This window comes from Aythya ferina (assembly GCF_964211825.1).
Source record: "Aythya ferina genome assembly, contig: HAP1_SCAFFOLD_134, whole genome shotgun sequence".
Taxonomy (NCBI): domain Eukaryota; kingdom Metazoa; phylum Chordata; class Aves; order Anseriformes; family Anatidae; genus Aythya; species Aythya ferina.
In genome coordinates, this window is record NW_028181391.1 from 212,054 (window position 1) to 350,000 (window position 137,947).

The following is a 137,947-nucleotide window of genomic DNA, read 5'->3' on the forward strand; positions in this document are numbered from 1 at the left end:
TGGGTAGACCTGTGCGGTGTCGAGTTGGACTTGATGAACCTTAAGGGTCCCTTCCAACTCAGGATATTCTATGATTCTATGATTCAACACAAAATACATACATAAAAACACATACAATTATTAATACTCCAGTTAGTATCCCTCCAGCAGCCAAAAATGTACCGTTTGTCTGCAGTTTCAGGAGATCTTTGCTCCTGCGGTGAGCAGCTGAGAGTGCTCCCTTTAGGCTTGTCCCCTTTATTTGGCATCCTTAATTCATGCAGAGCCTCATTGCCAGAACATTAGTTCTTCCTTAGCTTGAGTTTCAGTTTCCCAGGAGCGCACTCATCCCTCCAAGTTTCAGTAGTTACTGGTCCTTTTACTCTGGATGCGTGGGTCCCTTTCTGCAGTTCTCACAGCTGTTTCAGTAGTCAGTAAAACAAGGTACAGTCCCTCACATCGGGTGTTCAGTGATTCTTTCCTCTCGTAGCTGCTTGTTGAAACATTTTCTTTTTTATCTTCTGACAAGGCCCTTTCCAGGTTCCTGTAGCACGACTCATCTGATAGCCACGGCTACATTCACATTTGTAGCCACCTTTCACGTTGATACAGATTTGACTACAGATACCAGGGTTTTGGTATTCATCAATATCTCCACAGTTTCTCTTGTTTACAAACTCAAACTCAGCTGGACAGTCACAGTCATTTATGTTGCATTCTTTCAGGGGCTCATCATCCCAGTCCTTGCAGTCTCTCTGCTGGTTACACACTTTATTGATATCTATGCATTCGCCACTTCTGCACTTGAATTTGCCAGGTCCAGAGCACTGAATTGTTACAGCTTGCTTCATCAGTGCCTTCCAGACAGTCTCTCACACCGCTGTACTGCCTACTCCCATGGACCCAGTTCCCATCTTCACATCTGAACTGGTCCAGGAAGGGCAGTTAATTTCATCACTTCCATCCTTGCAATACGGATCTCTTTCACATCACCTCTTCTTGTAGATACATTCACCAGAGCCGCACTGCACCTCACTCGTAGAACACGTCACAGGAGGTGCAGGCAGGCGGCCACAGTGCTCCAAAGATTCATCCGAGTGGTCGGAGCAGTCACCCTGAACTTTGCAGACAAAGCTATTGGAAATACATAGTCCACTACTGCATGTGAACTCTGATGTCACATTGCCACAATTCTCTTCATCTTCTCCACTGTCACAGTCTCTTTCACCATCACATTTCCACGACACTGTTCTCATATGACACAGCTCAGCACTTTCGTCAGACCCATCTTCACAATCCGGATCCCCATCACACTGCCATCTGTTTGGCACACACTGACCACTGTTGCACACAAAGTCAGATTCAGCACACATCTTCTTCACACAGGCACTCTCATCACTGCCATCTGAGCAGTCTTCACATTTTACTCTAACGCGGTCGGCAGCAGTGCACAGGCCGGCGAGACCGAGCAGCAGGCAGAGTGCTCCGCAGCGCGGCAGCACCCGCCGCTGCCCTGCACCTGTGTCACTTATACTACTCCTATTACCCATGCTCTTAGTGTCAGTGGCATCCTCCTTGTACCGTTTCTGTCTTGGTCTCTCCCCTTTTCTTTTTGCCACTGGCCATTCACCACAGATGGGTGAGACACATGATTACTAGTTAGGAAAGAGAGAGTAACGTCTGCTATACGTCTGCAGGCAGTGCCAGCTGCAACCTTAGGTTTGTGAAAGAGCCTGCCGGTGGTCATTTGGCAGAGTAATCTGCGTCTCTGCACTCCTGCCCTGCAATAGAGCTAAGTCGTCATTAGTAATAGTTATAACACCGATCTGGGGACTAACAGTCTTTTTTGCATTGCAAGGTAAACCTTTTATAAAAAGAAGGCTAGAGTGAAGCAGCACAGCCGCTGCTGCCGCTGCCTCCATGGTGCCGTCAGACAGGCTGCAGGGTCCTGATGTCCGCTCCTCTGCTCTGTGCCGACTCGCCACACGGTGAGGGTCGGCTACCGGTGTCCACTGACGCCTCTGGTCTCCTGTAGCAACTCGATCTCGGATGTTCCGCAATCACTTCAATTTCCCCGCGTTTTGCAACTTCTGTCCGGTCTATTCTGTGTCTCTCAGAGCCGTCCGTGGCTCTGCAGCGTCTCTCAGGGCTCTCTCCGTCCAGCGGTAGTTCCCTCCGTAGTGTCTCGGGTCTCCCAGCGCCGCTCCAGTCTCTCGGTGCCGCTCCGGTCTCTTGGCCTGTTCAGGTCTCAGCGAGTCCAGGTCTCGGCCTGTGCGGGCCTCATATGTTGCAGGAAGCATGTCATATCATGCTCCTGCCTTTTTCTTGTCACAGTCAAAACATTTAAGAGCAAAAAGAGGATACACAAGATACACAAGATACACCGGGCCCATATATTAGGCACCACCACTCAAACTTGGACAAAACAGCACTTCTTTTCAGTCTGTCAAGCACTTCATTCGTCTCTGCCCACTCCCCTTGCGGAGAGCACGGAACAACGGATCGGAACTCTGCACTCGCTTTGCAGAACGCTGCGTCTCACTCACACAGCACAATCGCACACGGAGGCCTCCAGCACATCGCATTCATACCACAGGAATATAATTTAGAATGATAACCAACGAAACAAGTATTGTCTCTGACTGTGTTCTTCGTGAAGTGACTTGTAACACTTTGTTGCAAAGCCTTACACTTACACAAACACTTTCGACACAAAATACTTACAATATGCAAATATTACAGTATACAAAATGTCAACACAAAATACATACATAAAAACACATACAATTATTAACACTGCAGTTAGTATCCCTCCAGCAGCCGAAAACGTACCGTTTGTCTGCAGTTTCAGGAGATCTTTGCTCCTGCGGTGAGCAGCTGAGAGTGGAGTCCCCTCCGAGCAAAAACGCTCAGGGTGCACCTAGGGGCGTCCGCGCCGCAGCCGATCCCGCAGCCGAGCAGACTGTCTCCTGCCTGGCTCACCAAAATGACTCACAGAAAGCTGACTCCACAATAAGTAAGATTGTAAAGTAGGTATGTTTACTCAGTTCCATGCAGCACGGGGCGGGTAGTCCCACCAAAGTCGTGCACGCCTTGAGTGGCAAATTGCTCTAGTAAAGAGTTACATATACATGAACATTCCTATACATATACAGATTCCTAACCTGTCCTAACAGGTTAGGAATATGTATTCCTAACCTATTCCTAACATATTCCTAACCTGTCCCTTTGTGAACAGTTCTCCTTATCTCAGACCCCTTGATCCGAACCGTGAGGTTGTTTTTGATTTGGTTCTCGGGGTCACAGGACAACAGGATAGGAGAGGCTCCTCGGGGTCACAGGATAACAGGATAGGAGAGGCTACTGTTATCTGGTGATATAAGTGCAGCACAGGCACAAATGTAGCACATATTCGTTCTTAATCAATTGCTCTCTAATTTCTAATTCCAATGTTTCAGCTTGCTCTTTTCTGGATCCACGGGTATTCTACTATTAATGTTCAAAGCCTGACTGACCCCGTCCTCCGTGGATCAAAATACATGGGGTCTTAAGGGTTCTTTTGGTCATTCTATCTTATAGTACTGGATCATTTTCAATTTACTCTTTAATTTTCTGGGGCCCCTATACCATATATATACCCTATATCTGGTAATTTGCTCCCTTTCTGGTCCTTGGTCTACGATTTTATCTGACCCATCCGGGAATTTTACTAGTGGCAATTCCCACAGCCCTTCGTTGCCCACAGGGAGAGTGTCTTGCAGAGGGTTTAGGACCAATTAATCATCCACGTATCACTCCATTCACCGGCCCAGCGCCCCCAACAGGAGATTTGAACCAGTGAGAAAACAAAAAGACCTGTTTTTGTTTTTTTTTTTCTTCACGTCTAGTTCTTTTTTGGGGTGTTTTTGACGTGTTTTGGGGTCTCTGTTGGGTTTGGTTGGGTTCTCGTTGGTCATTATGTTAGATAGGAGTGGATTGTGGGTTTTGCAGAACATCAGGTAGGTTTAGGGCGGTTTTGTGATTGGATCTATGGTATTGGTGGATTTTCTTCCAGTTTTGGGTGTGATACCGATATTTTTGGGGGTGTATTTGACGTGTTTGGGGATCTCCGTTGGGTTTCGTTGGGTTTTCCGTGGTCATCATGGTGGAAAAGGGTAAATTGCTGTTTTTGGAGAACTTCAGGTAGGTTTAGGGGGACTTTTCGCGTGGATTCCTGGTATTTGGGGTTTTCTTCTTTTTGGGGGAGTGATCCTCTCCTTTCTTCGGGTGATTTTGAAGTGTTTTGGGGTTTCCGTTGCGTTTCGTTGAGTTCCTAATGCGTTTTATGGTGGTTGGGAGTGTGCTTTGGGCTTAGGAGAACATCAGGTAGGTTTAGGGTGTCATTGAGGTGGATCTATGGTATTTGGGGTTTTCTTCTATTATTTGGCGTGATCCTGTTCTTTTTTGGGGTGTTTTGGACGTGTTTTGGGGTCTCCGTTGGGTTTTGTTGTGTTCTTGTTGGTCATTATATTAAATAGGAGTGGATTGTGGGTTTTGGAGAATTTCAGGTAGGTTTAGGGTGGTTTTGGGGTGGATCTATGGTTTTGGCGGATTTTCTTCCAGTTTTGGGGGTGATGCCGTTCTTGTTTGGGGTGTTTTTGACGTTTTTTGGGGTCTCTGTTGTGGTTTGTTGGGTTCTCGTTGGTCATCATGGTGGAAAAGTGTAAATTGTGGGTTTTGGAGAACATCAGGTAGGTTTAGGGTGGTTTTGGGGTGTATCTATGGTTTTGGCAGATTTTCTTCCAGTTTTGGGGGTGATCCCGTTCTTCTTTGGGATGTTTTTGACATGTTTTGGGGTCTCTGTTGGGTTTTGTTGGGTTCTTGTTGGTCATCATGGTGGAAAAGTGTAAATTGTGGGTTTTGGAGAACATCAGGTAGGTTTAGGGTGGTTTTGGGGTGGATATATGGTATTGAGTTTTTTTTTTTTTTTTTTTTTGGGGGGGGGGGGGATGATCATGTACTTTTTGTGTTATTTTTGATGTGTTTTGGGGTCTCCGTTGTGTTTCATTGGGTTTTCCATGGTCATCGTGTTGGAAAAGGGTAAATTGTGGGGTTTGGAGAACTTCAGGTAGGTTTAGGGGGAGTTTTCACGTGGATTCATGGTATTTGGGGTTTTCTTCTTTTTGGGGGAGTGATCCTCTCCTTTCTTCGGGTGATTTTGAAGTGTTTTGGGGTTTCCGTTGCGTTTCGTTGAGTTCCTAATGTGTTTTATGGTGGTTGGGAGTGTGCTTTGGGCTTAGGAGAACATCAGGTAGGTTTAGGGTGTCTTTGAGGTGGATCTATGGTTTTGGGGGATTTTCTTCCAGTTTTGGGGGTGATGCCGATACTTTTTGGGGTGTTTTTGATGTGTTTTGGGGTCTCCATTAGGTTTTGTTGGGTTCTCGTTTTTCATTATGTTAAATAGGAGTGGATTGTGGGTTTTGCAGAACATCAGGTAGGTTTAAGACGTTTTTCAGGGTTAAATCATGGCATTTTTTTTTTTTTTTTTTAGGATCTGGTTTCATTTTGGTGTGTTTTTGACGTGTTTGGGGGTCTCCGTTGGGTTTTGTTGGGTTTCCGTGGTCATCATGGTGGATTAGGGTAAATTGTGTGTTTTGGAGATCTTCAGGTAGGTTTAGGGTGGTTTTGGGGTGTATCTATGGTTTTGGCAGATTTTCTTCCAGTTTTGGGGGTGATGCCGTTCTTGTTTGGGATGTTTTTGACATGTTTTGGGGTCTCTGTTGGGTTTTGTTGGGTTCTCGTTGGTCATCATGGTGGAAAAGGGTAAATTGTGGGTTTGGAGAACATCAGGTAGGTTTAGGGTGCTTTTGGGGTGGATATATGTTATTCAGTTTTTTTTTTTTTTTGGGGGGGGGGGTGATTCATGGTATTTGGGGTTTTCTTCTATTTTTTGGCGTGATCCTGTTCTTTTTTGGGGTGTTTTGGACGTGTTTTGGGGTCTCTGTTGGGTTTCGTTGGGTTCTCGTTGGTCGTTAAGTTAAATGGGAGTGGATTGTGGGTTTTGGAGAAGAGTAGTTGAGTTTTAGGTGGTATTGGGGGAAAGTTCATACGTTTTGTTTTTTTTTTTTTTTCTTCTGATCCTGTTCTTTTTTGGCGTTATTTTGACGTGTTTTGGGTTCTCCGATTGGTTTCGTTGGGTTTTCCTTTGTCATCGTGGTGGTAAAAGGTAAATTGTGGGTTTTGGAGAAATTCAGGTGAGTTTAAGGATTTTTGGGGGGTGGATCTATGGTTTTGGGGATTTTCTTTCGTTTTTGGGGGTGATCCTATTCTTTTTGTTGTGTTTTTGACGTGTTTTGGTGTCTCCGTTGGATTTTGTTGGGTTTTCCGTGGTCATCATGGTGGAAAAGGGTAAATTGCGGGTTTTGGAGAACTTCAGGTAATTTTAATGGGACTTTTGGGGTGGATTCATGGTATTTGCGTTTTTCTTCTGTTTGTTTTTGGGGTGATCTTGTTCTTTTTTGGTGTGTTTTTGACATGTTTTGGGGTCTCCGTTGGGTTTCGTTGGGTTGTCGTTTGTCGTTAAGGTCAATGGGAGTGGATTGTGGGTTTTGGAGAAGATCAGGTGAGCTTAGGGTGGTTTTGGGGGGAAAATCATGGTTTTGGGTTTTTTTCTTCTGATCCAGTTCCTTTTTGGCGTGTTTTTGACGTGTTTTGGGGTCTCCGTTGGATTTTAGTTGGGTTCTTGTTGGTCATCAGTGTGGAAAATGGTAAATAGTTGGTTTTGGTGAACATCAGGTAGGTTTAGGGTGGTTTGGGGGTGCATCTATGGTATTTGGGGTTTTCTTCTATTTTTTTTTTTGGCGTGATCCTGTTCTTTTTTTTGTGGTGCTTTTGACGTGTTTTGGGGTCTCCGTTGGGTTTCGTTGGGTTTTCCATGGTCGTCATGGTGGAAAAGGGTAAATTGTGGGTTTTGGAGAACATCAGGTAGGTTTAGGGTGGTTTTGGGGTGGATCTATGGTTTTGGCGGATTTTCTTCCAGTTTTGGGGGTGATGCCATTCTTGTTTGGGGTGTTTTTTAAGGTTTTTGGGGTCTCTGTTGGGTTTTGTTGGGTTCTCGTTGGTCATCATGGTGGAAAAGGTTAAATTGTGGGTTTTGGAGAACATCAGGTAGGTTTAGGGTGGTTTTGGGGTGGATCTATGGTTTTGGCGTATTTTCTTCCAGTTTTGGAGGTGATGCCGATATTTTTTGGGGTGTTTTTGACGTGTTTTGAGGTCTCCATTAGGTTTTGTTAGGTTCTTGTTTGTCATTATGTTAAATAGGAGTGGATTGTGGGTTTTGCAGAACATCAGGTAGGTTTAGGGTGGTTTTGGGGTGGATCTATGGTTTTTGCGGATTTTCTTCCAGTTTTGGGGGTGATGCCATTCTTGTTTGGGGTGTTTTTTAAGGTTTTTGGGGTCTCTGTTGTGGTTTGTTGGGTTCTCGTTGGTCATCATGGTGGAAAAGTGTAAATTGTGGGTTTTGTAGAACATCAGGTAGGTTTAGGGTGGTTTTGGGGTGGATATATGGTATTCATTTTTTTTTTTTTTTTTGGGGTGGTGGTGGGGGGATGATCCTGTACTTTTTGTGTTGTTTTTGACGTGTTTTGGGGTCTCCGTTGTGTTTCATTGGGTTTTCCATGGTCATCGTGTTGGAAAAGGGTAAATTGTGGGTTTTGGAGAACTTCAGGTAGGTTTAGGGGGAGTTTTCACGTGGATTCATGGTATTTGGGGTTTTCTTCTTTTTGGGGGAGTGATCCTCTCCTTTCTTCGGGTGATTTTGAAGTGTTTTGGGGTTTCCGTTGCGTTTCGTTGAGTTCCTAATGTGTTTTATGGTGGTTGGGAGTGTGCTTTGGGCTTAGGAGAACATCAGGTAGGTTTAGGGTGTGTTTGAGGTGGATCTGTGGTATTTGGGGTTTTCTTCTATTTTTTGGCGTGATCCTGTTCTTTTTTTTGGGTGTATTTGACGTGTTTTGGGGTCTCCGTTGGGTTTTGTTGTGTTCTTGTTGGTCATGATGTTAAATAGGTGTGGATTGTGGGTTTTGGAGAATTTCAGGTAGGTTTAGGGTGGTTTTGGGGTGGATCTATGGTTTTTGCGGATTTTCTTCCAGTTTTGGGGGTGATGCCGTTCTTGTTTGGGATGTTTTTGACGTTTTTTGGGGTCTCTGTTGGGTTTTGTTTGTTTCTCGTTGGTCATCATGGTGGAAAAGGGTAAATTGTGGGTTTTGGAGAACATCAGGTAGGTTTAGGGTGGTTTTGGGGTGGATCTATGGTTTTGGGGGATTTTCTTCCAGTTTTGGGGGTGATGCCGATACTTTTTGGGGTGTTTTTGATGTGTTTTGGGGTCTCCATTAGGTTTTGTTGGGTTCTCGTTTTTCATTATGTTAAATAGGAGTGGATTGTGGGTTTTGCAGAACATCAGGTAGGTTTAAGACGTTTTTCAGGGTAAAATCATGGCATTTTTTTTTTTTTTTTAGGATCTGGTTTCATTTTGGTGTGTTTTTGACGTGTTTGGGGGTCTCCGTTGGGTTTCGTTGGGTTTCCGTGGTCATCATGGTGGATTAGGGTAAACTGTGGGTTTTGGAGATCTTCAGGTAGGTTTAGGGTGGTTTTGGGGTGTATCTATGGTTTTGGCAGATTTTCTTCCAGTTTTGGGGGTGATGCCGTTCTTGTTTGGGATGTTTTTGACATGTTTTGGGGTCTCTGTTGGGTTTTGTTGGGTTCTCGTTGGTCATCATGGTGGAAAAGGGTAAATTGTGGGTTTTGGAGAACATCAGGTAGGTTTAGGGTGGTTTTGGGGTGGATCTATGGTTTTGGCGTATTTTCTTCCAGTTTTGGAGGTGATGCCGATATTTTTTGGGGTGTTTTTGACGTGTTTTGGGGTCTCCATTAGGTTTTGTTAGGTTCTTGTTTGTCATTATGTTAAATAGGAGTGGATTGTGGGTTTTGCAGAACATCAGGTAGGTTTAGGGTGGTTTTGGGGTGGATCTATGGTTTTTGCGGATTTTCTTCCAGTTTTGGGGGTGATGCCATTCTTGTTTGGGGTGTTTTTTAAGGTTTTTGGGGTCTCTGTTGTGGTTTGTTGGGTTCTCGTTGGTCATCATGGTGGAAAAGTGTAAATTGTGGGTTTTGTAGAACATCAGGTAGGTTTAGGGTGGTTTTGGGGTGGATATATGGTATTCATTTTTTTTTTTTTTTTGGGGTGGTGGTGGGGGGATGATCCTGTACTTTTTGTGTTGTTTTTGACGTGTTTTGGGGTCTCCGTTGTGTTTCATTGGGTTTTCCATGGTCATCGTGTTGGAAAAGGGTAAATTGTGGGTTTTGGAGAACTTCAGGTAGGTTTAGGGGGAGTTTTCACGTGGATTCATGGTATTTGGGGTTTTCTTCTTTTTGGGGGAGTGATCCTCTCCTTTCTTCGGGTGATTTTGAAGTGTTTTGGGGTTTCCGTTGCGTTTCGTTGAGTTCCTAATGTGTTTTATGGTGGTTGGGAGTGTGCTTTGGGCTTAGGAGAACATCAGGTAGGTTTAGGGTGTCTTTGAGGTGGATCTGTGGTATTTGGGGTTTTCTTCTATTTTTTGGCGTGATCCTGCTCTTTTTTTGGGGTGTTTTTGACGTGTTTGGGGGTCTCCGTTGGGTTTCGTTGTGTTCTTGTTGGTCATTATGTTAAATAGGTGTGGATTGTGGGTTTTGGAGAACATCAGGTAGGTTTAGGGTGGTTTTGGGGTGGATCTATGGTTTTGGGGGATTTTCTTCCAGTTTTGGGGGTGATGCCGATACTTTTTGGGGTGTTTTTGATGTGTTTTGGGGTCTCCACTAGGTTTTGTTGGGTTCTCGTTTTTCATTATGTTAAATAGGAGTGGATTGTGGGTTTTGCAGAACATCAGGTAGGTTTAAGACGTTTTTCAGGGTTAAATCATGGCATTTTTTTTTTTTTTTTAGGATCTGGTTTCATTTTGGTGTGTTTTTGACGTGTTTGGGGGTCTCCGTTGGGTTTCGTTGTGTTTCCGTGGTCATCATGGTGGATTAGGGTAAATTGTGGGTTTTGGAGATCTTCAGGTAGGTTTAGCGTGGTTTTGGGGTGTATCTATGGTTTTGGCAGATTTTCTTCCAGTTTTGGGGGTGATGCCGTTCTTGTTTGGGATGTTTTTGACATGTTTTGGGGTCTCTGTTGGGTTTTGTTGGGTTCTCGTTGGTCATCATGGTGGAAAAGGTTAAATTGTGGGTTTTGGAGAACATCAGGTAGGTTTAGGGTGGTTTTGGGGTGGATCTATGGTTTTGGCGTATTTTCTTCCAGTTTTGGAGGTGATGCCGATATTTTTTGGGGTGTTTTTGACGTGTTTTGAGGTCTCCATTAGGTTTTGTTAGGTTCTTGTTTGTCATTATGTTAAATAGGAGTGGATTGTGGGTTTTGCAGAACATCAGGTAGGTTTAGGGTGGTTTTGGGGTGGATCTATGGTTTTGGCGGATTTTCTTCCAGTTTTGGGGGTGATGCCATTCTTGTTTGGGGTGTTTTTTAAGGTTTTTGGGGTCTCTGTTGTGGTTTGTTGGGTTCTCGTTGGTCATCATGGTGGAAAAGTGTAAATTGTGGGTTTTGGAGAACATCAGGTAGGTTTAGGGTGGTTTTGGGGTGGATATATGGTATTCATTTTTTTTTTTTTTTTGGGGGTGGTGGTGGGGGGATGATCCTGTACTTTTTGTGTTGTTTTTGACGTGTTTTGGGGTCTCCGTTGTGTTTCATTGGGTTTTCCATGGTCATCGTGTTGGAAAAGGGTAAATTGTGGGTTTTGGAGAACTTCAGGTAGGTTTAGGGGGAGTTTTCACGTGGATTCATGGTATTTGGGGTTTTCTTCTTTTTGGGGGAGTGATCCTCTCCTTTCTTCGGGTGATTTTGAAGTGTTTTGGGGTTTCCGTTGCGTTTCGTTGAGTTCCTAATGTGTTTTATGGTGGTTGGGAGTGTGCTTTGGGCTTAGGAGAACATCAGGTAGGTTTAGGGTGTCTTTGAGGTGGATCTGTGGTATTTGGGGTTTTCTTCTATTTTTTGGCGTGATCCTGTTCTTTTTTTGGGGTGTTTTTGACGTGTTTGGGGGTCTCCGTTGGGTTTCGTTGTGTTCTTGTTGGTCATTATGTTAAATAGGTGTGGATTGTGGGTTTTGCAGAACATCAGGTAGGTTTAAGACGTTTTTCAGGGTTAAATCATGGCATTTTTTTTTTTTTTTTAGGATCTGGTTTCATTTTGGTGTGTTTTTGACGTGTTTGGGGGTCTCCGTTGGGTTTCGTTGTGTTTCCGTGGTCATCATGGTGGATTAGGGTAAATTGTGGGTTTTGGAGATCTTCAGGTAGGTTTAGCGTGGTTTTGGGGTGTATCTATGGTTTTGGCAGATTTTCTTCCAGTTTTGGGGGTGATGCCGTTCTTGTTTGGGATGTTTTTGACATGTTTTGGGGTCTCTGTTGGGTTTTGTTGGGTTCTCGTTGGTCATCATGGTGGAAAAGGTTAAATTGTGGGTTTTGGAGAACATCAGGTAGGTTTAGGGTGGTTTTGGGGTGGATCTATGGTTTTGGCGTATTTTCTTCCAGTTTTGGAGGTGATGCCGATATTTTTTGGGGTGTTTTTGACGTGTTTTGAGGTCTCCATTAGGTTTTGTTAGGTTCTTGTTTGTCATTATGTTAAATAGGAGTGGATTGTGGGTTTTGCAGAACATCAGGTAGGTTTAGGGTGGTTTTGGGGTGGATCTATGGTTTTGGCGGATTTTCTTCCAGTTTTGGGGGTGATGCCATTCTTGTTTGGGGTGTTTTTTAAGGTTTTTGGGGTCTCTGTTGTGGTTTGTTGGGTTCTCGTTGGTCATCATGGTGGAAAAGTGTAAATTGTGGGTTTTGGAGAACATCAGGTAGGTTTAGGGTGGTTTTGGGGTGGATATATGGTATTCATTTTTTTTTTTTTTTTGGGGGTGGTGGTGGGGGGATGATCCTGTACTTTTTGTGTTGTTTTTGACGTGTTTTGGGGTCTCCGTTGTGTTTCATTGGGTTTTCCATGGTCATCGTGTTGGAAAAGGGTAAATTGTGGGTTTTGGAGAACTTCAGGTAGGTTTAGGGGGAGTTTTCACGTGGATTCATGGTATTTGGGGTTTTCTTCTTTTTGGGGGAGTGATCCTCTCCTTTCTTCGGGTGATTTTGAAGTGTTTTGGGGTTTCCGTTGCGTTTCGTTGAGTTCCTAATGTGTTTTATGGTGGTTGGGAGTGTGCTTTGGGCTTAGGAGAACATCAGGTAGGTTTAGGGTGTCTTTGAGGTGGATCTGTGGTATTTGGGGTTTTCTTCTATTTTTTGGCGTGATCCTGTTCTTTTTTTGGGGTGTTTTTGACGTGTTTGGGGGTCTCCGTTGGGTTTCGTTGTGTTCTTGTTGGTCATTATGTTAAATAGGTGTGGATTGTGGGTTTTGGAGAACATCAGGTAGGTTTAGGGTGGTTTTGGGGTGGATCTATGGTTTTGGGGGATTTTCTTCCAGTTTTGGGGGTGATGCCGATACTTTTTGGGGTGTTTTTGATGTGTTTTGGGGTCTCCACTAGGTTTTGTTGGGTTCTCGTTTTTCATTATGTTAAATAGGAGTGGATTGTGGGTTTTGCAGAACATCAGGTAGGTTTAAGACGTTTTTCAGGGTTAAATCATGGCATTTTTTTTTTTTTTTTAGGATCTGGTTTCATTTTGGTGTGTTTTTGACGTGTTTGGGGGTCTCCGTTGGGTTTCGTTGTGTTTCCGTGGTCATCATGGTGGATTAGGGTAAATTGTGGGTTTTGGAGATCTTCAGGTAGGTTTAGCGTGGTTTTGGGGTGTATCTATGGTTTTGGCAGATTTTCTTCCAGTTTTGGGGGTGATGCCGTTCTTGTTTGGGATGTTTTTGACATGTTTTGGGGTCTCTGTTGGGTTTTGTTGGGTTCTCGTTGGTCATCATGGTGGAAAAGGTTAAATTGTGGGTTTTGGAGAACATCAGGTAGGTTTAGGGTGGTTTTGGGGTGGATCTATGGTTTTGGCGTATTTTCTTCCAGTTTTGGAGGTGATGCCGATATTTTTTGGGGTGTTTTTGACGTGTTTTGAGGTCTCCATTAGGTTTTGTTAGGTTCTTGTTTGTCATTATGTTAAATAGGAGTGGATTGTGGGTTTTGCAGAACATCAGGTAGGTTTAGGGTGGTTTTGGGGTGGATCTATGGTTTTGGCGGATTTTCTTCCAGTTTTGGGGGTGATGCCATTCTTGTTTGGGGTGTTTTTTAAGGTTTTTGGGGTCTCTGTTGTGGTTTGTTGGGTTCTCGTTGGTCATCATGGTGGAAAAGTGTAAATTGTGGGTTTTGGAGAACATCAGGTAGGTTTAGGGTGGTTTTGGGGTGGATATATGGTATTCATTTTTTTTTTTTTTTTGGGGGTGGTGGTGGGGGGATGATCCTGTACTTTTTGTGTTGTTTTTGACGTGTTTTGGGGTCTCCGTTGTGTTTCATTGGGTTTTCCATGGTCATCGTGTTGGAAAAGGGTAAATTGTGGGTTTTGGAGAACTTCAGGTAGGTTTAGGGGGAGTTTTCACGTGGATTCATGGTATTTGGGGTTTTCTTCTTTTTGGGGGAGTGATCCTCTCCTTTCTTCGGGTGATTTTGAAGTGTTTTGGGGTTTCCGTTGCGTTTCGTTGAGTTCCTAATGTGTTTTATGGTGGTTGGGAGTGTGCTTTGGGCTTAGGAGAACATCAGGTAGGTTTAGGGTGTCTTTGAGGTGGATCTGTGGTATTTGGGGTTTTCTTCTATTTTTTGGCGTGATCCTGTTCTTTTTTTGGGGTGTTTTTGACGTGTTTGGGGGTCTCCGTTGGGTTTCGTTGTGTTCTTGTTGGTCATTATGTTAAATAGGTGTGGATTGTGGGTTTTGGAGAACATCAGGTAGGTTTAGGGTGGTTTTGGGGTGGATCTATGGTTTTGGGGGATTTTCTTCCAGTTTTGGGGGTGATGCCGATACTTTTTGGGGTGTTTTTGATGTGTTTTGGGGTCTCCACTAGGTTTTGTTGGGTTCTCGTTTTTCATTATGTTAAATAGGAGTGGATTGTGGGTTTTGCAGAACATCAGGTAGGTTTAAGACGTTTTTCAGGGTTAAATCATGGCATTTTTTTTTTTTTTTTTAGGATCTGGTTTCATTTTGGTGTGTTTTTGACGTGTTTGGGGGTCTCCGTTGGGTTTCGTTGTGTTTCCGTGGTCATCATGGTGGATTAGGGTAAATTGTGGGTTTTGGAGATCTTCAGGTAGGTTTAGCGTGGTTTTGGGGTGTATCTATGGTTTTGGCAGATTTTCTTCCAGTTTTGGGGGTGATGCCGTTCTTGTTTGGGATGTTTTTGACATGTTTTGGGGTCTCTGTTGGGTTTTGTTGGGTTCTCGTTGGTCATCATGGTGGAAAAGGGTAAATTGTGGGTTTTGGAGAACATCAGGTAGGTTTAGGGTGGTTTTGGGGTGGATCTATGGTTTTGGCGTATTTTCTTCCAGTTTTGGAGGTGATGCCGATATTTTTTGGGGTGTTTTTGACGTGTTTTGGGGTCTCCATTAGGTTTTGTTAGGTTCTTGTTTGTCATTATGTTAAATAGGAGTGGATTGTGGGTTTTGCAGAACATCAGGTAGGTTTAGGGTGGTTTTGGGGTGGATCTATGGTTTTTGCGGATTTTCTTCCAGTTTTGGGGGTGATGCCATTCTTGTTTGGGGTGTTTTTTAAGGTTTTTGGGGTCTCTGTTGTGGTTTGTTGGGTTCTCGTTGGTCATCATGGTGGAAAAGTGTAAATTGTGGGTTTTGTAGAACATCAGGTAGGTTTAGGGTGGTTTTGGGGTGGATATATGGTATTCATTTTTTTTTTTTTTTTTGGGGTGGTGGTGGGGGGATGATCCTGTACTTTTTGTGTTGTTTTTGACGTGTTTTGGGGTCTCCGTTGTGTTTCATTGGGTTTTCCATGGTCATCGTGTTGGAAAAGGGTAAATTGTGGGTTTTGGAGAACTTCAGGTAGGTTTAGGGGGAGTTTTCACGTGGATTCATGGTATTTGGGGTTTTCTTCTTTTTGGGGGAGTGATCCTCTCCTTTCTTCGGGTGATTTTGAAGTGTTTTGGGGTTTCCGTTGCGTTTCGTTGAGTTCCTAATGTGTTTTATGGTGGTTGGGAGTGTGCTTTGGGCTTAGGAGAACATCAGGTAGGTTTAGGGTGTCTTTGAGGTGGATCTGTGGTATTTGGGGTTTTCTTCTATTTTTTGGCGTGATCCTGTTCTTTTTTTGGGGTGTTTTTGACGTGTTTGGGGGTCTCCGTTGGGTTTCGTTGTGTTCTTGTTGGTCATTATGTTAAATAGGTGTGGATTGTGGGTTTTGGAGAACATCAGGTAGGTTTAGGGTGGTTTTGGGGTGGATCTATGGTTTTGGGGGATTTTCTTCCAGTTTTGGGGGTGATGCCGATACTTTTTGGGGTGTTTTTGATGTGTTTTGGGGTCTCCACTAGGTTTTGTTGGGTTCTCGTTTTTCATTATGTTAAATAGGAGTGGATTGTGGGTTTTGCAGAACATCAGGTAGGTTTAAGACGTTTTTCAGGGTTAAATCATGGCATTTTTTTTTTTTTTTTAGGATCTGGTTTCATTTTGGTGTGTTTTTGACGTGTTTGGGGGTCTCCGTTGGGTTTCGTTGTGTTTCCGTGGTCATCATGGTGGATTAGGGTAAATTGTGGGTTTTGGAGATCTTCAGGTAGGTTTAGCGTGGTTTTGGGGTGTATCTATGGTTTTGGCAGATTTTCTTCCAGTTTTGGGGGTGATGCCGTTCTTGTTTGGGATGTTTTTGACATGTTTTGGGGTCTCTGTTGGGTTTTGTTGGGTTCTCGTTGGTCATCATGGTGGAAAAGGGTAAATTGTGGGTTTTGGAGAACATCAGGTAGGTTTAGGGTGGTTTTGGGGTGGATCTATGGTTTTGGCGTATTTTCTTCCAGTTTTGGAGGTGATGCCGATATTTTTTGGGGTGTTTTTGACGTGTTTTGGGGTCTCCATTAGGTTTTGTTAGGTTCTTGTTTGTCATTATGTTAAATAGGAGTGGATTGTGGGTTTTGCAGAACATCAGGTAGGTTTAGGGTGGTTTTGGGGTGGATCTATGGTTTTTGCGGATTTTCTTCCAGTTTTGGGGGTGATGCCATTCTTGTTTGGGGTGTTTTTTAAGGTTTTTGGGGTCTCTGTTGTGGTTTGTTGGGTTCTCGTTGGTCATCATGGTGGAAAAGTGTAAATTTTGGGTTTTGTAGAACATCAGGTAGGTTTAGGGTGGTTTTGGGGTGGATATATGGTATTCATTTTTTTTTTTTTTTTTGGGGTGGTGGGGGGGGGATGATCCTGTACTTTTTGTGTTGTTTTTGACGTGTTTTGGGGTCTCCGTTGTGTTTCATTGGGTTTTCCATGGTCATCGTGTTGGAAAAGGGTAAATTGTGGGTTTTGGAGAACTTCAGGTAGGTTTAGGGGGAGTTTTCACGTGGATTCATGGTATTTGGGGTTTTCTTCTTTTTGGGGGAGTGATCCTCTCCTTTCTTCGGGTGATTTTGAAGTGTTTTGGGGTTTCCGTTGCGTTTCGTTGAGTTCCTAATGTGTTTTATGGTGGTTGGGAGTGTGCTTTGGGCTTAGGAGAACATCAGGTAGGTTTAGGGTGTCTTTGAGGTGGATCTGTGGTATTTGGGGTTTTCTTCTATTTTTTGGCGTGATCCTGTTCTTTTTTTGGGGTGTTTTTGACGTGTTTGGGGGTCTCCGTTGGGTTTCGTTGTGTTCTTGTTGGTCATTATGTTAAATAGGTGTGGATTGTGGGTTTTGGAGAACATCAGGTAGGTTTAGGGTGGTTTTGGGGTGGATCTATGGTTTTGGGGGATTTTCTTCCAGTTTTGGGGGTGATGCCGATACTTTTTGGGGTGTTTTTGATGTGTTTTGGGGTCTCCACTAGGTTTTGTTGGGTTCTCGTTTTTCATTATGTTAAATAGGAGTGGATTGTGGGTTTTGCAGAACATCAGGTAGGTTTAAGACGTTTTTCAGGGTTAAATCATGGCATTTTTTTTTTTTTTTTAGGATCTGGTTTCATTTTGGTGTGTTTTTGACGTGTTTGGGGGTCTCCGTTGGGTTTCGTTGTGTTTCCGTGGTCATCATGGTGGATTAGGGTAAATTGTGGGTTTTGGAGATCTTCAGGTAGGTTTAGCGTGGTTTTGGGGTGTATCTATGGTTTTGGCAGATTTTCTTCCAGTTTTGGGGGTGATGCCGTTCTTGTTTGGGATGTTTTTGACATGTTTTGGGGTCTCTGTTGGGTTTTGTTGGGTTCTCGTTGGTCATCATGGTGGAAAAGGTTAAATTGTGGGTTTTGGAGAACATCAGGTAGGTTTAGGGTGGTTTTGGGGTGGATCTATGGTTTTGGCGTATTTTCTTCCAGTTTTGGAGGTGATGCCGATATTTTTTGGGGTGTTTTTGACGTGTTTTGAGGTCTCCATTAGGTTTTGTTAGGTTCTTGTTTGTCATTATGTTAAATAGGAGTGGATTGTGGGTTTTGCAGAACATCAGGTAGGTTTAGGGTGGTTTTGGGGTGGATCTATGGTTTTGGCGGATTTTCTTCCAGTTTTGGGGGTGATGCCATTCTTGTTTGGGGTGTTTTTTAAGGTTTTTGGGGTCTCTGTTGTGGTTTGTTGGGTTCTCGTTGGTCATCATGGTGGAAAAGTGTAAATTGTGGGTTTTGGAGAACATCAGGTAGGTTTAGGGTGGTTTTGGGGTGGATATATGGTATTCAGTTTTGTTTTTTTTTTTGGGGTGGTGGTGGGGGGATGATCCTGTACTTTTTGTGTTGTTTTTGACGTGTTTTGGGGTCTCCGTTGTGTTTCATTGGGTTTTCCATGGTCATCGTGTTGGAAAAGGGTAAATTGTGGGTTTTGGAGAACTTCAGGTAGGTTTAGGGGGAGTTTTCACGTGGATTCATGGTATTTGGGGTTTTCTTCTTTTTGGGGGAGTGATCCTCTCCTTTCTTCGGGTGATTTTGAAGTGTTTTGGGGTTTCCGTTGCGTTTCGTTGAGTTCCTAATGTGTTTTATGGTGGTTGGGAGTGTGCTTTGGGCTTAGGAGAACATCAGGTAGGTTTAGGGTGTCTTTGAGGTGGATCTGTGGTATTTGGGGTTTTCTTCTATTTTTTGGCGTGATCCTGTTCTTTTTTTGGGGTGTTTTTGACGTGTTTGGGGGTCTCCGTTGGGTTTCGTTGTGTTCTTGTTGGTCATTATGTTAAATAGGTGTGGATTGTGGGTTTTGGAGAACATCAGGTAGGTTTAGGGTGGTTTTGGGGTGGATCTATGGTTTTGGGGGATTTTCTTCCAGTTTTGGGGGTGATGCCGATACTTTTTGGGGTGTTTTTGATGTGTTTTGGGGTCTCCACTAGGTTTTGTTGGGTTCTCGTTTTTCATTATGTTAAATAGGAGTGGATTGTGGGTTTTGCAGAACATCAGGTAGGTTTAAGACGTTTTTCAGGGTTAAATCATGGCATTTTTTTTTTTTTTTAGGATCTGGTTTCATTTTGGTGTGTTTTTGACGTGTTTGGGGGTCTCCGTTGGGTTTCGTTGTGTTTCCGTGGTCATCATGGTGGATTAGGGTAAATTGTGGGTTTTGGAGATCTTCAGGTAGGTTTAGCGTGGTTTTGGGGTGTATCTATGGTTTTGGCAGATTTTCTTCCAGTTTTGGGGGTGATGCCGTTCTTGTTTGGGATGTTTTTGACATGTTTTGGGGTCTCTGTTGGGTTTTGTTGGGTTCTCGTTGGTCATCATGGTGGAAAAGGTTAAATTGTGGGTTTTGGAGAACATCAGGTAGGTTTAGGGTGGTTTTGGGGTGGATCTATGGTTTTGGCGTATTTTCTTCCAGTTTTGGAGGTGATGCCGATATTTTTTGGGGTGTTTTTGACGTGTTTTGGGGTCTCCATTAGGTTTTGTTAGGTTCTTGTTTGTCATTATGTTAAATAGGAGTGGATTGTGGGTTTTGCAGAACATCAGGTAGGTTTAGGGTGGTTTTGGGGTGGATCTATGGTTTTGGCGGATTTTCTTCCAGTTTTGGGGGTGATGCCATTCTTGTTTGGGGTGTTTTTTAAGGTTTTTGGGGTCTCTGTTGTGGTTTGTTGGTTTCTCATTGGTCATCATGGTGGAAAAGTGTAAATTGTGGGTTTTGTAGAACATCAGGTAGGTTTAGGGTGGTTTTGGGGTGGATATATGGTATTCATTTTTTTTTTTTTTTTGGGGTGGTGGGGGGGGGATGATCCTGTACTTTTTGTGTTGTTTTTGACGTGTTTTGGGGTCTCCGTTGTGTTTCATTGGGTTTTCCATGGTCATCGTGTTGGAAAAGGGTAAATTGTGGTTTTTGGAGAACTTCAGGTAGGTTTAGGGGGAGTTTTCACGTGGATTCATGGTATTTGGGGTTTTCTTCTTTTTGGGGGAGTGATCCTCTCCTTTCTTCGGGTGATTTTGAAGTGTTTTGGGGTTTCCGTTGCGTTTCGTTGAGTTCCTAATGTGTTTTATGGTGGTTGGGAGTGTGCTTTGGGCTTAGGAGAACATCAGGTAGGTTTAGGGTGTCTTTGAGGTGGATCTGTGGTATTTGGGGTTTTCTTCTATTTTTTGGCGTGATCCTGTTCTTTTTTTGGGGTGTTTTTGACGTGTTTGGGGGTCTCCGTTGGGTTTCGTTGTGTTCTTGTTGGTCATTATGTTAAATAGGTGTGGATTGTGGGTTTTGGAGAACATCAGGTAGGTTTAGGGTGGTTTTGGGGTGGATCTATGGTTTTGGGGGATTTTCTTCCAGTTTTTGGGGTGATGCCGATACTTTTTGGGGTGTTTTTGATGTGTTTTGGGGTCTCCACTAGGTTTTGTTGGGTTCTCGTTTTTCATTATGTTAAATAGGAGTGGATTGTGGGTTTTGCAGAACATCAGGTAGGTTTAAGACGTTTTTCAGGGTTAAATCATGGCATTTTTTTTTTTTTTTTAGGATCTGGTTTCATTTTGGTGTGTTTTTGACGTGTTTGGGGGTCTCCGTTGGGTTTCGTTGTGTTTCCGTGGTCATCATGGTGGATTAGGGTAAATTGTGGGTTTTGGAGATCTTCAGGTAGGTTTAGCGTGGTTTTGGGGTGTATCTATGGTTTTGGCAGATTTTCTTCCAGTTTTGGGGGTGATGCCGTTCTTGTTTGGGATGTTTTTGACATGTTTTGGGGTCTCTGTTGGGTTTTGTTGGGTTCTCGTTGGTCATCATGGTGGAAAAGGTTAAATTGTGGGTTTTGGAGAACATCAGGTAGGTTTAGGGTGGTTTTGGGGTGGATCTATGGTTTTGGCGTATTTTCTTCCAGTTTTGGAGGTGATGCCGATATTTTTTGGGGTGTTTTTGACGTGTTTTGAGGTCTCCATTAGGTTTTGTTAGGTTCTTGTTTGTCATTATGTTAAATAGGAGTGGATTGTGGGTTTTGCAGAACATCAGGTAGGTTTAGGGTGGTTTTGGGGTGGATCTATGGTTTTGGCGGATTTTCTTCCAGTTTTGGGGGTGATGCCATTCTTGTTTGGGGTGTTTTTTAAGGTTTTTGGGGTCTCTGTTGTGGTTTGTTGGGTTCTCGTTGGTCATCATGGTGGAAAAGTGTAAATTGTGGGTTTTGGAGAACATCAGGTAGGTTTAGGGTGGTTTTGGGGTGGATATATGGTATTCAGTTTTGTTTTTTTTTTGGGGGTGGTGGTGGGGGGATGATCCTGTACTTTTTGTGTTGTTTTTGACGTGTTTTGGGGTCTCCGTTGTGTTTCATTGGGTTTTCCATGGTCATCGTGTTGGAAAAGGGTAAATTGTGGGTTTTGGAGAACTTCAGGTAGGTTTAGGGGGAGTTTTCACGTGGATTCATGGTATTTGGGGTTTTCTTCTTTTTGGGGGAGTGATCCTCTCCTTTCTTCGGGTGATTTTGAAGTGTTTTGGGGTTTCCGTTGCGTTTCGTTGAGTTCCTAATGTGTTTTATGGTGGTTGGGAGTGTGCTTTGGGCTTAGGAGAACATCAGGTAGGTTTAGGGTGTCTTTGAGGTGGATCTGTGGTATTTGGGGTTTTCTTCTATTTTTTGGCGTGATCCTGTTCTTTTTTTGGGGTGTTTTTGACGTGTTTGGGGGTCTCCGTTGGGTTTCGTTGTGTTCTTGTTGGTCATTATGTTAAATAGGTGTGGATTGTGGGTTTTGGAGAACATCAGGTAGGTTTAGGGTGGTTTTGGGGTGGATCTATGGTTTTGGGGGATTTTCTTCCAGTTTTGGGGGTGATGCCGATACTTTTTGGGGTGTTTTTGATGTGTTTTGGGGTCTCCACTAGGTTTTGTTGGGTTCTCGTTTTTCATTATGTTAAATAGGAGTGGATTGTGGGTTTTGCAGAACATCAGGTAGGTTTAAGACGTTTTTCAGGGTTAAATCATGGCATTTTTTTTTTTTTTTAGGATCTGGTTTCATTTTGGTGTGTTTTTGACGTGTTTGGGGGTCTCCGTTGGGTTTCGTTGTGTTTCCGTGGTCATCATGGTGGATTAGGGTAAATTGTGGGTTTTGGAGATCTTCAGGTAGGTTTAGCGTGGTTTTGGGGTGTATCTATGGTTTTGGCAGATTTTCTTCCAGTTTTGGGGGTGATGCCATTCTTGTTTGGGATGTTTTTGACATGTTTTGGGGTCTCTGTTGGGTTTTGTTGGGTTCTCGTTGGTCATCATGGTGGAAAAGGTTAAATTGTGGGTTTTGGAGAACATCAGGTAGGTTTAGGGTGGTTTTGGGGTGGATCTATGGTTTTGGCGTATTTTCTTCCAGTTTTGGAGGTGATGCCGATATTTTTTGGGGTGTTTTTGACGTGTTTTGGGGTCTCCATTAGGTTTTGTTAGGTTCTTGTTTGTCATTATGTTAAATAGGAGTGGATTGTGGGTTTTGCAGAACATCAGGTAGGTTTAGGGTGGTTTTGGGGTGGATCTATGGTTTTGGCGGATTTTCTTCCAGTTTTGGGGGTGATGCCATTCTTGTTTGGGGTGTTTTTTAAGGTTTTTGGGGTCTCTGTTGTGGTTTGTTGGTTTCTCATTGGTCATCATGGTGGAAAAGTGTAAATTGTGGGTTTTGTAGAACATCAGGTAGGTTTAGGGTGGTTTTGGGGTGGATATATGGTATTCATTTTTTTTTTTTTTTTGGGGGTGGTGGGGGGGGGATGATCCTGTACTTTTTGTGTTGTTTTTGACGTGTTTTGGGGTCTCCGTTGTGTTTCATTGGGTTTTCCATGGTCATCGTGTTGGAAAAGGGTAAATTGTGGGTTTTGGAGAACTTCAGGTAGGTTTAGGGGGAGTTTTCACGTGGATTCATGGTATTTGGGGTTTTCTTCTTTTTGGGGGAGTGATCCTCTCCTTTCTTCGGGTGATTTTGAAGTGTTTTGGGGTTTCCGTTGCGTTTCGTTGAGTTCCTAATGTGTTTTATGGTGGTTGGGAGTGTGCTTTGGGCTTAGGAGAACATCAGGTAGGTTTAGGGTGTCTTTGAGGTGGATCTGTGGTATTTGGGGTTTTCTTCTATTTTTTGGCGTGATCCTGTTCTTTGTTTTGGGTGTATTTGACGTGTTTTGGGGTCTCCGTTGGGTTTCGTTGTGTTTCCGTGGTCATCATGGTGGATTAGGGTAAATTGTGTGTTTTGGAGATCTTCAGGTAGGTTTAGGGTGGTTTTGGGGTGGATCTATGGTTTTGGCGGATTTTCTTCCAGTTTTGGGGGTGATGCCATTCTTGTTTGGGGTGTTTTTTAAGGTTTTTGGGGTCTCTGTTGGGTTTTGTTGGGTTCTCGTTGGTCATCATGGTGGAAAAGTGTAAATTGTGGGTTTTGGAGAACATCAGGTAGGTTTAGGGTGGTTTTGGGGTGGATATATGGTATTCAGTTTTGTTTTTTTTTTTTTGGGGTGGTGGTGGGGGGATGATCCTGTACTTTTTGTGTTGTTTTTGACGTGTTTTGGGGTCTCCGTTGTGTTTCATTGGGTTTTCCATGGTCATCGTGTTGGAAAAGGGTAAATTGTGGGTTTTGGAGAACTTCAGGTAGGTTTAGGGGGAGTTTTCACGTGGATTCATGGTATTTGGGGTTTTCTTCTTTTTGGGGGAGTGATCCTCTCCTTTCTTCGGGTGATTTTGAAGTGTTTTGGGGTTTCCGTTGCGTTTCGTTGAGTTCCTAATGTGTTTTATGGTGGTTGGGAGTGTGCTTTGGGCTTAGGAGAACATCAGGTAGGTTTAGGGTGTCTTTGAGGTGGATCTGTGGTATTTGGGGTTTTCTTCTATTTTTTGGCGTGATCCTGTTCTTTTTTTTGGGTGTTTTTGACGTTTTTGGGGGTCTCCGTTGGGTTTCGTTGTGTTTCCGTGGTCATCATGGTGGATTAGGGTAAATTGTGTGTTTTGGAGATCTTCAGGTAGGTTTAGGGTGGTTTTGGGGTGTATCTATGGTTTTGGCAGATTTTCTTCTGTTTTCGGGGTGATGCCGTTCTTGTTTGGGATGTTTTTGACATGTTTTGTTGTCTCTGTTGGGTTTTGTTGGGTTCTCGTTGGTCATCATGGTGGAAAAGTGTAAATTGTGGGTTTTGGAGAACATCAGGTAGGCTTAGGGTGGTTTTGGGGTGGATCAATGGTTTTGGCGTATTTTCTTCCAGTTTTGGAGGTGATGCCGATATTTTTTGGGGTGTTTTTGACGTGTTTTGGGGTCTCCATTAGGTTTTGTTAGGTTCTTGTTTGTCATTATGTTAAATAGGAGTGGATTGTGGGTTTTGCAGAACATCAGGTAGGTTTAGGGTGGTTTTGGGGTGGATCTATGATTTTGGCGGATTTTCTTCCAGTTTTGGGGGTGATGCCATTCTTGTTTGGGGTGTTTTTTAAGGTTTTTGGGGTCTCTGTTGGGTTTTGTTGGGTTCTCGTTGGTCATCATGGTGGAAAAGTGTAAATTGTGGGTTTTGTAGAACATCAGGTAGGTTTAGGGTGGTTTTGGGGTGGATATATGGTATTCAGTTTTGGTTTTTTTTTGGGGGGGGGGGGGGGGGGGATGATCCTGTACTTTTTGTGTTGTTTTTGACGTGTTTTGGGGTCTCCGTTGTGTTTCATTGGGTTTTCCATGGTCATCGTGTTGGAAAAGGGTAAATTGTGGTTTTTGGAGAACTTCAGGTAGGTTTAGGGGGAGTTTTCACGTGGATTCATGGTATTTGGGGTTTTCTTCTTTTTGGGGGAGTGATCCTCTCCTTTCTTCGGGTGATTTTGAAGTGTTTTGGGGTTTCCGTTGCGTTTCGTTGAGTTCCTAATGTGTTTTATGGTGGTTGGGAGTGTGCTTTGGGCTTAGGAGAACATCAGGTAGGTTTAGGGTGTCTTTGAGGTGGATCTGTGGTATTTGGGGTTTTCTTCTATTTTTTGGCGTGATCCTGTTCTTTGTTTTGGGTGTATTTGACGTGTTTTGGGGTCTCCGTTGGGTTTTGTTGTGTTCTTGTTGGTCATGATGTTAAATAGGTGTGGATTGTGGGTTTTGGAGAATTTCAGGTAGGTTTAGGGTGGTTTTGGGGTGGATCTATGGTTTTTGCGGATTTTCTTCCAGTTTTGGGGGTGATGCCGTTCTTGTTTGGGATGTTTTTGACGTTTTTTGGGGTCTCTGTTGGGTTTTGTCGTTGGTCATCATGGTGGAAAAGGGTAAATTGTGGGTTTTGGAGAACATCAGGTAGGTTTAGGGTGGTTTTGGGGTGGATCTATGGTTTTGGGGGATTTTCTTCCAGTTTTGGAGGTGATGCCAATACTTTTTGGGGTGTTTTTGATGTGTTTTGGGGTCTCCATTAGGTTTTGTTGGGTTCTCGTTTTTCATTATGTTAAATAGGAGTGGATTGTGGGTTTTGCAGAACATCAGGTAGGTTTAAGACGTTTTTCAGGGTTAAATCATGGCATTTTTTTTTTTTTTTTAGGATCTGGTTTCATTTTGGTGTGTTTTTTACGTGTTTGGGGGTCTCCGTTGGGTTTCGTTGTGTTTCCATGGTCATCATGGTGGATTAGGGTAAATTGTGTGTTTTGGAGATCTTCAGGTAGGTTTAGCGTGGTTTTGGGGTGTATCTATGGTTTTGGCAGATTTTCTTCCAGTTTTGGGGGTGATGCCGTTCTTGTTTGGGATGTTTTTGACATGTTTTGGGGTCTCTGTTGGGTTTTGTTGGGTTCTCGTTGGTCATCATGGTGGAAAAGGGTAAATTGTGGGTTTTGGAGAACATCAGGTAGGTTTAGGGTGGTTTTGGGGTGGATCTATGGTTTTGGCGTATTTTCTTCCAGTTTTGGAGGTGATGCCGATATTTTTTGGGGTGTTTTTGACGTGTTTTGGGGTCTCCATTAGGTTTTGTTAGGTTCTTGTTTGTCATTATGTTAAATAGGAGTGGATTGTGGGTTTTGCAGAACATCAGGTAGGTTTAGGGTGGTTTTGGGGTGGATCTATGATTTTGGCGGATTTTCTTCCAGTTTTGGGGGTGATGCCATTCTTGTTTGGGGTGTTTTTTAAGGTTTTTGGGGTCTCTGTTGGGTTTTGTTGGGTTCTCGTTGGTCATCATGGTGGAAAAGTGTAAATTGTGGGTTTTGGAGAACATCAGGTAGGTTTAGGGTGGTTTTGGGGTAGATATATTGTATTCATTTTTTTTTTTTTTTGGGGGTGGTGGTGGGGGGATGATCCTGTACTTTTTGTGTTGTTTTTGACGTGTTTTGGGGTCTCCGTTGTGTTTCATTGGGTTTTCCATGGTCATCGTGTTGGAAAAGGGTAAATTGTGGTTTTTGGAGAACTTCAGGTAGGTTTAGGGGGAGTTTTCACGTGGATTCATGGTATTTGGGGTTTTCTTCTTTTTGGGGGAGTGATCCTCTCCTTTCTTCGGGTGATTTTGAAGTGTTTTGGGGTTTCCGTTGCGTTTCGTTGAGTTCCTAATGTGTTTTATGGTGGTTGGGAGTGTGCTTTGGGCTTAGGAGAACATCAGGTAGGTTTAGGGTGTCTTTGAGGTGGATCTGTGGTATTTGGGGTTTTCTTCTATTTTTTGGCGTGATCCTGTTCTTTTTTTGGGGTGTTTTTGACGTGTTTGGGGGTCTCCGTTGGGTTTCGTTGTGTTCTTGTTGGTCATTATGTTAAATAGGTGTGGATTGTGGGTTTTGGAGAACATCAGGTAGGTTTAGGGTGGTTTTGGGGTGGATCTATGGTTTTGGGGGATTTTCTTCCAGTTTTGGGGGTGATGCCGATACTTTTTGGGGTGTTTTTGATGTGTTTTGGGGTCTCCACTAGGTTTTGTTGGGTTCTCGTTTTTCATTATGTTAAATAGGAGTGGATTGTGGGTTTTGCAGAACATCAGGTAGGTTTAAGACGTTTTTCAGGGTTAAATCATGGCATTTTTTTTTTTTTTTTAGGATCTGGTTTCATTTTGGTGTGTTTTTGACGTGTTTGGGGGTCTCCGTTGGGTTTCGTTGTGTTTCCGTGGTCATCATGGTGGATTAGGGTAAATTGTGGGTTTTGGAGATCTTCAGGTAGGTTTAGCGTGGTTTTGGGGTGTATCTATGGTTTTGGCAGATTTTCTTCCAGTTTTGGGGGTGATGCCGTTCTTGTTTGGGATGTTTTTGACATGTTTTGGGGTCTCTGTTGGGTTTTGTTGGGTTCTCGTTGGTCATCATGGTGGAAAAGGGTAAATTGTGGGTTTTGGAGAACATCAGGTAGGTTTAGGGTGGTTTTGGGGTGGATCTATGGTTTTGGCGTATTTTCTTCCAGTTTTGGAGGTGATGCCGATATTTTTTGGGGTGTTTTTGACGTGTTTTGGGGTCTCCATTAGGTTTTGTTAGGTTCTTGTTTGTCATTATGTTAAATAGGAGTGGATTGTGGGTTTTGCAGAACATCAGGTAGGTTTAGGGTGGTTTTGGGGTGGATCTATGGTTTTGGCGGATTTTCTTCCAGTTTTGGGGGTGATGCCATTCTTGTTTGGGGTGTTTTTTAAGGTTTTTGGGGTCTCTGTTGTGGTTTGTTGGGTTCTCATTGGTCATCATGGTGGAAAAGTGTAAATTGTGGGTTTTGTAGAACATCAGGTAGGTTTAGGGTGGTTTTGGGGTGGATATATGGTATTCATTTTTTTTTTTTTTTTGGGGTGGTGGTGGGGGGATGATCCTGTACTTTTTGTGTTGTTTTTGACGTGTTTTGGGGTCTCCGTTGTGTTTCATTGGGTTTTCCATGGTCATCGTGTTGGAAAAGGGTAAATTGTGGGTTTTGGAGAACTTCAGGTAGGTTTAGGGGGAGTTTTCACGTGGATTCATGGTATTTGGGGTTTTCTTCTTTTTGGGGGAGTGATCCTCTCCTTTCTTCGGGTGATTTTGAAGTGTTTTGGGGTTTCCGTTGCGTTTCGTTGAGTTCCTAATGTGTTTTATGGTGGTTGGGAGTGTGCTTTGGGCTTAGGAGAACATCAGGTAGGTTTAGGGTGGTTTTGGCGTGGATCAATGGTATTTAGGGTTTTCTCTCATTTTGGGGGTTGATCCCGTTCTTGTTTGCGGTGATTTTGACGTGTTTTGTGGTCTCCGTTGGGTATCGTTTGGTTTTCCGTGGTCATCATGGTGGAAAAGGGTAAATTGTGTGTTTTGGAGAACATCAGGTAGGTTTAGGGTAGTTTTGGGGTGGATCTACGGTTTTGGGGGTTTTCTTTCGTGTTTGGGGGTGATCCCGTTCTTGTTTGCGGTGTTTTTGACGTGTTTTGGAGTCTCCGTTGTTTTTTTTTTTTGGTTTTCCGTGGTTATCGTTGTGGAAAATTGTAAGTTGCGTCTTTTGGAGATCTTCAGGTAGGTTTGGGGGCCTTTTGGCTGGATTCTTGGTATTTGGGGTTTTCTTCTGTTTTTTCTTCTGACCTTGTTCTTTTTTGGGGTGTTTTAGATGTGTTTTGGGGTCTCCGTTGGGTTTTGTTTGGTTTTCCGTGGTCATCTTGGTGGAAAAGCGTAAATTGTGGGTCTTGGAGAACATCAGGTAGGTTTAGGCTGGTTTTGGGGTGGATCTATGGTATTTTTGATTTTCTTTCGTTTTTGGGGTGATCCCGTTCTTGTTTGGGGTGTTTTTGACGTGTTTTGGGGTCTCCATTGGGTTGCTTTTGGTTTTCCGTGGTCATCGTGGCTGAAAAGGGTAAGTTGCGGGTTTTGGAGAACCTCTGGTAGGTTTGGGGGGACATTGAGGGTGGATTCTTGGTATTTGGGGTTTTCTTCTGTTTTCTTGGGGGGTGATCCCTTTCTTTGTTTGGGATGTTTTTGACATGTTTTGCGGTTTTTGTTGGGTTTCATTGGGTTCTCATTTGACGTTAAGGTAAATGGGATTGGATTGTGGGTTTTGGAGAAGATCATGTGAGTTTAGTATGGTTTTGGGGTGAAATTCATAGCTTTTGGTGTTTTTTCTTCTGATCCCGTTATTTTTTGAGGTGTTTCAGACGTGTTTAGATGTCTCCATTGGGTTTTCTTGGGTTCTTGTCGGTTGTCATGGTGGAAAAGGGTAAATTGTGGGTTTTGGAGAACATCAGGTAGGTTTAGGGTGGTTTTGGGGTGGATCTATGGTATTTGGGGTTTTCTTTCGTGTTTGGGGGTGATCCCGTTCTTGTTTGCGTTAATTTTGACGTGTTTTGGGGTCTCCGTTGGGTTTGATTGGGTTTTGCGTGGTCATCATGGTGGAAAAGTGTAAGTTGCGGGTTTTGGAGAACTTCAGATAGGTTTGGGGGACATTTGGGGTGGATTCTTGGTATTTGGGGTTTTCTTCTGCTTTTTGGGGGTGATCCCTTTCTTTCTTGGGGTGTTTTTGACGTGTTTTGCGGTTTTTGTTGGGTTTCACTGGGTTCTCATTTGACGTTAAGGTAAATGGGATTGGATTGTGGGTTTTGGAGAAGATCATGTAAGTTTAGTGTGGTTTTGGGGTGAAATTCATAGGTTTTGGTGTTTTTTCTTCTGATCCCGTTATTTTTTGGGGTGTTCTAGACGTGTTTAGATTTGTCCGTTGTGTTTTGTTGGGTTCTCGTTGGTCGTCAAGGTGGAAAAGGGTAAATTGTGGGTTTTGGAGAAGATCAGGTAGGTTTAGGGTGTTTATGGGGTGGATCTATGGTTTTGGGGGTTTTCTTTCGTTTTTGGGGGTGATCCCGTTCTTTTTTGGGGTGTTTTTGACGTGTTTTGGGGTCTCCGTTGGGTTTCGTTTGGTTTTACGTGGCCATCATGGTGGAAAAGCATAAATTGTGTGTTTTGGAGAACATCAGGTAGGTTTAGGGTGGTTTTGGGGTGGATCTATGGTATTTGGGGTTTTCTTCTGTTTTTTGGTGTGATCCCTTTCTTGTTTGGGGTGTTTTTGACGTGTTTTGGGGTCTCCGATGGGTTGCTTTTGGTTTTGCGTGGTCATCATGGTGGAAAAGGGTAAGTTGCGGGTTTTGGAGAACATCAGGTAGGTTTAGGGTGGTTTTGGGGTGGATCTATGGTTTTGGGGATTTTCTTTCGTTTTTGGGGGTGATCCCGTTCTTGTTTGTGGTTATTTTGACGAGTTTTGGGGTCTCCGTTGTGTTTCGTTTGGTTTTCCGTGGTCATCGTGGTGGAAAATTGTAAGTTGTGTGTTTTGAAGAACGTCAGGTAGGTTTGGGGGACTTTTGGGGTTGATTCTTGGTATTTGGGGTTTTCTGCTGTTTTTTCTTCTGACCTTGTTCTTTTTTGGGGTGTTTTAGATGTGTTTTGGGGTCTCCGTTGGGTTTTGTTTGGTTTTCCGTGGTCATCTTGGTGGAAAAGCGTAAATTGTGGGTTTTGGAGAACATCAGGTAGGTTTAGGCTGGTTTTTGGGTAGATCTATGGTTTTGGGTGATTTTCTACCAGTTTTTGGGGTGATCCCGTTCGTTTTTTTGCGGTGATTTTGACGTGTTTTGGGGTCTCCGTTGGGTTTCGTTGGTTTTTCCTTGGTCATCATGGTGGAAAAGCCTAAATTGTGTTTTGGAGAACATCAGGTAGGTTTAGGGTGGTTTTGGCGTGGATCAATGGTATTTAGGGTTTTCTCTCATTTTGGGGGTTGATCTCGTTCTTGTTTGCGGTGATTTTGACGTGTTTTGTGGTCTCCGTTGGGTTTCGTTTGGTTTTCCGTGGTCATCGTGGTGGAAAAGGGTCAATTGTGGGTTTTGGAGAACATCAGGTAGGTTTAGGGTGATTTTGGGGTGGATCTAAGGTATTTTGGGTTTTCTTCTCTTTTTGGGTGTTTTCCTGTTCTTGTTTAGGGTGTTTTTGATGTGTTTTGGGGTCTCCGTTGGGTTTCGTTGGGTTTTGTGTGGTCATAATGGTGGAAAATGGTGAATTGTGGGTTTTGGAGAAGATCAGGTGAGTTTAGGGTGGTTTTGGGGTGGAACTACGGTATTTTTGCTTTTCTTTCCTTTTTTGGGGTGATCCCGTTCTTCTTTGGGGTGTTTTTGACGTGTTTTGGGGTCTCCGTTGGGTTTCGTTTGGCTTTCCGTGGTCATCGTTGTGGAAAAGGGTCAATTGTGTGTTTTGGACAACATCAGGTAGGTTTAGTGTTGTTTTGGGGTGGATCTATGGTTTTGGGGGTTTTCTTTCGTTTTTGGGGGTGATCCTGTTCCTTTCTGGGGTGTTTTTGACGTGTTTTGGGGTCTCCGTTGGGTTTCGTTGTGTCTTGCGTGGTCATCATATTGGAAAAGTGTAAATTGTGGGTTTTGGAGAAGATCAGGTAGCTTTAGGGTGGTTTTGTTTAGATCTATGGTTTTGAGGGGTTTTCTTCCAGTTTTGGGGGTGATCCCATTCTTGTTTGGGGTGTTTTCGACGTGTTTTGGGGTCCCCGTTGGGTTTCTTTGTGTTTTGCGTGGTCATCATTATGGAAAAGGGTCAATTGTGGGTTTTGGAGAAGATCAGGTTGCTTTACGGTGTTTTTGGGGTGGATCTATGGTATTTTGGCTTTTCTTTCGTTTTTGGGTGTGATCCTGTTCTTGTTTAGGGTGTTTTTGACGTGTTTTGGGGTCTCCTTTGGGTTTCGCTGGGTTCTCGTTGGTCGTTAACGTAAATGGGATTGGATTGTGGGTTTTGGAGAAGATCAGGTGAGTTTAGGGTGGTTTGGGGATTGGATCCGTGCTTTTGGGGATTTTTCTTTTAGTTTTTGGGGTGATCCCGTTCTTTTTTGGGGTGCTTTTACGTGTTTTGTGGTCTCCGTTGGGTTTTGTTTGGTTTTGCGTGGTCATCGTGGTGGAAATGCATAAATTGTGGGTTTTGGAGAACATCAGGTAGGTTTAGGGTGGTTTTGGGGTGGATCTATGGTTTTGGGTGATTTTCTTCCAGTTTTGGGGGTGATCCCCTTCTTTTTTGCGGTGATTTTGATGTGTTTTGGTGTCTCCGTTGGGGTTCGTTTTCTTTTGCGTGGTCATCATGGTGGAAAAGCGTAAATTGTGTGTTTTGGAGAACATCAGGTAGGTTTAGGGTGGTTTTGGGGTGGATCTATGGTATTTGGGGTTTTCTTCTGTTTTTTGGTGTGATCCCTTTCTTGTTTGGGGTGTTTTTGACGTGTTTTCGGGTCTCCGTTGGGTTGCTTTTGGTTTTGCGTGGTCATAATGGTGGAAAAGGGTAAGTTGCGGGTTTTGGAGAACATCAGGTAGGTTTGGGGGGACATTGAGGGTGGATTCTTGGTATTTGCGGTTTTCTTCTGTTTTTGGGGGGTGATCCCTTTCTTTCTTGGGGTGTTTTTGACGTGTTTTGCGTTTTTTGTTGGGTTTCATTGGGTTCTCATTTGACGTTAAGGTAAATGGGATTGGATTGTGGGTTTTGGAGAAGATCATGTGAGTTTAGTATGGTTTTGGGGTGAAATTCATAGCTTTTGGTGTTTTTTCTTCTGATCCCGTTATTTTTTGGGGTGTTTTAGACGTGTTTAGATGTGTCCGTTGGGTTTTGTTGGGTTCTCGTTGGTCGTCAAGATGGAAAAGTGTAAATTGTGGATTTTGGAGAGCATCAGGTAGGTTTAGGGTGGTTTTGGGGTGGATCTATGGTTTTGGGGGTTTTCTTTCGTTTTTGGGGGTGATCCCGTTCTTGTTTGCGGTGATTTTGACGTGTTTTGGGGTCTCCGTTGGGTTTCGTTTAGTTTTCCGTGGTCATCGTGGTGGAAATGCATAAATTGTGTGTTTTGGAGAACATCAGGTAGGTTTAGGGTGGTTTTGGGGTGGATCTATGGTATTTGGGGTTTTCTTCTGTTTTTTCTTGGGGTGATCCCTTTCTTTTTTCGGGTGTTTTTGACGTGTTTTGCAGTCTTTTTTGGGTTTCATTCTGTTCTCGTTTGGCATTTAGATAAATGGGAGTTGTTTGTGGGTTTTGGAGGAGATCAGGTGAGTTTAGAGTGGTTTTGGTGTTTGGATCCGTGCTTTTTGGGGATTTTCTTCCAGTTTAGATGGTGATCCCGTTCTTCTTTGGGGTGTTTTTGACATATTTAGGGATCTCCGTTGGGTTTTGTTGTGTTTTCCGTGTTCATCGTGGTGGAAAAGTGTAAATTGTGGGTTTTGGAGAAGATTAGGTAGCTTTACGGTGGTTTTGGGGTGGATCTATGTTTTTGAGGTTTTTCTTTCGTTTTTGGGGGTGATCCTGTTCCTTTTTGGGATGTTTTTGACTTGTTTTGGGGTCTCCGTTGGGTTTCGTTGGGTTCTCGTTGGTCGTTAAGGTAAATGGGAGTGGACTGTGGGTTTTGGAGAAGATCAGGTGAGTTTAGGGTGGTTTTGAGGGGAAATTCATAGTTTTTGGTGTTTTTTCTTCTAATCCCTTTCTTTTTTTGGGGTGTTTTTGATGTGTTTTGGGGTCTCCGTTGTGTTTCGTTGCGTTTTCCGTGTTAATCATGGTGGAAAAGGGTAAATTGTGGGTTTTGGAGAATATCAGGTAGGTTTAGGATGGTTTTGGGGCGGATCTATGGTTTTGGGGTACTTTCTTCCAGTTTTGGGGGTGATCCCATTCTTTTTTGGGGTGTTTTAGATGTGTTTTGTGGTCTCCGTTGGGTTTTGTTTGGTTTTCCGTGGTCATCTTGGTGGAAAAGCGTAAATTGTGGGTCTTGGAGAACATCAGGTAGGTTTAGGCTGGTTTTGGGGTGGATCTATGGTTTTGGGTGATTTTCTTCCAGTTTTTGGGGTGATCCCGTTCTCTTTTTGCGGTGATTTTGACGTGTTTTGGGGTCTCCGTTGGGTTTCGTTGGTTTTTCCTTGGTCATCATGGTGGAAAAGTGTAAATTGTGGGTTTTGGAGAACATCAGGTAGGTTTAGGGTGGTTTTGGGGTGGATCAATGGTATTTAGGATTTTCTCTCATTTTGGGGGTTGATCACGTTCTTGTTTGCGGTGATTTTGACATGTTTTGGGGTCTCCGTTGGGTTTCGTTGGGTTTTGTGTGGTCATAATGGTGGAAAATGGTGAATTGTGGGTTTTGGAGAAGATCAGGTGAGTTTAGGGTGGTTTTGGGGTGGATCTATGGTATTTTTGCTTTTCTTTCGTTTTTGGGGTGATCCCGTTCTTTTTTGGGGTGTTTTTGACGTGTTTTGGGGTCTCCGTTGGGTTTTGTTTGGTTTTGCGTGGTCATCGTGGTGGAAATGCATAAATTGTGGGTTTTGGAGAACATCAGGTAGGTTTAGGGTGGTTTTGGGGTGGATCTATGGTATTTTTGATTTTCTTTCGTTTTTGGGGTGATCCCGTTCTTGTTTGGGGTGTTTTTGACGTGTTTTGGGGTCTCCATTGGGTTGCTTTTGGTTTTCCGTGGTCATCGTGGCTGAAAAGGGTAAGTTGCGGGTTTTGGAGAACCTCTGGTAGGTTTGGGGGGACATTGAGGGTGGATTCTTGGTATTTGGGGTTTTCTTCTGTTTTCTTGGGGGGTGATCCCTTTCTTTGTTTGGGATGTTTTTGACATGTTTTGCGGTTTTTGTTGGGTTTCATTGGGTTCTCATTTGACGTTAAGGTAAATGGGATTGGATTGTGGGTTTTGGAGAAGATCATGTGAGTTTAGTATGGTTTTGGGGTGAAATTCATAGCTTTTGGTGTTTTTTCTTCTGATCCCGTTATTTTTTGAGGTGTTTCAGACGTGTTTAGATGTCTCCATTGGGTTTTCTTGGGTTCTTGTCGGTTGTCATGGTGGAAAAGGGTAAATTGTGGGTTTTGGAGAACATCAGGTAGGTTTAGGGTGGTTTTGGGGTGGATCTATGGTATTTGGGGTTTTCTTTCGTGTTTGGGGGTGATCCCGTTCTTGTTTGCATTGATTTTGACGTGTTTTGGGGTCTCCGTTGGGTTTGATTGGGTTTTGCGTGGTCATCATGGTGGAAAAGTGTAAGTTGCGGGTTTTGGAGAACTTCAGATAGGTTTGGGGGACATTTGGGGTGGATTCTTGGTATTTGGGGTTTTCTTCTGTTTTTTTGGGGGTGATCCCTTTCTTTCTTGGGGTGTTTTTGACGTGTTTTGCGGTTTTTGTTGGGTTTCACTGGGTTCTCATTTGACGTTAAGGTAAATGGGATTGGATTGTGGGTTTTGGAGAAGATCATGTAAGTTTAGTGTGGTTTTGGGGTGAAATTCATAGGTTTTGGTGTTTTTTCTTCTGATCCCGTTATTTTTTGGGGTGTTCTAGACGTGTTTAGATTTGTCCGTTGTGTTTTGTTGGGTTCTCGTTGGTCGTCAAGGTGGAAAAGGGTAAATTGTGGGTTTTGGAGAAGATCAGGTAGGTTTAGGGTGTTTATGGGGTGGATCTATGGTTTTGGGGGTTTTCTTTCGTTTTTGGGGGTGATCCCGTTCTTTTTTGGGGTGTTTTTGACGTGTTTTGGGGTCTCCGTTGGGTTTCGTTTGGTTTTACGTGGCCATCATGGTGGAAAAGCATAAATTGTGTGTTTTGGAGAACATCAGGTAGGTTTAGGGTGGTTTTGGGGTGGATCTATGGTATTTGGGGTTTTCGTCTGTTTTTTGGTGTGATCCCTTTCTTGTTTGGGGTGTTTTTGACGTGTTTTGGGGTCTCCGATGGGTTGCTTTTGGTTTTGCGTGGTCATCATGGTGGAAAAGGGTAAGTTGCGGGTTTTGGAGAACATCAGGTAGGTTTAGGGTGGTTTTGGGGTGGATCTATGGTTTTGGGGATTTTCTTTCGTTTTTGGGGGTGATCCCGTTCTTGTTTGTGGTTATTTTGACGAGTTTTGGGGTCTCCGTTGTGTTTCGTTTGGTTTTCCGTGGTCATCGTGGTGGAAAATTGTAAGTTGTGTGTTTTGAAGAACGTCAGGTAGGTTTGGGGGACTTTTGGGGTTGATTCTTGGTATTTGGGGTTTTCTGCTGTTTTTTCTTCTGACCTTGTTCTTTTTTGGGGTGTTTTAGATGTGTTTTGGGGTCTCCGTTGGGTTTTGTTTGGTTTTCCGTGGTCATCTTGGTGGAAAAGCGTAAATTGTGGGTTTTGGAGAACATCAGGTAGGTTTAGGCTGGTTTTTGGGTAGATCTATGGTTTTGGGTGATTTTCTACCAGTTTTTGGGGTGATCCCGTTCGTTTTTTTGCGGTGATTTTGACGTGTTTTGGGGTCTCCGTTGGGTTTCGTTGGTTTTTCCTTGGTCATCATGGTGGAAAAGCCTAAATTGTGTTTTGGAGAACATCAGGTAGGTTTAGGGTGGTTTTGGCGTGGATCAATGGTATTTAGGGTTTTCTCTCATTTTGGGGGTTGATCTCGTTCTTGTTTGCGGTGATTTTGACGTGTTTTGTGGTCTCCGTTGGGTTTCGTTTGGTTTTCCGTGGTCATCGTGGTGGAAAAGGGTCAATTGTGGGTTTTGGAGAACATCAGGTAGGTTTAGGGTGATTTTGGGGTGGATCTAAGGTATTTTGGGTTTTCTTCTCTTTTTGGGTGTTTTCCTGTTCTTGTTTAGGGTGTTTTTGATGTGTTTTGGGGTCTCCGTTGGGTTTCGTTGGGTTTTGTGTGGTCATAATGGTGGAAAATGGTGAATTGTGGGTTTTGGAGAAGATCAGGTGAGTTTAGGGTGGTTTTGGGGTGGAACTACGGTATTTTTGCTTTTCTTTCCTTTTTTGGGGTGATCCCGTTCTTCTTTGGGGTGTTTTTGACGTGTTTTGGGGTCTCCGTTGGGTTTCGTTTGGCTTTCCGTGGTCATCGTTGTGGAAAAGGGTCAATTGTGTGTTTTGGACAACATCAGGTAGGTTTAGTGTTGTTTTGGGGTGGATCTATGGTTTTGGGGGTTTTCTTTCGTTTTTGGGGGTGATCCTGTTCCTTTCTGGGGTGTTTTTGACGTGTTTTGGGGTCTCCGTTGGGTTTCGTTGTGTCTTGCGTGGTCATCATATTGGAAAAGTGTAAATTGTGGGTTTTGGAGAAGATCAGGTAGCTTTAGGGTGGTTTTGTTTAGATCTATGGTTTTGAGGGGTTTTCTTCCAGTTTTGGGGGTGATCCCATTCTTGTTTGGGGTGTTTTCGACGTGTTTTGGGGTCCCCGTTGGGTTTCTTTGTGTTTTGCGTGGTCATCATTATGGAAAAGGGTCAATTGTGGGTTTTGGAGAAGATCAGGTTGCTTTACGGTGTTTTTGGGGTGGATCTATGGTATTTTGGCTTTTCTTTCGTTTTTGGGTGTGATCCTGTTCTTGTTTAGGGTGTTTTTGACGTGTTTTGGGGTCTCCTTTGGGTTTCGCTGGGTTCTCGTTGGTCGTTAACGTAAATGGGATTGGATTGTGGGTTTTGGAGAAGATCAGGTGAGTTTAGGGTGGTTTGGGGATTGGATCCGTGCTTTTGGGGATTTTTCTTTTAGTTTTTGGGGTGATCCCGTTCTTTTTTGGGGTGCTTTTACGTGTTTTGTGGTCTCCGTTGGGTTTTGTTTGGTTTTGCGTGGTCATCGTGGTGGAAATGCATAAATTGTGGGTTTTGGAGAACATCAGGTAGGTTTAGGGTGGTTTTGGGGTGGATCTATGGTTTTGGGTGATTTTCTTCCAGTTTTGGGGGTGATCCCCTTCTTTTTTGCGGTGATTTTGACGTGTTTTGGTGTCTCCGTTGGGGTTCGTTTTCTTTTGCGTGGTCATCATGGTGGAAAAGCGTAAATTGTGTGTTTTGGAGAACATCAGGTAGGTTTAGGGTGGTTTTGGGGTGGATCTATGGTATTTGGGGTTTTCTTCTGTTTTTTGGTGTGATCCCTTTCTTGTTTGGGGTGTTTTTGACGTGTTTTCGGGTCTCCGTTGGGTTGCTTTTGGTTTTGCGTGGTCATCGTGGTGGAAAAGGGTAAGTTGCGGGTTTTGGAGAACATCAGGTAGGTTTGGGGGGACATTGAGGGTGGATTCTTGGTATTTGCGGTTTTCTTCTGTTTTTGGGGGGTGATCCCTTTCTTTCTTGGGGTGTTTTTGACGTGTTTTGCGTTTTTTGTTGGGTTTCATTGGGTTCTCATTTGACGTTAAGGTAAATGGGATTGGATTGTGGGTTTTGGAGAAGATCATGTGAGTTTAGTATGGTTTTGGGGTGAAATTCATAGCTTTTGGTGTTTTTTCTTCTGATCCCGTTATTTTTTGGGGTGTTTTAGACGTGTTTAGATGTGTCCGTTGGGTTTTGTTGGGTTCTCGTTGGTCGTCAAGATGGAAAAGTGTAAATTGTGGATTTTGGAGAGCATCAGGTAGGTTTAGGGTGGTTTTGGGGTGGATCTATGGTTTTGGGGGTTTTCTTTCGTTTTTGGGGGTGATCCCGTTCTTGTTTGCGGTGATTTTGACGTGTTTTGGGGTCTCCGTTGGGTTTCGTTTAGTTTTCCGTGGTCATCGTGGTGGAAATGCATAAATTGTGGGTTTTGGAGAACATCAGGTAGGTTTAGGGTGGTTTTGGGGTGGATCTATGGTATTTGGGGTTTTCTTCTGTTTTTTCTTGGGGTGATCCCTTTCTTTTTTCGGGTGTTTTTGACGTGTTTTGCAGTCTTTTTTGGGTTTCATTCTGTTCTCGTTTGGCATTTAGATAAATGGGAGTTGTTTGTGGGTTTTGGAGGAGATCAGGTGAGTTTAGAGTGGTTTTGGTGTTTGGATCCGTGCTTTTTGGGGATTTTCTTCCAGTTTAGATGGTGATCCCGTTCTTCTTTGGGGTGTTTTTGACATATTTAGGGATCTCCGTTGGGTTTTGTTGTGTTTTCCGTGTTCATCGTGGTGGAAAAGTGTAAATTGTGGGTTTTGGAGAAGATTAGGTAGCTTTACGGTGGTTTTGGGGTGGATCTATGTTTTTGAGGTTTTTCTTTCGTTTTTGGGGGTGATCCTGTTCCTTTTTGGGATGTTTTTGACTTGTTTTGGGGTCTCCGTTGGGTTTCGTTGGGTTCTCGTTGGTCGTTAAGGTAAATGGGAGTGGACTGTGGGTTTTGGAGAAGATCAGGTGAGTTTAGGGTGGTTTTGAGGGGAAATTCATAGTTTTTGGTGTTTTTTCTTCTAATCCCTTTCTTTTTTTGGGGTGTTTTTGATGTGTTTTGGGGTCTCCGTTGTGTTTCGTTGCGTTTTCCGTGTTAATCATGGTGGAAAAGGGTAAATTGTGGGTTTTGGAGAATATCAGGTAGGTTTAGGATGGTTTTGGGGCGGATCTATGGTTTTGGGGTACTTTCTTCCAGTTTTGGGGGTGATCCCATTCTTTTTTGGGGTGTTTTAGATGTGTTTTGTGGTCTCCGTTGGGTTTTGTTTGGTTTTCCGTGGTCATCTTGGTGGAAAAGCGTAAATTGTGGGTCTTGGAGAACATCAGGTAGGTTTAGGCTGGTTTTGGGGTGGATCTATGGTTTTGGGTGATTTTCTTCCAGTTTTTGGGGTGATCCCGTTCTCTTTTTGCGGTGATTTTGACGTGTTTTGGGGTCTCCGTTGGGTTTCGTTGGTTTTTCCTTGGTCATCATGGTGGAAAAGTGTAAATTGTGGGTTTTGGAGAACATCAGGTAGGTTTAGGGTGGTTTTGGGGTGGATCAATGGTATTTAGGATTTTCTCTCATTTTGGGGGTTGATCACGTTCTTGTTTGCGGTGATTTTGACATGTTTTGGGGTCTCCGTTGGGTTTCGTTGGGTTTTGTGTGGTCATAATGGTGGAAAATGGTGAATTGTGGGTTTTGGAGAAGATCAGGTGAGTTTAGGGTGGTTTTGGGGTGGATCTATGGTATTTTTGCTTTTCTTTCGTTTTTGGGGTGATCCCGTTCTTTTTTGGGGTGTTTTTGACGTGTTTTGGGGTCTCCGTTGGGTTTTGTTTGGTTTTGCGTGGTCATCGTGGTGGAAATGCATAAATTGTGGGTTTTGGAGAACATCAGGTAGGTTTAGGGTGGTTTTGGGGTGGATCTATGGTATTTTTGATTTTCTTTCGTTTTTGGGGTGATCCCGTTCTTGTTTGGGGTGTTTTTGACGTGTTTTGGGGTCTCCATTGGGTTGCTTTTGGTTTTCCGTGGTCATCGTGGCTGAAAAGGGTAAGTTGCGGGTTTTGGAGAACCTCTGGTAGGTTTGGGGGGACATTGAGGGTGGATTCTTGGTATTTGGGGTTTTCTTCTGTTTTCTTGGGGGGTGATCCCTTTCTTTGTTTGGGATGTTTTTGACATGTTTTGCGGTTTTTGTTGGGTTTCATTGGGTTCTCATTTGACGTTAAGGTAAATGGGATTGGATTGTGGGTTTTGGAGAAGATCATGTGAGTTTAGTATGGTTTTGGGGTGAAATTCATAGCTTTTGGTGTTTTTTCTTCTGATCCCGTTATTTTTTGAGGTGTTTCAGACGTGTTTAGATGTCTCCATTGGGTTTTCTTGGGTTCTTGTCGGTTGTCATGGTGGAAAAGGGTAAATTGTGGGTTTTGGAGAACATCAGGTAGGTTTAGGGTGGTTTTGGGGTGGATCTATGGTATTTGGGGTTTTCTTTCGTGTTTGGGGGTGATCCCGTTCTTGTTTGCATTGATTTTGACGTGTTTTGGGGTCTCCGTTGGGTTTGATTGGGTTTTGCGTGGTCATCATGGTGGAAAAGTGTAAGTTGCGGGTTTTGGAGAACTTCAGATAGGTTTGGGGGACATTTGGGGTGGATTCTTGGTATTTGGGGTTTTCTTCTGTTTTTTTGGGGGTGATCCCTTTCTTTCTTGGGGTGTTTTTGACGTGTTTTGCGGTTTTTGTTGGGTTTCACTGGGTTCTCATTTGACGTTAAGGTAAATGGGATTGGATTGTGGGTTTTGGAGAAGATCATGTAAGTTTAGTGTGGTTTTGGGGTGAAATTCATAGGTTTTGGTGTTTTTTCTTCTGATCCCGTTATTTTTTGGGGTGTTCTAGACGTGTTTAGATTTGTCCGTTGTGTTTTGTTGGGTTCTCGTTGGTCGTCAAGGTGGAAAAGGGTAAATTGTGGGTTTTGGAGAAGATCAGGTAGGTTTAGGGTGTTTATGGGGTGGATCTATGGTTTTGGGGGTTTTCTTTCGTTTTTGGGGGTGATCCCGTTCTTTTTTGGGGTGTTTTTGACGTGTTTTGGGGTCTCCGTTGGGTTTCGTTTGGTTTTACGTGGCCATCATGGTGGAAAAGCATAAATTGTGTGTTTTGGAGAACATCAGGTAGGTTTAGGGTGGTTTTGGGGTGGATCTATGGTATTTGGGGTTTTCGTCTGTTTTTTGGTGTGATCCCTTTCTTGTTTGGGGTGTTTTTGACGTGTTTTGGGGTCTCCGATGGGTTGCTTTTGGTTTTGCGTGGTCATCATGGTGGAAAAGGGTAAGTTGCGGGTTTTGGAGAACATCAGGTAGGTTTAGGGTGGTTTTGGGGTGGATCTATGGTTTTGGGGATTTTCTTTCGTTTTTGGGGGTGATCCCGTTCTTGTTTGTGGTTATTTTGACGAGTTTTGGGGTCTCCGTTGTGTTTCGTTTGGTTTTCCGTGGTCATCGTGGTGGAAAATTGTAAGTTGTGTGTTTTGAAGAACGTCAGGTAGGTTTGGGGGACTTTTGGGGTTGATTCTTGGTATTTGGGGTTTTCTGCTGTTTTTTCTTCTGACCTTGTTCTTTTTTGGGGTGTTTTAGATGTGTTTTGGGGTCTCCGTTGGGTTTTGTTTGGTTTTCCGTGGTCATCTTGGTGGAAAAGCGTAAATTGTGGGTTTTGGAGAACATCAGGTAGGTTTAGGCTGGTTTTTGGGTAGATCTATGGTTTTGGGTGATTTTCTACCAGTTTTTGGGGTGATCCCGTTCGTTTTTTTGCGGTGATTTTGACGTGTTTTGGGGTCTCCGTTGGGTTTCGTTGGTTTTTCCTTGGTCATCATGGTGGAAAAGCCTAAATTGTGTTTTGGAGAACATCAGGTAGGTTTAGGGTGGTTTTGGCGTGGATCAATGGTATTTAGGGTTTTCTCTCATTTTGGGGGTTGATCTCGTTCTTGTTTGCGGTGATTTTGACGTGTTTTGTGGTCTCCGTTGGGTTTCGTTTGGTTTTCCGTGGTCATCGTGGTGGAAAAGGGTCAATTGTGGGTTTTGGAGAACATCAGGTAGGTTTAGGGTGATTTTGGGGTGGATCTATGGTATTTTGGGTTTTCTTCTCTTTTTGGGTGTTTTCCTGTTCTTGTTTAGGGTGTTTTTGATGTGTTTTGGGGTCTCCGTTGGGTTTCGTTGGGTTTTGTGTGGTCATAATGGTGGAAAATGGTGAATTGTGGGTTTTGGAGAAGATCAGGTGAGTTTAGGGTGGTTTGGGGATTGGATCCGTGCTTTTTGGGATTTTTCTTTTAGTTTTTGGGGTGATCCCGTTTTTTTTTGGGGTGCTTTTACGTGTTTTGGGGTCTCCGTTGGGTTTCGTTTGGTTTTGCGTGGTCATCGTGGTGGAAATGCATAAATTGTGGGTTTTGGAGAACATCAGGTAGGTTTAGGGTGGTTTTGGGGTGGATCTATGGTTTTGGGTGATTTTCTTCCAGTTTTGGGGGTGATCCCCTTCTTTTTTGCGGTGATTTTGACGTGTTTTGGTGTCTCCGTTGGGGTTCGTTTGCTTTTGCGTGGTCATCATGGTGGAAAAGCGTAAATTGTGTGTTTTGGAGAACATCACGTAGGTTTAGGGTGGTTTTGGGGTGGATCTATGGTATTTGGGGTTTTCTTCTGTTTTTGGGTGTGATCCCGTTCTTGTTTGGGGTGTTTTTGACGTGTTTTCGGGTCTCCTTTGGGTTTCGCTGGGTTCTCGTTGGTCGTTAACGTAAATGGGAGTGGATTGTGGGTTTTGGAGAAGATCAGGTGAGTTTAGGGTGGTTTGGGGATTGGATCCGTGCTTTTGGGGATTTTTCTTTTAGTTTTTGGGGTGATCCCGTTCTTTTTTGGGGTGCTTTTACGTGTTTTGTGGTCTCCGTTGGGTTTCGTTTGGTTTTGCGTGGTCATCGTGGTGGAAATGCATAAATTGTGGGTTTTGGAGAACATCAGGTAGGTTTAGGGTGGTTTTGGGGTGGATCTATGGTTTTGGGTGATTTTCTTCCAGTTTTGGGGGTGATCCCCTTCTTTTTTGCGGTGATTTTGACGTGTTTTGGTGTCTCCGTTGGGGTTCGTTTGCTTTTGCGTGGTCATCATGGTGGAAAAGCGTAAATTGTGTGTTTTGGAGAACATCACGTAGGTTTAGGGTGGTTTTGGGGTGGATCTATGGTATTTGGGGTTTTCTTCTGTTTTTTGGTGTGATCCCGTTCTTGTTTGGGGTGTTTTTGACGTGTTTTCGGGTCTCCGTTGGGTTGCTTTTGGTTTTGCGTGGTCATCGTGGTGGAAAAGGGTAAGTTGCGGGTTTTGGAGAACATCAGGTAGGTTTGGGGGGACATTGAGGGTGGATTCTTGGTATTTGCGGTTTTCTTCTGTTTTTGGGGGGTGATCCCTTTCTTTCTTGGGGTGTTTTTGACGTGTTTTGCGTTTTTTGTTGGGTTTCATTGGGTTCTCATTTGACGTTAAGGTAAATGGGATTGGATTGTGGGTTTTGGAGAAGATCATGTGAGTTTAGTATGGTTTTGGGGTGAAATTCATAGCTTTTGGTGTTTTTTCTTCTGATCCCGTTATTTTTTGGGGTGTTTTAGACGTGTTTAGATGTGTCCGTTGGGTTTTGTTGGGTTCTCGTTGGTCGTCAAGATGGAAAAGTGTAAATTGTGGATTTTGGAGAGCATCAGGTAGGTTTAGGGTGGTTTTGGGGTGGATCTATGGTTTTGGGGGTTTTCTTTCGTTTTTGGGGGTGATCCCGTTCTTGTTTGCGGTGATTTTGACGTGTTTTGGGGTCTCCGTTGGGTTTCGTTTGGTTTTCCGTGGTCATCGTGGTGGAAATGCATAAATTGTGGGTTTTGGAGAACATCAGGTAGGTTTAGGGTGGTTTTGGGGTGGATCTATGGTATTTGGGGTTTTCTTCTGTTTTTTCTTGGGGTGATCCCTTTCTTTTTTCGGGTGTTTTTGACGTGTTTTGCAGTCTTTTTTGGGTTTCATTCTGTTCTCGTTTGGCATTTAGATAAATGGGAGTTGTTTGTGGGTTTTGGAGGAGATCAGGTGAGTTTAGAGTGGTTTTGGTGTTTGGATCCGTGCTTTTTGGGGATTTTCTTCCAGTTTAGATGGTGATCCCGTTCTTCTTTGGGGTGTTTTTGACATATTTAGGGATCTCCGTTGGGTTTTGTTGTGTTTTCCGTGTTCATCGTGGTGGAAAAGTGTAAATTGTGGGTTTTGGAGAAGATTAGGTAGCTTTACGGTGGTTTTGGGGTGGATCTATGTTTTTGAGGTTTTTCTTTCGTTTTTGGGGGTGATCCTGTTCCTTTTTGGGATGTTTTTGACTTGTTTTGGGGTCTCCGTTGGGTTTCGTTGGGTTCTCGTTGGTCGTTAAGGTAAATGGGAGTGGATTGTGGGTTTTGGAGAAGATCAGGTGAGTTTAGGGTGGTTTTGAAGGGAAATTCATAGTTTTTGGTGTTTTTTCTTCTAATCCCTTTCTTTTTTTGGGGTGTTTTTGATGTGTTTTGGGGTCTCCGTTGTGTTTCGTTGCGTTTTCCGTGTTAATCATGGTGGAAAAGGGTAAATTGTGGGTTTTGGAGAATATCAGGTAGGTTTAGGATGGTTTTGGGGCGGATCTATGGTTTTGGGGTACTTTCTTCCAGTTTTGGGGGTGATCCCATTCTTTTTTGGGTTGTTTTTGACATGTTTTGGGGTCTCCGTTGGGTTGCTTTTGTTTTCCGTGGTCATCGTGGTGGAAAAGAGTAAGTTGTGCATTTTGGAGAACACCAGGTAGGTTTAGGGTGGTTTTGGGGTGGATGTATGATTTTGGGGGATTTCTTTCGTTTTTGGGGGTTATCCTGTTCCTTTTTGGGGAGTTTTTGACGTGTTTTGTGGTCTCCGTTGGGTTTTGTTGGGTTCTCGTTGGTCGTCAAGGTGGAGAAGTTTAAATTGTGGGTTTTGGAGAACATCAGGTAGGTTTAGGGTGGTTTTTGGGTGGATCTATGGTTTTGGGGGTTTTCTTTCATTTTTGGGGGTGATCCCGTTCTTGTTTGGTGTTGTTTTGATGTGTTTTGGCTTCTCCGTTGGGTTTTAGTGTGGTTCTTGTTGGTCATCATGTTGGAAAATGGTCAGTTGTGGGTTTTGGAGAACATCAGGTAGTTTAGGGGAACTTTTGGGGTTGATCTATGGTGTTTGTGGTTTTCTTTCATTTTTGGTGTGATCCTGTTCTTTTTTGCGGTGTTTTTGACGTGTTTTGGGGTCTCCGTTGTGTTTTGTTTGGTTTCCATTGAGTTTTCTGGTGGTTGGGAGTGGATTGTACATTTAGGAGAACATCAGGTAGGTGTAAAGGTTTTTCGGGGGTTAAATCACGTTTTTTCTTCTGATCCAGTTCACTTTTGGGGTGTTTTTGATGTGTTTTGGGGTTTCCGTTGTGTTTCGTTTAGTTCCTAATGGATTTTATGGTGGTTGGGAGTGGTCTTTGGGATTTGGAGAACATCAGGTAGGTTTAGGGTGCTTTTCGGATTGTATCCGTGCTTTTTGGGCATTTTCTTCCAGTTTTGGGGGTGATGCCATTCTTGTTTGGGGTGTTTTCGACGTGTTTTGGGGTCTCCGTTGGGTTTCGTTGGGTTTTCCGTGGTCATCGTGGTGGAAAAGAGTAAATTTTTTTTTTTTGGAGAACATCAGGTAGGTTTAGGGCTGTTTTTGGGTGGATCTATGGTTTTTGGGGGTTTTCTCTTTTTTTTTTTTTTTTTTTTTTTTTTTTTTTCTCCCAAGAACCATATAAATTACATGTAAAACATTGTACATAGAGATTAATATCAAAATGCAATACACATCACGTGCACTTTAAGCTGGACTCTAGTATATGGCAAACACCCAAGGGTACATATTGCGTTGAAACCACCATTTTTTTAAATGTCATGCATACCACATAATATTCAGTCTTTTGTTTTGTATTTCTCTGATTTTATACAAATATACCAGTGCTTATTATACTATTTACTGGAAAAGAATAAAAAAATCAAATCTGTGTGCCCTCTTCAAATCAAAATTTTGTTGTGAGAGCACTGGATAAATATATATACACACACCAACAAGTGTCATAAGCTTTGCCTTTGCTGAAGGAAGATGAATAGTACAAAGAAAATCTGTCTAGTTTGTTTTACAAGCTTGTCTTTCTCAGTACGGAACAAACTGACCTCCCTGGTCTAACTTTGCAGTTGCCCATTCTGCCTTTGTCCTGCAGAGAAGAGCAAGAAAGGAACAAATCTATTTTTGCACCCCAAAAACGCATTAGAGGAGGATTATCACACCCACCTAAGGGTACTTCCTTGTTTGTTTATAAAGCACAAAGCATTTCTCTTGGACAGTCTCTCTTGCTGGCCTCTTTTGTGCCTTCCATTTATAATAAAGATATTAAGATGCTTACCCCTTGCTTGTTTTGTTTGTTTGTTTGTTTGTTTGTTTAAAGAACAGTGGAAGTGGAGAGTCGGATGACAAGCAAGAACAAACACTAGAAACTCCTTGTTCTGCCCCTGCTTTTTAATCACCCAGCATCACCCCGGCTGCAAAACAGCCTCTGCTGATTTACCTGCTTGTTAAAGCACCCCACAGGCTGCAAGTGCGGTGTGCTAGGTGTCAAGTTATATTTAACGGTGCACACGTAACCATTCATCTTCCCACAGTCGAAGCACAGAACAGCCTCTTGCTAACAGAACTCATCCCTGCTGCTGCAAGAAACCTCAAGGCCTGCAGGAAAACCTCAAGCTAAGAGTTCCAAAGCAAAAGCAGAAAACGCATCATTTGTACTCTTTCTATTTGAGGGAATTCTAGCTGCTAAACGCTGCCTACATCTGAGGGCACGTTCTGAGGCTGGGGGGACGGACACTCAACACCCACTGACAGCAGGAGTGCAAAGATGCCAGCCAAGAAGGCAAAGGTTAGAGCTGAACGCTGCCTCAGCTTCCTCCAGCAGCCAGCTTTCACCACGCTCTCTGAGACTCGGAGCCCCGAGTTACCGCAGCCGCCACGTACAGCTGCTCCTTGCTGGCCCAAACTATTTGAAGAGTCTTCAAACTTCAGGGACCTGTTTTACGACAGCCTCAAGATCAAATTCATCTGTTCCTGAAGGCGCTGATCGTCCTGCTGTTTCTGTAGCTGTCAAAGAACAATCCTGAACTGAGGCACTCGTCTGATCAAACAGTGCTTCGGCACAGATTTGTCTTTAGCTTGACACATCAAGGTGAAGAGGAATCGATTCTTGCAAGCAACCTCTCAAGCAGGGATCTAATAAGGTGACCAAAACGACAGATCTGTTGTGCAGATCTGAGCACGTCACTCTGCAGGGAATCACTTTCAAGCCTAAGATGTTTCACCCATCTCCCTGCCCCAGAGCGACACAAGGAAAGCTCTTAAGCAATTGCTAGCCTCTCCTCAGTGCTCACGAGTCCCAAATCACTAATTTTACAATATATAAACCATGGCAGCTGGCACCTAGTTGGCACACGGTGACACTGCACACGTTGGCAGTGTCGTCAGGAGCTGGAAAGTCAGGGGTGAGGGGGTTAAGGGAAAACCACACATCAGTTTAGCAACTTGGCTCCCGTAGGATACTTCCTACGGCAGGAGTTTTAGCAAAGTCCCTCCCTCAGAGGGACCTGCTGGCTAATTAAAACGGGACTTCTGCTGGAGCAGTCAGAAGGCAGCAGGGTATCAGGAGATATCCAGTGGGCATCACCGTCAGTCTGTGGCAGTTTGGGGTCCAGGTATCAGTGGTTACGCGTGGTTTTCTCTGCTTCACTTTCTCCAAAGCTGTGAAAAAATAGTTCTTTTACAGCACTGTACAGTCACACGTTACGGATGGAACCAGCTGCATCAACTTCCAGTACGACGGTGTTGGAAAAAGGTGCCTTTGGTGGTCAGGAGCACAACAGCTCTGGTGAGGTGTTATTTAAGTGTGTTCTTACATCTGAGTTTCCTCATAGCAGTATGGAGCTGAGGGGGTCCGGGTTTCCCAGGTAAGATTGATGGTTTTTCTCCTACCAAGCACCAGCTCAGTATACAAAGCTCTGTTAATAACACCCAAGCGTGTAGATGTTAAACTGAAACTGCTTTTAAACCTATTTGTTGTTACGAAAATAGCTTCATACACCATCTTCACAGGGTAAAAATTCACATGGAAGGACAGAAAAACCCAGAAGCGCTTCCTGAGCTTCAGTTTACCAACAGCACCATCGGATTTAGATCCTGGCTGCCAGGCCAGGATGCAGGGTCTGTAAGCATTGCTGCGATGTGCAAGTGCCAAGGCAGGTTTCTGGCCTGCCCTGAATAAAATACCTTTTTTTTTTTAATACAAACAGTGTGCCAGGTACGCTGTAATGCCAATGTGCCAGCTCAATAGAGGATGTCAAACAACAGAGGCGTTTATCCTAATTTCTGGCATGAAAACACTTTTAACAGCATTCTTTTCACGAAGAAACCCCTCTCTATCTTCTCCAATGCTCCAGGATCTGCTGCAGCTGCAGCAGCCGCGCTGGTACAACCAACATCTTTGCCAAATCTTTTCAATAATTGTGCTTTACCTCGGCAATGTTGAGGTCACTCCTCTTCCTCCTCCAGCTGAGCAAGCAGCTCGCTGGCTCTGCCACACCGCAGGTGCGGAAGCGAAAGCTGGGAACACAGGAGTCAAACTCTCAGTGCTCACGAAGCCACCAGGGCAGAGGGCTGACACAGAGGCACCCCGGATCCGCTCTCCCTCCCCGCTGCGAGGCTCGCAGCAGCCCCGACCCGAAGCGCACACAATGCTTCGCATGGTGATGTCACCGCTGATTCTGAGTCCACACGTGAGGATCTGCTTCACCACTCTCAACGTTGGTGTTTTTTTTTTTTTGTTTGTTTGTTTGTTTGTTTTTCTTTTAAACATTCTCAGCTTATGGGAAACCATCAGGTAAACCACAGATCGCTAGGGAAGAAGGCCCACACGAGGGAAGTCCGTGCTTTTCTTCCAGGCAGTGGCACGTGCTTTAACACGCCGCGTTCGACAAAGCAGCTCTCCCCGTTTTGCTCAGTGGCAACAGGCACGACTGCAACGCACACAGCTGTAGGCAGCACCTGCAGGTCCCAAACCCTTAACCCGTTTTTAGAGAGCACCAATTTTTTAAGTAGTGCTTTTCCCTTAATCCATGACCCCTTCTTTCCTTTATTTCTATCGGGTGGCTCTCCTCCATTTTCCTCCTCAGTGTCTGAGCAGACACTGGGAATCGTTTCCGGAGGAAGGGCACTGCTGAAGCTCCTCCATCTACTCTCCGAGAAAAGAGAGTATGTTAAAGAATACATCTTTCCTTTCTTTTCCCTTTTTTAAATACAATTTCTGAAATCAACGCTGCGGCCTGGCAGCAAATACCTACGGGACTAAAGATGATTCCTCATCCTCACTGTAACGTTGTAGTTAACCTCCCAACGAACCCATCTCCCCAGGAAGCGGCCATTTGAGATGGGAAGGGGCAGAGCAAGAGGAAGCTCTCCTTAGCCTAGCTCTTCCCCCAACACCACCTCGCCACCCAGCACCAAATTCAACTCACCTGCTCCGCCCGATCACTCGAACGGGCGTCCGACGCTGGCACACGCCGCAGCGGTGGTTCTGACGTGCCTTAAATCACCTCTCCGCAGAATATCTCGGGTCTGTACGCTCAAATAACGCAGTATTTGAGAAATAACGCCCAGAGCTCACACTCTGAGTGCAGCCCAACAGCACCGAAGCACCGGTAGGCTAAACATTCCGAACCTGGCAACAAGGCTGACCCAAGCAACAGCACGGAACCCTTCTGCACCTTCAGCGTGGACATCAGCGTAAGGAAACACAGACCTCCTCGATCCAAATTTTAAGCGAGAAACGCAAAAGGTCACCCAACCGGCTTGTTTTCAGCAAGCTAAAGGAGAAATTAAGGCGACAACCGGGTGCATCCAGAGTTAGTCAGATCCTGAAGGCAGTTCCTTGGGGGAACGGAGGAGCAACGCGCCAGATGAGGGCTGCCTTACAGCGCACCCCTTAGAGGCACTGCTACGGAAGGAAGGCAGAAGGTTGGAACTCGAAAGAACTCGCAAGGTGCCCGTTAAGGGGGAAATCTTTCATTTTTTTCTCAGCAGAACCTCCCCACTTCCCCCCCTCCCCCCAAGAAGGCAGCCCGGGGACTCTTTGCTTCCTTAGGGAGAGGGCAGGGACGGGGCAGGGTGGTGGGACAGATGGCCAGAGGGTCGGATGGACGGACAGACAGCCGGACAGAGGGCCCAGCAAGGCCTGAGGAAGGGCTCAGGAGCAGGAGGGAAGGGCAGGGCGAGGGGAAGGGCAGAGAAGTACAAATCTTTTTTTCCTTGTGATAACTTTTCTTGACCAAAAAACACGATTGTGAATGAGGCAAAATGAAAGATGAAACATGGGGACGTGCGGATACTCACGATGATGCAGCCTTCTATCTGCATGTTCACCTGCTCATAGAGCCACACCTGGATCCTCGACCTCTGCAGAACGAAGGAGGAGAGTAAGTCGGGCCACAAACACTGAGCACTTTTGTTCTCTCATGTGTTCAGAAATACCTGCTAGCCACAGCCACGACAGCTCCCAAACGCTCCGAGGAGCAACTCTCAGGGGCAGTTTCAATGAGCAATCTGACATTTGAGCGTTATACCATCGGGTGAATACTACACGTTTGGTGAAGAACACGTTTCCAGTCACAAGGGAACACCCCTGCACGCCCGGCTACACGAGGGGGAAACGCCGGGCTCCTTGTGCCCACCAGCACGCCGCACAGCTCTCCATCCCCCACAAACCCGTCCCGGGACACGGCCAGGAGCCGAAAACTCACCGAGGGGAATCCCCAGACCCTCCCCACTCCCCCCACACCTCCCAAATCCCCATCCCCGCCCCCTCCCCGCGGTACTCACGTTCTGCAGGTAGCGGAAGATGAGGTTCTGGGGCGCTGCGTTAAGGGCTCAGCACGGGGACGACAGTTCCGGGCTCGGGACAAGGCCCCAAACCCCACAGCGAGGCCTCAGGGCCCCGCAACAAGGCCTCAAGGCCCGGGCTGAGCCCCCAGGACCCCAGATCCGAGACCCCTGAGGTCCGAGCCGCCCCCCACCCACCTCCCTGGCACCCCCAGCCGCAGGAAGGATACGATGGGCTGCACAATCACCTTCTGCACCTTCTGGTCCTGCTCGCGTTACGCCGTGGCTGCCGCCACCTCGCCGCTCCTGCTCCCAGCACCGCAGGCAGAAGAGGCGAAGGCTGATGGTAGAACAGGGCTTGGGGTGAAGGGAAAGCGAGGGCAGGTGGGTGCAGTCTCTGAGCTCTCCTCCTCCTGATTTTGCTTTTTCTCCCCCATTACTGAGCTGGCAGAAGTCCCCGTGAAGTCCTTTGGCACGATGAAGGCCTGCGTGAGCTCCAGCAGCAGTTTCGTCCGCGGAGGTTTTCCCTGGTGGGGCCGGGGCGTCACAGCACACACACACACACACACACACACACACAGAGACGCGTGGTTTTGTCCAAACATTAAGTATTTACAACAAATTCGACAAGCGCTTTTCCTCTGCCAGCAGCAAATGCCTGAGGGCCCCCACAGCTTCACAAATCATAGCGGGAAGAGCCTACCGTGCCGCGAAAAGTTTGGAAAATAATTCAAAATTGACCTGCTAGGGGAAAAAAAACGATGGCTGGTGGCAGGGTACACAATACACCCGAATCTCAGCTCTGTCCTCCGCAGGGTCAGTGCCCATGCCCAAGCGCGATGCTGATGGCACCCGAACATTTGCTGTAGCAGGCAGCAGAGCCAGCAGCTCAGGGGAGCAAGTTTTAAAACCAAGAGGCACTTAAACAACCTTTCATCGACCCCGTAACTGCGGCAGAGTCCCGACTGCTCGCCCCGGAGTCCTCACACCAGCAAAAAGCACCAACCAAAGCCTGGGGGAACTTTGGTACAGCACAAGAGAAGGGAGTGGGGGTAGTGGAGCCGCATGGCAGAGCTGCTGCTTTTCACCATTTGATCCTCCCTGATAATTGAAAGGAAGGCTGGGTGGGCTGACCCCCACCCCCACTCCTGGCAGCAAGTTTGGTCCACAACACACTGCAATAACGATTCTGCTCCCTCCCACCCCTACAGCTTCATCATCTGACACGGGTACAGTCAAAACAATGGCATACACGAGTAAAAGTCAAGAGTTGACATAGTAACTCCAGGATTTGGCTATCAACTGTCCGAGAAATCAGAACACCGAAGCTTCACAATGTGCCCAACATCGAGTTGTGCCAAGGGCGGAGGAAGGAAGAAGCTTTACGTTTAAGCCTTCAGAGCATCGCTCCATCAGAAGATCGATTTGCAGCCACCATGGCGTGCCAATGGAGATCTTTCTGTGCCAAAAGAAGTGCTTTGTCCTCTCAATATCGAAGGTAACCACCTATAGTTACAGAACGGATGCACAAGACCTTAACTCTGACCAGCAGGGAAATTTAGGACAACTGAGCGCAGATCCTGCCAATTTCTACCACTTCGGACCGTGCTTTAAGTCTCATTGCAAAGCCTCAGTTAGAAAAAGGATCACCTCAGGGTATCTAACAAGAAGAACAGTTTTAATTTTTTTTTTTTTTTAATTCTACCATAGGACTATGCAGTTCAACTGTCAATCATCTCGGAGAGTTCAAGGAGGAGGTCATCCTCGTCCTTCCCTGGGTCTAAGTCGATTTCGGCTTCCAGTCTGCCTCCTGAGATTTCCCAAAGTAGCTTCTCAAAATCTTCATCCGCAGATAAGGGCGCGTTCCCTGTGGAACTCAGCCGGCGTGTCCGTGCCTCTTCTAGCTGGGAAGAAGCTGAGGTCGAGGTCTCGAGATCCATCTCCATCTGCTCCTCAAATCTTTCCGGGCTTCCAAGACGCACTTCAGGTCTTGGGAGAGCAAGAAAGAACAATCAGGATATGCCATTTCTTAACGGGAAATCCCTTTCCTGCAAACCGGCTCTTAAAACTGTAGGCAAGCCCTCCTACGCTTCAATCTTACACAGGGATTGTTATCAATCAACCCAGGGCTACATTTAGAGCCCGATGCGTTACCAGGTACATTTTTCAGTCTGGGGGTTTATCTGTGAAGCCAGGGCACCTGGAGTTGAGGTGGCATTCTTGAGGACCAAAAGGCAGAGGACACTACTCATCATCTATCACCTCACGAGGAAGTAGAACTTCACCTCATCCTCGTTCAGGTATTCAGACAACCCAAGAAGTCACCGGAAAGCTGTGCTGACTTGCAGCATTTCAAGAAAGCCTAATTAAGCAATCCTGCTAGCTGCTAGAAAGTGGTTTCAGGTGACTTATTCCTTTGATGGATTTGGGCTTTAATTATCTCAGAACCCTCATTTTTTCCCACATGTGACAGAACTTATGTTTCCCTGGGGATATACACTGATTAAGAAAAAGAACAAGTTGGGGTTGTCACCTGTTTTGGGGATTTTCTTCAAGTCTGATGGCTGGGACGTGCTCCGGCACGTCTGAAACACCCTAGAAAGCAGCAAAACAGTATTTATGACACATGGGTAAAAGATTCCTTAATAGCTTTTTCCTCCACACTGCTTCTCCTCTGGCATTGCGGAGCCGTGGCCAAAATACAAAACCAAGGTGCTCCTGAAGAAAGTTCACATTCACCTGGAGGTTACTCATGATCTTGTGTCTTTTAAGAACATGGCATTAATGGACAAAATCCCCCACACCAGAGAAATCACAGCATCAGAGTACCGGTTAAAGAGTGCCATTCATCTCATAAATACAGAAGGGTTCTACAAGCATCCTGGAGACAGCTACTGGATTTCAAAGGAAACAGAAGGCCTGCAGAACGTTTGAGTTTTCCACCTTTTCAAATAGAGGAGGGTAGAAATTTAACAAGGGATCCATCGCTGCATTAGCCCCTGGCCTTACCATGGCTGCTTTTCTGGCTGGAGGTCCCATCATGTCAGCATCAAAGGCAGTCTGTAGTTCCACAGCTGCTATGGCAGAGGGATAACTCCCAGGTGCCTTACGTTTCAGTGCCTTCTTCTTGGGGAAAGTGACTTTCCCACGCGAAGGCTTCGCAGGTGTCATAAAGTTGGCTAGAGTAAAAGCAAGAGAGAACTGATACAGTCTTGCTCTGCCTCAGGAAAAATCCAGGTTCTCTTAATCATTTCCACAGTCCTTCTACACACTTAAATGCATTTGGCCAGCACAATTACACCGCCATTGCCTGGATTCTCAGGAATCTTTTCCACATAGGAAACTCTGTCTACCAACAAGCCATACAAAGGAACAAAGAAACCGAAGAGCTACAGTAAATAATAATCCAGGACAAGGGAAACCTCAGACACATAGCAATCCTAAGTGCAAGCTAGGTTCACAAATATAGACGGCTTTTATATTTAAAGTCCTGCTCCCGCTAGGAAAGGAAAAAGCAGCAGTTATAGTAGGACAAGAGTGTATGCAACTGTTGTACCAGCTTCCTCTCCCTTGCAGTGATGTCCCACAGTTAAGTTGTTCTACAAAGTCCACATTTGTAGTGTCATTTTCTAGTCTCCCGTTCCTTACCTAACATCTGGCTGGCAGGAAAAGAAACAAACTAAGAAAAAGAAAGTACACCCTTCGCTTCGTAGCACTGCGTGGCAAAATGCACCCAGCCAGAGTTACAGCATGAGAATTGTCATCTTCTGTCTGTATTTCAGAAGACAACCTAAGTAACTCTTAACCTTCAACACTTACTTTTAGCTTCCTGGCCCTGAAATTGAGCTGCCACTTTCCCTGCTGGTTCAGTATTAAAGAAGCCAGCAGTAGATTTGACAGCAGCTTCCTCCTGCCGAAGCTTCTCTTGTTGTTTTCTCTGTTGCCACTTCTCCCACCGTCTCTCTTCAAAGCTCTTCTCTGGACATTTACGAGTTCCACTCTGCTGAGTGGGCTAGAAGGAAAGAAAAGGAGTGCATGAATAGGACAAAAAAAAAAAAAAAAATCCGTGGAGATTTCGTTAAGAAAATCTGATCAGCAATCCCTCCAAAATGGTCTTGATGTGGAACTGCATATTAATATTGTTCAGGTTACTGTTGTGTTTTTTTTTCTCCATAAAATTCTGCCTGTAACAAGAGCCATGCTTTACTACGGACGCAGTCTCACATATCTGCAATATCCACTATGGCAAGCTTCTTTAAACAGCTAGGGTGTTCTGCTGTACATCTATTTATCACATTCTTTTTAAGCAGCAGAAAGTCATACAAGTTCCCCTATACAGTATCCACTGACAGATTGATTTCCTTGAACACAGAACTCTGGCCTTCTGTATTAAATCCTTCATGTCTGACAGATCAAGTCAGTAAGAACAAAAACAATTCCCTCCACGTTAACTGTGTAGATTTCAGCTGGTGCTAACAGGGTTTCTTTGTTGCTGTGGTATAGACAGACTGATTCCAAGTTTGAGGATTACAGAGCTGTCTGGAAATGCTGCTGGCGATAGGATTTAGACTGCACTGCAGCTCCTACCAGCTGCTGAAGGGTAAGAATACACTCAAGAGGGTGGCACACGGTGAGTAACAAAACTTGTCAGAATTATCAGAAATTGTACGAATGTATGTGTGTCTTCACAGAGGACTCACCTGTACATCAGGTCCAGAGGAAAGTTTAGGAAAAGGCCGGTTCAATTCCACTGCCTTCTTTTCTTCTTTTTCAGGTGCTTTAAAAAAAGACAAAAAAAAGTGTTGTCAACGGCAGAAATAAAGAAAGCTGGGTACTTGTTTCCTTTGTGCATTTATTTCCTTGTGTCCCATGAGAGAGAGAGAGAGAAAGGCTACAATGTGCAAGCCATTCAGCATTTATCCATGAAGCAGATCCTGAGCAAACTGAACTTGCTCAATATGGGAAGCACCTCACTGGGGCAGGCATTAAAGCATCTTATTACCTGTTAGTTTTGTGCTCCATAAAGATTTCTGCTCTGCTGGGGCAGGTCCGGGTTGTGCTGAGGGAGCTGGCACATCTCCTTCACTCTGCTGCATCCGCAGAGCTTTCTCACGCTTTATTTCTTCCAAGGTTTTAACACGCACTTCTCCTTCCGGCTTGACTTTTCCTGCCGGCTCCTTCGCCTGCCCTTTGCTGGGCCCGGACAGAGCGAGCTGCTTCTTGGACTCACCCTGAATTTTGCTCTTGCTATGGCATTCTCCTGCTTTTTTCTTCTCTTCTACCAAGCGATTATTCTTTTTTTCGGACAAGGCTTCAGAGAAAGTTTGGATGCGACCTGCACGAGCAGCTCTTGCCCCTGCGCTGGAATCTTCAGTTTTACCATGCCCTTCAGCCTCGGCTTTGGCTTGAGTTTCGCGTCTCTGAAGAGCTTTCTCACGACGGATTTCCTCCAGTGTTTTCACATGGATCTCTCCCATCGGCTTGGCAGCCTTCCCTGTCATCATCAAGAAATGAGGAGAAGCACCAACATTTAAAGAGAGTCCAGCAATATTTTAAGTCTCCAAAATTTGTCAGAGCACTAAGGAAAACTCATCTTGAGCGTTCCCAATAATGCATCTTAGAACAATATCCTTAGGACAACATTCTCCTCCTCCTCTGAGCCACTTGTATTTTGAAGACCAGCCCTATCCAGAGAGAACTGCTACACAGAAATGCTGCTTTACTTTATTACTTTTTCAGACTGCATTTCAAATTCCTGCTCCTGGCAGTGGTTCTATTCTAATTGTACGTAACGGTTCACAGAAGCAGCTAAAAACCTCGACAAGGCACAAGTAGAAAATAAACACACACCTAGAGCCAGAGTTCTGATAGTGGCTGTCAGAAGAGCTTCAGCACTCAAGCAAGAGGCGTCAGTTCTTTGTTTTCGTTTAAATTAGTTTGTAGGGATGTATGAAAGCAGTCCAAGTTCGTGGAAAGGAAGGAGGAGAAAGCATATTTAATATCTAGCTGTTACCTCTCTCAGTACTGGTCTGCTTAGGAGGTAATCCCAGCCTGTCCTTCAGAGACTTGGGAACTCGAACTGCAAAACAGAAAAAGAACGAATTAGGGAGGCTGCATAATGTCAACTTCAGGTTCACATTTCAAAACAAGACAGGAAAGGTGACTTTGAATCCCAGTGATTACGACCTCAGCCAACATGCAAAAAGAAACATCACTGGAAAAGGACAAACAGAAAGACTAAATACGAAACCCAGGAATCCAATCCAGATGCCCGTTTAGTACCTGTCTCTCTCTTGGGTGCTTTGTCAGCATTTCCCGGAGCCTCTACCTTCTTCCCCAGCCTTTCAGCAAGGCTGCGCTTCACTGGAAGGCTGCTTACATCATCTTCAGAGAAAACAAGGAATATTGTAAGAACTTTTCTTTGCAGGAAGGTTTGAGAACAGTCAACAATAAGCTTCTCTTTTTCAAGCATATTTTCATAGAATTGCCTTTCAGCTGCTAAATGATTCATTTATTTATTTATTTGCCATTTCTGCCGTCAACACAGATCTCCACTGCAATGTATTTTCCTTTCATACATCACAAATACTCTTTAATGCAGTCATATATAGAAGGCAGCACCTACGTAACAGCTCGTAAAAAGTTCTTACCTGCAGAGGCTTTCCGTTTTCCTTGTCTATCAGCAAGATCTACTCGAACCACAGGTTCCTCCCCTAAAACAAAAGGGAATTTTTTTTTCTATTTCACAGAAACCAGTAGCCAACAGAAATAGTATCCTGTTAGCCCATGTCCAAAAAACCCCAGTCAGACACTCTTTTGACAGCTAAACCACATAAACTCATATTTTAACTACAATTAACATAGAAAAAAAATATTAATAGTCTCAGTGCTTGCTTCAAATTCCAGCTGAGATAGTAGAGAGTGAATCTGAGTCTGCTTGACACCTATACTTTGTGCAGAACAAAGCTGCATAAGCAAGCAGAATATTCTTAGGTACAAATGCTGAGAAATATTCCTTTCTAAGGTGAATGTCTACGAGTAAAAGTACTTCCACACTTTTTTCCCTTTAAAAGGCATTTGCACAGCTCTAAACAATTTATATACAAACTCCTGTCATACTGCGTCCACACCTGCCACTGTACGCCTCTTTAATGCTTCAGAAATTGCTTCTTATATAGCACTGGCTTCTACAGCTCTTTCTTCTCGTTACTCTTCTGTTTTTCAGTTACCCCCCTATTTGCATACTGACACTTTTTTTTTTTTCTCCTGCCGCTGCACTTAACCTGAGCACCAAATCTTTCCAGTACAACCAGGGACTTTAAGCATAAAAGCACGTTTTGAACAGAAGGCAGCACCAGAAGGCTAACATGGGTGAATTGTTTTAAGTATTGCTTAACCCTCCAGTTTAGGAGTAATGAAATCAAAACAAAAGCATTCATTATTACCTTTCTTGGAAGACACTGTCACAGTTCTCACCACTGTCCGGACATTTTCCTCTTCTGGAGCAGGAAAAATCATAGAATCAACGGGACGAAGAGACGATCTTGAAGAACCTTCTGTTCAGAGCAACCAAAACATAAGGAAGTTTACCCAACATAAAAAACTATCACAAAGAACAAAAAACTTTAAATGACTTGTTACTGTCAAAAATACAGCAAGCAGAGCATGTAAAGAAGAGAGGTGACTAATTTGCCTCTGGTTGCCCTTTGAACTCCCATTTAGAATACCAGCTGGCTGAGAATCAGGTTGCTTTATGCCCCCAGCTAAAAATGGAAGTCTGTCCCTCAAGCAGCTCCCAGTCACCATCACCTGCCGTGAACAGGATAAGAAAGTAGGGAATATTAACTCACCACCGTGTCTCTTATTTTTTTCCTTCATCTTCTGCCATTTGATTTCCTCAAGTGTTTTTATTCCAAAATTCAGATTGCCCTCTGAAAACAGGAAACAGTTCATGAGACAGGCTTAGAGGCACTCACTGAGGACCACAGGTCCTCAGGCTTCTTAGCGCTCAGGAACTTTCTGAAGTATTTCGAATAAAGCCTGTCAACACTCCTCACAAGTGAAAGAGCCATAGAACCAATGGCATTTTGCCCCTCCTTTCATCCTTCAGGGTTCAAAATGTAGTTTTAATTTTAATCCATTTACACGATATTAGATCCACATTTTAATCCATTTACACGATATTAGATCCCTCTATCGTTAGATATGGCTTATCAACAGTGGTTGCAAGGCTGCACGTGCAGCCATTTAAACTCCATGCTGTGGCCCTGTTTTGTTCTCCAAAAGTAAAGAAAAGGAGTTCACCTTTCTGACCCAATGGGCACATGATGGTATTAATGGCAGAAATGAGATCATGGAAATAACCGACTCCATTCAGCACCCCTACATTTTGTTGTGTTTTTACACCACGCTGCTTTTGACTTAACTGTCAAGTTCTTCTGATTTATCCTACTAAGGTGCTGGCATACCTTGTTTAGTAGTAGTAGAACTGCCTTTCCGAGTGGAAATCACCCGTAATCCATTTTTGCCTTCTGCAGCTGGATGCTGGACGGGAGTTTTAGTTTCTTCTCCTTCCTCAGAAAGTTGGTCTGAAGGGGAAAAATCGATTCAGTTATGCATAGACCAGGTTGGTCATGATTACGTAGCTCATGCAGTGACACTTCAGCCCATGGTTCATATAAAAAACTTTGTTGCTGTTTTGTTTTGTTTGTTTGTTTGTTTGTTTGTTTGTTTGTTTGTTTTTAAACAGCTACACTGACCTGATGAACTCCTAAGTAGAATACACTAGGACAAAACATCTAGGACTCTAGATTCTCTCTGCAGCTTTAACTACTACACAACACATTGCTCTTCAGACAGAAAAAAGAAATTTCCTTCCTAGTTTCACATAGAACTTTACACAAAAGACCAGCTAAAGCCAGGAGTGGTTCTAAGCTTTCCTCCAACGTTTCAGCTTCTGTCCACTGACTGCCAGACAAAGCCACCAGTGACCTGGCCAGACTGCCTGCCCTATCGCTAGTCAGACCTCAGGTCATCTGTGATTTATACATCCATTTACAGCACAGATTCCTTCCAAGAACCAAAGATTTAACACATTCATTTACAGCACAAATTCCTTCAAGAACCAAAGATTTAACACATTCATTTACAGCACAAATTCCTTCAAGAACCAAAGATTTAACACATTCATTTACAGCACAAATTCCTTCAAGAACCAAAGATTTACACAATCATTTACAGCACAAATTCCTTCCAAGAACCAAAACATGCTCACCATCATCATCTTCATCATCATCTGCAGCATTGATTACAACTGGAGGGTGTGTAGGGCTTGGGACATTTTCAGAGTTTTCCACTTTCGTCACCCCCTTAGCTGTGGAGAGGGATTTGACTGGACAGAAAGTTTGTTTTGCTGCAGTGACATCTGAGCCACTTTCAGATCATCGTCCGCGCACTCAGGCGGACTTGGCAGTGTAGCTAGAGGAAGACGAGGATCATCGGTAATATGGCAGTTTAAAACTTTGACCACAATGCAAAGAGATGGTAGCAAAGGCAGATAACCCGCACAGACAACGAATTCAGCATCTCCTTTTGCCCATCCCATCACTGCTTACGCCGTGAACAATGACTTCCCTTCCAACAACACCACATCTCCCTACCACCCAGCAAAAGAGGAAACAACAGGAAGCAAACTGCAAGGCAAACATCACACTAAGCAAAGAGAAGCTGAGCACGAAAGCAGAAAACAAACACCAGCAGTACACTCGGTGCAGTACACCTATGACTGCAGACCTTTTCCTGCCCTCACAAATGAACAGTTACCTGACGCCCCCTACAGGATTGGCACCCACTAAGTATTACTCAAAATTAACTCTTCAGCGCTTAAAGAAAAAGGACCTAAACTCACTCTTGCTTGGTGGTAAGAACTGTCCATCGATGTAACGTCCCTTTGCATGATGAAAAGCACAGTTGGCTTTCTGACAGCCTCCCGGCTGGTTCTCCCAGTAGCAAGGAATCTCACTGCGCTTTTTCTGAAGACAGAAAGAAAGAAAAGCTCGTGATAACATGCACCTGAGGCTTGCAAAGAGATGCACAGCTCCAGATCGTGACAGCTGTCACAACACAGTGCTGAAACATCATTCCAAAGGTCAGTTTCTCAGTTAAGTGTAGTATTTCTGGGCATATTCACAAAGTTTGCATAAGCTGTAACCACTATGCACATTTAGTTTGGTCATCACTCAGTTTGAGAAGACAGGCACTCTCAGACATCAGTTGAGGGTGGCTTAAACTAATACACCTAGGATTATACTAGGATTATTCAGAGGGAAAAAGAACATCTGAAATTGCCTAGGTTAACCCTGTCTAGAACTACTTCTTGGACACTTAGTTCTGCTGCACCTTTAACTTTCCCCACTTCCTACCCCAGGCAGCTACAACAGCGTTATCTGAAGGACTGTGGGTCAGAAGACACCTGATAGTTCATTATCAAGCCTGCTCCCATGAGGATAGAACAGCCTGTTTATTACCCCCCTGCTCCAGCAGGTTTTAGCAGTCTATTTAACAGCTATTCTGCATCTCTTGAGAAAACTGTCAGCATCTAATAAAAAAAAATAAACAAATATCTTGCTAAGACATACCTAAGGCATTGATTTTATTTCCCTCTGCTTCCTCCCACCCCCTCTCTTGGTAACAGAAACCAGTATGATTTTGAAGCAAACAAATCTATCCTGCAAAAGCACAATCAGTACACCTACGGCACTGAAAAATGCTTTTGTGGATTTATTTTGAGAACACATTGTTAGGCACTCACGTCAATTTCCATGTGTCTGAATCGGCAGACATTCCTGAAACAACGACCCTCCTGCCACAGCTTGCAGACCGTCTCATTGCCCAGAGCAGCTTCGCAGTGGCGGTAGGCACATTTGTCTCCCTGGAACCAAAAGGAAACCAACAAGGAAAATAGAGTACAGCCTCAAAAATGGCCATGCTGCTGCCTCATGTTGCTACAACTGAATTCACAAACTATCTGGTTCTCAAGTTAACCAAAGACCAGTGTGCTTCCTCCTCCTAATCTACTCCTTCCTGAAAAAAAAAGGAAAAAAAAGCAAGGCAAAGGAAAGCCAGCCATACCTTGCTACAGGTAGAATAGAAATAGAAGTAGCAATCGTCTCCTTGTTTAGACATGCCGACGAGTTCTGCTAACAAGCTCGGGTTCTCTCCACAGGGACTTCCTCTGCTCTTGGAGAGAGCTGTCTTCACCCTTGCTTGGGCTGAAAGTCTTCTACTGGCTTGTGATCAGTGAAATCTTCTTTTTAAAAGTAACCCGAAAGAAAGTAACAAGTGAAAAATAATGACGAACGGACATTTTTCCAGCTTTCTTCAGTTAATCAAATCAAGTTATCAGTCTCTCAAAGAGAGCAAAGCCTTGAAATCAGCTGTTACATGAACTAACTAAATATTAAAGTTCTGTAAAGCTGCCAGGAGCTTTGTCAGCAAGCGTTCTCTTCCACGTCCTCAATAATATGACCTGGAGCACATCTGGAAGCCTGAAAACGGAGTCACTCCTTAAAAAACCACCTGATGATACATGCAAGTCAATAATCAACTGTGGCTACAAATAACTTCTCTAGAACACAGTTAGGACGCATTAAACAGCACGTTCCAGGCCCTGTGGGTCTTCGATTTCACCTACCTGGACAACCTCAGCAAAGTTATCGATCTTCAAAGGCTTCCAGTTAACTGCTCCTGTAGGCCGAACCAAGACTGAATCCGTGAATTAATAATAAAGGGGTAGGAAGAATTTTCCTCCTCACTTTGCCAAGGGAACCTCTCATCCACAATTCAAACATAGGATGCGCTTTTAAACAGCTTATAACTAAGAGAGGAAGCAAGTCCATTTGAATGCTCTCTCAGACTGGATGCAGCCAGGGTTAGTTAGCTCTTCAAAAAAATAAAAAACAAAAACCAAAACAAAACAAAAACAAAAAAAACAGCGCATTTAGAGATGAACTCGTGATTCAAAGTGGCTGCAAAAATGAGGCTCCATCTTCCACAGCCGGACAATTTAACTTTTTTTTTTTTTTTTAATTTAAAATTCAGCATGTTCCAATCTCTGGTCTTCAAGATTTCTTCACCTATTAAGAAAACACAAAAACCTTTCCCCGTCTTTATTACCTGTACAGCAAAAAACATACCAGTGCATCTAAATCCACAGATGTGCATACGCATACACACATCTGTGTTTATACACACACGAGGAGGGAGTGAGAGAAAGTTAGCGAGAGCGACAGTGAAAATCAGAATTTTTGCCTTTTCGACACAGAGAGCGCGTAAAAATTCTCTCATTTTGAGGGAACTAGAAAAAAATGGAGGCTCTACAAAAGATTTTGATGAGTATGCCTTCGAGGCCGATGCTTTGTAACATGAGGGATCTGGGGGCCAGCACACAAATATGCATACGGATGTACATGCATACAGGATAAACATATCTATACACACAAGCGTGCACAGTAGATGTTGTATGATCTCCATATCGAGAACAACTCGTAGCCCTGATCAGACACGTAGAGTTGCAATCAATTAACAGCAGCAAGACAGCAGATCAAGGGTACAGCAAGCTTTGAGAGGCAGGGGAATGCTCACTTTGCCAGTGGCATGGCTGCATGATACCAAGGATTTTGGATTACTTTGATTTTTTGGAAGCAATTTGGTTTTTCTTTCTGCGCCGTAGCAAATACCACAGGTTTGCCATCACGTGCTGTTCCCTAATCCATATATCCATCATCATCCATTGCTGCAGGATCATGAAAGGTTAGAGAAGACGACTTAGTTCCAATTTAACAGCCAATGAGTTTTCGATGAGCAGAGCTGCAACAGATTTTATTTCGCCACAAGCATTTTTTTTTCTTTTTTTCTGATATGAAGTCAGAAATTTTGATTTATTTTTTTTTAAAGACACTAAATGTCACAAAACCTGCAACCAGTTCAAATTAGAGTGATTCTGAATCCTTTCAATAAAACGCTGCACATTTCTGTGCAAATTATTTCTGACTCTTCTGGACAAAAGTGGATGAAATAGTTCTTACAAATTAATAATAAAAGGTTGGAAGCTTTTACTCACACAAACACTAGTGAATTTTCCAGGAAATATTGTTTTGGCAGGGAATTTTCCCAAATCTAAAATAAAGAGAGGAAAAGTTGGGTTCTCATATTAGTTACTGCTTTTGACTGCTGGACAAAGGGAATAAAAACAGTAGTTAAGTGCAAGGTTTCCTTCTCTTCTTTAGTATGGATAGGAATCGTCACTTTGGACCTTTAGCACCTTCAGAAACACACCCAGTGCCATGCAGGTTCCTCTGCAGCTACTTCTAACAATTACTGGTGCTCCTTAGCATGGAAGTTTGACTCAAAACACTCTCCAGATTTAGCTCTTTTGACTGCCCAAGGAGCTCATCATTTTGCTTGTTGCCTTCCATTTTCCTGAACAGACCGGGAACGCTGTTCAGAATCTGAATGGATCTGGTCCATTCAGATTGGAAAGCTGAATGGACCAGATCAGAAGCTTTTTTTTTTTTTTTTTTAAACTGACATCTGCCAACATAGCAATCCAAGCGCTAAACCAACTGAAGTTGCCCCTGAAAGCCTGAATAAAAGTGAGTAACTCTGGTGCACTCAGCAGGTCTGTAATAGAAGTTGGTAAGGGTTTTAGATTTCTTTTTTTTGCTCCAGGGTGCTGGTAAAATTTTTGCATTAAGAGATTTTGAACCTTTTGTACCAAAGAATTAGAGATGCGCTACAGTGCCAGTAGCTGGGGGTCTGGAAATACACACCAACAAGTGTCATAAGCTTTGCCTTTGCTGAAGGAAGATGAATAGTACAAAGAAAATCTGTCTAGTTTGTTTTACAGGCTTGTCTTTCTCAGTACGGAACAAACTGACCTCCCTGGTCGAACTTTGCAGTGCCTATTCTGCCTTTGTCCTGCAGAGAAGAGCAAGAAAGGAACAAATCTATTTTTGCACCCCAAAAACGCATTAGAGGAGGATTATCACACCCACCTAAGGGTACTTCCTTGTTTGTTTATAAAGCACAAAGCATTTCTCTTGGACAGTCTCTCTTGCTGGCCTCTTTTGTGCCTTCCATTTATAATAAAGATATTAAGATGCTTACCCCTTGCTTGTTTTTTTTTTGTTTGTTTGTTTGTTTGTTTGTTTTTTTAAAGAACAGCGGAAGTGGAGAGTCGGATGACAAGCAAGAACAAACACTAGAAACTCCTTGTTCTGCCCCTGCTTTTTAATCACCCAGCATCACCCCGGCTGCAAAACAGCCTCTGCTGATTTACCTGCTTGTTAAAGCACCCCACAGGCTGCAAGTGCGGTGTGCTAGGTGTCAAGTTATATTTAACGGTGCACACGTAACCATTCATCTTCCCACAGTCGAAGCACAGAACAGCCTCTTGCTAACAGAACTCATCCCTGCTGCTGCAAGAAACCTCAAGGCCTGCAGGAAAACCTCAAGCTAAGAGTTCCAAAGCAAAAGCAGAAAACGCATCATTTGTACTCTTTCTATTTGAGGGAATTCTAGCTGCTAAACGCTGCCTACATCTGAGGGCACGTTCTGAGGCTGCCGGGAAGGACACTCAACACCCACTGACAGCAGGAGTGCAAAGATGCCAGCCAAGAAGGCAAAGGTTAGAGCTGAACGCTGCCTCAGCTTCCTCCAGCAGCCAGCTGGGGGTCACCTTTCACCACGCTCTCTGAGACTCGGAGCCCCGAGTTACCGCAGCCGCCACGTACAGCTGCTCCTTGCTGGCCCAAACTACTTGAAGAGTCTTCAAACTTCAGGGACCTGTTTTATGACAGCCTCAAGATCAAATTCATCTGTTCCTGAAGGCGCTGATCGTCCTGCTGTTTCTGTAGCTGTCAAAGAACAATCCTGAACTGAGGCACTCGTCTGATCAAACAGTGCTTCGGCACAGATTTGTCTTTAGCTTGACACATCAAGGTGAAGAGGAATCGATTCTTGCAAGCAACCTCTCAAGCAGGGATCTAATAAGGTGACCAAACGACAGATCTGTTGTGCAGATCTGAGCACGTCACTCTGCAGGGAATCACTTTCAAGCCTAAGATGTTTCACCCATCTCCCTGCCCCAGAGCGACACAAGGAAAGCTCTTAAGCAATTGCTAGCCTCTCCTCAGTGCTCACGAGTCCCAAATCACTAATTTTACAATATATAAACCATGGCAGCTGGCACCTAGATGGCACACGGTGACACTGCACACGTTGGCAGTGTCGTCAGGAGCTGGAAAGTCAGGGGTGAGGGGGTTAAGGGAAAACCACACATCAGTTTAGCAACTTGGCTCCCGTAGGATACTTCCTACGGCAGGAGTTTTAGCAAAGTCCCTCCCTCAGAGGGACCTGCTGGCTAATTAAAACGGGACTTCTGCTGGAGCAGTCAGAAGGCAGCAGGGTATCAGGAGATATCCAGTGGGCATCACCGTCAGTCTGTGGCAGTTTGGGGTCCAGGTATCAGTGGTTACGCGTGGTTTTCTCTGCTTCACTTTCTCCAAAGCTGTGAAAAAATAGTTCTTTTACAGCACTGTACAGTCACACGTTACGGATGGAACCAGCTGCATCAACTTCCAGAACGACGGTGTTGGAAAAAGGTGCCTTTGGTGGTCAGGAGCACAGCAGCTCTGGTGAGGTGTTATTTAAGTGTGTTCTTACATCTGAGTTTCCTCATAGCAGTATGGAGCTGAGGGGGTTCAGGTTTCCCAGGTAAGATTGATGGTTTTTCTCCTACCAAGCACCAGCTCAGTATACAAAGCTCTGTTAATAACACCCAAGCGTGTAGATGTTAAACTGAAACTCCTTTTAAACCTATTTGTTGTTACGAAAATAGCTTCATACACCATCTTCACAGGGTAAAAATTCACATGGAAGGACAAAAAAACCCAGAAGCGCTTCCTGAGCTTCAGTTTACCAACAGCACCATCGGATTTAGATCCTGGCCTGGCAGCCAGGATGCAGGGTCTGTAAGCATTGCTGCGATGTGCAAGTGCCAAGGCAGGTTTCTGGCCTGCCCTGAATAAAATACCTTTTTTTTTTAATACAAACAGCGTGCCAGGTACGCTGTAATGCCAATGTGCCAGCTCAATAGAGGATGTCAAACAACAGAGGCGTTTATCCTAATTTCTGGCATGAAAACACTTTTAACAGCATTCTTTTCATGAAGAAAACCCTCTCTATCTTCTCCAATGCTCCAGGATCTGCTGCAGCTGCAGCAGCTGCGCTGGTACAACCCACATCTTTGCCAAATCTTTTCAATAATTGTGCTTTACCTCGGCAATGTTGAGGTCACTCCTCTTCCTCCTCCAGCTGAGCAAGCAGCTCGCTGGCTCTGCCACACCGCAGGTGCGGAAGCGAAAGCTGGGAACACAGGAATCAAACTCTCAGTGCTCACGAAGCCACCAGGGCAGAGGGCTGACACAGAGGCACCCCGGATCCGCTCTCCCTCCCCGCTGCGAGGCTCGCAGCAGCCCCAACCCGAAGCGCACACAATGCTTCGCATGGTGATGTCACCGCTGATTCTGAGTCCACACGTGAGGATCTGCTTCACCACTCTCAACGTTGGTGTTGGTTTTTGATTTTTGTTTTTTTTTTTCTTTTAAACATTCTCAGCTTATGGGAAACCATCAGGTAAACCACAGATCGCTAGGGAAGAAGGCCCACACGAGGGAAGTCCGTGCTTTTCTTCCAGGCAGTGGCACGTGCTTTAACACGCTGCGTTCGACAAAGCAGCTCTCCCCGTTTTGCTCAGTGGCAACAGGCACGACTGCAACGCACACAGCTCTAGGCAGCACCTGCAGGTCCCAAACCCTTAACCCGTTTTTAGAGAGCACCAATTTTTTAAGTAGTGCTTTTCCCTTAATCCATGACCCCTTCTTTCCTTTATTTCTATCGGGTGGCTCTCCTCCATTTTCCTCCTCAGTGTCTGAGCAGACACTGGGAATCGTTTCCGGAGGAAGGGCACTGCTGAAGCTCCTCCATCTACTCTCCGAGAAAAGAGAGTATGTTAAAGAATACATCTTTCCTTTCTTTTCCCTTTTTTAAATACAATTTCTGAAATCAACGCTGCGGCCTGGCAGCAAATACCTACGGGACTAAAGATGATTCCTCATCCTCACTGTAACGTTGTAGTTAACCTCCCAACGAACCCATCTCCCCAGGAAGCGGCCATTTGAGATGGGAAGGGGCAGAGCAAGAGGAAGCTCTCCTTAGCCTAGCTCTTCCCCCAACACCACCTCGCCACCCAGCACCAAATTCAACTCACCTGCTCCGCCCGATCACTCGAACGGGCGTCCGACGCTGGCACACGCCGCAGCGGTGGTTCTGACGTGCCTTAAATCACCTCTCCGCAGAATATCTCGGGTCTGTACGCTCAAATAACGCAGTATTTGAGAAATAACGCCCAGAGCTCACACTCTGAGTGCAGCCCAACAGCACCGAAGCACCGGTAGGCTAAACATTCTGAACCTGGCAACAAGGCTGACCCAAGCAACAGCACGGAACCCTTCTGCACCTTCAGCGTGGACATCAGCGTAAGGAAACACAGACCTCCTCGATCCAAATTTTAAGCGAGAAACGCAAAAGGTCACCCAACCGGCTTGTTTTCAGCAAGCTAAAGGAGAAATTAAGGCGACAACCGGGTGCATCCAGAGTTAGTCAGATCCTGAAGGCAGTTCCTTGGGGGAACGGAGGAGCAACGCGCCAGATGAAGGCTGCCTTACAGCGCACCCCTTAGAGGCACTGCTACAGAAGGAAGGCAGAAGGTTGGAACTCGAAAGAACTCGCAAGGTGCCCGTTAAGGGGGAAATCTTTCATTTTTTTCTCAGCAGAACCTCCCCTCTCCCCCCCCCTCATGAAGGCAGACCGGGGACTCTTTGCTTCCTTAGGGAGAGGGCAGGGACGGGGCAGGGTGGTGGGACAGAAGGCCAGAGGGTCGGATGGATGGACAGACAGCCGGACAAAGGGCCCAGCAAGGCCTGACGAAGGGCTCAGGAGCAGGAGGGAAGGGCAGGGCGAGGGGAAAGGCAGAGAAGTACAAATCTTTTTTTCCTTGTGATAACTTTTCTTGACCAAAAAACACGATTGTGAATGAGGCAAAATGAAAGATGTAACATGGGGACGTGCGGATACTCACGATGATGCAGCCTTCTATCCGCATGTTCACCTGCTCATAGAGCCACACCTGGATCCTCGACCTCTGCAGAACAAAGGAGGAGAGTAAGTCGGGCCACAAACACTGAGCACTTTTGTTCTCTCATGTGTTCAGAAATACCTGCTAGCCACAGCCACGACAGCTCCCAAACGCTCCGAGGAGCAACTCTCAGGGGCAGTTCCAATGAGCAATCTGACATGTGAACGTTATACCATCGGGTGAATACTACACGTTTGGTGAAGAACACGTTTCCAGTCACAAGGGAACACCCCTGCACGCCCAGCTACACGAGGGGGAAACGCCGGGCTCCTTGTGCCCACCAGCATGCCGCACAGCTCTCCATCCCCCACAAACCCGTCCCGGGACACGGCCAGGAGCTGAAAACTCACCGAGGGGAATCCCCAGACCCTCCCCACTCCCCCCACACCCCCCAAATCCCCATCCCTGCCCCCTCCCCGCGGTACTCACGTTCTGCAGGTAGCGGAAGATGAGGTTCTGGGGCGCTGCGTTAAGGGCTCAGCACGGGGACGACAGTTCCGGGCTCGGGACAAGGCCCCAAACCCCACAGCGAGGCCTCAGGGCCCCGCGACAAGGCCTCAAGGCCCGGGCCGAGCCCCCTGAGGTCCGAGCCGCCCCCCACCCACCTCCCCGGCACCCCCCAGCCGCAGGAAGGATACGATGGGCTGCACAATCAACTTCTGCACCTTCTGGCCCTGCCCGCGGTACGCCATGGCTGCCACCGCCTCGCCGCTCCTGCTCCCAGCACCGCAGGCAGAAGAGGCGAAGGCTGATGGTAGAACAGGGCTTCTTGGGGTGAAGGGAAAGCGAGGGCAGGTGGGTGCAGTCTCTGAGCTCTCCTCCTCCTGATTTTGCTTTTTCTCCCCCATTTCTGAGCTGGCAGAAGTCCCCGTGAAGTCCTTCGGCACGATGAAGGCCTGCGTGAGCTCCAGCAGCAGTTTCGTCCGCGGAGGTTTTCCCTGGTGGGGCCGGGGCGTCACAGCACACACACACACACACACACACAGAGACGCGTGGTTTTGTCCAAACATTAAGTATTTACAACAAATTCGACAAGCGCTTTTCCTCTGCCAGCAGCAAATGCCTGAGGGCCCCCACAGCTTCACAAATCATAGCGGGAAGAGCCTACCGTGCCGCGAAAAGTTTGGAAAATAATTCAAAATTGACCTGCTAGGGGAAAAAAAACGATGGCTGGTGGCAGGGTACACAATACACCCGAATCTCAGCTCTGTCCTCCGCAGGGTCAGTGCCCATGCCCAAGCGCGATGCTGATGGCACCCGAACATTTGCTGTAGCAGGCAGCAGAGCCAGCAGCTCAGGGGAGCAAGTTTTAAAACCAAGAGGCACTTAAACAACCCTTCATCGACCCTGTGACTGTGGCAGAGTCCTGACTGCTCACCCCGGAGTCCTCACACAGGCAAAAAGCACCAACCAAAGCCTGGGGGAACTTTGGTATAGCACAAGAGAAGGGAGTGGGGGTAGCGGAGCCGCATGGCAGAGCTGCTGCTTTTCACCATTTGATCCCCCCTGATAACTGAAAGGAAGGCTGGGTGGGCTGACCCCCACCCCCATTCCTGGCAGCAAGTTTGGTCCACAACACACTGCAATAACGATTCTGCTCCCTCCCACCCCTACAGCTTCATCATCTGACACGGGTACAGTCAAAACAATGGCATACACGAGTAAACGTCAAGAGTTGACATAGTAACTCCAGGATTTGGCTATCAACTGTCCGAGAAATCAGAACACCGAAGCTTCACAATGTGCCCAACATCGAGTTGTGCCAAGGGCGGAGGAAGGAAGAAGATTTACATTTCAGCCTTCAGAGCATCGCTCCATCAGAAGATCGATTTGTAGCCACCATGGCGTGCCAATGGAGAACTTTCTGTGGCAAAAGAAGTGCTTTGTCCTCTCGATATCGAAGGTAACCACCTATAGTTACAGAACGGATGCACAAGACCTTAACTCTGACCAGCAGGGAAATTTAGGACAACTGAGCGCAGATCCTGCCAATTTCTACCACTTCGGACTGTGCTTTAAGTCTCATTGCAAAGCCTCAGTTAGAAAAAGGATCACCTCGGGGTATCCAACAAGAAGAACAGTTTTAATTTTTTTTTTTTTTTTAATTATACCCTAGGACTACGCAGTTCAACTGTCAATCATCTCGGAGAGTTCAAGGAGGAGGTCATCCTCGTCCTTCCCTGGGTCTAAGTCGATTTCGGCTTCCAGTCTGCCTCCTGAGATTTCCCAAAGTAGCTTCTCAAAATCTTCATCCGCAGATAAGGGCGCGTTCCCTGTGGAACTCAGCCAGCGTGTCCGTGCCTCTTCTGGCTGGGAAGAAGCTGAGGTCGAGGTCTCGAGATCCATCTCCATCTGCTCCTCAAATCTTTCCGGGCTTCCAAGACGCACTTCAGGTCTTGGGAGAGCAAGAAAGAACAATCAGGATATGCCATTTCTTAACGGGAAATCCCTTTCCTGCAAACCGGCTCTCAAAACTGTAGGCAAGCCCTCCTACGCTTCAATCTTACACAGGGATTGTTATCAATCAACCCAGGGCTACATTTAGAGCCTGATGTGTTACCAGGTACATTTTTCAGTCTGGGGGTTTATCTGTGAAGCCAGGGCACCTGGAGTTGAGGTGGCATTCTTGAGGACCAAAAGGCAGAGGACACTACTCATCATCTATCACCTCACGAGGAAGTAGAACTTCACCTCATCCTCGTTCAGGTATTCAGACAACCCAAGAAGTCACCGGAAAGCTGTGCTGACTTGCAGCATTTCAAGAAAGCCTAATTAAGCAATCCTGCTAGCTGCTAGAAAGTGGTTTCAGGTGACTTATTCCTTTGATGGATTTTGGCTTCAATTATCTCAGAACCCTCATTTTTTCCCACATGTGACAGAACTTATGTTTCCCTGGGGATATACACTGATTAAGAAAAAGAACAAGTTGGGGTTGTCACCTGTTTTGGGGATTTTCTTCAAGTCTGATGGCTGGGACGTGCTCCGGCACGTCTGAAACACCCTAGAAAGCAGCAAAACAGTATTTATGACACATGGGTAAAAGATTCCTTAATAGCTTTTTCCTCCACACTGCTTCTCCTCTGGCATTGCGGAGCCGTGGCCAAAATACAAAACCAAGGTGCTCCTGAAGAAAGTTCACATTCACCTGGAGGTTATTCATGATCTGGTGTCTTTTAAGAACATGGCATTAAGGGACAAAATCCCCCACACCAGAGAAATCACAGCATCAGAGTACCGGTTAAAGAGTGCCATTCATCTCATAAATACAGAAGGGTTCTACAAGCATCCTGGAGACAGCTACTGGATTTCAAAGGAAACAGAAGGCCTGCAGAACGTTTGAGTTTTCCACCTTTTCAAATAGAGGAGGGTAGAAATTTAACAAGGGATCCATCGCTGCATTAGCCCCTGGCCTTACAATGGCTGCTTTTCTGGCTGGAGGTCCCATCATGTCAGCATCAAAGGCAGTCTGTAGTTCCACAGCTGCTATGGCAGAGGGATAACTCCCAGGTGCCTTACGTTTCAGTGCCTTCTTCTTGGGGAAAGTGACTTTCCCACGCGAAGGCTTCGCAGGTGTCATAAAGTTGGCTAGAGTAAAAGCAAGAGAGAACTGATACAGTCTTGCTCTGCCTCAGGAAAAATCCAGGTTCTCTTAATCATTTCCACAGTCCTTCTACACACTTAAATGCATTTGGCCAGCACAATTACACCGCCATTGCCTGGATTCTCAGGAATCTTTTCCACATAGGAAACTCTGTCTACCAACAAGCCATACAAAGGAACAAAGAAACCGAAGAGCTACAGTAAATAATAATCCAGGACAAGGGAAACCTCAGACACATAGCAATCCTAAGTGCAAGCTAGGTTCACAAATATAGACAGCTTTTATATTTAAAGTCCTGCTCCCGCTAGGAAAGGAAAAAGCAGCAGTTATAGTAGGACAAGAGTGTATGCAACTGTTGTACCAGCTTCCTCTCCCTTGCAGTGATGTCCCACAGTTAAGTTGTTCTACAAAGTCCACATTTGTAGTGTCATTTTCTAGTCTCCCGTTCCTTACCTAACATCTGGCTGGCAGGAAAAGAAACAAACTAAGAAAAAGAAAGTACACCCTTCGCTTCGTAGCACTGCGTGGCAAAATGCACCCAGCCAGAGTTACAGCATGAGAATTGTCATCTTCTGTCTGTATTTCAGAAGACAACCTAAGTAACTCTTAACCTTCAACACTTACTTTTAGCTTCCTGGCCCTGAAATTGAGCTGCCACTTTCCCTGCTGGTTCAGTATTAAAGAAGCCAGCAGTAGATTTGACAGCAGCTTCCTCCTGCCAAAGCTTCTCTTGTTGTTCTCTCTGTTGCCACTTCTCCCACCGTCTCTCTTCAAAGCTCTTCTCTGGACATTTACGAGTTCCACTCTGCTGAGTGGGCTAGAAGGAAAGAAAAGTAGTGCATGAATAGGACAAAAAAAATAAATAAAATCCGTGGAGATTTCGTTAAGAAAATCTGATCAGCAATCCCTCCAAAATGGTCTTGATGTGGAACAGCATATTAATCTCGTTCAGGTTACTGTTGTTTTTTGTTTGTTTGTTTGTTTGTTTTTTTCCATAAAATTCTGCCTGTAACAAGAGCCATGCTTTACTATGGACGCAGTCTCACATATCTGCAATATCCACTATGGCAAGCTTCTTTAAACAGCTAGGGTGTTCTGCTGTACATCTATTTATCACATTCTTTTTAAGCAGCAGAAAGTCATACAAGTTCCCCTATACAGTATCCACTGACAGATTGATTTCCTTGAACACAGAACTCTGGCCTTCTGTATTAAATCCTTCATTTCTGACAGATCAAGTCAGTAAGAACAAAAACAATTCCCTCCACGTTAACTGTGTAGATTTCAGCTGGTGCTAACAGGGTTTCTTTGTTGCTGTGGTATAAACAGACTGATTCCAAGTTTGAGGATTACAGAGTTGTCTGGAAATGCTGCTGGCGATAGGATTTAGACTGCACTGCAGCTCCTACCAGCTGCTGAAGGGTAAGAACACACTCAAGAGGGTGGCACACGGTGAGTAACAAAACTTGTCAGAATTATCAGAAATTGTACGAATGTATGTGTGTCTTCACAGAGGACTCACCTGTACATCAGGTCCAGAGGAAAGTTTAGGAAAAGGCCGGTTCAATTCCACTGCCTTCTTTTCTTCTTTTTCAGGTGCTTTAAAAAAAGACAAAAAAAAGTGTTGTCAACGGCAGAAATAAAGAAAGCTGGGTACTTGTTTCCTTTGTGCATTTATTTCCTTGTGTCCCATGAGAGAGAGAGAGAGAAAGGCTACAATGTGCAAGCCATTCAGCATTTATCCATGAAGCAGATCCTGAGCAAACTGAACTTGCTCAATATGGGAAGCACCTCACTGGGGCAGGCATTAAAGCATCTTATTACCTGTTAGTTTTGTGCTCCATAAAGATTTCTGCTCTGCTGGGGCAGGTCCGGGTTGTGCTGAGGGAGCTGGCACATCTCCTTCACTCTGCTGCATCCGCAGAGCTTTCTCACGCTTTATTTCTTCCAAGGTTTTAACACGCACTTCTCCTTCCGGCTTGACTTTTCCTGCCGGCTCCTTCGCCTGCCCTTTGCTGGGCCCGGACAGAGCGAGCTGCTTCTTGGACTCACCCTGAATTTTGCTCTTGCTATGGCATTCTCCTGCTTTTTTCTTCTCTTCTACCAAGCGATTACTCTTTTTTTCGGACAAGGCTTCAGAGAAAGTTTGGATGCGACCTGCACGAGCAGCTCTTGCCCCTGCGCTGGAATCTTCAGTTTTACCATGCCCTTCAGCCTCAGCTTTGGCTTGAGTTTCGCGTCTCTGAAGAGCTTTCTCACGACGGATTTCCTCCAGTGTTTTCACATGGATCTCTCCCATCGGCTTGGCAGCCTTCCCTGTCATCATCAAGAAATGAGGAGAAGCACCAACATTTAAAGAGAGTCCAGCAATATTTTAAGTCTCCAAAATTTGTCAGAGCACTAAGGAAAACTCATCTTGAGCGTTCCCAATAATGCATCTTAGAACAATATCCTTAGGACAACATTCTCCTCCTCCTCTGAGCCACTTGTATTTTGAAGACCAGCCCTATCCAGAGAGAACTGCTACACAGAAATGCTGCTTTACTTTATTACTTTTTCAGACTGCATTTCAAATTCCTGCTCCTGGCAGTGGTTCTATTCTAATTGTACGTAACGGTTCACAGAAGCAGCTAAAAACCTCGACAAGGCACAAGTAGAAAATAAACACACACCTAGAGCCAGAGTTCTGATAGTGGCTGTCAGAAGAGCTTCAGCACTCAAGCAAGAGGCGTCAGTTCTTTGTTTTCGTTTAAATTAGTTTGTAGGGATGTATGAAAGCAGTCCAAGTTCGTGGAAAGGAAGGAGGAGAAAGCATATTTAATATCTAGCTGTTACCTCTCTCAGTACTGGTCTGCTTAGGAGGTAATCCCAGCCTGTCCTTCAGAGACTTGGGAACTCGAACTGCAAAACAGAAAAAGAATGAATTAGGGAGGCTGCATAATGTCAACTTCAGGTTCACATTTCAAAACAAGACAGGAAAGGTAACTTTGAATCCCAGTGATTACGACCTCAGCCAACATGCAAAAAGAAACATCACTGGAAAAGGACAAACAGAAAGACTAAATACGAAACCCAGGAATCCAATCCAGATGCCCGTTTAGTACCTGTCTCTCTCTTGGGTGCTTTGTCAGCATTTCCCGGAGCCTCTACCTTCTTCCCCAGCCTTTCAGCAAGGCTGCGCTTCACTGGAAGGCTGCTTACATCATCTTCAGAGAAAACAAGGAATATTGTAAGAACTTTTCTTTGCAGGAAGGTTTGAGAACAGTCAACAATAAGCTTCTCTTTTTCAAGCATATTTTCATAGAATTGCCTTTCAGCTGCTAAATGATTTTTTTTTTTTTTTGCCATTTCTGCAGTCAACACAGATCTCCACTGCAATGTATTTTCCTTTCATACATCACAAATACTCTTTAATGCAGTCATATATAGAAGGCAGCACCTACGTAACAGCTCGTAAAAAGTTCTTACCCGCGGAGGCTTTCCGTTTTCCTTGTCTATCAGCAAGATCTACTCGAACCACAGGTTCCTCCCCTAAAACAAAAGGGAATTTTTTTTTCTATTTCACAGAAACCAGTAGCCAACAGAAATAGTATCCTGTTAGCCCATGTCCAAAAAACCCTAGTCAGACACTCTTTTGACAGCTAAACCACATAAACTCATATTTTAACTATAATTAACATGGAAAAAAAATATTAATAGTCTCAGTGCTTGCTTCAAATTCCAGCTGAGATAGTGGAGAGTGAATCTGAGTCTGCTTGACACCTATACTTTGTGCAGAACAAAGCTGCATAAGCAAGCAGAATATTCTTAGGTGCAAATGCTGAGAAATATTCCTTTCTAAGGCGAATGTCTACGAGTAAAAGTACTTCCACACTTTTTTCCCTTTAAAAGGCATTTGCACAGCTCTAAACAATTTATACACAAACTCCTGTCATACTGCGTCCACACCTGCCACTGTACGCCTCTTTAATGCTTCAGAAATTGCTTCTTATATAGCACTGGCTTCTACAGCTCGCTCTTCTCGTTACTCTTCTGGTTTTCAGTTACCCCCCTATTGGCATACTGACACTTTTTTTTTTCTCTCCTGCCACTGCACTTAACCTGAGCACCAAATCTTTCCAGTACAACCAGGGACTTTAAGCATAAAAGCACGTTTTGAACAGAAGGCAGCACCAGAAGGCTAACATGGGTGAATTGTTTTAATTATTGCTTAACCCTCCAGTTTAGGAGTAATGAAATCAAAACAAAAGCATTCATTATTACCTTTCTTGGAAGACACTGTCACAGTTCTCACCACTGTCCGGACATTTTCCTCTTCTGGAGCAGGAAAAATCATAGAATCAACGGGACGAAGAGAAGATCTTGAAGAACCTTCTGTTCAGAGCAACCAAAACGTAAGGAAGTTTACCCAACATAAAAAACTATCACAAAGAACAAAAAACTTTAAATGATTTGTTACTGTCAAAAATACAGCAAGCAGAGCATGTAAAGAAGAGAGGTGACTAATTTGCCTCTGGTTGCCCTTTGAACTCCCATTTAGAATACCAGCTGGCTGAGAATCAGGTTGCTTTATGCCCCCAGCTAAAAATGGAAGTCTGTCCCTCAAGCAGCTCCCAGTCACCATCACCTGCCGTGAACAGGATAAGAAAGTAGGGAATATTAACTCACCACCGTGTCTCTTATTTTTTTCCTTCATCTTCTGCCATTTGATTTCCTCAAGTGTTTTTATTCCAAAATTCAGATTGCCCTCTGAAAACAGGAAACAGTTCATGAGACAGGCTTAGAGGCACTCACTGAGGACCACAGGTCCTCAGGCTTCTTAGCGCTCAGGAACTTTCTGAAGTATTTCGAATAAAGCCTGTCAACACTCCTCACAAGTGAAAGAGCCATAGAACCAATGGCATTTTGCCCCTCCTTTCATCCTTCAGGGTTCAAAATGTAGTTTTAATTTTAATCCATTTACACGATATTAGATCCACATTTTAATCCATTTACACGATATTAGATCCCTCTATCGTTAGATATGGCTTATCAACAGTGGTTGCAAGGCTGCACGTGCAGCCATTTAAACTCCATGCTGTGGCCCTGTTTTGTTCTCCAAAAGTAAAGAAAAGGAGTTCACCTTTCTGACCCAATGGGCACATGATGGTATTAATGGCAGAAATGAGATCATGGAAATAACCGACTCCATTCAGCACCCCTACATTTTGTTGTGTTTTTACACCACGCTGCTTTTGACTTAACTGTCAAGTTCTTCTGATTTATCCTACTAAGGTGCTGGCATACCTTGTTTAGTAGTAGTAGAACTGCCTTTCCGAGTGGAAATCACCCGTAATCCATTTTTGCCTTCTGCAGCTGGATGCTGGACGGGAGTTTTAGTTTCTTCTCCTTCCTCAGAAAGTTGGTCTGAAGGGGAAAAATCGATTCAGTTATGCATAGACCAGGTTGGTCATGATTACGTAGCTCATGCAGTGACACTTCAGCCCATGGTTCATATAAAAAACTTTGTTGCTGTTTTGTTTTGTTTGTTTGTTTGTTTGTTTGTTTGTTTGTTTGTTTTTAAACAGCTACACTGACCTGATGAACTCCTAAGTAGAATACACTAGGACAAAACATCTAGGACTCTAGATTCTCTCTGCAGCTTTAACTACTACACAACACATTGCTCTTCAGACAGAAAAAAGAAATTTCCTTCCTAGTTTCACATAGAACTTTACACAAAAGACCAGCTAAAGCCAGGAGTGGTTCTAAGCTTTCCTCCAACGTTTCAGCTTCTGTCCACTGACTGCCAGACAAAGCCACCAGTGACCTGGCCAGACTGCCTGCCCTATCGCTAGTCAGACCTCAGGTCATCTGTGATTTATACATCCATTTACAGCACAGATTCCTTCCAAGAACCAAAGATTTAACACATTCATTTACAGCACAGATTCCTTCAAGAACCAAAGATTTAACACAATCATTTACAGCACAAATTCCTTCAAGAACCAAAACATGCTCACCATCATCATCTTCATCATCATCTGCAGCATTGATTACAACTGGAGGGTGTGTAGGGCTTGGGACATTTTCAGAGTTTTCCACTTTCGTCACCCCCTTAGCTGTGGAGAGGGATTTGACTGGACAGAAAGTTTGTTTTGCTGCAGTGACATCTGAGCCACTTTCAGATCATCGTCCGCGCACTCAGGCGGACTTGGCAGTGTAGCTAGAGGAAGACGAGGATCATCGGTAATATGGCAGTTTAAAACTTTGACCACAATGCAAAGAGATGGTAGCAAAGGCAGATAACCCGCACAGACAACGAATTCAGCATCTCCTTTTGCCCATCCCATCACTGCTTACACCGTGAACAATGATTTCCCTTCCAACAACACCACATCTCCCTACCACCCAGCAAAAGAGGAAACAACAGGAAGCAAACTGCAAGGCAAACATCACACTAAGCAAAGAGAAGCTGAGCACGAAAGCAGAAAACAAACACCAGCAGTACACTCGGTGCAGTACACCTATGACTGCAGACCTTTTCCTGCCCTCACAAATGAACAGTTACCTGACGCCCCCTACAGGATTGGCACCCACTAAGTATTACTCAAAATTAACTCTTCAGCGCTTAAAGAAAAAGGACCTAAACTCACTCTTGCTTGGTGGTAAGAACTGTCCATCGATGTAACGTCCCTTTGCATGATGAAAAGCACAGTTGGCTTTCTGACAGCCTCCCGGCTGGTTCTCCCAGTAGCAAGGAATCTCACTGCGCTTTTTCTGAAGACAGAAAGAAAGAAAAGCTCGTGATAACATGCACCTGAGGCTTGCAAAGAGATGCACAGCTCCAGATCGTGACAGCTGTCACAACACAGTGCTGAAACATCATTCCAAAGGTCAGTTTCTCAGTTAAGTGTAGTATTTCTGGGCATATTCACAAAGTTTGCATAAGCTGTAACCACTATGCACATTTAGTTTGGTCATCACTCAGTTTGAGAAGACAGGCACTCTCAGACATCAGTTGAGGGTGGCTTAAACTAATACACCTAGGATTATACTAGGATTATTCAGAGGGAAAAAGAACATCTGAAATTGCCTAGGTTAACCCTGTCTAGAACTACTTCTTGGACACTTAGTTCTGCTGCACCTTTAACTTTCCCCACTTCCTACCCCAGGCAGCTACAACAGCGTTATCTGAAGGACTGTGGGTCAGAAGACACCTGATAGTTCATTATCAAGCCTGCTCCCATGAGGATAGAACAGCCTGTTTATTACCCCCCTGCTCCAGCAGGTTTTAGCAGTCTATTTAACAGCTATTCTGCATCTCTTGAGAAAACTGTCAGCATCTAATAAAAAAAAATAAACAAATATCTTGCTAAGACATACCTAAGGCATTGATTTTATTTCCCTCTGCTTCCTCCCACCCCCTCTCTTGGTAACAGAAACCAGTATGATTTTGAAGCAAACAAATCTATCCTGCAAAAGCACAATCAGTACACCTACGGCACTGAAAAATGCTTTTGTGGATTTATTTTGAGAACACATTGTTAGGCACTCACGTCAATTTCCATGTGTCTGAATCGGCAGACATTCCTGAAACAACGACCCTCCTGCCACAGCTTGCAGACCGTCTCATTGCCCAGAGCAGCTTCGCAGTGGCGGTAGGCACATTTGTCTCCCTGGAACCAAAAGGAAACCAACAAGGAAAATAGAGTACAGCCTCAAAAATGGCCATGCTGCTGCCTAATGGTGCTACAACTGAATTCACAATCTATCTGGTTCTCAAGTTAACCAAAGACCAGTGTGCTTCCTCCTCCTAATCTACTCCTTCCTGAAAAAAAGGGGGAAAAAAAGCAAAGCAAAGGAAAGCCAGCCATACCTTGCTACAGGTAGAATAGAAATAGAAGTAGCAATCGTCTCCTTGTTTAGACATGCCGACGAGTTCTGCTAACAAGCTCGGGTTCTCTCCACAGGGACTTCCTCTGCTCTTGGAGAGAGCTGTCTTCACCCTTGCTTGGGCTGAAAGTCTTCTACTGGCTTGTGATCAGTGAAATCTTCTTTTTAAAAGTAACCCGAAAGAAAGTAACAAGTGAAAAATAATGACGAACGGACATTTTTCCAGCTTTCTTCAGTTAATCAAATCAAGTTATCAGTCTCTCAAAGAGAGCAAAGCCTTGAAATCAGCTGTTACATGAACTAACTAAATATTAAAGTTCTGTAAAGCTGCCAGGAGCTTTGTCAGCAAGCGTTCTCTTCCACGTCCTCAATAATATGACCTGGAGCACATCTGGAAGCCTGAAAACGGAGTCACTCCTTAAAAAACCACCTGATGATACATGCAAGTCAATAATCAACTGTGGCTACAAATAACTTCTCTAGAACACAGTTAGGACGCATTAAACAGCACGTTCCAGGCCCTGTGGGTCTTCGATTTCACCTACCTGGACAACCTCAGCAAAGTTATCGATCTTCAAAGGCTTCCAGTTAACTGCTCCTGTAGGCCGAACCAAGACTGAATCCGTGAATTAATAATAAAGGGGTAGGAAGAATTTTCCTCCTCACTTTGCCAAGGGAACCTCTCATCCACAATTCAAACATAGGATGCGCTTTTAAACAGCTTATAACTAAGAGAGGAAGCAAGTCCATTTGAATGCTCTCTCAGACTGGATGCAGCCAGGGTTAGTTAGCTCTTCAAAAAAATAAAAAACAAAAACCAAACCAAAACAAAAACAAAAAAAACAGCGCATTTAGAGATGAACTCGTGATTCAAAGTGGCTGCAAAAATGAGGCTCCATCTTCCACAGCCGGACAATTTAACTTTTTTTTTTTTTTTTAATTTAAAATTCAGCATGTTCCAATCTCTGGTCTTCAAGATTTCTTCACCTATTAAGAAAACACAAAAACCTTTCCCCGTCTTTATTACCTGTACAGCAAAAAACATACCAGTGCATCTAAATCCACAGATGTGCATACGCATACACACATCTGTGTTTATACACACACGAGGAGGGAGTGAGAGAAAGTTAGCTAGAGCGACAGTGAAAATCAGAATTTTTGCCTTTTCGACACAGAGAGCGCGTAAAAATTCTCTCATTTTGAGGGAACTAGAAAAAAATGGAGGCTCTACAAAAGATTTTGATGAGTATGCCTTCGAGGCCGATGCTTTGTAACATGAGGGATCTGGGGGCCAGCACACAAATATGCATACGGATGTACATGCATACAGGATAAACATATCTATACACACAAGCGTGCACAGTAGATGTTGTATGATCTCCATATCGAGAACAACTCGTAGCCCTGATCAGACACGTAGAGTTGCAATCAATTAACAGCAGCAAGACAGCAGATCAAGGGTACAGCAAGCTTTGAGAGGCAGGGGAATGCTCACTTTGCCAGTGGCACGGCTGCATGATACCAAGGATTTTGAATTACTTTGATTTTTTGGAAGCAATTTGGTTTTTCTTTCTGCGCTGTAGCAAATACCACAGGTTTGCCATCACGTGCTGTTCCCTAATCCATATATCCATCATCATCCATTGCTGCAGGATCATGAAAGGTTAGAGAAGACGACTTAGTTCCAATTTAACAGCCAATGAGTTTTCGATGAGCAGAGCTGCAACAGATTTTATTTCGCCACAAGCATTTTTTTTTCTTTTTTTCTGATATGAAGTCAGAAATTTTGATTTATTTTTTTTTAAAGACACTAAATGTCACAAAACCTGCAACCAGTTCAAATTAGAGTGATTCTGAATCCTTTCAATAAAACGCTGCACATTTCTGTGCAAATTATTTCTGACTCTTCTGGACAAAAGTGGATGAAATAGTTCTTACAAATTAATAATAAAAGGTTGGAAGCTTTTACTCACACAAACACTAGTGAATTTTCCAGGAAATATTGTTTTGGCAGGGAATTTTCCCAAATCTAAAATAAAGAGAGGAAAAGTTGGGTTCTCATATTAGTTACTGCTTTTGACTGCTGGACAAAGGGAATAAAAACAGTAGTTAAGTGCAAGGTTTCCTTCTCTTCTTTAGTATGGATAGGAATCGTCACTTCGGACCTTTAGCACCTTCAGAAACACACCCAGTGCCATGCAGGTTCCTCTGCAGCTACTTCTAACAATTACTGGTGCTCCTTAGCATGGAAGTTTGACTCAAAACACTCTCCAGATTTAGCTCTTTTGACTGCCCAAGGAGCTCATCATTTTGCTTGTTGCCTTCCATTTTCCTGAACAGACCGGGAACGCTGTTCAGAATCTGAATGGATCTGGTCTAAGGAATGGGAAGAAAGCAAAACCAACGATACCTTGCAGTATTCCAAATTCCAAAAAAGCAGTCTCATTTTAAAAAGGACCTCAAAAGCTTTTTTTTTTTTTAAACTGACATCTGCTAACAGAGCAATCCAAGCACTAAACCAACTGAAGTTGCCCCTGAAAGCCTGAATAAAAATGAGTAACTCTGGTGCACTCAGCAGGTCTGTAATAGAAGTTGGTAAGGGTTTTAGATTTCTTTTTTTTGCTCCAGGGTGCTGGTAAAATTTTTGCATTAAGAGATTTTGAACCTTTTGTACCAAAGAATTAGAGATGCGCTACAGTGCCAGTAGCTGGGGGTCTGGAAATACACACCAACAAGTGTCATAAGCTTTGCCTTTGCTGAAGGAAGATGAATAGTACAAAGAAAATCTGTCTAGTTTGTTTTACAGGCTTGTCTTTCTCAGTACGGAACAAACTGACCTCCCTGGTCGAACTTTGCAGTGCCTATTCTGCCTTTGTCCTGCAGAGAAGAGCAAGAAAGGAACAAATCTATTTTTGCACCCCAAAAACGCATTAGAGGAGGATTATCACACCCACCTAAGGGTACTTCCTTGTTTGTTTATAAAGCACAAAGCATTTCTCTTGGACAGTCTCTCTTGCTGGCCTCTTTTGTGCCTTCCATTTATAATAAAGATATTAAGATGCTTACCCCTTGCTTGTTTTTTTTTTGTTTGTTTGTTTGTTTGTTTGTTTTTTTAAAGAACAGCGGAAGTGGAGAGTCGGATGACAAGCAAGAACAAACACTAGAAACTCCTTGTTCTGCCCCTGCTTTTTAATCACCCAGCATCACCCCGGCTGCAAAACAGCCTCTGCTGATTTACCTGCTTGTTAAAGCACCCCACAGGCTGCAAGTGCGGTGTGCTAGGTGTCAAGTTATATTTAACGGTGCACACGTAACCATTCATCTTCCCACAGTCGAAGCACAGAACAGCCTCTTGCTAACAGAACTCATCCCTGCTGCTGCAAGAAACCTCAAGGCCTGCAGGAAAACCTCAAGCTAAGAGTTCCAAAGCAAAAGCAGAAAACGCATCATTTGTACTCTTTCTATTTGAGGGAATTCTAGCTGCTAAACGCTGCCTACATCTGAGGGCACGTTCTGAGGCTGCCGGGAAGGACACTCAACACCCACTGACAGCAGGAGTGCAAAGATGCCAGCCAAGAAGGCAAAGGTTAGAGCTGAACGCTGCCTCAGCTTCCTCCAGCAGCCAGCTTTCACCACGCTCTCTGAGACTCGGAGCCCCGAGTTACCGCAGCCGCCACGTACAGCTGCTCCTTGCTGGCCCAAACTATTTGAAGAGTCTTCAAACTTCAGGGACCTGTTTTACGACAGCCTCAAGATCAAATTCATCTGTTCCTCAAGGCGCTGATCGTCCTGCTGTTTCTGTAGCTGTCAAAGAACAATCCTGAACCGAGGCACTCGTCTGATCAAACAGTGCTTCGGCACAGATTTGTCTTTAGCTTGACACATCAAGGTGAAGAGGAATCGATTCTTGCAAGCAACCTCTCAAGCAGGGATCTAATAAGGTGACCAAAACGACAGATCTGTTGTGCAGATCTGAGCACGTCACTCTGCAGGGAATCACTTTCAAGCCTAAGACGTTTCACCCATCTCCCTGCCCCAGAGCGACACAAGGAAAGCTCTTAAGCAATTGCTAGCCTCTCCTCAGTGCTCACGAGTCCCAAATCACTAATTTTACAATATATAAACCATGGCAGCTGGCACCTAGTTGGCACACGGTGACACTGCACACGTTGGCAGTGTCGTCAGGAGCTGGAAAGTCAGGGGTGAGGGGGTTAAGGGAAAACCACACATCAGTTTAGCAACTTGGCTCCCGTAGGATACTTCCTACGGCAGGAGTTTTAGCAAAGTCCCTCCCTCAGAGGGACCTGCTGGCTAATTAAAACGGGACTTCTGCTGGAGCAGTCAGAAGGCAGCAGGGTATCAGGAGATATCCAGTGGGCATCACCGTCAGTCTGTGGCAGTTTGGGGTCCAGGTATCAGTGGTTACGCGTGGTTTTCTCTGCTTCACTTTCTCCAAAACTGTGAAAAAATAGTTCTTTTACAGCACTGTACAGTCACACGTTACGGATGGAACCAGCTGCATCAACTTCCAGAACGACGGTGTTGGAAAAAGGTGCCTTTGGTGGTCAGGAGCACAACAGCTCTGGTGAGGTGTTATTTAAGTGTGTTCTTACATCTGAGTTTCCTCATAGCAGTATGGAGCTGAGGGGGTCCGGGTTTCCCAGGTAAGATTGATGGTTTTTCTCCTACCAAGCACCAGCTCAGTATACAAAGCTCTGTTGATAACACCCAAGCGTGTAGATGTTAAACTGAAACTGCTTTTAAACCTATTTGTTGTTACGAAAATAGCTTCATACACCATCTTCACAGGGTAAAAATTCACATGGAAGGACAAAAAAACCCAGAAGCGCTTCCTGAGCTTCAGTTTACCAACAGCACCATCGGATTTAGATCCTGGCCTGGCAGCCAGGATGCAGGGTCTGTAAGCATTGCTGCGATGTGCAAGTGCCAAGGCAGGTTTCTGGCCTGCCCTGAATAAAATACCTTTTTTTTTTAATACAAACAGCGTGCCAGGTACGCTGTAATGCCAATGTGCCAGCTCAATAGAGGATGTCAAACAACAGAGGCGTTTATCCTAATTTCTGGCATGAAAACACTTTTAACAGCATTCTTTTCATGAAGAAACCCCTCTCTATCTTCTCCAATGCTCCAGGATCTGCTGCAGCTGCAGCAGCCGCGCTGGTACAACCCACATCTTTGCCAAATCTTTTCAGTAACTGTGCTTTACCTCGGCAATGTTGAGGTCACTCCTCTTCCTCCTCCAGCTGAGCAAGCAGCTCGCTGGCTCTGCCACACCGCAGGTGCGGAAGCGAAAGCTGGGAACACAGGAGTCAAACTCTCAGCGCTCACGAAGCCACCAGGGCAGAGGGATGACACAGAGGCACCCCGGATCCGCTCTCCCTCCCCGCTGCGAGGCTCGCAGCAGCCCCAACCCGAAGCGCACACAATGCTTCGCATGGTGATGTCACCGCTGATTCTGAGTCCACACGTGAGGATCTGCTTCACCACTCTCAACGTTGGTGTTGGTTTTTGATTTATTTTTTTTTTTTTCTTTTAAACATTCTCAGCTTATGGGAAACCATCAGGTAAACCACAGATCGCTAGGGAAGAAGGCCCACACGAGGGAAGTCCGTGCTTTTCTTCCAGGCAGTGGCACGTGCTTTAACACGCCGCGTTCGACAAAGCAGCTCTCCCCGTTTTGCTCAGTGGCAACAGGCACGACTGCAACGCACACAGCTCTAGGCAGCACCTGCAGGTCCCAAACCCTTAACCCGTTTTTAGAGAGCACCAATTTTTTAAGTAGTGCTTTTCCCTTAATCCATGACCCCTTCTTTCCTTTATTTCTATCGGGTGGCTCTCCTCCATTTTCCTCCTCAGTGTCTGAGCAGACACTGGGAATCGTTTCCGGAGGAAGGGCACTGCTGAAGCTCCTCCATCTACTCTCCGAGAAAAGAGAGTATGTTAAAGAATACATCTTTCCTTTCTTTTCCCTTTTTTAAATACAATTTCTGAAATCAACGCTGCGGCCTGGCAGCAAATACCTACGGGACTAAAGATGATTCCTCATCCTCACTGTAACGTTGTAGTTAACCTCCCAACGAACCCATCTCCCCAGGAAGCGGCCATTTGAGATGGGAAGGGGCAGAGCAAGAGGAAGCTCTCCTTAGCCTAGCTCTTCCCCCAACACCACCTCGCCACCCAGCACCAAATTCAACTCACCTGCTCCGCCCGATCACTCGAACGGGCGTCCGACGCTGGCACACGCCGCAGCGGTGGTTCTGACGTGCCTTAAATCACCTCTCCGCAGAATATCTCGGGTCTGTACGCTCAAATAACGCAGTATTTGAGAAATAACGCCCAGAGCTCACACTCTGAGTGCAGCCCAACAGCACTGAAGCACCGGTAGGCTAAACATTCCGAACCTGGCAACAAGGCTGACCCAAGCAACAGCACGGAACCCTTCTGCACCTTCAGCGTGGACATCAGCGTAAGGAAACACAGACCTCCTCGATCCAAATTTTAAGCGAGAAACGCAAAAGGTCACCCAACCGGCTTGTTTTCAGCAAGCTAAAGGAGAAATTAAGGCGACAACCGGGTGCATCCAGAGTTAGTCAGATCCTGAAGGCAGTTCCTTGGGGGAACAGAGGAGCAACGCGCCAGATGAGGGCTGCCTTACAGCGCACCCCTTAGAGGCACTGCTACGGAAGGAAGGCAGAAGGTTGGAACTCGAAAGAACTCGCAAGGTGCCCGTTAAGGGGGAAATCTTTCATTTTTTTCTCAGCAGAACCTCCCCTCTGCCCCCCACCCCCCCCATGAAGGCAGCCCGGGGACTCTTTGCTTCCTTAGGGAGAGGGCAGGGACGGGGCAGGGTGGTGGGACAGATGGCCAGAGGGTCAGATGGACGGACAGACAGACAGCCGGACAGAGGGCCCAGCAAGGCCTGAGGAAGGGCTCAGGAGCGGGAGGGAAGGGCAGGGCGAGGGGAAGGGCGGCCCCGGGCCTGACAGGAGACCTTGGGCCTAACCCCGGGCAGCAGCTCCGCGTCTCACAGGGCCCAGAAGGGGCTGATACAGGGGGAGGGAACACCCCAGCCCCCAGCCCTGCCTCCAGGCCCTGCGGCCTTCACCTCCCCCCCTCCCCTAAGGGCACCCCGACCCACAGGGCCTCCGACACGGCCTGCTCCCCCTCAGGGCAGCAGAGGGGAGCCCGGCCGGGCAGGAGGCCTTTCCCCTGCCCCCCGCTGGTCTATGAAGGGCTCTAGTTACCGGCGAGCAGGGATTTTTACTGATCCTGGCCGGACAACAAAGACTACTTATTAGAGAATACAATTCTTTTTTTCCTTGTGATAACTTTTCTTGACCAAAAAACACGATTGTGAATGAGGGAAATGAAAGATGTAACATGGGGACGTGCGGATACTCACGATGATGCAGCCTTCTATCCGCATGTTCGCTGCGCTGCTGGGATAGCAGCTGCGGGAGCCTGGCAGCAGAGGGCAGTGAAGCCAAGCAGCTGGGATCCGTCTCTGGGGAAGGGGGCACTGAGAAAGCGCTTGCAAACGGGGCACAAGCCCTCAGCCTCTGGAGGCGGCGCCTGTCAGGCGTGAAGGAACGGGATCCCTTCACGGAAGATGCTGTGGGCTTGCTGAGGCTCGAAGAACAGACGGTGCTGGCTGCTACCAGCGTGCTGCAGCAGCGGCAAGACAGAGCCGTGGTGGTTTTCCTCAGCTGGGCAGCTGAGCTCCAGCACAAGCGCTCTCTCCCTGCCCCTCCTCCAACGCCAAGGGGAGAAAAGAGGCTGGCAAGGGCTCAAGGGCTGCCAGAAGGACAGGGAGATCACTCCACAAGGAGCGTCACGGGCAAAGCAGGCTCAGCACAGCCTGTTCCAGTCCAGCCCGGGGCCTGCTCCTGAGGGGGCTCTCCACAGGCCGCGGCCTCCTCCAGGCCACAGCCACCTGCTCCACCGGGGGCTCCTCCAGCCACAGGGGGGCTGCAGCGTGGAGATCTGCTCCACGGGGGACCCATGGGCTGCAGGGGGACAGCCTGCTCCACCAGGGGCCTCTCCCTGCACAGGCCGCAGGGGAACTGCTGCTGTGAGCCTGGAGCACCTCCTGCCTCCTGCTGCATGGACCTTGGGGGCTGCACAGAGCTTTCTCACTCCTCCCTGAGCCAGACGCTGCTGGGCAGCAGCTTTTGTTCCCTTTCTTAGATGCAAGATCTTCTTAAATTCAGTCCAGCCAAGTAGGAAAAGTAAATGTGAACAGCTGTATCTTGGCAAAGAAGATAGTAGGGAGCAAGGAGGTTCAGCAGTCAAGATGGAAGGTGATGCCATGAGGCTTACAGGCTAGTAATGTTCTAGTGAAACCCAGCCTTCCTAAAGAAACCTGCCTGACTACTTGATGTGAATAACAGACTCTGTTCAGCTCTTTCCTAACATAGAAACGGTGCTGACTGCTTCTTCAGAGTAACAGAAGTTCGTGATACTACTGAAATAGTTGTGGTTCAGATGTAGATCTGATTTCTCCTAAGCACACTGAATTCACAACTGTTGATCCTCCAGAGGAGGCTTTGCAATTGAACACCTGGAGAATAGGTAAATTTCCCGCTGTTGTTCTCCTCTCCTCTTGTTTTGTTTTGTTTTGTTTTGTTCCTAGTAGCATAGGCTTAAGACTCTGAAGAAACAAGCTGCTTTTTTTCATTTCCAGCACTGGCTGTTTCTCCTGAGCCCCGCCTTCTATTTTTGCAGTCATAGGATATGTGGATGTAAATTCGTGGAGAGAGGTAGAAAACTCTTTCAACTGGTGTTTTTTCGGCTATGTGGGGAGAACAAATAGAGTGGCTTTGAATATTCTGGCTCTTATTCAGAGCAGCATGTGGAGGGAGACAGATGCGTTTGCTTTTTTAGTGCAATGGCTTCAGAAGCAAGAGGGGAAAAAGCACTTTCTCTGGGAGCTGAAGAAGGTGTCCTAATCACAGGAGAGGTTTCTAAATGGCATATCTTTGCGAGGGTTCCTGTAGTTCAGAGGTTTTTGTTTGTTTGTTCGACGTTGGAAGGTTTTACTCTTAATATTCATGTCCTTCAGCAGAAGTGAGAAATGTGATTTTATTTTGTGCAGTGTCGTGGACCCTCCGAAATCTCCTGGGAATGTTGAATACCTCGCCCAGTACCAATGTGATGACCGTGGAGACAAGGAGAAAGCAAGAAGATCAAAAGAACGTGACCTCATTTCAAAAGAAACCGTTTTGTCCGGCAAAGAGTCTTGTGAGCCTGGTGAGAAATTGCGGCATACTTCCTCTCTCGAGTCTGACACTGAATGTAGCTCTAAAAACCTTTCCTCCTCAGCTGTTACAGAGAGATGCCAAGATACAAAGGACAAGACTAAAACCACTGAGAAAGAGCATTACGAATGCAAGAGGGAGCATGCTCCTAGTGAAGAGAAGGAGAGTCAAAAAGCAGGTCCTTCCAGCAAGAGAAGGGTAAAGTTGAATACAAAGAATACAAACTTGAGCTCCTGATTGGCTTCATGCTGAACTCTGTGCTGTTCTTGTCCTAATCTTGGTCTCTCCATAGATAATATGGTTTAAATCCAAATAGAATCGTGCGATGAGGAAGATCTCACTGCAACAAATTCAACATCTAAAATCAAAGTTGACATTTTCCGTGATTTTCTTCCTGAGCAGAAGTGTGCAGTACTCCTTTTATATTAACGTAGAGATTATTTCAAACAGTCTTGAAGTGCTTGATGACTTAACAGTCTGCAGATTGATTATCAAATCAAAAAAACCCCGACTTGGTAGACTATTTTTTTCCCAGTTTTGAATGACCACTAGGAAGAAGGTTATTCCGGCATCAAAAAAGTCATGTGGAATGTAACAAAATTTACTGAACCAGTAAGTAAAAATTATATTTTTCTATTAGTTCCATTGTTGCAACTCTTCAGACGCTTATGGATGGCATAGATAACAGAGGGGAGATCGTGGTAATCGGAGCTACCAACAGACTGGATTCTATAGATCCTGCTTTACGAAGACCAGGACGCTTTGGCAGACACTTCCTCTTCAACTTGCCAAATTAAGAGGTGAGAACTTAAATTCAACGTTAGTGCTACCATGGCAAAGTCCAACTTTATAGGAAAAAAAAAATAATTGACAACTTGAACAAAAGAGTGACACGTGGAGACACTGCGTTGTTCCATGGAGGGCAAATCTAGTACAGGATATATATGGTCAGGATGATACCACCAAGTAGTTAGTTCTATAATCAAACCTTTCATTCCCAAAGTTGTACCTGTTTGCTTAATTATTTAGTCCACTTGGGCGCTTTCATCATGAAGTTGTGTTTTTGGTCTCAATCCTTCACTTATGAGTGAACAGGGGACGTGTTTGCATTTGATTGTGCCCCGGATCAGTGGTAGTAGTTTGAGTCATAATTCTTTTCTTCTTTATAGTAATTGTAGCAATTGGAAGCATTGTGCCAGAAGTGCTTTCTGTGAATTTACTGACTGGAAAGCAAATGTGATGAAGTAATGAGACTGTCCCAATGAAAGCTTGCTAAGTTTTAGAGAAGTTTTTTGGACAGCAAAGAAATGTTTCTGGATAAATTTTTCATTACAGTATTTTCCTCTGGGTCCTTAGGTCTCGTAGTTTGGAAACTTGTTATTGAAGCTATAAATGCCTTTTCTTTCATTGTAGGTTCCTATAAAAAGTTCAGTATAACAAATAAGAAATATTCAATTTCCTGGTTGAAAATGCAGAGTGTATATTAAATAACTGTAAAATACTTGAAAGTTGAGCAAGTAAGAAAAGTGTATTAATAGATGAGGGGTTTTGAGGGAGGACTGTTTTTTTTTTTGTCTGTTTGTTTGCCTTTTGGTTTGTTTGTTTCTTGTTGGTATTTTTAAGGAAAACTTGGGACAAGCTAAAATGCAATGATTTTGCTTCCAGGCTAGAAAAGAAATTTTCAAGATTCATACTTGTGACTGGACCCCTCAGCCACCGGACATGTTGCATGATGAACTAGCTGAGAAATGCATTGGTAAGACTGAAACAGAAACGGATTCTTGCTTGTGACCAAGTTGTAAAGAACCTTAGCTTGTACCAGGCAGTACCCATGCTCTTGTGCCTTGCTGCACAACTAGTCAACAAGGCAGCTGGCACACCTTCATAGCAATCTGAGTGAGATGCTTTCATCTATTTACTCTTTGTTATCGTTCCTCTTGTTGTCTGAGAACATTAAATGGTTCTGGGGCATCTTCCTCGAGAGTATAGTTTTTGATGAGGAGTCTGCTTCAGCTGCATAAGCGCAGGATATCAGGCAGTGAGCAACATGAAACTTCCCTGAAGAGCGGTAGCACTTTGAATTCCCTGTTAAGCTGTTTGGTTTTGGCATTACAAATTCTTTAAATGTTGCATGTTGTAAACCTGGGCCTTGACCGATGTAACGTTTGATTTTTGTTTGTTAGGATACTGTGGTGCAGATATCAAATCTTTATGTACTGAAGCTGCGCTGTGCTCTCTACGCCGATGCTATCCTCAGATTTATGCAAGTAGGGAGAAGTTGCTACTAGACGTTAATTCTATTAAAATAAAAGCAAAGGACTTTTTCATGGCTATGAAGAAGGTTGTTCCAGCTTCAAACCGGATCAAGGCTTCACCCGTATAAGCACTATCACCCATTTTCAAGCCACTTTTTAAAAGATCAGTAGAGAATATTTTACAAGTTGTGCAGAAGATCTTCCCGCATGCACAGCTTGCGCTAAAGAAGGACCGACAGCAAGGTATAACCACAGCATCCACTTCTTTATAATTCTGCTAAAGCAAAAACTTGCGGTTTGTGCAATCAACTTAAACCTTTCAGACATAATGGTGGTAGAATTTTATTATTTCCATGTGCATGTCTTTTTTTTGGGCAAGTCTGGAATACAACGCATAGGTTTTATTGTGGATTTGAAACTGAAATGCCAAATGGAAGCTCTGAATGACTCAATACACAGTAAAGGATGATGCGTTCTCTACTGAAGCATCCTGCTTCTGACGGCAGCTAAGATAATTAGCATTTGTAGAGGTTGACTTGAGGTTTGAAGTATAAGGCACCTATTTTTCTTTAAAAAATCAAAACTCAGATCTTTGGAGGGGAAGCATTTCTAGGTCAATGTTTCTAATTCCTTTCTGAAGAATGTCAGGACCAGGATACAAGTGTAACTGGTCTAAGCTAAATATTGTTTTAGCTATCATCATTTTTAACCAGTCTCCTAATTTAAATGTTTGTGGATCGTACTATACACGTGAGATCAATTAGCATTGATATTTACTAGATGAATGGAATTCTGTGGCCATCACATCCTTTATCCCCGTGCTTTCATTGTGGGAACCTCCTCCAGAAAGAAATGGTCTTGTTTGTTTTTGTTTTATTTTAGCTATTTAGCAACTGCAGAAATTGTTCGTAATCTTCTTTATTCTAAGGGGGAGAAAAAAATCACCAAGAGTAGCGTACCTTACACGTACACATCAGTGGGACTTAGTACAGCTTTGTAGGGCCTTGTGCCATCTCCTTAGATCTGTGGTGGGCTGAACTCTAGGAAATAGCTTTCAGTGTGTGCTCTCAAATGAAGAAAGGGTTTTGGCACTGATTTAGAAGCTGTATTAATGGAAGAGAAAGAGACCAAGGCTATTCAGGAAAGTTAACAAACCTCTTTTGCCTTTCAGAGCATTTCAATCCTATTTTACAAGATGATATGTTTGACAGTGATGACGTTGCATCCTTGGTTTCTGGAGATGAATTAAAAGATGGAATGCCTAACGGACCAGAGAAAAAATGCCTCTGTTTCAGCAGGTAAAGAAAGATAGATCCCTGTTACGTTTAAATTCTCAGGTCTGCTGAGTCTTTGTAAACAGTTCCAGCTGTTAAAAGTGCGAGGGGTGGTAGACGAAGGGGCAACATCAAGTTTGTGTGTTGAAGGGGTGCTTGGTATTCACAAGAAGAAAGGGTGGAGGGACTAAAGTTGTAATGAAGTTGCTCTGAATGACCAAATTGAAAAGCCCAGGCTTCTCTTCGTAAGCCAAAGTGATCCGTAGACTACCAGAACACGTTGACTTAATCCATGGCATTCTTTGAAAGACTCAAGACCACATAAATGTGCTGTCTGTCCTTTTAGCTAAAAATACCCCAGCTTTATGGGTTTGTGTTGCCACCTTTTGCCCTTCTGTTTTCCAGGATTGTTAAACCAGTAGTGAATTATGTAGCAGAAAGAAAACCGAGAAAGGGCTTGTTAAAACACCTTGAGAAAAAATTGAATGGTGTCTTTATTTGTTAAGCCACCAAGTTGTGTTAATCTTGTGATATTTTAGTATGGAAGTCATGCAAGCCCACAGTTGGAAAGTTAGATCATGTTGTCACAGCTGGATCAGTTATTTTTCTCAGTTTCTATTGCTGTGCTGTCCAGAAGATTTTCTGTGCTTTAGAGCAAGGCTAAGTCTCTAGCATCTTTGATTTAAGCCAGCAAAGGTACAGCCTGATTGTAGTGGGGAAACAAATGCTCCTCACCAATTTATTTTTAAATAAAAATAAATTTATAATAAAGTAAATAATAAATATATAATAAATAATAAATTTATAATAAAGTAAAGCAAGATTGCAGGGATATTAATTTGCAGTCTTGGTTTAGTAAAGAATAGGAAACACAAGGGAAGAAGGTGAAACAATTGGAATGACTGAATAACTTAACTGGAAATCTTACATGTATTTAATGTACCGCTGCCATTTGAATTATTTGGGGAGGGAAGAGAAAGTCTATAGGAAAATTACTTGGAACATCTGTGTGTCTATTCAGCACCTCATTTATAAACTTGTTTTCTTAACTCCTGTTCTAGGAGTGCTTTCTGTGAACCAACATCATGCCAGCCCCGTCTGCTAATAGTAGGAAAAGAAGGGTACAGCCAGGTTTCTTACGTGGCACCCGCGGTGTTGCATGCTTTGGAGAAGTTTCCCGTTCACACCCTGGACCTTTCTGTTCTGCTTACAAACGTTGCATCGCCAGAAGAAATCTGCGGACAGGTACCTTTTTTCTTTTTCTTCTCATCGGATTCACTGACTGTATGTAAAGGATCAATGGAGTTGCAAGTAAGGTGAACAAAATTCATTGGTAATGGAGGTGGCCTTGTTTTAATGTGCTGGGATGTTTGCTTCTGTCTGAAAATCCCCTTTTGTTTTAGACAGCACCACAAACAATCTGGATGTTGTACATGTCGACATTTTCCATACCCAGTTTTACAGTGAGGCTGTTGCTAGCAGCTCAGGAAGCTGGGCGGTGTTGCTAATGAACATCTCTTTGTGGAAAGAAATGCTGCTCATGTCACTGGGATCCAGAAAGTAGTTCTCATTGCCTCCTAAGACTGTGTGCTCCCAGTAGATGGCTCTGTATCAGACTGCATGTCGGCTACTTTTTGTAGCCTTCTTCTAAATTATATTAGTAAGGCAACCAAGGTTTGGGGCTTCTGTTTATTTTGTTTTCGCACGGACGTACACAACTTGTGCTGTTGCAGTATGTGCAATAAAAGCATTAACATTCAGAAAACACTTCATTTGCACGGTGATGTGGTTTTAACTAGAAAAAATGAACAGATTTGGTGTTTTTACTTTTAGGCAGGAAATCCATTTTCTTGTTTGGCATCACTACCTTAAAATATTTTTACTTTTCGTGGAAACATTTGAGAGCCATACAAGTAAGGACAGACATGTTACACGACTGAATACTGATGTGTCCCTTAAGAGGGACATTTCCTTTCTTTGTTATGCGATGATTGTGGCTGTGGCCATATAGCTACGGTGTCTAGCCACTGCCTGAATATATCCTTCCCATCTTCTGACTAGAGTTCTCCGAGTACTGATAATCTGAAAGGGTGCACAGAGAAATTCCTTATGTGAAAGGATGCTTGCCACTCTGTTCACGCAGTTTCATTTCATGGGGCAGTCAGATGGCTATGTAGCTATGTATTAAGAGGTTCTTGTACGTGTTTTAGTTTTCTTACGCAAGCTTTCCTTTTCACTAGCTGATCCGAAATGCTCAGAAGACAGCACCAAGCACAATTTATGTCCCAGATATCCATTTATGGTGGGACAACGCTGGACCTGCCTTGAAACTTACTTTTCTAACTCTACTACGTAACATTCCAGCATTTTCGCCAGTTTTGCTGCTTGCTACGTCTGATGTACGTCACTCAGATCTCCCAGAAGAGGTATTTGTCAATACTTTTCTTACTATTTCTTCAGTGTCTTGTAATTTATATATGCTTTCAGCATCAAAATGCTGTGCTTTCTTAAATGCATGCTGTTATTACTCAGGCACCCTAACAAATCACTTAAAATTTGCTTAGAGAAAAAGAATACTGTGAAAGCATCTGCTTCAGGTTTTTTCTGAGTCAAGCAAGTGACTTTCACCCCCTTCTCACACATGCAAATAATAAATTAATACAATAATTCTGGTGGCTACAAAGTGGTTCAGTCAAGAATATGAAGTGCTTGAAATGACAAGAGGATGTTCTTACTGAAGAGATTTCTTCTGACAGTCTGCCATTCCATGCTATGTTGGGTAAACTGCTAATAATGCGATTTAGTAGAGAATTGAAACACTTTGATTAAAAAAAATAAATAAATAAATCAGTTTCTTTCTTCATATAGGCCAAAGCTTTCCAAGCTGGAAAGCTGAGTTCCAATTTCTGCTAAAGTAACTTTGGAATCGAATTCTAGTTGTATTCCTAAATAAACTGTAGTAAAAGTACGTGCAGAACTTCATTGACTTCTGAGAGTTTACATTAAGGGAAGGTGCCCAAAACAGGACCACGCTGTTGTCATTCTGATGATTTGGTCTCAGTCATTGGGGGAAGAGAACGGGTCTTACCTAGACGTGTTTATTATCAACTGCTTTGAAAGTGCTTGAGTTCCCACAGAAGTTTTTGTACAGGCTGTAAATTCCTTCTAAAATAAGTAGTGAAATTCCTTACCTACCTTTTAATACTAGAACTTGAAAATGGAGGAAGACGTAGAGGTACTAGCTACTTCAGACACCTTTTGGGAGAGAAATAAAAACTCAGCAAAAAGCCCTCACTTGTCTGCTGAAGCCTTTCTCTTCCCTCGATAGCCATAAAGGTTCTAAGTAAAGGCTGCAGCAAGGCAAGTAAATACAAAGGAGGCGCTGTTGGATGTGGTGAAAGCCATTACTTTATCAGTGTAGCGTACAATCCCTTCAGCGAGCATTAATTCTATAGGTGATTCTTAAAGGTGATATTTGAATTTGCTGTGCCAGCCTTTGAAAATGTAGCCTTTTAAGGCCAGGAAGATAACTTTTTTCAGTTTGTGTTCTTCAGGTTATTATTAATTTGAAAAGGTACTCGTCTTTTTGGAATAGAAGATGAGTTTTTTGTGGCCTTAAATCTGAAATGTCTCTCGTCCTTCTGCTTTAGATCCAAAAATTATTTAATAAGGAATTTGGAGAAGTGTGCAATATTGAGTTGCCTGGTAGGGCAGAGAGAGCATCTTTTTTTGAGGACCTAATTCTAAATGAAGTGGCTAAGCCTCCTGTAAAGAAAAGAGGTGAGGAGGATATGAGAAGTACATCTAAAACTTTCCTATCGAAGTTACTAGCTCGTTGGGCTTTGCTTTGGTGGTCATTTTCTGTCAGTAATTTGTCATATGCTTGTATTTGAGTACTGTAAATTGGCTAATTTTTCCTGATTAATTGAAGTTGATTGGACATTGGAAGTCGTGCCTGTAGCACCACCAGCTGAGCCTCAGAAGCCACAAGAATGATCCCCACAAAAGTAGGGATGTTGGAGGAGGAAGAGGAGGATACCTTGCGTGACCTTAGAATTTTCTTGAGGGACGTTACTCACAGACTTGCCACTGACAGACGTTTCAGGGAATTTGCAAAGCCCGTTGACCCACAGAAGGTAAAGTAGTGCTGATCTGTGTGTGTCTGTAACTTCTCAGTGTTCGTATTTCTCAGCGTTTTGGGTGAGGTTCAACTTCGTTTTTAGGGCTGCACTGTAAGGATTTTGCAAGAAGCAGAGGCAGTGCTTTTACTTCTGCTGACTCTCAAATGTCTCTTATGGGATTATTCGCTGAAAGCCCTGGTTTCATTCTAAAAAGCCAGTCCAAATGCCAACACAGTTTGCTCGTGAAAAGGCTTTGATATGTAGGCGTGTCACAGCACTGAAAAGCACAGAGATCTTTCCTTATAATTACAAACAGTATTTACAGGACTACTTTAATGAAGTCTGAAGCCCTTTATTGGACTGTCAGTTCCTGTGGGAACAGGAATAAGAGCAGCAGTTTGTAAAAATAAGTTTTGAGATCCTGTTCTCTGTTTCATCTGGAACTCCTCAATAGGAATCAACCATAAGTGCAGTGTGTTTTCTTTTTCCTCCAATTGGCTGCTTAGATGCCTTTTTCTCCTTAATTTATGAGATAAGCCTAAACTAGGGGCGTATATTTCAAAGACAGATGTAACTTGAATATACCTGCGGATCAGCAAAGTCCTCTTCTTGTGGGCATTCACTGGCTTTTCTTCCCCTTTTCTCCTAGGTTCTTGAGCTGTGAAAAATCTAGACAGATACATATGTCCTCATCTGAACTGGTCATTAGTCTCCTCTTCTGGTCTGAGGGAAGAAATGAGCACCTCAGGGCCCAGTTATCTCATTCTAAAGTAGATGCCTGCAATAGGTGCTTCACAGGTGCAATTCATGCACCTTTTCCTCAATGTCGACAACGAAGAGAATGCCGGATGGCTTGCTCAGCTTTCACTGTTGTGATTTTCTGAAGCAAAGTGAAATGAATCTCCCACCCTCAGTGTTTCTTCTCTACCATGCATGTGCTTCTGACCTCCCTACTTCTTGTTGTCCTCTCCTAGCCGCTCTAATGAAAAATGAAAGAGCCCTTCCATTTTTGAGAAGCAAACTGGTTAATTTCAGCAACTTCTGATGCATCGCAAATGTTCAGGGTTTTTAGGAAGTCGTTTATTTAAAGTTTTCAGAATAATTTTGGTAGACAGTGTGCAAGGTTATGAAAACCTCTGAATGCTTGTATTTGATCTGCAGGTACCTGACTATGCCACAAGGATTAAAGAGCCGATGGATCTTTCAACAGTTCTGACTCAAATTGACTCGTGCCAGTACCTCGCTGCAGGAGACTAGCTGAAGGACATCGATCTAATCTGTAACAATGCCTTAGAGTACTACCCGGATCAAAGATCTACAGGTGAGGATGTGCTTTTTAGCCCTAGTTTAAAAAATCTGTCAAATGTATAGATGGAGAAATGCTGTGTGCGGACAATAGACTTCGGATGGATTAGATGATTTTGGACGTCCAGACTGTAAATATTTTATCATTTTGCTACTTGGGCATGGAATTGTGATATAAGTGTTCCCAAGGAACTAGTGCTTTTGTTTTAATTAACTTCGATGTTGTTATGCTGAAAATATTCACTGAGAGAACCTTTCGGAACCAACCTGTGAAGAAAGCAATTTTTTTCTGTGATCAAAACAGTTTCATTGGTTGGTAGACAACATTCAGTTAAAGTCTGTAAAATTTCAGATCGTCACAGCGCCTATGTTTTGCAAGACACTGCATATTCAATGGTGAGGAACGAAATGGATACAGAGTTTGGACGACTTTGTGAACAAATTAAAGAATCTCGTGAGAAAAGAGGTACGTGGTTTAACGCTAAGGATTTGAAGACTTGTCTCTGCATTTGTAACTGAAAATGCACGACGAAGATCTTTGGTATCTATTCTTTCTTGCAAGGTCGCACCTCTGCAGCGTGTGCTCCATGCGACAGCTCCAAGTCACCACAGCAGAACCCTGCTACTGAAGACGAGAAACCAGATGAAGAGAGTAATGAAAATGAGGAGATGCCAGCGGCACCTGTAGATGCCAGTACACCCATTTCTAATGGCAAGTTGCATTTTATTCAGCTGCTCTTGTCGTTAATACCTTCTCTGTTCTTGAGGCGCAACAGGTGTCTCTGATGCCTGGCTCTTTATGGCAGAGGTAGTTTGTTTTCAAATTGACTTCCAAATGGGAGAGAGAAATCCAGAGGTCATTCATTCAATATAGCGATGAATTAAAGTTCAAAGAAAGTTGGTTCATTTGATGTACTCTTACTGGAACTTCATTTTGTAAACAGAACGACCCCCCACTCAAGAATATCACAGCTTCCCTCCCATACTAAAAATGATAGTACTCACCCTTGTAGGAGCAGCAATGTGAAGAAGGTCAAGGGCAGTAAGAAGGGTTCAAAGCTTTGATATAACAAGCCTTACACTTTTTTTGACAGAGCTCCTAATAAGCATCTTTATCAAGGTCTGGAGATGGGAGAAAAACTCAAACTAGATTTTAATTCTAGGATGTATAATGTCAAGCTTGACTGTTCCTCTGAACAGTCAATTGAATTTAATTTTTTTTAATTTAAATTAATTAGTTTAGTTTTTTTAATTTAAATTCAATTGAATTTAAAGTTTTGAATTTAAATTCCAATTGAATTTATTGAAAAAAATTCCAATTGAATTTAAAGTTTTTGTTGTTGTTTTTCACGAAACACTAAGTTTATGTGAAAGGTTTTGCTGCAATATCTTTTTGCCAAGGATATTAAGCTTAAGTTATCCACAAGAAAATGGTGGGGAGAGGGAAGCTTTAGTTTTGAAAGCTTTTTTTTTTTTTTTTTTTTTTTTTTTTTCTCTCCAGGTTTTTCTTGAGCACAGCAGCGTTTCAGTGTCTGCCTGCCATTAGTTGCCCCACTACCAAGTCAGGAGGGTCAATTAAACTTGCGTGAGGCAGAATTTCTTTATCTGAATCTACGTGGTTCACATAAATATATTCTTGTTTCCTTCTTTCCCTAGGATTATTCTTCTCCCAGTATTGAATGTTTCAACGGACACCGTTTAAGATCAATGAGCAAAAGCATCCTGCGGTGTTCAGTCTCCAGCTTTGAAGAAAGTATGGCGATACTGAGGGGAAATGTCAAGAGGAGATGCTTTTCAAGGTACTGTATTTCTATATGTTCAATCTCTGTTCGATTTGTAGATTGAAAAGCAAGAGAGAAAGCATGTGCAGTGAGTTGTGGCCTGATAAACCTCCGGCTAAAATCAGCAGAGGCCTATGAGCATGCTGATGGTGTACCAGTACCTTAAAACTAGAGTCCCTCTTCTCAGTGAAAATCTCCCGCTTTTCTAAAAAAAACTGTTTTTTTTTTCCCAACCCCTTTGAGGTGTTCTTGTGGTTTAACCCGGCCGGCAGCTAAACACCACACAGCCCTTCTGCAACCCTCCCACCTCCCTCTCTGGAATGGGGGAGAGAAATGGGAAAGTGAAGCCCACGAGTTGAGATAAAGACAGTTTATTAAGACAGGAAAATAATAATGATGATGATGATGATAGTACTGCTACTAGTAATGTGTACAAAACAAGTGATGTACAATGCAGTTGCTCACTACCCGCTGACCAGTGCCCAGCGTAACCCCTAGCAGCCCGGCTGCCCCGCCCTATCCATGGTGCAGCGTGTTGCCATAAGGCATAGAATTCTTTGGCCAGTTGGGGTCAGCCATCCTGAGTCTGTCCCCTCGCAGCTGTTGCTGTGCGCCGATTCTGATCGCCAGTAGGACAGTGAGACACCGAAAGGTCCTTGGCTTGTTGTAAGTACTGCTCTGCAGCAATTGAAACATCGGGGTGGTATCAGCACTCTTCTAAACATCCTTTCACACATTCTAAGCCAAAACATAGCAACCTACCCACTACTAGGAGGAGAACTAACTCTGTCCTAATTGAAACCAGGACATGTATCTTTTCCACTTGGGTGCTATTGCTCATAATTTTGAGAATTCAACATGAGCAAGCTAGGAAATGTGGGTACATACAGAACCGCGTGTATATGGCACGCAACAGACTTGGGATCTGGATCCTGCGTGAGGCCTACAGGCTTCTCTTTGTATACCATAGAGCACTGGCTTGTAAACATGGTGAAATTTCCCATCCTTGATGGGTCTAATACAACAAGTCTTTTCTCCCTTCTCTGCCCTGTCCTCTTTCTTAATGTAGGCAGTTGAGAAAGCCAAAATTGGAACGAAAAAAAGAATATAACACAGGTAAGTGGCTGTAAGTCCCCGGGATACCTATTTACGCTGGTTACTGAAGAGGATGGCACTTGGTCACTCCATCGCTTTCATTTGGCCCCAAAGCCTTCTGTAGTCATCTGAATTCACTCCTCAGTGACTTTTCTGTGAAGAGAGGTAGGTGCAAATAGGAGATTTTATGAATTCCTTGGGGAGGGAGCAGTGTAAATTGCAGCTTGGTAGGCACAAAGCAAACTGTTCTAATTGTGCAAAGTAAATCGATACTTGATAAGTTCAAACTTAGTTTTATAGCTGGCAACCACAAAAGTAAACCTTAGCTGTGATCCTACCAGCACAGTGGTGTAGCTCTTCCCTTCCCCTTGTCCTCTTGTCTCTTTTAATGACAGTGCAAGCAACAAACCTGTGCCAAAGGGTGCTGTATGGTAAACAATGGGCAGGCTTTTTTCTAAAAAGCACGAGTTTGAGTTATGTGGTGTTTGGGTGTTTCTCTTGAAACGATTCTTACCTCCTTGAGCTGTTAGATCATAATGCAGGAAATGGAAGTGCTGCATGCATAAACAGAGTAATCAAACATACACCTCTTAGGAAGAGGCTTGCAATGTCATAGTGTTTGTTTTGAGCACTGTTAGATACAGTTTGACATGAATGGAGTGAAAACACCTTAGAGAAAGGTGTTGATTGTTCTCACTTTTCCAAGACAGAAATAAGTGGAGTAGATTTCCCTCCTGCATGGAACAAAAGTTGCACGTTTGTTTTTGTCTGGCTAGCTTTCAGTCTCTTTAAAAATTTCCCTACAGGTCCCAGTTTTAAGTAGACAGTTTAAACGTGCAGAGCGATAAAGAAGTGGAATGCAGTGGTTGTGACAACAACTTCTGATCTGAAATGTAAAGAAAACTCAATCCACTTCAGGGTGCCTTTTTTGTTTGTCTGTTTCCATTTTACAAGAGCAACGGTGAAATAAGGAGAATCCCATCTTCACTGTTTCAAAATCCTTTGTTTCTGCGTATCAGTCACCAGAACACTGAGGAGTAGAGCTGGTGCAAAAACTGTGAGACGAGTCCACGGAGAAAACAGGGACTTGGAGCTGCGCCGCAGCTGTAGAATCGGACACAGTCAGTACTCGACTACTAACTCGTCCATTCTATTTGACAAACTTATGACAAAGTAAGTCATCTTTTCTTGCAGACCTCTTAGAATGATCTTTCTTAGCAAGCCTTTGCACTATGGCATGATGTTGGCCTCGACTTGCTCTTTATTTTGACAGCAAAGAGTTATGGCTGCTCCTGGCATTTCCTTCATGTTTACAGGGAGACACCGTTACCTGGCTAGATAAACAGATTTTCTTGAAGGTGCTATTTCAGCATATAAGAATTGATTTAAAAAACAACAACAACAACAACAACAAAAGTGCTTCATGGCTTACTAGTTTTGTAATCTCACATTTCTCCAGGAATACTTGATTTGCTGCATTTCACCATTACACTCGTCAGCGCCACTGATTCTGGTTTATCACTATTTGCATTGCAAATCTCCTTGTCCAAAGCTTAAACTGATGTATGCACTGCTTGAAAACAAAACCTGAAGTTGCAGAGCAGAAGACTCAAGTCATTATGTTAGCAGCTGTGTAACCATACTGCTTTCCAAGCATAAGATGTCCAGCTTATTTTGTTTCTATGAAGAGTTTAAATGGCTCCCGTTAAGCAAAGATGTCCCCACACTGATACTTACTATTAAGCAAGGATTCCACCTCCTTTGGCTGAGGTCTGCTCCCTTACTCATATTCGAACATTCATCCAAGTAGCCTGCAATTCCACCCTCTCGGGGGAAAGTCCATAGAATAGAAAAGGTTCCTCCAGTCTCTTCCTCAGCCTTTTTTTTTGAAGCATGCAATAAAGCAAAACATTCACAGGCTGCCCTTCCATGCAAAACAAGGCAAATTAGTAAGACAGGAGCCACAAAACTGATTGTCCTTTAAAGTTAAAATGAGATTTGAAATAGATCGAGTTAGCAAGTGTTGTAAGTCTGTAGCTAAGTCTGGTTTTGCCAATGCAGCACAATTCCCTATCACGTAGCCAGAGCTGCTTCTGTAGCTCCAAGAAGCAAAACTGCTTTGAAAAAATACTGTGTCATCAAAGCATTCGTTGGCTCAGTAGGCACGGCTCAGGTTCAACAAGTTTGTGAAAAAATGAGTACTAACAGAAGCAGCAGGGTCCAAAGAAACACTTAAGGGGCTTTACCTTGAGTGTTATGCACACTGTCAATAGAAAAGCACTGTAACAGAATCTGCCACGGCAGTCTGCATGTTACTGAAAGACCATCGGAGTAGGACTGCAGCAAGATCGTTCCGAAGTTACAAAAAAAACATATGGGGGTGGGAGTTTAGTTGCGTTAGATAACACAATCTTAGATAAAGATTTTGGTCTTAACGTAAAAGTAAGGATGTCTACTGATCTCTTCAACTCCAACAACTGAAGCCCAAGTCTGAAAAATCGCCTTTAAGAATGCAAAGAAAATATTTAACTCTTCTGTATGTTCATACTTTGCTATCAAGCAAAGGAATGAATGCTGATGCCTTAACTATGTAGGGCTGTAGCTTACAGAGAGACTACACCTTCCTGTTTTTTTCCCTTTAAAAACGTTAAATGCACGTGAAATTATTTCGGGGTGTTTTCACATGCAAAGCCTAATGCAGTGCATGCAAGCCCTGTCATCTTCTTCCTCTAGTAGTGTCGCATTAAGGGGTGTAGCCAATTGACCGTCACGGGTCCCGTCAGATTCAGGGTGCTGAACTATCACGGTCACGGACTCACCAACAACGCAGTACGGCCTCGCTCTAGTCGCGTTCAAGGAGAACTCTCACAGCTAGGAAGAATGCAATTAAGTGCAATTTCTTACGGCGACAGGTACACAGGTTCTTTGGATTGTCAGTGATAAATTCACTGTCTGCAAAAGCAAGCTAGCATGCATGAAATGCACAGGCACACAGCCTAGGTATTAAGACATTAAAAAGCATCAAAACTCTCCAGATTTCTAAGATTCCACAGAGACGCCTGGTATAAGCAAGCGTTCAGATCTTACCCCACGGCGTCCCAATGGAGTGGGGGTGGGGGAGTGAGAGGCTCAGCCTGTCGAGTGATGTCAGAAGGAATCCTTCCTGATAGTATCTTCCCTAACATCCCCTTTCTCTTAAAGCAATTGATATTATTTTCTATCTTTAAGGTGGAGCTTGAGTGACTCTAGTCATGCATATCTTGGTTGTGCTTGGTAGAAATGATCTCACTTGCGTTTAAAGGTACAGGCTCTGAGAAATTCCAAGGGCGTGCTCAGTGAGGGGTGGTTGCACCTTGGAGGCGGGTAGCTTTTGGGATGGAGGTGTGCTTATGATGCCTAGTCGCTTAAGGCGATTACTCCACAAGTAGTAACTTAGTGTTGATTTAACTACAGCATATCTAAAACATAAGAAGGATGTTAGTATGGAAGAAGCCGATGAAACCAGTCCTTAAATCTTACTACTTATTGTGCGTGAGCAGACTGGCGTGAGTTTTAGCTATACTGGCAAATATCAAACCACACCTGTGTCGTCCCAGAGCTGGGAAAAAAAAAAAAAAAACAAAACCAAGGAAATGTTGAAGCAAATAGGGAGGCCTGTAGCTTGTGCAGTCTTTTAGCTGAGAAAATAAAGGAGAGAGACAGGTAGCCTTGAGCTAGCAGAAGCAAGGAAGAGAAGGGCTAAAAGGGAAAAAACAGGAAGGAGAACACGAGCTCCAGACTGACCTATAGTAACCTTTTTCTCATTAAGGGTCATTAGCACATTAAAAATCACACCTGTCAAAATGCTAATCTATGCTAATGTGGGATTCGTTGTGTGTCCCCCCTCTCCTGTTCCCCCTCCCCCCCGGTATTCCTCTGTAATGCACAAGCTCAGTGGAGATAAGTTAGATGAGCTGTAATAACCAATCCAAAGGAGCCAAAGAGAGAGTTTTCACAAGTTTCCTGTGTATAAATGACGGCGATTTGAGTCAGAGGTGTGCTTGCTTTGCGAAAGATGGCCAAGTACCTGACTCTGCAGAGTTCTATAAGTAATTATATAATTAAAAGACCTTCATGTGCATTCCGACTCTGGGTGCTTATTGGCGTGGTGCACTCTGCACGAACCTGCGGACAACATCTGTACTCAGTGTCATGCCTACAGACAACCCTTTACTGTTGGGACCTGCATATTTTTCTGTGCATTCAACACAACCCCTTTGGCACAACTAGTTAACCACGTAGCTGCCAGTCCACCACTCAGTTGCACTTGTGAAGAGGAAAAGCTATTTCCATCTACTGTAGGAGCACATCCTCTAAATGCAAGCTTCACTCACCTGGTCATTTACTGCAGGACAAGATTTGAAAACTGTTGTTGAGTTCTGGGTTTCCTGCTTACAGGAAAAATTAAGTGCTAGATCACCCTCTACTCCGCTTTGTCTGCTGCATTTAATGGAGATTAAACTGATTTCGTTTGCTCCTCCGTTTATGGACAATGAGCTGAAGGAACAGGTACAGCACATTAGCCTGGAATGCCTTCCCTCCCAACCAAAGTAAACTGGAGCTGTAACTAACACAAGCAAAAGCAAGGCTTCTGTGTTTTCAGCTGAATAAAGTTCCAACAAAATCATCCTCTGGGATTTGAAGCTTACTTCACATGACATGCCAACGACTCTTTTCCCTCTATTGTAAAGCGGATCCCTGCTGTTAGTTGCTCTAGAAGCAAAGGAATCGTCGGTTTGGTTACCAAATAGCCGCTTCTGCAAATGAGAAGTGTTGTGTTCTCTCTTCCCTTTGAATGACTCCACACTTCTCATCAGCTACTGGATTGCTGACCTAGAATCAGAGAACATCCCAAGGTGGAAAGGACTCCCAATAATCACCAAGTCCAACTGGTGGCTCCACACAGGACCACCCCAAAGTGAGACCCGATGTCTGAGAGCATTGTTCAACACTTGTTGACCTCCGTCAGGCTCGGTGCCATGAGCAGTGCCCTGGGCAGCTGTCTCAGTAGCCAGCCACCCCCTCAGCGCAGCACCTGAGGCGCACGGGGCTCGGCGGGGCAGCCCGGGAGGGGAGGACGGCAGGGCGAAGTGGCAGCTCCCTCAGAGCCGTCTCCCCGCCGCCTCGGCCGCATGTCGTGGCTTTTTCGTGTCGGGGCTTTTTCATGTCGTGCCCTCAGGCTCTCACCGTGGGTGAGATGCTGCTCCCCAGCGCGGACCCCTTGCGCGCGGGGCCTGTCCGCGGTGGCGGCGGGAGGGAAACCCCAACCCCAAAGCCCTCCCGGCAGGGAGAGCTCGGGGTGAGGGCCGATCCGGCACCGACAGTAAACACACGCCGGAGGAAACGCTCTGGTTTTAGCCATGAGCAGCGCGGCCAGGTTCAAAAGGCGTCACGCTGGAGCTCCGAGTTCGGCGGCGTTCCGAGGCCGTTGTGGCGGTTGTGGAGACGGCCCCGGCTGAGGTGGCTGCTGCTGTCGCTGCTGTCCCCTCTGTCCCTGCTGTTGCCGCTGTTGCCGCTGTTCCCGGACCTTGGAGACCGCCAGCGGCTCCCTGTGCCAGGCCCTGTGGCCCCGGGGAGCTGCCCGCCGCCTCGTCGGCCAGCCCGGCAGCAATCCTGCCAGCACAGAATAGCCCACTGCATTTCAGGGTAAAGTGACGATTAATTTCTATTTCCTGGCCTGGGTGCTGCTTTCTTCTTTAAGGAAGCTTCAAGGTTAAAGGTTCAACTCAGTTATGTCAGGGTTCAACTCCGTTTCGTGAAGGGGCTCTTGTACGAAAGCTTAAGCTGGGATTGACTCTCTGCTAAGCGGAGGCCAAACGTGGACCTACTGAGAAACAGGTCCTAAGTGATAACATTTTCTAAAGAGACTGCTAAACACATCTGAAGAGTGCTGCTGCAGAACTCTGAATGGGGGGATAGCAACTGTCTTAACTGATCTGGAATCTTGAATTTACTTTTCAATGGACAAGAGGTGTGTCTCTCAAGGCAAACAAAGAGAGGAGTAACACCCTCTCTTGTCACTCATGTCAACATAAATTTATGCTCAGAGCGTAGGTGTAGGAACAGCATCGGTATGCATATGGAACATCGGGAGAGGAAGCTCTATCGGTATTTACAGTTTTTCTACTACCTTGTCAGAGAGACGTCATCTCCAAATGAGAAATGGATGTATTTTGAAACAGTGGTGGTGGATCGGATTTCTTCTTTGTAGTGTTAATATTTGCTCTTGAATCGTACTTAATACCTGGTAACACCTCAATCAGTTGTCAAAAATAAACTTAAAAATGTGTAAGGCTTATCTCATTGGTCAGTATAAAGATCAAGGTCTTCCCTTCCCTTCCCTTCCCTTCCCTTCCCTTCCCTTCCCTTCCCTTCCCTTCCCTTCCCTTCCCTTCCCTTCCCTTCCCTTCCCTTCCCTTCCCTTCCCTTCCCTTCCCTTCCCTTCCCTTCCCTTCCCTTCCCTTCCCTTCCCTTCCCTTCCCTTCCCTTCCCTTCCCTTCCCTTCCCTTCCCTTCCCTTCCCTTCCCTTTTTTTCTCCTTTCCTTTCCTTTCCTTTCCTTTCCTTTCCTTTCCTTTCCTTTCCTTTCCTTTCCTTTCCTTTCCTTTCCTTTCCTTTCCTTTCCTTTCCTTTCCTTTCCTTTCCTTTCCTTTCCTTTCCTTTCCTTTCCTTTCCTTTCCTTTCCTTTCCTTTCCTTTCCTTTCCTTTCCTTTCCTTTCCTTTCCTTTCCTTTCCTTTCCTTTCCTTTCCTTTCCTTTCCCCCCAGTATTGTTTTTCTGTTCTCCTTCTCACTGCAGTCTTGATTTTGTTTCTCGTCCCTTAAGTATGTTTCCAATGTGTTGCTGAAACATTTTCCCTTTCAATCCTACAAAAGGAGCTGTCACTGGTGAAGATCAGAGCTTATCCCTGAGCCCAGGCGCTGTCACCTTAGTCTTCCAATCGGACAAGGACGACTTCATTTCTCATGTAAATGCATTTGTCAGGTTTGCGTATTGTTTTTTCAGGAATGGAAAGTGTGTATAGAATGGATTTAAAATCAATTTTAAATGTAAAACGTCAAGGCAAAAAAAGTTCTAATTACAACCTCTGCACACAATTTGCCAGCTGTGGGACTAGGAGTTTTCTTATTTACTGTGTTTTGTTTAACGTGTCTGAAGTTTAATGGATAGCAATCAAGGCGTGCTAGAAATCTGAAAGCACTTTATGCTTTGTTCTCTCCGTCGTTTTGGTATAACAAACTAGCTTATGTTTTAAACGCTCCATGAGGTTAGTGGTTTCCCTAAAGGTAACAAGTCCCTGTGTGCTACAGTAAGACAGTAACAAAACATGAAGTATAGAAGTTCATCCTGTCATTATTCAGCTTCTGCCTATGGACACACAGCTATGCTTATTTAAAGCGGTATCACCTTGAAACCTAATCAGCATTTTAAAAAGGACTTTGTAGCAGTTATTGGCTTTTGTCCTGGAGGGCTGAGGTTTGTTTTGTTTTGTTTTACATTCAGCATTTCCGTTTCTAGCTTACATTCCCCTGTTGTTTTGCATGAGGAAAACGTGCAGCTTTACAAAGTAGAACGGAAAGAGCTGCTTTTTAGTCTAACTTTTCAGTTTGTTGTAGGAGTTTTAAATGTGGTAGGAGTAAAACAGCAGAAGTACTGCTGCCAAAGTTATATTGAAACTCGTCTTTCTTGGAGAAGCAGAAGAAGCCCAGGGAGAAATAAATTTGCAAACATGCTCTTCATGCTCTCCTTTCCCAAGATTTCTCTGAGATATAGACCATCCTCTGTGGGTTTTGAGGTATATGGTTCCCAGGAGTGAAAAGGAGGGCCAAACATCTCTCCTCTTGGATCTCAACATGCTAGGGCTTTAGTGTACTGCCACTTACGGCTCCGCTTTTTCACCTGGAAAAAGCGACCACATGATGTAGACTGAGGAGCCCTCAGAAATTAACTTGCTATCACCAAGTGACGCCCATGAAAGGTGTATTTAAAAGCTAGGCTCATTATAGAATCACAACAAACCCCTCATGACTGGTGCAGTAGACAGTGAGGTAGAGGGCGAGCCCTGGAAAGACAGAAGAAAAGTAGCAGTGAGTTCTGGGTACCTTTGTGCAGACGAAACAGAAAAACACAGGCAGTGAAGTAATAGTGTTCCGTTGCTCATGTCAGCAATAGATAATTGCAACAATTATCTATTAGATCATAGGTACTAATTAACAGATAATTGCGCAACTCCGGAAATCAATAAATAACTGATTCCCCTCAGAGAATGTCTTCTACATTTTTATATTAAAAAGACTCCAGAGTTGTAATGGATTAAAATCCTACGGAAGGGAAAGAAATGGCATCAGCCACTAGTTCTGCAGAAGCGAAAAGTAATACTGATAGAGTTTAGATGGAAATTTTCACTTTGTGTGTTTAGTTTGGGGATTCTTTTTAAATCATTCATACCAGCGATTTAGTTCTTAAGGCTGTTTCTTTGAGATTAAGTGACAGGACTTCTGCTACTCTTTTCTTCTTGGAATGCTTCTTGATATTCTTACGTCAACCAGAACTTCTGTCTCTGTCGCAGATGTGAACAATGACCGTAGCTAAGAAGCCCAAATCTTCAAAGCCTAAAAAGCCCTCTTCAAGGCGGTCTGGCAAATCCAAGAAACCAAGTACTAAAATACTGATGTCACGCACCGCAAACTGGGGCCGGATAGTGCCTGCAGAAGATTCAAGCCAAGTCTCTGTGGCCCAAGGACGTGGAGGTGGTATTTACTGTAGATCATCTGAAAAATCTAAGGCTTTTGCCCCAAGAGATCTAAGTAAGTGTGCGTTTTATCCTGCCTCCATTTTCTTCAAAGCAAAAGTAGAAAATGCAGTTCTTACTTGTTGCACTGATAGAGAAGGGGACTACTGTGAACAAAGACTTGAAAAGCGAATCCCCTAAGGCAACTGAAGTGACTGATGTTACAGAAATTAATTTTGATATATTTACAGTCAACAGAGAAATATGGGGAGCTTTTTGTAATGCACAGATTCCTCCATGTCTTTTCTGTTTTGCAAAGAAAAGTGTTTGATGGTTGCTATTCACAGCTTCCATTCTTCACAGGTTTTTTGAATGATAACATTGCTCAGGAAAAAATCTGGTATCTGTAGGGGTACCGTCATTCCTAGTTCCTAGTTTTTACGTGTTTACCGTATAATTTCAAGTCTAAGTTTGTGGTTTAAGTTATAATAAGGAAAAAAACAGTAGTTGAGTTAATCAGGTTAAAGATTATAGATGGAGAGGAACTTGGCATTAGGTGCTACAAACAGAATGGCAGTTAGCCTTGCCTTAGAAAAATTAAAATGGTTGACTAAAGTTGTTTGTTTTTTTTTCCCCAAAACATTGTGTTGACCAGCCAATTTGAATTTGGTGGTATTAAAGCTGTCTGCAATAAGTTTTTCTGGTTTGGATTGTAGCTAGCTCCTCTAGGTGCTCCTGCAGAATAGTATTTTTTTAAATACCTTTCTTCGAAACAAACAAACAAGATCTCTTTTTAAATTTAACTTTCTTGCAGTCGTTAATGATGGAATTGCTCCACCACAGAGCATTCTTTTTCCACCTGAGAAGATTTGTATGGATTGGCGAGAAACACAAAGTGTTGGAGTTGGCCTGTACAATCTTGGCAACACATGTTTTCTTAATGCTACTCTACAGTGTTTGACCTACACACCCCCACTTGCCAATTACATGCTTTCTCTTGAGCACAGCCAGTCATGTGAGTACTTTCTAACAGTATTTTGAATCTGTTGGATAGCTCTGAAGGTGAAAGAACAGCAGTGATTCTGTGAGATAAGCTTATTTGCCTGATTTTACCTGTAGCAGCTGGCTTTGAGCACCGTATTAGCAGTGGGCTCCGAATAGCATATGGAGTGCAATTAATGCACCATGTTTTATTTATTTAGTTATTTGTTTGTTTGTTTGTTTGTTTGTTTATTAAAGGATCATTTATTGCTTCATGGGAATAATGAAGTGCATTGGACAGTAATGCATTTAGTAGTAATTTTGGAGAGTAATACATTTTGCAGCCTGTGGAGTTCACATTCCTGTCAGCCTTTACAACTGCGACTTTGCAGTAGTCTTTTAGATTTCTCATCACAAAATGCATTTGAATACAGGCTTAGTGGATATTTTTCTTCTGTAAAGTTGTGTGAAATGAAATGTTACAAGACTGTTGGGACATTGGCATCTTGGGAGAATAGAATGTAGCAAGGAGAGTGGATATTGTATCTGTAGTTTAAATTGTACTTAGATGTTTGTAGTTATGGATATTTCGCTGGACTGGGATGCTTTGTTCTTTCACTCTTCAGGTCGTGAACAAGAGTTTTGCATGATGTGCACGATGGAGACTCACATTAACCAGGCCCTGCGTTGCACTGTTGATGCCATCAAGCCTACGCATGTTATCAGTAATCTCAGTCGTAAGTGGCTTCAGATGTGTTTCTTTTCGATAGCTTGTAATCTTCAAATAATTATTTGATGTGTATAAGTGGTTTTAACACTCAAATGAAGAGAGATTTTAGAAATACAAGATTGATTTCATTTTTAAATGGGGTCAATACTATCATCTTATTTAGGAATAGGACAACATTTCCATTTTGGCAGTCAAGAAGACGCACACGAGTTCTTGCGCTATACTGTTGATGCTATGCAGGAAGCGTGCTTGAACGGAAGCACCGAGTAAGCATAAACAAGTTCACTTTCATACATTCTCTAGCACCTTCTAGTCCTTTATTTACTCTCAGAAATGATCTCTAGCACTTTTTAGTGCCTTATTTACTATCAGCAACGAAAGTCTACATCATCCTTGGTTTTCATCAAACTCTTTGAAGAGTTAACTCTGTGCCTTAAATCTTCTGAGGTCTGATTATAATTTATTTCCAGATTGGACAGATCTTCTCAAGCTACCACCATCATTCATCAAATATTTGGAGGATTTCTAAGATCGAGAGGTACTTGAAAAAATATTCCTGTCCTTAGAACTGATCTGTGTCTTTTGTCGGTAGTAAAGCAGTCTGTAGTTTGTCTAAAGTAGTATCTGTCAACAACTTGAATTTGGACAGTTAGTCTCCTTCACATAATGTTAAGCATTTATATTTTGCTTCCAGTGAAGTGCTTGAATTGCAAAGCAGTTTCGGATACGTATGAGGCATTTCTTGATATCACTTTGGATATAAAGGTAAGATGTTTTCTAAATATAATTCATGATGTTTAAGTACATGCATAACTTTCTAAATTAAACTTGTTTAACTTAAAAAACCAAACCACATATAATGTTAAAACATAAGAGCTTGGTGGTGCTAAGGAAGTGGATTGGACTTTGTCCTTCCGTGGAACCCATGTAAATAGTCTCCACATTTGCATTGGGTTTAAGGGGAAGGAATTCTCTTTCTGCAAAAATGATAATGCTGTCATACTTCTTTGTTGTTCTACCTCAATATACATCTAATTGTTAGACTGATGAATTTGTCCCCAGTATTGATGACAAAGCACACTATAGATGCTGTCTAGGCTACTGGAAAAGTATTTGTTCCAAAGTCAAATGCCTTCCAGGTGAGGTCAATGCTGAGCATGCTCTTTCTGCCTCCTTCTTCACAGTGCTCCTAGTAGATCGCTTGAGTATGTTAGTAAGATTCTCTTATAAACTACTAGTATGTCTCTGGAATTTTGAATTACGGTGACTTTACGCTCTTCTTTCTCGCTGCTCTAGGCGGTTTCGTCTGTTAGCAGAGCTCTGGAACTCTTTGTGAAACCTGAAGAGCTGGATGGAGAGAATTGCTATAAATGTAGCGAGTAAGATTTTGACGGATTAGGTCTTAATCCTAGATGTCAGTTTTCTATGTTGCATGACTCTGTTGGACTACCTCTAAACTTTGGATCTACTTACAAGTTTTGTGGAAGTTTATAAAAGACTTGGATTTTTGTTTCTTTGGAGGGGGGAAGTCTTGTTCATAGGCATTCCCTATGGGTTTGCAATTCTCTGGCTTGTATTTTGCCATCAGAATTCAAAAAGAGCTACTTTTGTTCTTTCTATTTATTAGCTCTCGACAGTACTTTTCTTGATGTAAACTGCCCAGTTTCCGTTGTTCTCTGGGCTAGTGGCTAATTTTCACTGCTTATGCCGTAGGTCCTACCTTGGAGCGGGCAATGTGTCAAACTGAACTATTTTGTTTCAAAGGATGGCAGATGGTTTCAGTGTCTTTCCAGACAAGCTCAGTACATGAAGACTTCCTACTGTTAAATGTCTCCCTCCAGTAGAATGACCATGTGCTTCTGTTGTATTTTTGATGTTGATAGTCGACCTATGTCGGAGATTATTTGCAATTTCTAGTCCTGGGGACCAAGTCTCTCTCGTTCCGCTTTCAGTATTTGTATTTCCCTTGAAAGCTGAAAGAATGTTTCCAGGATTGGAGTTCAAATAGCCACTTTTGTAGACCAAGAAATGGTACCTTGCCATCCAACCTGGTAATACCCTTTCGTGAGAGATTCCTGTTCCCACTATGCTCTGAGTTGTTGGGAAAATTGACCTTCTTCTCTGTATTAACAAACCTGACACGCAGTGCATGGGTTTATGAAAAGAAAAAAGACCAACCTATTATGCAAGTAAATATCATTCAAATAGCATAGGCATGCGTGAGACATTAAAAGGAGTTTGTTTTGGGGGCGAAAAAAGAAGATGCCTTCAAACACTTATCTCTGCTTGTTTTTAAGGTGTAAAAAGATGGTTCCTGCGTCCAAGAGATTTACCATACACCGTTCTTCCCAGGTTCTCACAATATCACTGAAAAGATTTGCAGATTTCACAGGTGGAAAGATCAACAAGGTATATTTACCACTGTAATGCAACTATATCATTGTGTAATGGGACATCCCCCAAAGCTGAAAGTTGTTAATATTTTCAGACAATAATTGTAGACTAACGACTATGGCTTATTCTTTCTCTTAATATCAATAAAGTTCCCGCTTGACAAGAAGCATATGCTTTCCTCTGAGAAGGCTGATTCATCAGGAAACAGTTCTCCGCAACTTCTAGTCTTAACCATTGTTTATGGGAAGACTTATTTGTAGTGAATCAAGAAATATATTCTAGAAATATATTCTAGAAATAAATTCTAGTCTGTGTTTTTTGGAAGTGTTTTTCTCTGGCTAGTCCACGAAGTACTCTGGGATAATTTTTCTGTCTTCTTGGTGTCTCTTTAGGAGGTGAAATATCCGGAGTATTTGGACCTGAGAGCCTACATGTCGCAGTCAATGGGAGAACCACTGCTCTATGCCTTATATGCGGTGCTGGTACATCACGGTGTCAGCTGTCACTCAGGACACTATATATGCTATGTAAAGGTAGAAGTCAACAGCATTTCTAACAGGGTAAAGGTTGTGCTGGCAAACCAATTAAAGCATGACTAGCAGCTACTGTTTCTAGGGAAAAAGATTTCATTATATTTTTATTTGACGTGTGTGTATTTTGTTCCTATCCGTGATTTCATTTGGAAAACGTGCAATTCACCTAAAGAAATCGTTGTCTTTATTTGCAGGCTGGTAATGGACTTTGGTATCAGATGAATGATGCTAAAGTAGTGCGTACTGACATTAAAAGAGTTCTTGGTCAGCAAGCTTACATACTTTTTTATATCAGGTAATAACAAATCTTAAAATGTGTTCAGAAGAGATTTACTTTCCCGTTATTGATATTTTTCTGTTTTGCAAGTGTTTTTCTTGCTATCCGGGGAGAAGATTATTATTTGTCTAATTCAGTTCTGTCTAACCTGAAATTCTCTGTGTCGTTTATTATCTTTTGTTGCTTGGCCTTAAACTGCAGCACTTGTGTAAATTGCTATCTATGTGTTATCTGTAGCTGGCTAATTTAGAGAAGGAGAGAAATGAAGGTCATCTGTGGTGTAAGAATGAATTATTGCTGTGCAAGTGATAGTCTTAGTAGGAAGACTGTTCTCTACTTTTCAGTTTGTAGTCTTGGCGAAGCCTTCTGTAGAGAAGGCTTCCATATCGTATGAGCTGTTCCTCTAAAATTATAGGATGGGATTTAATCCAAGAGTAGGCTGAAAGAAAAACTAAACTACGATCACTGCTCTTTTCTGAAGGCGCTATGATTTGACACTTGGAGAACGTGCGTTTTACTTGCCAGCACCATCTTATCCCTGTTCATTCCCTCCTGGTCAGCAGGGGGCTAATAGTAAGCAGGCTGGATTTATGGGACCACGACTTCTTCCTCATATGATTAAGGTAATTCAGGGAAGCGGGAGGGCAGATAACGGCACCAAACTGCTAGTGGGTTTGGGGTTTGGTGTGGGGTTTTTTGTTTGGTTTTCGGCATCTTAGTTTTGTTTTCCTTCCCACGCTGCAGCTTTCTTCACAGCCCTCATGCTACAGCCAGAGTCATTCAAACAGTGGTTACTGCTAAATTGTGCAGCCATGCGACTCCATTACTTTATACCTCCAAGACAGCTTTCTAAAGCACAGAGAGCTACGCTCTTTGACAATTTAAGCAGAGTGTACTAATCCTCAAATCATTTAAAAGAGGACTTGTTTTTCCTATTCTCGTCACTTTAGCTAAGACAGGGAAAACTAATTGTCTTATTCCTGAGCACCAGAACAATTATTTCAGGCTTTTCAGGGTATGTTTAAAGGGAAAAATAAATATATTTGGGAATAGCAGCAGGTAATGTTAAGTTGCTTGGCTGGTTTTCAAAGATGATGTTAATTTGATACCAATCTGCAGTAAACCAAAAGCAGGAATTGAATACGCTTATTGGACTTGCATTTATCCTTAAAGGGCAGTGTGTTTTTCTTTTTAGGTGTTAATACCATTTGTAGAAACACTCAGTAGGAGAGTTTTGTGCTTCAAAATGTTACATGCAGTGTTTGCGTTAATCCATCTTGCAATTTCTTCTTTTTAAATACAGAATTCAAGCCGTTTAAATGGAAATGGATCCATAAAAGAGGACGCAAAGACCACTGGTGTCACCCTAAAAAGGCCATCTTCAGCACCACCAATGGCCTGTGTTCAAAACCAGGCAATTACCAGGCCTTCAATGACTGATACGTCAAGAAAACAGAAGATCACCATCAGTATTCACAATAAATTGCCTGCTCGTCAGACTGTGTCACAGCCTGACTGTCTTAGCAGTGCTGTGGAGGATGAAGATCTCTACCAGGCTGTTCCTTCATCCACAATTACAAATTCGGTAATGCAAATGAAGCAAATGCAAACAAACAAAAAAGTTTCTGATTAAATTTTTGTGGAGCCAACAGTGAATGAAAATCCTAAACTCAGCTCTGATAACACAGTCCCTTATGGTGCAGAATCTTCAGGAAAATCTGAGGAGGAGTCAAAGGGCTTATCTCAAAGGAATTGCAATGCAATGTCCTCTAATGGAATTTTGGTTGGAAAGGTAGTCCGTACATTGCAGCATTCCAACTCTTCCTGTCAGAATGCTGACAAAGGAAGATCCCAGCATGAGCTGCCAAAAACAGATTCACTAAATGGTGCTATTAGGTTAGTTACTGAATCTAAAGAAAACGGACTGAAACTTGATGATTCCACTTGCCGAGTTGAACCTGTTAAACCTTCTGAGATACTCTTTTCTAAAACAAATGGATCGCTTGAAACATAGATTTGCTCCATCGAGAATTTCTCACCTACGATGTATCCGGAAGTGTTTATTGTGTTCCTAATTCAGGTGAAATACTGAGAAAACACAGCACAAATGTGATCATAAGACTTTGTCGTATTATCCCATTAGAATTTGCAGACCTGAGCTTACATTAGAACTTGTCAACTTAAGCTCAGCTGAGATAAAAATTCCTAATTTCATAAAGTAGATTTTGGGGGGTGAGTTGGGGTTATCTTTGAAGTGTAGATAATGCATACAACTCACAGCGGTCTTGCTTACTATTTAATGGAGACATTCTGACAAGACTAGTCCTCAGTACTACTACAAATAGTATTTTTTTGTCTGCTGACTTGTGCGTTTTAATTGCAGATGCCTGGAGCTATGCCTTCAGTCAATCGAGAAGTCATCACGGAGTCCCTCACAGCCAGCCAGCTGAACAGCTTGTCAGAGGAAATGAGGTAAAATGAGCACAGTCTTATTAAGACAAGACTTTATGGAAGTTCATTACAGTTTTATCTGTCTACTAATAGTACTTAATGGAAGGATTTAAATTAGTACAATTCCATACTGTGTGTCCAGTGTCACGAACAGAACTAATGATCGGCACTGAGCATATCACTCTGATGCAGGTTGGTGCCTCAAGGAGAACTTGTGTTCCTTTATAGAATGTTTTTCCGTTTTTCTCCACTGTCTGGAGAAACATTGGCTGTTCCCCACTCGCCCTTATGCCTTTTTTCTCAGAGCAGCAGGTGGAAGGAGACAGATGCGTTTGCTTTTTTAGTGCAATGGCTTCAGAAGCAAGAGGGGAAAAAACACTTTCTCTGGGAGCTGGAGAAGGTGTCCTAATCACAGGAGAGGTTTCTAAATGGCATATCTTTGCGAGCGGTCCTGTAGTCTGGAGGTTTTTGTTTGTTTGTTTGCCTTTGGAAGGTTTTACTCTTAATATTCACGTCCTTCAGCAGAAGTGAGAAATGGGTTTTTATTTTATGCAGTGTTGCGGAACCTCTGAAATCTCCTGGGAATGATGAATACCTTGCCCAGTACCAATGTGTATTCTAATCAGTACAAGATTTAATATACATACAATTAGCATCCAAAGGGTAGCTATGCCCTGATATGCTTCAAGTTCTTTTAAGCTTAACTTTCGGATCTCCAGAAGTAGACTCAACCTTCCAGGTTCCTGTTACGGGTCCCTTTAGTCGTGATGCATGTGTCCACCCCTTTTCCACCGTTCTTCTAGCCGTCTCTTTCGTAGTTCAGTAAAGTCCACCTGTATTCTCTCAAATGGTCGATATGCAATTCGTCTTCCTCCAGCAGGTGCTTGCCTAATCACCTTCTTATTCACCTTTTGACATGTTAAGCATCCTTGGACGGTTTGTTTGGCTATCTCATATATTCCTACAGACCCATAAAATTTTAGAAATTGATCACTCAATGCTTTTGTTCCCCAGTGGGTTTGTAGGTGTAGCTGTAAAAGTAGACACCTAGTTTGTTCCTTTGGCAGTATTTCTCTTCCATCAGGCAGAATCCATTTTCCTTCTTTCAGTTCTGCTCCTATGGTCTTTATAATTTTTATTTCTGCTTCTGTATACTTTTTCTCTTGTGTCCCTTTTCCGTTATCCGTTTCTTGTAGGGTGAGGACTACATCATGCTTCCTAAGAGCTGCTTCCCTAGCTTCTCTATCCACTAGGTTATTCCCTCTTATGTGGAAGGCAGTTCCCTTTTGATGTCCTCTGACATGTACCACAGCAATCTCCCTAGGTCCTCTCAGTGCCTGCAATATTTGAGTAACTAAAGTTTGGTGAATCAGCCCTTTTCCCTGTGTGCCTATGAGTCCCCTTTCTTCCCAAATTTTCCCAAATGGGTGGACTATTCCATAAGCATATTTAGAGTCTGTATAAATAGTGCCACTTTTTCCTTTCAATAGTTCTAGGGCTCGTAATAATGCATAAAGTTCACGTGCTTGAGCGGACCAGGCAGCGCTGAGTGGTCCTGACTCTATTAGGACCATATCCCCATTTACAATGGCATACCCTGATCTTCTTTTTCCATCTACTACTTTGGATGATCCATCAATAAATAATTTTTCCCCTGTTTCTAATTCTGTCTCCTCGAGATCGGGTCGGATTTTGGTTTGCAATTCAATCACTTCCACGCAGTTATGTTGTAGTTCTGTTAGGGGTTCCCCATATCGAAACTGTGCAGGGCTCTGTGCAGCAGTTATTTTTCATTCTAAATCAGGGGAGTCGATCAGGATGGCCTCATCCTTCAGCATCCTACTATCAGTTAACCATTTTTCAGCCTTCTGCTGGAGTACTCCCCTAACATTATGTGGAGTATATATCTTCAGAGGTGCCCTACAAGTGACTTTTCTAGCTTCCTCAATCAGTAAGGCAGTAGCCACAAATAGCCTGGAAGCACACTGGCCACCCCCTCCTCACAGGGTCTAATAGTCTGGAACAATATTCGCCATTTGCCGAGGCGATCGGCTCCGGGGCAGACGCGTTCTGCAGCGGAGCGGGGGATCGGGCCAGGCAGGGCTAATTTTGTCCGGCATCGAGCCTACTTGAGGGAGCCGCCAGGACCCGGCAGCCCTCGTGAGGGAGGCTGACGAGGCGAAGGCGGAGCCAGCAGCGTCAGCGGTGGGCTATTTAAATCGGGACCCACCGCCATTTCACTGCCATTTGCCGAGGCGATCGGCTCCGGGGCAGACGCGTTCTGCAGCGGAGCGGGGGATCGGGCCAGGCAGGGCTAATTTTGTCCGGCATCGAGCCTACTTGAGGGAGCCGCCAGGACCCGGCAGCCCTCGTGAGGGAGGCTGACGAGGCGAAGGCGCAGCCAGCAGCGCCCCCTCCCCAGCCGTTCAAAAGCAGCCCCTAGGGAGCGCGAGCGACCAGGAGCGCGGCGAACAGGGCGGGCAAACAGGGCGTGGCGCGTCAGAAGGGAGTGGCGCGGCAGTTAGCGCGGCAGTTCGCGCAGGCAGGACGCGCAGGAAGGGCAGAGCGCTCCCCCTACACACAAACAACACCTCGTTAACAACAGCCGTAACTAGGCGATAATGGTCGCCACCAGGCACGGCGCGCTCTCCAGAAAGTCGGTACACACGCAGACCGACTACCCGTTAAAAAATGTCGCAGTTCAGGTCACCGGGTGCATGGAGTGTCTGAGCCTGTTGCTGCCATCGGCGGGAGGCAGAGAAACTGCGTGCGTGAGGTGCGAGCAGGTGGATGACCTGGTCCGCATGGTGGCGGAGCTCAAGGAGGAGGTGGAGAGGTTGAGGGCCATCAGGGAGTGTGAGCGGGAGATAGACTTCTGGAGTAACTCCCTGCAGGGCCTCAAGGGGAGGTGCCGAGGTGAGACTCCCCAAATGGGGGCGGACCCCCTGCCCTGTCCCCGTCGGGCAGAGGGAGGGGATCTGGGAGCTGAGGAGGAATGGAAACAGGTCCCTGCTCGACATCGCAGGCGATGCTCTCCCCTTCCGGCCCCACCTTCCCAGGTGCCCTTACACAACAGGTTTGAGGCCCTAGAGATTGAGAGGCCGGTGTGTGAGGAAGAGGTAGCAAATGTTCCCAGGAGGATGCCTGGGGCGAGGAGGTCGACTCCGCGCCTCAGGACTGCCTCCACCAAAAAAGACAGGAGGGTTATTGTTGTTGGTGACTCGATTCTTAGGGGAACAGAGGGCCCTATTTGTCGGCCGGACCCTACCCGTAGGGAAGTCTGCTGTCTCCCTGGGGCCAGGGTCAGGGACGTTGCCAGGAAGCTTCCTAACCTGGTACGCCCCTCTGACTATTACCCCCTTTTGATAGTCCAGGCAGGCAGTGATAACATCGAAGAGAGAAGCCTCAAGGCTATCAAAAGGGACTTTAGGGGAATGGGTCGGTTAGTGGATGGAGCGGGAGTGCAGGTGGTGTTTTCGTCCATCCCTATGGTGGCAGGGAGGAGTTCAGAGAGGACACGGAAAGCCCACCTGTTAAACACGTGGCTCCGGGGCTGGTGCCAACGCAGAAATCTTGGGTTTTTTGATCATGGGGCACTTTACTCAGCACCTGGCCTGATGGCCGCAGACGGGTCCCTATCTTTTAGGGGAAAAAGGATCCTGGGCCAGGAACTGGCAGGGCTCATTGAGAGGGCTTTAAACTAGGTAGGAAGGGGGATGGGGCTGAGGCTAGGATTGTTGGGGCTGTGCCAGGGGGAACAATGGCAAGGCCGGAGGATAAGGCAATGGCCCAGCTGAAGTGCATCTACACCAATGCACGCAGCATGGGTAACAAACAGGAGGAGCTGGAAGCCATCGTGCGGCAGGCAGGCTACGACTTGGTTGCCATCACGGAGACGTGGTGGGACCAGTCTCATGACTGGAGTGCTGCAATGCCTGGCTATAAGCTCTATAGAAGGGACAGGCAGCATAGAAGGGGTGGTGGTGTGGCTCTCTATATTAGAGAGTCTTTCGAGGTTGTAGAACTCGAGGTTGGGAATGACAAGGTCGAGTCCCTTTGGGTTAGGATCGGCAGGGACAACAAGGCTAGTGTCCTGGTCGGGGTCTGCTATAGACCGCCGAACCAGGATGAGGAGACGGATGAGGAATTCTACAGGCAGCTGACAGAGGTTGCAAAATCATCAGCTCTTGTACTCGTGGGGGACTTCAACTTCCCTGACATATCCTGGAAGCACAACACAGCCCTGAGAAAGCAGTCTAGGAGGTTTCTGGAGAGCGTGGAAGATAGCTTCCTGACGCAGCTGGTTAGTGAGCCTACCAGGGGAGGTGCCCCGCTAGACCTTCTCTTCACAAACAGAGAAGGACTGGTGGAGGACGTGATCGTCGGGAGCTGTCTCGGGCAGAGTGACCACGCAATGGTGGAGTTCACTATTCTTGGCGAGGCCAGGAAGGGGACCAGTAAAACCGCTGTATTGGACTTTCGGAGGGCTGACTTTGAACTGCTCAGGGCACTGGTTGGTGGAGTCCCTTGGGAGGCGGTTCTGAAGGGCAGAGGGGTCCAGGAAGGCTGGGCGCTCTTCAAGAGGGAAGTCTTAATGGCGCAGGAACGGTCTGTTCCCACGTGCCCAAAGACGAGCTGGCGGGGAAGAAGACCGGCCTGGCTCAACAGAGAATTGTGGCTTGATCTTAGGAGGAAAAAGAGGGTTTATAAGCTTTGGAAAAGTGGGCAGGCCACTAAGGAGGACTTTAAAGAAGTAGCGAGGCTGTGCAGGGACAAAATTAGGAAGGCCAAAGCTCATCTGGAGCTCAATCTGGCTACTGCCGTTAAAGATAACAAAAAACGTTTCTATAAATACATCAACACAAAAAGGAGGACTAAGGAGAATCTCCATCCTTTACTGGATGCGGGGGGAAACTTAGTTACAAGAGATGAGGAAAAGGCGGAGGTGCTCAATGCCTTCTTTGCCTCAGTCTTTAGCGGCAATACCGGATGTTCTCTGGATACTCAGTACCCTGAGCTGGTGGAAGGGGATGGGGAGCAGGATATGGCCCTCATTATCCATGAAGAACTGGTTGGTGACCTGCTACGGCACTTAGATGTGCACAAGTCGATGGGGCCGGATGGGATCCACCCAAGGGTACTGAGGGAACTGGCAGAGGAGCTGGCCAAGCCACTGTCCATCATTTATCAACAGTCCTGGCTATCGGGGGAGGTCCCAATCGACTGGCGGCTAGCAAACGTGACGCCCATCTACAAGAAGGGCCGGAGGGCAGACCCAGGAAACTACAGGCCTGTCAGTTTGACCTCAGTGCCAGGAAAGCTCATGGAGCAGATCCTCCTGAGAGTCATCATGCAGCACTTGAAGGGGAAGCAGGCGATCAGGCCCAGTCAGCATGGCTTTATGAAAGGCAGGTCATGCCTGACGAACCTGATCTCCTTCTATGACAGAGTGACGCGCTGGGTGGATGAGGGAAAGGCTGTGGATGTGGTCTACCTTGACTTCAGCAAGGCTTTTGACACCGTCTCCCACAGCATTCTCCTCAAGAAACTGGCTGCTCTTGGCTTGGACTGGCGCACGCTTCGTTGGGTTAGAAACTGGCTGGATAGCCGGGCCCAAAGAGTCGTGGTGAATGGAGCCAAGTCCAGTTGGAGGCCAGTCACTAGTGGCGTCCCCCAGGGCTCGGTGCTGGGGCCGGTCCTCTTTAATATCTTCATCGATGATCTGGACGAGGGCATCGAGTGCACCCTCAGTAAGTTCGCAGATGACACCAAGTTAGGTGCGTGTGTCGATCTGCTTGAGGGTAGGAAAGCTCTGCAGGAGGATCTGGATAGGCTGCACCGATGGGCTGAGGTCAACTGCATGAAGTTTAACAAGGCCAAGTGCCGGGTCCTCCACCTGGGGCGCAATAACCCCAAGCAGAGCTACAGGCTGGGAGAGGAATGGTTGGAGAGCTGCCAGGCAGAGAAGGACCTGGGAGTGATGGTGGACAGTCGGCTGAATATGAGCCAGCAGTGTGCTCAGGTGGCCAAGAAGGCCAACGGCATCCTGGCTTGTATTAGGAACAGCGTGACCAGCAGGGCTAGGGAGGTGATCGTCCCCCTGTACTCAGCTCTGGTGAGGCCGCACCTCGAGTACTGTGTTCAGTTTTGGGCCCCTCGCTACAAGAAGGACATCGAGGTGCTTGAGCGGGTGCAGAGAAGGGCGACGAAGCTGGTGAGGGGCCTGGAGAACAAGTCCTACGAGGAGCGGCTGAGGGAGCTGGGCTTGTTCAGCCTGGAGAAGAGGAGGCTCAGGGGCGACCTTATCGCTCTTTTTAGGTACCTCAAGGGAGGCTGTAGCGAGGTGGGGGTTGGCCTGTTCTCCCACGTGCCTGGTGACAGGACGAGGGGGAATGGGTTTAAGTTGAACCAGGGGAGTTTTAGGCTAGATGTTAGGAAGAACTTCTTCACTGAAAGGGTTGTGAGGCACTGGAACAGGCTGCCCAGGGAAGTGGTGGAGTCACCATCCCTGGAAGTCTTCAAAAGACGTTTAGATGTAGAGCTTAGGGATATGGTTTAGTGGAGGGCTGTTAGCGTTAGGTTGGAGGTTGGACTCGATGACCTTGAGGTCTCTTCCAACCTAGAAAATTCTGTGATTCTGTGATTCTGTGAATATCCCACAGGTTTCTTGATTCCTGCCTATTCTTGACTTAGCTGTAATTGCAACTAACATATGCAGTTTGGTTAGAAACATTTACAAATAAATAAAAGGGTCTTTGTAAATCTGGGAAGCTCAGCACTGGAGCTTCTATTAACGTTTTCTTGATCAACCTCAACTTTTCCTCATCTTCCTCGTTCCACTTAATTTTTTCTCCAGTCAATTTTTCATATAAAAACTTTGCCTTTTCACTAAACCCTTCAATCCAGGGTCTACAATATCCCAAGAGCCCGAGCAGTTGCCTCACTTCCTTCTTCGTTTTGGGTGATGATAGGGCTAAAATCCCAGATACCCTGTCAGCATCCGATTTTTTCTTTCCTTGGCTAAGCCCATGTCCTAAGTACCTTACTTCTTTTTCCACGAATTGTAATTTAGATTTTGAGACCTTCAACCCTTTTTCCCTAAGAAATTAAGTAATTCGATAGTGGTTCTCCGTGTCTCTTTTTCAGTCTCCCCAGCTATTAATAGGTCATCCACATATTGCAACAATTTCACTTCCCCCTTTACCTCAAAAAGTTGTAATAATTTTTCTGAGGTTTGGCCAAATAACTTTGGGGATTCAGTAAATCCCTGAGGAAGTACAGTCCATCTAAGCTGTTGTCGCCTTCCTGTTTCGGGGTCTTCCCATTCAAAGGCGAAGTAATTCCAAGACCCTTCACTTAATGGGCAGGCCCAGAAAGCATCCTTCAAATCTATTACACTATACCATTTATGCAGAGGTGTTAGGTGGTTTAATAAAGTATATGGGTTAGCCGCCACTGGAAATTTGGTTATGGTTCGCTGATTCACAGCCCTAAGATCCTGAACCAACCTGTATGATCCATCAGCCTTTTTTACTGGCAAAATGGGGGTATTATGTGGGGACATACATGGTTCCAGCATCCCCTTTTGGAGCAACCTGTCTATAACTGGTGTTATAAATGGCTAAATCCCCAAATAGGATTATAATCAATTTTTACAATTTATTAAAGGAATAGAAGTAAGCAAACAGTGCTGGGTGTGCCAGGAGTCTCCGCTCCACCTAGATGCACACCCGTTACATCAAGATGATGATTTTTTTTTGCTCCTAGACTAATACATATTCATTACTACTTCTAAAAAAAGCAGGGTTATTATAATTAGTTCCAGAATCTGAACCCCCCTACTGGAGCATGCGTATCAGTCTCTGGTGGTCCTTCTGGGGGTCTCTGGGGGTCTGCCATACTGAAGGCTCATAGTCTTCCTCTCAGGCTTTTTTTCTTGTCCTTCTTCTTTGTACTTCTTGGGTGCATGTCAAAAGCTTGCACAGCGTTCCCTGCAAGCTTTGTCTTTTAGCCGTCCTTCAGCTTTTCCCTTCTCCTTCATCTCCTGGTCAGATATCAGGGGCTCGCATAGTGTCCCATGCAAAAGTCATAATAGTTAGCAGTTGTTCTGAAACCCCCAGATATCAGAGACTTCAAGGAAAAAACTTACGAATACATTTTCCTTCAAGCTCTCTATTGACAAGAATTGTTCAAACATTCCTCACACTGGTTTGAGTCCTCTTTTCCCCTCCAATGGGATAGGATATTACCTAATCCTTATTGGCTGTTGTGGATCCACTATTTCTACTACCAAGGGTTCCATATCTAATTTTTCTGAATCTCCCTCTTGGTACCATACCTGTGGGTCTATTTCTCCCTCATCTTCTTGGGTTAGGGTATATAGCTGAATTTTAAATTCTCCCCCCTGGCTCTTGATTTCCAACCCTAATCTTATTATTAAGTCCCTTCCTAATAGATTGTGCTCAGCCTCAGGCACCAGCAATAGGTCATTGAGACATAGTTTCTTTTCTGATTCTATTTCTATATTTTCCAATATAGGAACCTTAAAGGGCTCACCTTTTGCTCCTACTACCATGGTATTCCCCTTTCCTTCCTTAACCCCTTTTGGTAATTTTCTCATAGGTGATTTCTCTGCTCCAGTATCTACCAAAAAATAACACCTCTTCCCTCTGGGGACCTATTAATAATTTTATCAAGGGCTCATTCGATGTTCGGGTCCCCAAAAGATATAGCCCCTGACACCCCTAGTCTTCCTTCAACATTTCTTCATCCTGTTTCTTTTTTCTACAGTTCCTATGAAGATGCCCCTTTTTGCCACAATAGTAACAGATAAGGATTCTATCTTGTCCATTCCATTTATCCATGGGTTCTCTTTCACCCTGTTTTTCTCCTGATCCTTTCCTGCTTTCCTGTCCACTTGGTTTTTGACTTTCCCTTATTGCTGCCACAAAAACTTGCTTTTGCCTTCTGTTTTTCCCCATCTCTCCTCACATAGACCTTTTGTGCTTCCCTCAATAATTCTTCTAATCCTTTTTCATGCCAATCGTCAAGTTTCTCCAATTTCTTTCGGATGTCTTCCCAGGATTTTGCTACCAACTGGGTTCTCAACAGTGCCCCTCCTGCAGGGGAATCAGGATCTATCCCCAAGTACATCTGAAGGCTTTTTCTCAGCCTGTCTAACCCTTCAGTTGGAGATTCGTCTCTGCACTGACACTCGTTAAAAGCTTTATTTATATTTTGTCCCCTTGGAACCAATTCCTTTATCTCTTGTATCATTATGGTCCTAAGATCCCTCATATTTTGCCTCCCCTGAGCAGCCTGATGATCCCACTTAGGGCTGGTATTTGGCCATTTCACATCCCCTGGAGGACCTCCCTGATTTTGTCTTTCCCACAGTCTCATTCCTGCTTGCCTGATCATTCCTCTTTCTTCTATAGTGAAGAGGATTCCTAATATGGACTGCATTTCTTCCCAGGTATACGTGTTTGGACCTAGGAACTGGTCCAATCTTTCGGCAACTCCTAAAGGGTCATCTAAAAGGTTTCCCATTTCCTTCTTAAAATTTCTTACATCTGACGTGTTCAAAGGAACCACTACAAACCCTATTTCCCCCTGGTGCCCCCCAAGGGGTACCTTCCTCAAAGGTGATTCAAAGATTGAAGCCGAAATTCCTTGAAGTGGTATATTCTTTATTGCAGCGCTGGATGCATGGGGGATCTCTCCACCTATCATGCATACCCAAAGCTGAAAGCAGTCTTGAATTTATACAATCAATCTATTAATGTTCTACAAGCGCCTATACATATTCATCACCTATCCCCACCTTCCCTCGTTTCTCATGCTAATTAGCTTTTTGGCACCTTGCACCTGTGTATAGCCTCCCAAGAATTGCAGGCAGGGGTCTTTGGGATGTGGGCAGTGGTCTTTGGGAGGAAGAGCCCGAGTCCTCCTCACAGTGTACTTTTCACCATTGGTCAGGATTCTGCTGAGTTGGCATGTTTCTGAATTGCAAGAGCTGGCTTTTGCTGATTCTTCTGTTTGTTGTATCTTAATCACGAATTCCAATGTTCTGTTTTGAGATTTATAGTCCTTACATCTGTTTCTCTGTCTGTCTGCCGCTTCCTTATCGGGGGATTGTCCTTGCCTCCCCAATGTCTATTGCCCTTGCCTCCCCAATGTCTCCTTAATCAATCCCCCCTTTTCTTTTCCCATGCAAATTCTTTTGCATCAGATTTATTATTCACAGTAACACAACAAAGCAGGCATCTAAACAACATGTACACAAATATTCCTAACACCACTAGTGCAATTAGAGCAATGAAAACTTGTTTCAACCATTGGAAATTGGGCAACCAGGAGGTTAACTTATTCCATATTTCACTAAAATTCCATGAAAGATCATCTTTACTGATTTCATGTATGATCTTTGTTTGCTTCCCTATTTCTTCCAGGTCAGCAGAGATTCTTCCGCTCTGATCTACATACAGACAACAACTTGTGTTTATTACTGTACAGACTCCCCCTTGAACGGCCAATAACAAGTCTAGGGCCATCCGATTTTGTAATGCTACCTGTGATAAGCTAGATATCTCTTCTTGTTGAGCCTTTATAGCATCCGGAGTTTTGTTTTCTAACTTCTCTATAATTGCAGAAATATTAACTATTGCCTTTTCCAATTCACTCACTCCTAACCATGGGATAAACCATCGAACAAAACTATGAAAAGCGGTGTGTCTCTCTATCAACGGATTGTTAATTTGTCGTCTGATTCTCCTGATATGATCACTCAAGTAACCATCATATTGGGGACTGCTGCTCCAAGAGTGCAAGTTCCCTTCCAATTCTCGGGCAAGACCTTATGGGCTGTATCATTGCATAGCCAATACCACCCTTTTCCTTCTGGAACCAGCCAGCTGGTTGAATTTGCCCAACCGCTAGTCATACTAATATCAATTGTTCGATCACAAGATGTCTGATTTCCCACATAAGTAGTATTCGTATTTATACAATCCTGTTTTCCCATGCCCTTAGGCAGGTTACACCTTTGTACACATGCATAGTAAGATTCCAACGGCAGGAAGCTACTCACTTCTAGTTCCAAAACTTCTTCATATTTTCGACCCCAAGATGTGTTTTCCCACAAATTAGTCCAAGATAAATCTGCAGGCAAGGGAATCCCGATTAACGATACACTCTTATTCCCACGCTCTGGCAGATTGGTGCATACCCAACATCTCGTCTTATTAATTACTTGAGATATTGTTTGTATCAGGGACAGGTGTAAGTTCTCATCCCAAGTTGCCCACCCCAAATCCGAGAACATCACCCCCGCAATCATTAGGATCTGGAAAACCGCAGTTTTGCTGGTCCAATTGGGGTGGTGGTCCATATCCTCGCCGGGGCCTTCTTCACCCTTGAATAGTGGATCCAAGCTGCTTGCTCCTTAATCTTAATGGCAGCGTGTGTTGTCAGTAATACCTGGTATGGTCCCCTCCACTTCCCTTCCATTTTTCCTCTAGGGGTTGTCCTGAAAAAGTCTTTATATAATCCCCGAGCTTAAAGGGGTGGATTGGTTGATCCAACCCTCTAGCCCTGGTCCCTAAAACAAATTTATGTACTTTCTTTAATTGTTTCTGAAGTTCAGATATATAAGCATATAAATATTCTGATCGTAACTGCATTAGGTCCTCTCCACTAAATAGAAATTGATACGGCCTTCCATATAAGATTTCAAAGGGACTCATATTCCCTTTTATTTTAGGTTTCACTCTGATTCTAAGTAATGCTAAAGGGAGGGATTGAGGCCATGACAAATTAGCCGATTTTAGCTATTTGTTGTTTAATTAAACGGTTCATTTTTTTCTACCTGTCCACTTGCCTGCGGTCTATAAGGAGTATGCAGCTGCCAATCTATCTTTAGAATCTTACTTATCTGTTGTACCACTTGTGCACAAAAATGTGAACCTCTATCAGAAGACATTGCTACTGGAATCCCAGAGCGTGGTATTACTTCATTTAACAAGACTTTAACCACTTCTCTTGCTTTGTTTGTTCGACAGGGAAAGGCTTCAGGCCATCCTGAAAACGTGTCAGTCAGAACCAGTAAATCACGATACCCCCCCTTTTCTAGGGAGTTCTGAAAAATCAATTTGCCACTGTTGCCCCAGATAATTTCCTTTATCGATTATTCCAAATTTTATTCTATTCTTGGTATTGGGGTTATTGTGTAAGCAAATGCTCCATTGTTGAGTTACTTGTTTTATCATATCGTCCCACTAATGTCTGACTCAGGCTCTTATGCAATATGTCAGCCCCCGGTGTGTTTTATTGTGTTCTGTAAGAACTATGGGCCATGTCAAATTAGAGGGTATTATTACGCAGTTATCTTTTAAATATACCCATCCATCTGGTTTCATTTTACCTTTCAAATCTTCAATTAATTTTAAGTCTTCTTTTGTATAATTTGGCTTTTGGTTCATGTATATAGTTTGGATTTTACCATCTGGTATCAAAGACCATACCTTCACTTCAGTTATTTCAGCTGCCCGCTTAGCCTCCTGATCTGCCAATCGATTTCCAATTTCAAAATCGGCATTCCCCTTTTGGTGTCCACGACAATGCATGATAGCTACCTTTTCTGGTTGTTTTATAGCCCCTAACAATTTTAAAATTTCTTCAGCATGTTTTATCTGTTTTCCCTGAGCGGTCAGCAATCCACGTTCTTTCCAAATCGCTCCATGAGCATGTACCACGCTGAATGCATATTTAGAATCTGTCCAAATACTGATTTTCCTTCCTGCTGCTAGTTCCAGCGCTTGCGTAAGAGCAATTGTCTCTGCTTTCTGGATGGATGTCCCAGGGGGTAATGGTTTGGACGCGATTACCTGTTGAGTGGTTGTAACAGCGTACCCTGCCTTACGTTGTCCTTGTTTCACAAAGCTGCTTCCATCAGTATACCAAGATTCGTCAGCATCTTCTAAAGGTTCTTCCTTAAGATCGGGTCGACTAGAATACACAGTCTCCATTGTTTCTATACAATCATGGGTTATGGGTTCATCCAGAGTTCCACTAAGGAAAGAAGCTGGATTTACGATGTTAGTGAGCACAATTTCCACATCATCTTGTTCTACTAATATTGCTTGATATTTTAAAACCTCTGAGGTGAAAGCCAATGGTTTCCTTTTTGTTCCAAAAGTGCTGAGGCCATATGGGAGACTAACACTGTCATTTTCTGTCCCATTGTAAACTTCCGAGCTTCTTGTATATTGATAACAACAGCTGCAACAGCCCAAAGGCATCCAGGTTATCCTTTACTTACTCCATCTAATTGTTAAGTAAGCTACTGCTCGTTTACAGGGACACAATCTTTGTGCTAGTACTCCCAAAGCTATCCCTTGTCTCTCATGAGAGAACAATCAAAAGGGTTTTGAGAGATCCGGTAATCCCAAAGCCGGAGCTTGCATCAATTCTCGTTTAAGTTGTTTAAAGGCTTTTCGTGCTTCTCCAGTCCAGACTAACTTTGACTGGTTAATCTTTATCAATTCATATAGAGGCTTTACCATTAGCCCATAATTATAAATCCAAAGGCGACACCAACCTGTCATTCCTAAAAAGGTTCGTAGCTCCTTTACAGTTTGAGGTTCTGGAGTCCGGCAAATGACTTCCTTACGTTCAGGTCCTAGTTCTCGTGGTCCTCCCGAAATTTCAAATCCCAAATAGGTCACTGTCCTGGTTTCAGTTAGAACAGAATTAATTTTCTTCCTGGTAGCTGGTGGAATGCTGTGTTTTGGCTTAGGATGAGAAGAGTGCTGATAACACCCCGATGTTTTAATTGTTGCAGAGCAGTGCTTATACCAAGCCAAGGACATCTCAGCCTTTTGCTCTGTCCTGCCAACAGGCAGGCTGGGGGTGCAGTAAGAGCTGGGAAGGGACAGACCCAGGACAGGTGACCCAAACTAGCCAAAGGGGTATTCCATACCATCTGACGTCATGCTAAACAATACATAGGGGTGGCTAGCCGGGGGGAGGGGGCCGGACTGCTCGGGGTTAGGCTGGGCATCGGTCAGCGGGTGGTGAGCAATTGCATTGTGCATCACTTGTTTGTACATATTAGTAGTAGTAGTACTATTATCATCATTGTATTATTATTATTATTATTATTGTTATTATTATTTTCCTGTCTTATTAAGCTGTCTTTATCTCAACTCACGGGCTTCACTTTCCATTTCTCTCCCCCGTCCCAGAGAGGGAGGGGGGAGGGTGAGCGAACGGCTACATGGTGTTTAGCTGCCGGCCGGGTTAAACCACGACAGGTCTGCATCTAGAGATGTCTTTTATATTTATCATGCTGTTGTGGAGATGGGTCCTCTGGCTTTGGTCATGTTTTTTCATGTTCTGCAATTCTCTCCCAAGAAGAAGCCCTTGTTGGGCAGAGAGGTAGAGGTGTGCTCCAGAAACACAGTGATGGCAAGGAGTCCTCCACTTCATTCTTCCAATTTTTTCCAGCTGGAAGCATTCATAGTTGTCAACTGAATTGGTTTAGAGGAGTAGGAAACACAGCATTGCTGGATTTCTGCTTTCTCCTAGATCTTAGCAGACCACATGATGATAGTTGTTCTTGTTTTATGTTCTTATGGTACATTATGTTATTATACATTTTTTCTCTGTTATGTTATTTTATGTTCTTATGTTATGTTCTTATGTTCACAACAGAACTCATTTCCAATACTGCCTCAGAGACACCTGGGCCAAAGAGCAGGGCCTTGAGCGGGTAGCTCACCTTGAGCGAGCTCATTTCCTTCCCAGTAGCTGAAATGTGCCGTTTTGGGGGCATTTGGGGGCTACAGCGTGCTGCTGAGAGGGATGTTGGAGCTCCTGCAGGGCAGTGCTTCCACTAAGGCAAGGCCTTTTCTGCATCTTCTACTGCCCTTCAAGCAAGGATGCTTGGGGCACACAAGAAGCTGGCAGGGGGCACAGCTGCAGGGATTGCAGGGATTCCTAAAGTCATAGCCAAATACAAGAAAGACAGGAGGACGTGGTGCTTCCGAGAGAAAGGAGCTCTCTTTTGGGTCAAAATCCATCCATTTTTCAGGGCAGAAAGAGATGCTGTGCATTTGTCTCATCCCCCTGAGACAGCCACTGGGTGACGATGGTGCCAAGTGTCTTGAAAGAGACCTTGCTTTCTCAGGCCCAGGTGTCCAGCTGCACACCAAGGCTGTCCCTGGCTTCCAGGCGCAGTTGCCAGGCCCAAGGCCGAGCTCCCCTGCGAACCCCCAGCCCAGCAGACCTTGCTCCTGGCATTGTGGAGCAGCCATTTCACGGCAGCCTTTTCTCCTGGCAGTCTGCTTAGAGCCGAGAGCTCTGCCACCGGGACGCCTGAGAGCACAGGAAACACACACACAAAGAAAACAACAACAAGAACAAAAAAACACCATTGGGTGACTTCTTGTGAACTCAGCGATCATTTAATCCCTTTGTTTTCCCAGGTGGTGTGGATGATACTGGCTGCACTGTTGGAGTTTGGATTTGGAGAGGAACACGTGAGCACAATCGTATGTTGCATCAGAAGTAGTCAGCATTGTGGAGAAGGTGGGCGTCATTGCCGGCGTCCTAGTGAATGCTGATACTCTTTTTGCAGCTGATGATGAACCTGGCACTTGACTAAGATGACAATCAGTGCCTGTGCGTTTCTTGAGGTGGAGGGACTTTACCATCCAGCAACCTGAGAGCTAAGTTGGGTGGCACCTGGTATTTGCATATCTGGGGTGGCTAATGGGAGCTGGGAGTCAGAGCAGCGTGGAGCCAGCTGGCTGAATAGACTTGGTGCCACGGTGAGGGTGGTTCAGGCTGGGTCATGTTCAGGCTGCTTGTGGCTGGGTCACCAGCCTAATAGAAGCAGCGGGATTATTTTGTAGCTTGAGTGCGTGTGCCAGGCATGACAGTTTCCTTCTGTTCGTCTGTCCTGTAGTGTTGCTTCTGCAATGTCTGTTCTGTGCTTCTCAGGTCTTGATATCCTCCTAGCTTTTTACACTGGACTGACTAGACATGCGACTTGATAGCGGTGCTGAAGGGCCTCAATGCTTGTTTTGTCATCATGACTCTGATCTGAGCACTTCTTGTCTTGCAGTCACTGCTTGAAGTACAGATCTCTTTCAGGTCTTGTGCATCGTATTCAGTTTGAGATCACATCTGTTTCCATCCTCACTCTTGAAGAAGTCAACTGGGCTGCATCAGGAGCTCTTGCTTGGGAATTGATTTCCTAAGCGTCTTCCTATGGAGTTTTCACTCCCCATCCTTCTGGTCTCTTGTCTTGAAGGCAGGCTTTTTATGCATCCATCTTCACAGTTCTGGCAGTTGCTTCCAGTCACATGTCGTGACATTTGAGTCTCTCCTTGGGTCTGCTGTAGAGCACCTGTTCTGACTTGCTGTTGCCACAGGGCTTCCCTCTGGGGGTCGCTTTTTCTTGTGCCTTGTGTTGTGTGTTTTGTTTGTAGTGTTTGTGGTGTGCCTGTGTGTATGTGTTTGGTCTGGAACTGTCCTGCCTGGCAGTTAGTGATGATAGCTAATGTCCATGGGTGTACTAATATATTGTCCGGACTGTTTTGGCAAAGACATCCGGTCTGCCTCTGGGCACGTACTGAAGGGCAGCTGGCACAGTCATCTCTGTGGTGTTTGGCAAATGCGGAGGTGGGAGAGTATATCTTGTTGCGAGCAGCTGCTCGCATAGCGCTTGAATGGTGTGCTTGAGGAGGTCTTTTGAATCTTGAAAGCTTACAGATACGGGGTTTTGAAATTCTTATTTTTATTTCTTTCCTGTCCCCAGTAGAGTGTAAAGCTTTGGAGGAACCTGTCACAGGGAAGAGCTCCTTCTGGAACTGTCCAGCATTCGGTAGGCAACTCGGTGACTGGCCTGATCCCCTTTCCAGGTGCTGAGGCAATGGGGCTGCTGTTTTGAAATGATAATATTGTAAATGGGGTTCCTTTGTGTTGTTGAGGGATGGGTGCTTATGCTGGCAGCTGAATGATTATCTTGTGACTGTGTTTTCCTTTGTTCAGGCTGAAAGGCAGTGTGTAGTCCATGACATCATGACCCGAGGTGCCTCTGGAGTGAGTGGTGTGTGATGAGCAGAGGTAGCTGTTATTTTTGGGGTGTGGTTGTCACTGCAGTTATTTTTTTACATCCAATCAAGTAAAATACACATGTTAATTCGAAAGAACCTTTTTGCTGGGAAGAAAGTGATTATGCAGGATTATGGATCAGGAGGACTTCATGTCCTTTTCCAGCCTCAATATTTACACTAAAAGCAGATAAGAAATTTGAAGAAGAACAGGAAAAAGAAAAAGAAAATAAATGGGAGCTGTTGCATAACCTACCATCTCCATATCCTACCAATCCACCTCCGGTGGCTGTGGTATCTCTAGCAGTACCACCGTTGCCCCTGCTTCCACCACCATCAGCACCAGAATGAGACCGACCTCCGGCTGCATGCAGGAGAAGTAGGACTGCCATATCTGAGAGAGCTTCTCTATATCCCTTAAGGGAGGTAACTGGTGTATAACTGGGTTGGAGTTTTAACAGTTAGGGTTTTAAGGGTTTCAGAGTTACTGTGTTAGGGTTTTAGAATTTTTTGGGTTGTAGTGTTGATAGCTTTTTTAGTGTTAGGGTCCTAGGGTTTTATTTTTGGTCAGTTACTTAGGGTTAGTGTTTTAAGATCCTTTTTTTTTTTTTTTTTTCAGGTTAGGTTAGGTTCTCCAGGGTTTGGGTTTTGAGCGTCCTACTGTTTTGGGTTAGGGCTTTGGGTTTTAAGCATCTTAATTTTTGGGTCAGAGTTTTGTGTGTCTTAAATTTTTCAGTTTGTGTTTAGAGCGTCCTAAAGTTTAGGGTTTTGGTTTGTGTTTTGAGCGTCCTAATGTTTAGAGTTAGGGTTTTGAGCATCCTACTGTTTTGGGTTGGCTTTGGGTTTTGAGCATCTTAATTTTGGGGTTAGGGCTGATTAAGGAGGTATTGGGGAGGCATTGGGGAGGCACTGGGGAGGCAAGGACAATCCCCAGACATGGACTGTATATCTCGAAACAAGACACTGAAACTCATGATAAGGAAGCGGCAGACGGACAGAGAAACAAACGTAAGGACTATAAATCTCAAAACTGGACATTGGAATTCATTATAAAGATACAACAAACGGAAGAATTGGCAACAACCAGCTCTCGCAATTAAGAAACATGCCAATTCAGCAGATTCCTGACCAAAGGTGAAAAGTACACTGTGAGGAAGACTCGGGGTCTTCCTCCCAGAGACCCCTGCCCACGTCCCAAAGACCCCTGCCCACAATTCTTGGAAGGCTCTACGCAGGCGCAAGGTGCCAAAAGGCTAATTAGCATGAGAAGCGAGGGAAGGCGGGGATAGGTAATGCATATGTATAGGTGCTTGTAGAATATTGATAGATTGATTGTATAAATTCAAGACTGCTTTCCGCTTTAGGTATGCACGATAGGAGGAGAGATCCCCCGTGCATCCAGCGCTGCAATAAAGAATATACCACTTAAAGGAATTTCGGCTTCGATCTTTGAATCAGGGCTTCAAGTGTTCTATAGGGCTTTGAGAATCCTAATGTTTTGGGTATGGGTTTTGAGCATCGTAAGTGTTTGGGTTAGGGCTTTTAGGCATAGGACTTCAGGGGTTTAGTGTGGTAAATAGTTTGGGTTATGCCTGTAGAGGTTTCGAAGTTTTTTAGTGTTAGGGCTTGAGGCTTTTTTGAAAGGGCAATAAGTGCTTGGGTTACAGTGAGTGCTGGTAAATGTATTTCTCAAACAATCGGCCTGTGATTGGTCAAGCCAGCTGCCTGGGGAATGCTGGTAGGCGCAGTTTTCCGGCACCGGGCTTCTGTTTGGCCATGTTTTGTGCTAAGAGCATGCTGGGAAAAGTAGTTCTGAGACTCTGAACGTCTGGGAAGCAATATTTGTTGCCCAGAGCATGCCGGGAGATGTAGTTCTGGGACTACGGACTTCCGGGAGGCCATGTTGGGTGCCGAGAGCTTACCGGGAAACGTAGTTCTCGGGAACTAGGGTTAGGGTTAGTGGTTAGGGTTAGGGTTAGAGGTTGGGGTAGGGGTTAGGGGTTGGGGTTAGGGTTTGGGGTTGGGGGTTTGGGTTAAGGTTGGTGTTAGGGTTTGGGGTTAGGGGGTTAGGGTTAAGGGTTAGGGGTTAGGGTTAGGGATTAGGGTTAGGGTTAGGGTTAGGGTTAGGGTTAGGGTTAGGGTTAGGGTTTTAGGGTTAGGGTTAGGGTTTTAGGGTTAGGGTTAGGGTTAGGGTTAGGGTTAGGGTTAGGGTTAGGGTTAGGGTTAGGGTTAGGGTTAGGGGTTAGGGTTAGGGTTAGGGTTAGGGTTAGGGTTAGGGTTAGGGTTAGGGTTAGGGTTAGGGTTAGGGTTAGGGTTAGGGGTTAGGGGTTAGGGTTAGGGTTAGGGTTAGGGTTAGGGTTAGGGTTAGGGTTAGGGTTAGGGTTAGGGTTAGGGTTAGGGTTAGGGTTAGGGTTAGGGTTAGGGTTAGGGTTAGGGTTAGGGTTAGGGTTAGGGTTAGGGTTAGGGTTAGGGTTAGGGTTAGGGTTAGGGTTAGGGTTAGGGTTAGGGTTAGGGTTAGGGTTAGGGTTAGGGTTAGGGTTAGGGGTTAGGGTTAGGGTTAGGGTTAGGGTTAGGGTTAGGGTTAGGGTTAGGGTTAGGGTTAGGGTTAGGGTTAGGGTTAGGGTTAGGGTTAGGGTTAGGGTTAGGGTTAGGGTTAGGGTTAGGGTTAGGGTTAGGGTTAGGGTTAGGGTTAGGGTTAGGGTTAGGGTTAGGGTTAGGGTTAGGGTTAGGGTTAGGGTTAGGGTTAGGGTTAGGGTTAGGGTTAGGGTTAGGGTTAGGGTTAGGGTTAGGGTTAGGGTTAGGGTTAGGGTTAGGGTTAGGGTTAGGGTTAGGGTTAGGGTTAGGGTTAGGGTTAGGGTTAGGGTTAGGGTTAGGGTTAGGGTTAGGGTTAGGGTTAGGGTTAGGGTTAGGGTTAGGGTTAGGGTTAGGGTTAGGGTTAGGGTTAGGGTTAGGGTTAGGGTTAGGGTTAGGGTTAGGGTTAGGGTTAGGGTTAGGGTTAGGGTTAGGGTTAGGGTTAGGGTTAGGGTTAGGGTTAGGGTTAGGGTTAGGGTTAGGGTTAGGGTTAGGGTTAGGGTTAGGGTTAGGGTTAGGGTTAGGGTTAGGGTTAGGGTTAGGGTTAGGGTTAGGGTTAGGGTTAGGGTTAGGGTTAGGGTTAGGGTTAGGGTTAGGGTTAGGGTTAGGGTTAGGGTTAGGGTTAGGGTTAGGGTTAGGGTTAGGGTTAGGGTTAGGGTTAGGGTTAGGGTTAGGGTTAGGGTTAGGGTTAGGGTTAGGGTTAGGGTTAGGGTTAGGGTTAGGGTTAGGGTTAGGGTTAGGGTTAGGGTTAGGGTTAGGGTTAGGGTTAGGGTTAGGGTTAGGGTTAGGGTTAGGGTTAGGGTTAGGGTTAGGGTTAGGGTTAGGGTTAGGGTTAGGGTTAGGGTTAGGGTTAGGGTTAGGGTTAGGGTTAGGGTTAGGGTTAGGGTTAGGGTTAGGGTTAGGGTTAGGGTTAGGGTTAGGGTTAGGGTTAGGGTTAGGGTTAGGGTTAGGGTTAGGGTTAGGGTTAGGGTTAGGGTTAGGGTTAGGGTTAGGGTT

The 137,947-nt window shown here is 44.4% G+C and overlaps 1 protein-coding gene, 3 long non-coding RNA genes and 2 pseudogenes across 7 annotated transcripts; 3 read left to right on the forward strand and 3 right to left on the reverse strand.

Annotated features, from left to right (window-relative positions):
* Positions 1-51,542: 51,542 nt before the first annotated feature.
* LOC311428753 lies at positions 51,543-52,574 on the reverse strand. The gene is made up of 2 exons (XR_014687853.1): positions 52,490-52,574; positions 51,543-52,278 (listed from the first exon to the last, which is right to left on the reverse strand). It is a non-coding gene; the product is annotated as an uncharacterized lncRNA (long non-coding RNA).
* A 161-nt stretch (positions 52,575-52,735) lies between these two features.
* Positions 52,736-63,115, reverse strand: LOC311428752 (zinc finger CCCH domain-containing protein 11A-like; annotated as a pseudogene). Its single transcript has 16 exons — positions 61,982-63,115; positions 61,420-61,597; positions 61,100-61,219; positions 60,197-60,320; positions 59,564-59,766; positions 58,758-58,877; positions 58,140-58,220; positions 57,735-57,845; positions 56,940-57,002; positions 56,572-56,673; positions 56,303-56,368; positions 55,292-55,783; positions 54,990-55,066; positions 54,109-54,301; positions 53,299-53,468; positions 52,736-52,884 (listed from the first exon to the last, which is right to left on the reverse strand). The product of its transcript is annotated as a zinc finger CCCH domain-containing protein 11A-like (transcript).
* Positions 63,116-70,672: 7,557 nt separating this feature from the next.
* LOC311428751 (zinc finger CCCH domain-containing protein 11A-like) lies at positions 70,673-87,587 on the reverse strand (annotated as a pseudogene). The gene is made up of 18 exons: positions 87,445-87,587; positions 81,995-82,050; positions 80,567-80,619; positions 80,005-80,179; positions 79,685-79,804; positions 78,782-78,905; positions 78,149-78,351; positions 77,433-77,552; positions 76,815-76,895; positions 76,410-76,520; positions 75,615-75,677; positions 75,251-75,352; positions 74,982-75,047; positions 73,971-74,462; positions 73,669-73,745; positions 72,771-72,963; positions 71,961-72,130; positions 70,673-70,855 (listed from the first exon to the last, which is right to left on the reverse strand). The product of its transcript is annotated as a zinc finger CCCH domain-containing protein 11A-like (transcript).
* Positions 87,588-95,090: 7,503 nt separating this feature from the next.
* Positions 95,091-98,245, forward strand: LOC311428756. Its single transcript, XR_014687856.1, has 3 exons — positions 95,091-95,254; positions 96,760-96,964; positions 98,111-98,245. It is a non-coding gene; the product is annotated as an uncharacterized lncRNA (long non-coding RNA).
* A 1,690-nt stretch (positions 98,246-99,935) lies between these two features.
* Positions 99,936-102,245, forward strand: LOC311428755. 2 transcript variants are annotated; one of them, XR_014687854.1, is made up of 3 exons: positions 99,936-100,053; positions 101,105-101,151; positions 102,150-102,245. It is a non-coding gene; the product is annotated as an uncharacterized lncRNA (long non-coding RNA). The 2 variants fall into 2 exon arrangements; XR_014687855.1 differs by having other exon boundaries at positions 102,085-102,221.
* Positions 102,246-106,774: 4,529 nt separating this feature from the next.
* LOC311428754 (ubiquitin carboxyl-terminal hydrolase 42-like) lies at positions 106,775-118,516 on the forward strand (the record flags this gene model as incomplete). The annotated part of the gene is made up of 17 exons (XM_084540053.1): positions 106,775-106,815; positions 108,042-108,133; positions 109,736-109,973; positions 110,712-110,912; positions 111,505-111,615; positions 111,772-111,874; positions 112,079-112,146; positions 112,303-112,373; positions 112,905-112,987; positions 113,906-114,017; positions 114,395-114,535; positions 114,730-114,830; positions 115,294-115,435; positions 116,116-116,397; positions 117,196-117,284; positions 117,819-117,876; positions 118,460-118,516. The coding sequence occupies exons 3-17, from the start codon at positions 109,745-109,747 to the stop codon at positions 118,514-118,516; spliced, it is 1,848 nt and encodes a 615-aa protein (XP_084396179.1). The 5' UTR covers positions 106,775-106,815; positions 108,042-108,133; positions 109,736-109,744.
* Positions 118,517-137,947: the final 19,431 nt, after the last annotated feature.